The sequence below is a fragment of the Mesoplodon bidens genome (assembly GCF_964165515.1).
Source record: "Mesoplodon bidens genome assembly, chromosome: 6".
NCBI classification, from domain to species: domain Eukaryota; kingdom Metazoa; phylum Chordata; class Mammalia; order Artiodactyla; family Ziphiidae; genus Mesoplodon; species Mesoplodon bidens.
The window spans coordinates 118155217-118299395 of NC_138162.1; positions in this window are offsets into that span (position 1 = coordinate 118155217).

Below are 144179 nucleotides of genomic sequence, written 5' to 3' on the forward strand. Positions count from 1 at the left end.
CGAAGGATACGGGAAGAAAAATCGTCCTTGGCAGCTCTATTTCTGAAGAGGTATGTAGCTTTAGGCCCTTAAAATGAGGCCATACAGCTGAAATCTTTATCACATGTTTGCTGAGTCCCCAGGTGAATAATTCTAGGCATTCCTAAGCCTAGTGAATAATATGCTTTCCAGAAAGCCCGAAAGCTCCTATGTAAGAGGAAGCAAAGTCTCTCCTGTTAGTCTGAGCTCTAGACTGGAAGGTAGAATCTGCTTCTATTTACAGCTTCAGTGGAGATTTGCTACCGACCCTCAGGGCCTCCCTGGCCTCAGTCTCTGGGTTTCTATATTATTTGCAAAAACAATCCACAAGGTCCTTATATAGTCATAGACACAGCGAAGATCAGTGCTGGACTTTGCTTGTGTACTCACATAAATACACATGGATCTGCAGAGGAGTCCGTAAAAAGACTAAATATACAATTTCCTGAATTTGATAACTGTTCTGGGGTTATAGAAGAGACTATCATTGTGTTCAGGAAATACACACTGAATTATTTAGGGAAACATGGCATGATATGTCCAACCTACTCTCAAATAGTTCAGAAGTAATAAACGTTAATGGTAAAGCACATGTGAAAAAGTGATAAAAAAACAACAACCTGCATGATACATAAGAATGGAACCATCTGTAATCGAATGCTTACTATATACCAGGCTTTGCTCTCAGCTTCTGACATATATTCCTTCATTCACCACTGGCAACAATGCTGGGAGGTTGATGCCAGTATTACCTTTATTTTACGTGAGGTAAATAAAGGAAGGAGAGGTTAAGTAACTGGTCCGCGGGCACATCCTGGAGAAGTGATTGTGTATCCTGGTGACTTGACTTCAAAAACTTAGTGTTCGTGGGTAGTCAGGATATGAATTCTGTAAATCAGAATGCATTTACAGTCTCAGTCAATTTTTGCATCAACAAATGGTCCATCGGATAGAAGATCTCTGTAAGTAAAGGTTTTAGTTGTATCAACATCTAGACCAATACATACATATATATACACACACACATATATATACATATGCACATGTATATGTATATGTATATATACCTTAGATTTAGAGTGTGCCTGCACGTTGAGTATTTATAATTCAATGCCATCTGTATTTAGAAAATTTGTAAAATAAACAGATGCACATCTTATAATTGATGTTGTTAGTAATATTATGGTGAAAAACATTATTTTATAAGCTATTCTTTGGAGGGTTAATGTGGATAGCTTTAGCCTATAATTCAGTCTCAGGGTAATTCCAGTGTAAATGGGAACATAATGTGTTAGTAGATTCATTTATCAAGAAGTGTAAAGCCTGACAGACCACACAATTCCCCATCTTGCTTATTTATCCCTACACGCCACCACCACCCCTCGCGAGCAGACAGAACCCGTGACACTTGTGAGTTTATGAAATCATACTGAGAAATTTATCAATTATGTACTGTCTTTTCTGGTAGTTTCTACCCATGACAGGTACATAATTAGGTAATTAGCTCTCTTAGAAAATAAAACAATCGACTTTTCGGGAAAGATCAAACAGAATTTAGCAGCTTGAATTTGTCCAGATAGTCACTTGTTTCCAATCTTGCAAATATAAGCCAAACTGAATCGAAGACTGAAACACAGAAAATGTGTCCTGGAATTCATGTCACCATTTAGCCTATATGGCAGATCACTCGTGAGTTCTTTTTTTTTTTTTTTTTAAACATCTTTATTGGAGTATAATTGCTTTACAATGGTGTGTTAGTTTCTGCTTTATAACAAAGTGAATCAGCTATACATATACATATATCCCCATATCACTTCCCTCTTGCATCTCCCTCCCTCCCGCCCTCCGTATCCCACCCCTCTAGGTGGTCACAAATCACCAAGCTGATCACCCTGTGCTATGCAGCTGCTTCCCACTAGCTATCTATTTTACGTTTGGTCGTGTATATATGTCCACGCCATTCTTGCACTTTGTCACAGCTTAACCTTCCCCCTCCCCATATCTTCAAGTCCATTCTCTAGAAGGTCTGTGTCTTTATTCCCGTCTTGCCCCTACTTTCTTCATAACCTTTTTTTTTTTTAGATTCCATATATATGTGTGTTAGCATACGGTATTAGTTTTCCTCTTTCTGACTTAACGTCACTCTGTATGACAGACTCTAGGTCCATCCACCTCACTACAAATAACTCAATTTTGTTTCTTTTTATGGCTGAGTAATATTCCATTGTATATATGTGCCACATCTTCTTTATCCATTCATCTGTTGATGGACACTTAGGTTGCTTCCATGTCCTGGTTATTGTAAATAGAGCTGCAATGAACATTTTGGTGCATGACTCTTTTTGAATTATGGATTTCTCAGGGTATATGCCCAGTAGTGGGATTGCTGGGTCATATGGTAGTTTAATTTTTAGTTTTTTAAGGAACCTCCATACTGTTCTCCATAGTGGCTGTATCAATTTACATTCCCACCAACAGTGCAAGAGGGTTCCCTTTTCTCCACACCCTCTCCAGCATTTATTGTTTGTAGATGTTTTGATGATGGCCATTCTGACTGGTGTGAGATGATACCTCATTGTAGTTTTGATTTACATTTCTCTAATAATTAATGATGTTGAGCATTCTTTCATGTGTTTGGTTGCAATCTTTATATATCTTCTTTGGAGAAATATCTTTAGGTCTTCTGCCCATTTTTGGATTAGGTTGTTTGTTTTTTTGATATTGAGCTGCATGAGCTGCTTGTAAATTTTGGAGATTAATCCTTTGTCAGTTGCTTCATTTGCAAATATTTTCTCCCATTCTGAGGGCTGTCTTTTCGTCTTGTTTATGGTTTCCTTTGCTGTGCAAAAGCTTTTAAGTTTCATTAGGTCCCATTTGTTTATCTTTGTCTTTATTTCCATTCCTCTAGGAGGTGGGTCAAAAAGGATCTTGCTGTCATTTATGTCATAGAGTGTTCTGCCTATGTTTTCCTCTCAGAATTTCATAGTGTCTGGCCTTACATTTAGGTCTTTAATCCATTTTGAGCTTATTTTTGTGTATGGTGTTATGGAGTGTTCTAATTTCATACTTTTACATATAGCTGTCCAGTTTTCCCAGCACCACTTATTAAAGAGGCTTTCTTTTCTCCACTATATATTCTTGCCTCCTTTATCAAAGATAAGGTGACCATATGTGCATGGGTTTATCTCTGGGCTTCCTATTCTGTTCCATTGATCTATATTTCTGTTTCTGTACCAGTACCATACTGTCTTGATTACTGTAGCATTGTAGTATAGTCTGAAGTCCGGGAGCCTGATTCCTCCAGCCCCATTTTTCTTTCTCACGATTGCTTTGGCTATTTGGGGTCTTTTGTGTTTCCATACAAATTGTGAAAATTTTTGTTCCAGTTCTGTGAAAACTGCCGTTGGTAGTTTGATAGGGATTACTTTGAATCTGTAGATTGCTTTAGGTAGTAGAGTCATTTTCACAATGTTGATTCTTCCAATGAAGAACATGGTATATCTCTCCATCTATTTGTATCATGTTTAATTTCTTTCATCAGTGTCTTATAATTTTCTGCATACAGGTCTTTTGTCTCCTTAGGTAGGTTTATTCTTAGATATTTTATTCCTTTTGTTGAAATGGTAAATGGGAGTGTTTTCTTAATTTCACTTTCAGATTTTTCATCATCAGTGTATAGGAATGCTAGAGATTTCTGTGCATTAATTTTGTATCCTGCTAATTTACCAAATTCATTGATTAGCTCTAGTAGTTTTATGGTAGCATCTTTAGGATTTTCTATGTATAGTATCATGTCATCTGCAAAGAGTGACAGCTTTACTTCTTCTTTTCTGATTTGGATTCCTTTTCTTTTTCTTCTGTGATTGCTGTGGCTAGGACTTCCAAAACTATGTTGAATAATAGTGGTGAGAGTGGGCAACCTTTTCTTGTTCCTGATCTTAGTGGAAATGGTTTCAGATTTTCACCATTGAGGATGATGTTGGCTGTGGGTTTGTCACATATGGCCTTTATTATGTTGAGGAAAGTTCCCTCTATGCCTACTTTGTGGAGGGTTTTTATCATAAATGGGTGTTGAATTTTGTCAGAAGCTATCTCTGCATCTATTGAGATGGTCATATGGTTTTTCTCCTTCAATTTGTTAATATGGTGTATCACATTGATTGATTTGCATATATTGAAGAATCCTTGCATTCCTGGGATAAATCCCATTAAACAAGATGGACTTAATTGATATTTATAGGGCATTCCATCCAAAAACAACAGAATACACATTCTTCTCAGGTGCTCATGGAACGTTCTCCAGGATAGATCATATCTTGGGTCACAAATCAAGCCTTGGTTAATTTAAGAAAATTGAAATCGTATCAGGTATCTTTTCCAACCACAATGCTATGTGACTAGATATCAATTACAGGAAAAAATCTGAAAAGAATACAAACACATGGAGGCTAAACAATACACTACATAATAATCAAGAGATCACTGAAGAAATCAAAGAGGAAATCAAAAAATAACTAGAAACAAATGACAATGAAAACATGATGACCCAAAACCTATGGGATGCAGCAAAAGCAGTTCTAAGAGGGACGTTTATAGCAATAGAATCCTACCTTAAGAAACAGGAAGTATCTCAAATAGAAAACCTAACCTTGCACCTAAAGCAATTAGAGAAAGAAGAACAAAAAGACCTGCAAGTTAGCAGAAGGAAGGAAAATCATAATGATCACATCAGAAATAAATGAAAAAGAAGTGAAGGAAACGATAGCAAAGATCAATAAAACTCAAAGCTGGTTCTTTGAGAAGATAAACAAAATTGATAAACCATTAGACTCATCAAGAAAAAAAGGGAGAAGCCTCAAATCAGTAGAAATGAAAAGGAGAAGTAACAACTGACACTGCAGAAATACAAAGGATCGGGCTTCCCTGGTGGCGCTGTGGTTGAGAGTCCACCTGCTGATGCAGGGGACACGGGTTCGTGCCCTGGTCCGGGAACATCCCACATGCCGCGGAGCGGCTGGGCCCGTGAGCCATGGCCGCTGAGCCTGCACGTCAGGAGCCTGTGCTCCGCAACAGGAGAGGGCAGAACAGTGAGAGGCCTGCGTACCACAAAAAAAAAAAAATACAAAGGATCATGGGAGATTACTACAAGCAACTCTATGCCAATAAAATGGACAACGTGGAAGAAATGGACAAATTCTTAGAAATGCACAACCTTCCGAGACTGAACCAGGAAGAAATAGAAAATATGAACAGACCAATCACAAGCACTGAAATTGAAACTGTGATTAAAAATCTTCGAACAAATAAAAGCCCAGGACCAGATGGCTTCACAGGTGAATTCTATCAAACATTTAGAGAAGAGCTAACACCTATCCTTCTCAATCTCTTCCAAATATAGCAGAGGGAGGAACACTCCCAAACTCATTCTATGAGGCCACCATCACCCTGATACTAAAACCAGACAAAGAAAAGATGTCACAAAGAAAACTACAGGCCAGTATCACTGATGAACATAGATGCAAAAATCCTCAACAAAATACTAGCAAACAGAATCCAACAGCACATTAAAAGGATTATGCACCAAGTTCTTTGAGATATTTCATGGTTAAGAAATAACACTTTGTAACAAAGTCACATTCTCCTTGCGGCAGGCGGCTGTCTTTACATTCCATAAGAGCGGAGGATCCCAGAACAAAATTTGGCCCTGCAAGTGATGTAAGGCATCACAGGAATAGGAAAATGATCTCCCTCAGCTGGGCCATATGCTCAGCTTTCCAGAATGTGCTTTCTGGTAGCTCCGGGCCACCTGGGCTGGGGGAAGTTCAGAAATCTCCGTCTCTCAGAAAGGGGGCACATGGGAGGCTGCACTGGATAAACAGTTAATACACTTGACATTCATGCGTCCTTTGTGGTGGCCACTTGTGCCAAGATGCCTTCAGAATGTAGAGCTTTTAGTAAGTTTATTGAGGAACAGGAAGAAAATCTTCAGTTCTCTAGTTAAATCTTAATTATTTAATGGTGGGTAGGCAACATACAGTTAGAATGTAGCGATGGGAAAATTTGTGCATAACGCGTAACCCCCGGCATCAGGAAACGCTGTTTCCGCAGCTAGAATCACTTAGAGATTAGCTGGGTGGCTGAGAGCTTCAGTAAACTATTCTAAAGAACTGGGGAAAAAAGGAGTTTTTGATAAATTAACACATTTTGCATTTAATGTCAGATAGTGTTGAGGTTCATGGCTTATTTTTCTCTTTTATTTTGGGGGTTTGGGGGAAGTTTTTATTAATTTAACTGATTTGCCAGTTTTATTGAGATATAATTGACACACAGCACTGTATCAATTTAAGTCATAGAGCTATTGATTTGACTTACATACATTGTGAAATGATTATCACAGTAAGTTTAATGAGTAACCCATCATCTCGTATAGATATAATAGTAAAGAAAGAGAAAATTATTTTTTCCTTGTGATGAGAACTCTTAAGGTGTACTTTCTTAGCTTTCATATATAACATAGAGCAGTTTTAATTGTATTACTCATGGGGTACATTACATCCCTAGTACTTATCCCGTAACTGGAGGTTTGTAGTTCCTGACCACCTTCATCCAATTCCCCCACACACCTCTGAAAACAATAAATCTGATCTTTTTTCCTATGAGTTTGGTTTTTTTGTTCTTGAAGTATAATTGACCTATAACATTACGTTAGTTCCTGTTGCACAACACAGTGATTCGGTATTTCTATGCATTTCAAAATGATCACATCTTTCCAGCTGGTTGTTTATGGATCTACCTTTTATACCCTAGGCATGGTGCTGACACCCCCAGATTCTTGATGCTAAGTTTCCATTGGTCTCTAGGCAGACTCCTTGGAAAGGACATAAGACAGTTTTACAAAAGCATTCTTTTGCAGGTAGCTCGCATCTGGTCTTTGCCCAAGGAGAGCATGCCTACCTGGCGTGGAACCTTCCTGTGTTCCCTTAGAAAAGCTCGCACCCCTCAGTCTCCTGACCTGTCAGCTTCTCAAGCCTAAGAGACACCAGTCAGACTACACTCCACGCTCTTTGAGACTGACAGCAGCTTTTCAGGTGACCCCATTACAGCCCTTTCCCTAGGCCTGAAGCAGGTGGGATCACATGGATTGTGTCTCTCAGGACTGAGCATCTGATCCAAAGATTTTAATATTCAATTTCCATCAGTTCCACTCCAACCATCTCTCTTTCTTCAGTGAAGTGAGAAAAGTATAGAAAGAGTTTTCTACTATTTTTTAAATTTTTCGTGGGTAGTTTTATTTGGAGTATAGGGGTGGTTGGCAGCTGTTGGCCTCAGGTCTCAGACCAGGTCACTTTTCTTATAATTTATTCTCTAAACTGACACACATGAATTCACATATAAATTCTGGAACTATACATAAGAAACAATTGTTTTCTTGGGTAGTAGGCTGAGGGTTGGTGGGAGTGACTGAATAGATGTGCTTTTACCTTTTGTTTTATCCCTATCATATATGTTATTTGAACGTTTTCTCTCTCTGTGTATGTATGTATATATCCTATGCATGGTTTTATATGTATATATGTATGTACACATACAATGCACCAAGGAATTCAGAAAGAAGGATCTTATTTTGAGAAATGTTTTCCCACTGAGAAAATTTCTGTAGTTGGTACCCACTAATAGGGAAAATGTATTACAGCATGGAGAAAATGTAATCAGTATCAACAGTAACTTCTTTTTTTTTTTGGCGGTACGCGGGCCTCTCACTGTTGTGGCCTCTCCCGTCGTGGAGCACAGGCTCCGGATGCGCAGGCTCAGCGGCCATGGCTCACGGGCCCAGCCGCTCTGCGGCATGTGGGATCTTCCCGGACTGGGGCACGAACCCGTGTCCCCTGCATCAGCAGGCGGACTCTCAACCACTGCGCCACCAGGGAAGCCCAACAGTAACTTCTTGAAGTTTTGACGTGGCATGCTTATCTCTTCACTTCTATTCTTGATGACAGAGTTTACGAGATATGTTCTAATATCCAACACAGAATTATACTTATTTTTCTACCTCATATTCTCTCTAGTAATATTTTTTCATTTTGGGTTAAAATCTTGAAGAATAGAATTTTACCATCAGAGCTGATTCATTCCATTATGCAGTGCCATGCTGAATTCAAGTGAAAAGCTTTTATCACCTACCCATCCCTCTAAACTTGACATATTCCCATATTCATCAATAAGATAGACAATTAATGATGAGAGATTGAAAACATTTGGCTCAAACTAAAATTATTTTGGGACAAAGTGGAATACAGTGCTATGTCACCAACGGGAGAGGTAAATAGAGTAATCAGGCTACATAGTTAAAGGATGCCAAAGACATTATTTACAGCAAATATCACTAAAAATTTAACTTGTGTATGACAGTTATGTATGTTATATAACCTGTGTATGACACAGGATCAATTGATTTTGCTAAATCAATAGATTTCCTCAAAAAAGGATAAAACTTCAGAAAAATCAAGTATCAGTATACTTTTTTGGAAATAGTTTTTCAAATTTGACAAATACCAGTGTATGCATACCGTTGCAAAAAAAAAGGCTTATAAAAATTAGAAGAGAAATATTATCCAGGTTGAAATTTTCTTTAAAAAAAACCATTATTTGATATTAACAGCAGTAATGGCAATGAAAATTAGGAAGATTTAAGTATGGTTTAGTCCAGGTATAGATTTTTTAGGGGTGATCAGTTCAACATTAAAAATTCCTGTTCACAAATGATTTTGGATATACTGAATCAGAATATAATCAATATATGTTACTTAAAGGGAAAAAAAAACTGGGACCTGGTTGTCATGGTAATTTCAGGAAGTGTTTCTAAATTCAGCATCCCATTTTTACTTGATGGAATATGGGCTTTACACGGCAGATGCGATCTCACAAGTGGCAAATAAAACTGTAACACCAGATGCATACCACATTCTTCCCCTAAGTCAGTGACAATGACTGGTCGTTACGAGGGAAAGAGCAGCTGACGCCAGGGTCTTGTGGTGGCAGCTTGAGGAGGCTCTCTTGTTCCACGTTTTGTACCGTCTGGAACCAGCAGCAGGGACGCCAGTAAAGGCGTGTACTCAGGAGCACCCTGGGTCCCTGAATGGACCAGACACAAAGCACCCGAGTTCCTAGTCCCAGCTCTGCCATCACCCGTAGCGCTGCCTTAGGTGAATCACTGTACTCCTCGGTTTCTTAAATGTGCAAAGTGTAACACAGAACTGAGTTATTTCTAGAGTGCACCCTAGGTCTAAAATTTGGAAAGACTATGAGAGAGAATGAGGCATACCAAGGATAAAGTGTATTAATGGTGAGAACTTGACAAGGTCTGGAGTACGGTCAGTTGCTTGGAAAAGGTATCTTTGATTGCTGACATGTTGAACTATGAGAGGGCAGTGAATACCTGGGATGAGAAGGAAACGTGGGAAAACAGTGACTGCATTCCAGACCTCATGACCTAACACCAAATCTAGCTGTAAATGTGTTTTATTCTTAATTATCAAACATTGTTATGTAACAGAGGTATTGCAACACATTTTATTTAACTTGTCCACAATGCAAACCATGACTGTATCGACACACACTAGGTGAATAAACATAAACAATTTATGAACGTTAAAAAAAAAAGAAACAGGCTTTTCTCTGTTTAAAAAAAAAACAAATTTGGATAATGGAAATCCTAATTATGGAAATGTTACTTCAGTTCTGTCATTAAAATTCTATGAGTCGGGGCTTCCCTGGTGGCGCAGTGGTTGAGAGTCTGCCTGCCGATGCAGGGGACACAGGTTCGTGCCCCGGTCCGGGAAGATCCCACATGCTGCGGAGCAGCTGGGCCCGTGAGCCATGGCCACTGAGCCTGTGCTCCGCAACAGGAGAGGCCACAACAGTGAGAAGCCCGCATACCACACACACAAAAAAAAATTCCGTGAGTCATTAAAGATGTAGGAAAGATTTTAGGAAAGCAGAGAAATTCAAGTCATCAGGATGGAAAGTGTAAGTCACCCTACATCTGTCTCGAAGATAAGATCCGTATTTATACTTTCTTCCTGCAGCATCCCTCCTGCTTATAGAAATGCTGTGGCTGCGATTTGCTAAGTATATGTGGAGAGGGAGGGTAGATGCATCTGCCAGAGAAGAAAGTTTGTAAGTCACCAGTATCAATAGCTTTCCCTGCTCTGAAATATACACACTCATCTCCTCAAACCAGTATCACTTCGTATCATGTTTGCTTTCTCAGCCACAAACTTGTTAACTCAGATAACTCACTTGTTTGTCTCTTGCTCCCCAAAGAATGAATGACTTCTACAGAACAGACAGGAAAGTTCATGATGGTAGAAGGGAGAACTGGGTTGCCATAATGGAAACAAAGTTCAAGAGTAGAGGGACCCACTGGGGCTTCCCTGGTGGCACGGTGGTTGAGAGTCTGCCTGCCGATGCAGGGGATGCGGGTTCGTGCCCCGGTCCGGGAGGATCCCACGTGCCGCGGAGCGGCTGGGCCCGTGAGCCATGGCCGCTGAGCCTGCGCATCCAGAGCCTGTGCTCCGCAACGGGAGAGGCCACGGCGGTGAGAGGCCCGTGTACCGCAAAAAAAAAAAAAAAAAGAGTAGAGGGACCCACTGGTGTTTAGTGGCTACTGCTAAGGTGTCCAGTAAGCTGTAGTCCGTTTTTTTTTTAATTGAGGTACAGTTCATTTACAATATTATATTAGTTTCAGGTATACAACATAGTGATTCAAAATTTTTATAGATTATATTCTATTTAAAGTTATTGCAAAATATTGTCTATATTCCCTGGGCTGTACAGTATATCCTTACGGCTTATTTATTTAGTACATAGTAGTTTTTACTTCTTACTCCCCTTCCTTTATCTGCCCCTCCCCCTCCTCTCTATCCACTCATAATGACTCAATTGTTCCTTGTATCTGTGAGTCGGGTTTTGTTTCATTATATTCGGGTTTTTTTTCTTTTTTTTTTTAGATTGTACATGTAAGGGATGGCGTACAGTATTGGTCTTTCTCTGTCTGCCTTATTTCACTAAGTATAATACTCAGTAAGCATATATATGCCACATATTTTTTATTCATCTGTTGATGGACACTTGGGTTGCTTCTGTATGTTGGCAATAGGAAATAATGCTGCTATGAACATTGGGGTGCATGTATCTTTTCAAATTAGTGTCTTCACTTTCTTTGGATATAGACCCAGGGTTGGAATTGCTGGATCGTATGTTAGTTCTATTTTTACTTTCCTGAGGAAACTCCATACTGTTTTCCACAGTGGGTGCACTGGGTTACAATCCCACCAATAGTGTAGGAGGGTTCCTTTTTGCCCACATCCTCACCAACATTTGTTATTTGTGTTCTTTTTGATGATAGCCATTCTGACGTGTGAGGTGATATCTCATTGTGGTTTTGATTTGTGTTTCACTGATATTTATCGATGTTGAGCATATTTTCATGTGCCTATTGGCCACTTTTAGGTACTCTGTGGGAAAATGTCTATACAGGTCTCCTGCCCATTTTAAAAATCAAGTTGTTTGTTTTGTTGCTGTTGAGTTGTATGAGCTATTCATATATTTTGGATATTAACCACTTACTGGTCATATAGTTTGCAAATATTTTGTCCTATTCTGTAGGTTGCCTTTTGGTTTATATGCTGTGCAAAAGCTTTTAAGTTTAATTAGGTATCATTTGTTTATATTTGCTTTTGTTTCCTTTGCCTTAGGAGATAGATCCAAAAAATATTTCTAAGAAGTATGCCGAAGAGTGTTTTGTCCGTTTTCTTCCAAGAGTTTTGTGATTTCTGGTCTTACATTTGAGTCTCTAATCCATTTTGAGTTTATTTTTGTGTATGGTGTGAGAAAATGCTGTAATTTCATTTTTTTACATGTAGCTGTCCAGTTTTCCCAGCACCACTTATTGAAGAGACTGTCTTTCCTCCATTGTATATTCTTGCCTGCCTTGTTATAGATTAATTGACTATATGTGCATGGATTTATTTCTGGGCTCTCTACTGTGTTCCATTGATCTATGTGTCTGCGTTTGTGCCAGTATCATACTGTTTTGATTACTGTAGCTTTGTCGTATAGTCTGAAGTCAGGGATTGTGATACTTCAAGCTCTGTTCTTCTTTTTCAAGATTGCTCTGGCTATTTGGGGTCTTTTGTGGGTCCATAAAAATTTTAGAATTATTCTGGTTCTGTGAAAATTTCCATTGGCATTTTGATAAGGATTGCATTGAACCTCTACTTTACCTTGGGTAATATAGTCTTTTAATAATACTGGTTCTTCCAATCCATGAGCATGCTATATCTTTCCATCTATTTATGTCATCTTCAGTTTCTTTCATCAGTGTCTTATATTTCTCTGAGTACAGGTCTTTTGCTTCCTTACTTAGATTTATTCCTAGGTATTTTATTCTTTTTGATGTGAAGGTAAATGGAATTGTTTTCTTAAACTCTCTTTTTGATAGTACATTAATAGTATATAGAAATGCATCAGATTTATGTATATTAATTTTGTATCCTGAAACTTTAAAGAATTCATTGATGAGCTTTATTAGATTTTTGGTTGGCATGTTTAGGATTTTCTATATGTAGTATCATGTCATACTACAAACAGTGACAGTTTTATTTCTTCCTTTCCAGTGTGGATTCCTTTTATTTCTTTTTCTTTTATAATTGTTGTAGCTAGGACTTCCAATGCTATGTTGAATAAAAGTGGTGAGAGTGGGCATCCTTGTCTTGTTACTGATCTCAGAGGAGGTGCCTTTAGGTTTTCACCATTGAGTATGATGTTAGCTGTGGGCTTGTCATATATAGCCTTTATTAGATATTTTGAGGTTTGTTCCCTCTATTCCCACTTTGTGGAGAGTTTTTGTCATAAATGGATGTTGGATTTTGTCAAAAGCCTTTTCTGCATATTTTGAGATGACTATATGATTTTTTATTCTTCAATTTGTTAATGTGCTGTATCACATTGATTGATTTGTAGATGTTAAAACATCCTTTCATCCCTGGGAAAAATCCCAATTGCTTATGATGTATGATCTTTTTAATGTATTGTTGGATTTGGTTTGCCAGTATTTTGTTGAGGATTTTTGAGTATATGTTCATCAGTCATATTGGCCTATAATTTTCTTTTTTTGCAATATCTTTGTCTGGTTTTAGTATTAGGTTGATGGTGGCCTTGTAGAATGAATTTGGAAATGTTCCTTCCTCTGCAGTTTTTGGAATAGTTTGAGAAGGATAGTTGTTAATTCTTCCCCAGTTGTTTGGTAGAATTCACCTGTGAAACCATCTGGTCCTGGACTTTTGTTTGTTCAGAGTTCTTTTTTTTTTTTTTTTCTTCATTACAGATTCAATTTAATTAAAGTTAAATGGTCTGTTATATTTTCTATGGATATTTCTTCCTAGTTCAGTCTTGAAGATTGTACATTTTGAAGAATTTGTCCATTTCTTCAAGGTTGTCCTTTTTATTGGTGTGTAGTTGTTCTTATGATCCTTTGTATTTCTGTGGTGTTGGTTGTAACATTTACTGTTTCTTTTCTGATTTTATTTATTTGGACCATCTCCTTTATTTTCTTAATGAGTCTGGCTAAAAGTTTATCAGGTTTTTAAAAAATATTTTCAAAGAACCAGCTCTTAGTTTTATTGATCTTTTTGTTTTAGTTTCTATTTCATTTATTTCTGCTCTGATCTTTATGACTTCTTTCCTTCTACTCACTTTTTTTTTTGTTTTTTCTCCTTTATCTAGTACCTTTAAAAGGTGTAAGGTTGCATTGTTTGAGTTTTTTCTTGTTTCTGGAGATAAGTTTGTATCTCTATAAACTTCCTTCTTAGAACTGCTTTTGCTGCATCCCTTAGATTTTGGATGGTTGTATTTTAATTTTTATTTATCTAAAGGAATTTTTTAAATTTCTTCTTTGATTTCTTCAGTGGTCCATTGGTTGTTTAGTAGCATATTGTTTAGCCTTCATGTGTCTGCATTTTTTGCAGTTTTTTTTCTTTTCTTCTAGTTGATTTGTAGTTTCATAATGTTGTGGTGAGAAAAGATGCTTGATGTGATTTCCATGTGCACTTGAAAATAATGTGTATTCTACTGCTTTTGGATGTAATGTTATATATATATATATATATATATATATAAATTTTTTTTTTTTTTTTTTTTTAGTTCATTGGTCTAATTTGCCTTTATGGTCAGTGTTTCCTTACTGATTTTATGTCTGGATGATTTGTTCATTGATGTAAGTGTGGTGTTAAAGTCCCCTACTATTACTGGGTTACTGTTAATTTCCCCATTTATATTTGTTAATATTTGTTTCATGTATTGAGGTGCTCCTATGTTGGATGCATATATATATTTACAATTGTCATATTTTCTTGAATCGATCCCTTGATCATTATGTAATGCCCTTCTTTTTCTCTTGTTACAGTCTTTGTTCTAAAGTCTTTTTTGCCTGATATAACAATTGCTACCCTGACATTCTTTTAATTTCCATTTGCATGGAATATCTTCTTCCATCCCCTCACTTTGAGTCTGTCTGTGTCTTTAGATCTGAAATTAGTCTCTTATTGGTAGCATATATATGAGTTTTGTTTTTGTATTGATTCACCCATACTATGATTTTTGATTGCAGTAAGCTATATTCTTTAGGAATTACTCCTATGCCTGAGAATCTTGACCAAAGAGGACAAAGATACACTTAAAATTTATGTAAAGAAATTACAATTAAAAGGATTAATATGAAAATAATAACCTTGGAAAGTTAGGATTCAAAGTTAAATATAACGCATGCAAATAGAAGCAGTATGGGAGTCACACTGGTTTGCAATGTGGAACTGAATAAATTTTGATTCATATACTCCTTAGAGTGAATCTGTGAAAATGAACTAGCTCCTAATGGATTTTCTCTTCATTTATCAAACAGATGAAATGGACATGAACACAGCAAAGCTCTTTAAAGCTCTATGTTTGTGTAATCGTCTGTCAAATGTATGCCAGGTCTCAAATGACTCTGAAAAACCTGCAGTAATATGTGGAGATATTCACAACCGAAAGTAAACACAGGGTCATAAATTAAAGATAAAAGTGCAGTGCTTTCACAGTACGCTTTTAGGTTTGGTGAACTGAAAGTATCCTTTAAGCAGCAAAGAAGCTCGAAAAGGCTAAATCATGGTGGATTTTTTTGGTTTTTAAATTGCATTTCTTTTTTCAAATGGAAAAAAATGCTGATCCAGTTTTCTTCTCTTCTTTGTGTTGACCACAGTGATGAAAGCCCAGGGAATTCTTAGGCTCTCCTGAAAAGTTTGTTTTTATTTCAGGAAGTATATGTTATTCATGATGGGTATGCTGTTTCTGTCTTTGCCGTGAATCCTCTCTAGGGAGCTCCTGCTGCTTCATTATTCAATCGAAGGGGTCACATTCACTTGTGGTTGCTCATAGCACCTGTAGTTGCTGTTGATTTATATTTGCCATCATCACTTAATGTATTTATTCAATCCATTCCAAAACCCATAAAGAAAAGATATTTTTCTGTTTTCCTTTCTTACATCATTCTTCTCTTGCACTCTAACTCCTTGGTGCCAACCCGGCAGAGACAGTTCATTTAGGAAACTTAAATATTCTCTGTCTTACTTATCAGGTTCCAATTTGAAAATCACCTCTCCCCATTTTGCACAGATATTCATTTCCTTTGGACTGCCACAGCTGTAGTTTTGCTTTATGTAAAGATGTTTGCTTGTTGTAATTGATGCTTTCCCGAAGGACTTTGCTCAAAACTTACATATGTCTCTTTAACAATTATTTTATTTTATAATTCTTTTTAACATCTTTATTGGAGTATAATTGCTTTACAATGTTGTGTTAGTTTCTGCTTTATAACAAAGTGAATCAGCTATATGTATACATATATCCCCATATCTCCTCCCTCTTGCCTCTCCCTCCCTCCTTATCCCACCCGTCCAGGTGGTCACAATGCACCGAGCTGATCTCCCTGTGCTATGTGGCTGCTTCCCACTAGCTATCTGTTTTACATGTGGTAGTATATATAAGTCCATGCCACTCTCTCACTTTGACCCAGCTTACTCTTCTCACTCCCCGTGACCTCAAGTTCATTCTCTACGCCTGCGTCTTTATTCCTGTCCTGCCTCTAGGTTCCTCGTGACCTTTTTTTTTTTTTTTTTAGATTCCATATATATGTGTTAGCATATGGTATTTGTCTTTATCTTTCTGACTTATTTCACTCTGTATGACAGACTCTAGGTCCATCCACCTCACTACAAATAACTCAATTTCCTTTCTTTTTATTGCTGAGTAATATTTCATTGTATATATGTGCCACATCTTCTTTATTCATTCATCTGTCAAAGGACACTTAGGTTCCATTTACAACTGGCTATTGTAAATAGAGCTGCAGTGACCTTTGTGGTACATGACACTTTTTGAATTGTGGTTTTCTCAGGGTATATGCCCAGTAGTGGGATTACTTTGTTGTATGGTAGTTCTATTTTTAGTTTTCTAAGGAACCTCCATACTGTTCTCCATAGTGGCTGTATCAATTTACATTCCCATCAACAGTGCAAGAGGGTTCCCTTTTCTCCACACCCTCTCCAGCATTTATTGTTTGTAGATGTTTTGATGATGGCCATTCTGACTGGTGTGAGGTGATACCTCATTGTAGTTTTGATTTACATTTCTCTAATGATGAGTGATATTGAGCAACCTTTCATGTGTTTGTTGGCAATCTGTATATCTTCTTTGGAGAAATGTCTGTTTAGGTCTTCTGCCCATTTTTGGATAGGGTTGTTTGGTTTTTTTTGATATTGAGCTGCATGAGCTGCTTGTAAATTTTGGGGATTAATCCTTTGTCAGTTGCTTCATTTGCAAATATTTTCTCCCATTCTGAGGGTTGTCTTTTCATCTTGTTCATGGTTTCCTTGGTGTGCAAAAGCTTTTAAGTTTCATTAGGTCCTATTTGTTTATTTTTGGTTTTATTTCCATTTCTCTAGGAGGTGGGTCCAAAAGGATCTTGCTGTGACTTATGTCATAGAGTGTTCTGCCTATGTTTTCCTCTAAGAGTTTTACAGTGTCTGGCCTTACATTTAGGTCTTTTATCCTTTTTGAGTTTATTTTTGTGTATGGTGTTATGGAATGTTTTAATTTCATTCTTTTACATGTAGCTGTCCAGTTTTCCCAGCACCACTTATTGAAGAGGTTGTCTTTCCTCCATTGTATATTCTTGCCTCCTTTATCAAAGATAAGTTGACCATATGTGCGTGAGTTTATCTCTGGGCTTTCTATCCTATTCCAAAGATCTATATTTCTGTTTCTGTACCAGTACCATACTGTCTTGATTACTGTAGCTTTGTAGTAGAGTCTGAAGTCAGGGAGCCTGATTCCTCCAGCTCTGTTTTTCCTTCTCAAGATTCCTTTGGCTATTCGGGGTCTTTTGTGTTTCCATACAAACTGTGAAATTTTTTGTTCTAGTTCTGTGAAAAATGCCATTGATATTTTGAAAGGGATTGCACTGAATCTATAGATTGCTTTGAGTAGCATAGTCATTTTCACAATGTTGATTCTTCCAATCCAAGAACATGGTATATCTCTCCATCTGTTTGTATCATCTTTAATTTCTTTCATCAGTGTCTTATAGTTTTCTGCATACAGGTGTTTTGTCTCCTTAGGTAGGTTTATTTCTAGGTATTTTATTCTTTTTGTTGCAGTGGTAAATGGGAGTGTTTCCTTAATTTCTCTTTCAGATTTTTCATTATTAGTGTATAGGAATGCAAGAGATTTCTGTGCATTAGTTTTGTACCCTGCTACTTTATCAGATTCATTGATTAGCTCTAGTAGTTTTCTGGTAGCATCTTTAGGATTCTCTATGTATATTATCATGTCATCTACAAACAGTGACAGTTTTACTTCTTCTTTTTCGAATTGGATTCCTTTTATTTCTTTTTCGTCTCTGATTGCCATGGCTAAAACTTCCAAAACTATTTTGAATAATAGTGGTGAGAGTGGACATCCTTGTTCTTGTTCCTGATCTTAGAGGAAATGGTTTCAGTTTTTCACCGTTGAGAACAATGTTGGCTGTGGATTTGTCATACATGGCCCTTATTATGTTGAGGTAAGTTCCCTCATGCCTAGTTTCTGGAGGGTTTTTATCATAAATGGTTGTTGAATTTTGTCAAAATTTTTTTCTGCATCTATTGAGATGATCATATGGTTTTTATCCTTCAGTATGTTAATATGGTGTATCACATTGATTGATTTGCATATATTGAAGAATCCTTGCAATCCTGGGATAAACCCCACTTGATCATGGTGTATAGTCCTTTTAACGTGCTGTTGGATTCTGTTTGCTAGTGTTTTGTTGAGGATTTTTGCATCTATGTTCATCAGTGATATTGACCTGTAGTTTTCTTTCTTTGTGGCATCTTTGTCTGGTTTTGGTATCAGGGTGATAGTGGCCTCGTAGAATGAGTTTGGGAGTGTTCCTTCCTCTGCTATATTTTGGAGGAGTTTGAGAAGGATAGGTGTTAGCTCTTCTCTAAATGTTTGATAGAATTCTCCTGTGAAGTCATTTGGTCCTGGGATTTTGTTTGTTGGAAGATTTTAATCACACTCTCAATTTCAGTGCTTCTGATTGGTCTGTTTATATTTTCTATTTCATCTTGGTTCAGTCTCAGAAGGTTGTGGTTTTCTAAGAATTTGTCCATTTCTTCCACGTTGTCCACTTTATTGGCATATATTTCCCTGTAGTAATCTCTCTTGATCCTTTGTATTTCTGCAGTGTCAGTTGTTACCTCTCCTTTTTCATTTCTAATTCTATTGATTTGAGTCTTCTGTCTTTTTTTTCTTGATGAGTCTGGCTAATGGTTTATCAATTTTGTTAATCTTCTCAAAGAACCAGCTTTTAGTTTTATTGATCTTTGCTATTGTTTCCTTCATTTCTTTTTCATTTATTTCTGATTTGATCATTATGATTTCTTTCCTTCTGCTAACTTGTGGGGTTTTTTTTTCTTCTTTCTCTAATTCCTTTAGGTGTAAGTTTAGGTTGTTTATTTGAGATGTTTCTTGTTTCTTGAGGTAGGATTGTATTGCTATAAACTTTCCTCTTAGAACTGCTTTTGCTGTATCCCATAGGTTTTGGGTCATCCTCTTTTCCTTGTCATTTGTTTCTAGGTGTTTTTTGATTTCTTCTTTGATTTTTTCAGTGATCTCTTGGTTATTTAGTAGTGTATTAGCCTCCATGTGTTTGAATTTTTTACAGATTCTTTCCTGTAATTGATATCTAGTCTCATAGCATTGTGGTCAGAAAAGGTACTTGATATCATTTCAGTTTTCTTAATTTTACCAAGACTTGATTTGTGACCCAAGATACGATATGTCCTGAAGAATGTTCCCAGAGCACTTGAGAACAAAGTGTATTCTGTTTTTCTGCATGGAATGTCCTATAAATATCAGTTGAATCCATCTTATTTAGTGTATCATTTAAAGCTTGTGTTTCCTTATTTATTTTCATTTTGGATGATCTGTCCATTGGTGAATGTGGGGTGTTAACGTCCCCTACTATGATTGTTTTACTGCCAATTTCCCTTTTTACGGCTGTTAGCATTTGCCTCATATATTGAGGTGCTCCTATTTTGGGTGCATAAATATTTTCAGTTGTTATGTCTTCTTCTTGGATTGATCCCTTGATCATTATGTAGTGTCCTTCTTTGTCTCCTGTAATAGTCTTTATTTTAAAGTCTGTTTTGTCTGATGTGAGAATCGCTACTCCAGCTTTCTTTTAATTTCCATTTGCATGGAATATCTTTTTCCGTCCCCTCACTTTCAATCTGTATGTGTCTCTAGGTCTAAAGTGGGTCTCTTGTAGACAGCATATATATGGGTCTTGTTTTTGTATCCATTCAGCCAGTCTCTGTCTTTTGGTTGTAGCATTTAATCCATTTACATTTAAGGTAATTATCGATATGTATGTTCCTATTACCATTTTCTTAATTGGTTTGGGCTTGTTTTTGTAGGTCTTTTCCTTCTGGCATGTTTCCGGCCTAGAGAAGTTCCTTTAGCATTTGCTGTAAAGCTGGTTTGGTGGTGCTGAATTCTCTTAGCTTTTGCTTGTCTGTAAAGGTTTTAATTTCTCCATTGAATCCGAATGAGATCCTTGCTGGGTAGAGTAATCTTGGTTGTAGGTTTTTCTCCTTCATCACTTTAAATATGTCCTGCCGCTCCCTTTTGGCTTGCAGATGTTCTGCTGAAAGATCAGCTGTTAACCTTATGGGGATTCCCTTGTATGTTATTTGTTGCTTTTCCCTTGCTGCTTTTAATATATTTTCTTTGTATTTAATTTTTGATAGTTTGATTAATATGTGTCTTGGTGTGTTTCTCCTTGGATGTATCCTGTATAGGACTCTCTGTGCTACCTGGACTTGATTAACTATTTCCTTTCCCACATTAGGGAAGTTTTCAACTATAACCTCTTCAAATATTTTTTCAATCCCGTTCTTTTTCTCTTCTTCTGGGACCCGTACAATTCGAATGTTGTTACATTTAATGTCCCAGGGGTCTCTGAGACTGTGCTCAATTCTTTTCATTCATTTTTCTTTATTCTCCTCTGTGGTAGTTATTTCCACTATTTTATCTTCCAGGTCACTTATGCGTTCTTCTGCCTCAGTTACTCTGCTATTGATTCCTTCTAGGGAATTTTAAATTTCATTTATTGTGTTCATCATTGTTTGGTCGCTCTTTAATTCTTCTAGTTTCTTGTTAGACATTTCTTATATTTTCTCCATTTTATTTCCAAGATTTTGGATCATCTTTACTATCATTACTCTGAATTCTTTTTCAGGTAGACTGCCTATTTCCTTTTCATTTGTTGGTCTGGTGGGTATTTACCTTGCTTCTTTATCAGCTGTGTGTTTCCCTGTCTTATCATTTTGCTTCACTTACTGTGTTTGGGGTCTCCTTTTTGCAGTCTGCAGGTTCATAGTTCCCATTGTTTTTGGTGTCTGACCCCACTGGCTAAGGTTGGTTCAGTGGGTTCTGTAGGCTTCCTGGTGGAGGGGACTGTTGCCTGTGTTCTAATGTATGAGGCTGGATCTTGTCTTTCTGGTGCTCAGGACTGCATGTGGTGGTGTGTTTTAGGGTGTCTGTGACCTTATTATGATTTTAGGCAGCCTCTCTGCTAATGGGTGGGGTTGTGTTCCTGTCTTGCTAGTTGTTTGGTCTAGGGTGTCCAGCACTGTAGCTTGCTGGTCGTTGATTGTAGCTGGGTCTTAGCGTTGAGATGGAGATCTCTGGGAGAGCTTTTGCCATTTGATATTATGTGCAGCTAGGAGGTCTCTGGTGGATGAATGTCCTGAACTTGGCTCTCCCACCTCAGAGGCACAGGCTTGACACCCAGCCAGAGCACCAAGACCCTGTCAGCCACACAGCTCAGAAGAAAAGGGAGAAAAAAGAAAGCAAGAAAGAACAAAATAAAATAAAATAAAGTTATTAAAATAAAAAATAATATTAAAAATTAAAAATTAAAAAGTAATAAAAAAGAAAACAAAAGAAAGAAAGAAGAGAGCAAGCCAAACCAAAAAACAAATCCACCAATGATAACAAGTGCTAAAAACTGAACTAAGAAAAGAAAAAAATGGACAGACAGAATCCTAGGACAAATGGTAAAAGCAAAGCTGTACAGGCAGAATCTCAGAAAGTCCACTGCCTCAATTTTGGGATGATTCGTTGTCTATTCATGTATTCCACAGATGCAGGGTACATCAAGTTGACTGTGGAGATTTAATCCGCTGCTTCTGAGACTGCTGGAGAGATTTCCCTTTCTCTTCTTTTTTTTTTTTTTTTTTTTTTTTGCGTTATGCGGGCCTCTCACTGTTGTGGCCTCTCCCCTTGCGGAGCGCAGGCTCCGGACGCACAGGCTCAGCGGCCATGGCTCACGGGCCTAGCCGCTCCGCGGCATGTGGGATCCTCCCGGACCGGGGCACGAACCCGTGTCCCCTGCATCTGCAGGCGGACTCTCAACCACTGCGCCACCAGGGAAGCCCCCCCTTTCTCTTCTTTATTCTCACAGCTCCCGGGGCTCAGCTTTGGATTCGGCCCCGCCTCTGCGTGTAGGTCGCCGGAGGACGTCTGTTCTTCGCTCAGACAGGACGGGGTTAAAGGAGCCGCTGATTCGGGGGCTCTGGCGCCCTCAGGCCGCGGGGGAGGGAGGGGCACGGAGGCGGGGCGAGCGTGCGTCGGTGGAGGCCGGCGTGACGTTGCGTCAGCCCGAGGCGCGCCCGTGCGTTCTCCGGGGGATGTGGTCTGTGGAGCCCCGGACCATGGCAGTGGCGGGCAGCACAGGCTCCCGGGAGGGGAGGTGTGGAGAGTGACCTGCGCTCGCACACAGGCTTCTTGGTGGCGGCAGCAGCGGCCCCAGCGTCCCACGCCCGTCTCTGGGGTCCGCGCTTTCAGCCGCGCCTCGCGCCCGTCTCTGGAGCCTCCTTTCAGCAGCGCTCTTAATCCCCTCTCCTCACGCACCAGGAAACAAAGAGGGAAGGAAAAGTCTCTTGCCTCTTCGGCAGCTCCAGACTTTTCCCCGGACTCCCTCCCGGCCGGCCGTGGCGCACTAACTCCCTTCAGGCTGTGTTCACGCCGCCAGCGCGCTCTGACTGAAGCCCGAGCCTCAGCTCCCAGCCCCGCCCGCCCCGGCGGGTGAGGAGACAAGCCTCTCGGGCTGGTGAGTGGCGGTCGGCACCGGTCCTCTGTGCGGGAATCTCTCTGCTTGGCCCTCCGTACCCCTGTGGCTGCGGTCTCCTCCGCGGCTCCGAAGCTTTCCCCCTCCGCCACCCGCAGTCTCCGCCCGCGAAGGGGCTCCTAGTGTGTGGAAACCGTTTCTTCTTCACGGCTCCCTCCCACTGGTGCAGGTCCCGGCCCTAACCTTTTGTCTCTGTTTATTCTGTTTTCTTTTGCTCTACCCAGGGACTACGTGGGGACTTTCTTGCCTTTTGGGAGGTCTGAGGTCTTCTGTCAGCGTTCAGTAGGTGTTCTGTAGGAGCTGTTCCATGTGTAGATGAATTTCTGATGTATTTGTGGGGAGGAGGGTGATCTCCTCCACGTCTTACTCTTCTGCCATCTTGAAGCTCCGCCCCCCTGTATTCTGCTGTTAATAGATGTAGTTGATAGGTGTTCATTATATCCAGTCGACTGATGGTGCTATTGAATTCATCTCTGTCCTTTTTGATTTTTTGCCTGCAGAGCTGTTCATGGCTGATAGAGGCTTGCTGAAATCTGTAACTATGATAGTGGATTTATCTATTTCTCCTTGAAGTTTTATCTGATTTTGCATCATGTACTTTGATGTTCTGCTTTTAGACATACACATTTTAGCTTTTATTAAATAATTGACTCCTTTATCATTTTTAATGCCCCTAGTTTTCTCCAGTAACTTACCTTATACTGAAGCCTGCTCTGTCTGAAATTATTTAATATAGCTACTCCTGCTTTCTTTTGACTTTTGTTAGCATGACCTATCTTTCTGCATTCATTTTTAATATATATGTGTTTTCTATTTAAAGTAGGTTTCCTGTAGATAGCATTTAGTTGCCTCTTGTTTTGGGATCCACTCTGACAGTCTCTTTGCTTTAATTGGTGTGTTTAGACCTTTGATATTTAATGTGATTAATAATATAATTAGATTAATGTTTATGATATTTGTTTTTGTTTTCTAACCATTGCCTTATTTTTTCCCCTAATTTTGTCTTCCAATCATGTTTTAATTGAGAATTTTATATGATTGCATCTTCTCTCCTTTTATACATATGAGTTACATTTCATTTTTTACTTTTATAGTCACTTCCCCAGAGTTGGCTAACTATATTTACCACTAATCCAAGTCCACTTTCAATTAACAGTATACCCTATGGTGCTTCACAGGTTGTGTGAGTACCTGATAATATCCTAATTCCTCCCTTTTATCCCTTATATAATTGCTGTCTTTCATTTAACTTACATGTAAGCATGCATGTGCATATTTTTATATATGCTTACATAGTCAAATACAGTGTTGCTAATATTATGTGGAAAAAATTGTTATATGTGATACCAAGAATAAGAAAAATAAAAATTTTATTTGACCTTCAGTCATTCCTTCTCTAATGCTTTTCCTGTCTTTCTGCAGATACAAGTTTCTGATCTATAGTACTTTTCTCTCTCTAAGGCAGTGGTCTCAAAGCTTTTTTGGCACCAGGGACTGGTTTCCTGGAAGACAGTTTTTCCACAGACAGACGGGGTGGGGAGGGAGATAGTTCAGGCAGTAATGCCAGCAATGTGTCTATGGGGGTTGGTTCATGTGGTCATGCGAGCGATGGGGAGTGATGGGGAGCAGCAGATGAAGCTTCCCTCCACTCACCTCCTGCTGTGCAGCCCGGTTCCTAACAGGCCCCAGACCACTACTGGTCCGTGGCCCGGGAGTGGGGACCCCTGCTCTAAAGAACTTCTTTTACTATTTATTGCAAGGCAGGTCTACTGGCAAGAAATTGCTTTAATTTTTGTCTAAGAAAGTGTTTATTTCCTCTTCACGTTGAAGGAACGTTTTGCAGAGTACAAACTTCTAGGGTGATGGGTTTTTTTCTTTTTTTTTTTTCTCACTACACTTTATATATTTCACTTTCTTCTTGCTTGCATGGTTTCTGAGGAGGCATAGAATGCAATTATCTTTGTTCCTGTATAGTTGAGTCTTTTTTCCCTCCAGCTTCCTTCAGCATCTTTTTTTTTTTTTTTTAATCTTTGATATCTGGATTTTAAATACATGCCCTGGTGTAGCATTTTCGAAATTTATCCTGCTTGGTACTTTTTGAGCTTCCAGGGTCTGTGATTTGGTGTCTGACATTAATTTGGGGGAATTTCTCAGTCATCATTGCTTTGAATATTTTTTTTTTGTTCCTTTATCTCTTTCTTCTCCCTCTAGTTACACATTTTGTAGTTGCCTACTGTTCCTGGATATTCTGTTCATTTTTTTCTGTATACCTTTCTCTTTGCCTTCCAGTTTTGGAAGTTTCCATTCTCAAGCACCGAGGTTCTTTCCTTAGCCATTTCCAGTCTACTAATGAGCCCATTATTTCCATTAGAGTGTTTTTATTTCTAGCATTTCTTTTTGATTCTTGCTTAGCATTTCCAACTCTCTGCTTACATTGCGCATCATTCTTGCTTGCTGTATACTTTATCCATTGGAGCCCTTAGCATATTAATTATAGGTGTTAAAATCCTGATCTGATCATTCCAACGTATCCACCATATCTGATGCTGGTTCTGATGTTTTCTCTCTCTTCAAACCTTTTTGTTTTGTTTTTCTTGCCTTTTAGCATGTCTTGTAATTTTTTCCTGATAGCTGTATATAATATCCTGGGTAAAAGGAACTGCTGTAAAGAGGCCTTTAGTGATGTGGTGGCAGGGTTGCACAGAGAGGAAGCTTCTTCCATTCTGTGATTAGTTCTCAATCCTTTAGTGAGTTGTGCCTCTGGATTGTGCACTGCCCAAGTCTTTCTCAGTTTTTCCCCACCATGGCGGGTAGGATGCTAGTAGGGGTTCAATTTTGGTATGTCCCTTTCCCAGCTTGGATAGGTTCTGGAAAAAATCCCGATAGTTTAGGGAATTTTCCTCTGATATTTACTCTGAGAACTTATTCAAGGTGGAGGTAAAGTCACAGTAGTGTGGAGCCCTGTGACTGGGTCCCCTTGGAGCTTCTCTCAGACTTGTCCACACTGAGTGTCTAGGTATTTTCTGGTTGCAGTGTAGCTATTCCTGTTCTGGTACTGGTTTCTGCTCCTGGGCCTCTGCTCTGGGAAGTTCTGATTCTGTGCATGCACCTATCAGTGTCTCCCATTTAGGGGGCAGCAATTTCCTCTGTGCCCTCACTTCTCTGATGGATCTAAGAAGAGTTGATTTTACAGTTCATTCAGCTTTTTCTTATTTTTGAGACTGATTGGCAACTTCCAAGCTCTTTACATACAGCGCAGAAACCAAAGTAAACAGTGTTGTTTTTAGGATTAAGAAAAATCAGTGTTGATTTAAAAATCCTTCACATGTTGGTTGGTTGGTTAATTTTTAAATAGCATATTTACTGCCAATACTTTTTTTTTTTTTTTTCCTGTACATGGGGCTCTCACTGTTGTGGCCTCTCCCATTGCGGAGCACAGGCTCCGGACACGCAGGCCCAGCGGCCATGGCTCACGGGCCCAGCCACTCCGCGGCATGTGGGATCCTCCCGGACTGGGACACGAACCCGTGTCGCCTGCATCGGCAGGCAGACTCTCAACCACTGCGCCACCAGGGAAGCCCTACTGCCAATACTTTTTAAGTTACCTGTGCACAAGCTGTAGATATTTGAAAATTTTTATTTTACAGATCATAAGATGTTTGCTCATTTCAGAATTCATCCAAACAATGTGATGGTGAAAATAAAGAGGAACTTTGCAATTATTAGTGTAATTCCCCATCATAGGCGACTGTTACTGTAAAATAGCATTGTTTCCAATGAAAGAGTCTATTGTATTATGCATAATATTGTGTTTAGAGATACCTTAGTCAGACTTATGTCATCTATTACAGGTAGCAAAGGTGGTTATGTTCTTAATTGTAATTAATGTTCTCATTATTTCACACATTTGTCTATTTCATTACTTGAATACAGCCTTACATTATATGAATCATATGTTCAATTAAGTTGCAGATATGAACTGGTATCCTCTAAAACCAGAAATACCTGGTATAAAGTAAATGGGAAAAAACATACTAAAACATCCATTTGTGTAAGAAAAAAGAGAAAGCAAATCAGGATCAACATTGATATTAATATTGCACTCAAAGCCTATTGAGAAGCAGATCAAGTCTCCTCATCATTCTTTAAAATATTTTCACTCACAGTCTCCACTGCCCAAGTCTGAAGTTTCTGCCACGCTCCATCAAATTCCTTTGTATATACACATCAGGTACTTTCAAAGAAGTTTTAACCTGGGAAGAGCATAGTAGAAGTCCTGAAAATAATGAAATATTCAGTTACTTCAGTTTTCTTGGTGTTACATTAAAATTCTACAAAAGCACAAGGGAATGTGCCTCTCCTGCATTACTGTTTAACCAATGCAGGTGTAAAAGAAATCTCTGAATTTTTTTTTCCTTAGATATTTTTGGTAATTGTAAATACAAATTCTTCAAACTATATTCAGTAATGATCAGTTTTATTTACCGTAACCCAATTAATCACTAGTAGGATAAATAAGGCATCATGATTAAGTTATTACAACAAGAAAAATTCTGATATACCATTTTAGTAAATACGTCATTTATTTGGATATCTCTCCAAGACAACATTCAGCCTCTGGATAATACTCTCTCCAATGATCATTTTAATTATTCACTTATTACGCAGTGTCTTTTAGTATATTTTACCTAAAGTGCTTGATAAAATACTAGGCATTTTCTTCACGCCAGTCTGAATGAATTAAACTAAAGATAAGTTAAATCTAATAGGAAAAATTAATGCAGTACGATTCAGGAAGTCTGACCATTTCCTCCTCTCAGACTTTGATTAATTAGACTACTTTAAGTAAATCTCTGTGTCACCTCGTCCCTGAGTAGCTGTGAAGCCAGAACAGCTTACCTCCTTCTACCAACTCTCAGGAATAGGAGATTCTAAATTGTATCCAGGTAGCCCTGGGAACAGAGAAGAGAAAAGTTCTGAGATTAGATTGTAACTTGATTTTGTGTTGATTTTTTTTCCCATTAGAGGGATGGCAAACGTAATGCATTCAATTGTGAGAAAAATAATTTTGGAAAGCTATTTTCTTCTGATATTTGCTATGAGCAAAATATGATTTGCGACTCTGAGATACAGAGGGAAGGAGGGGGTGGACAGGCAAGTCAGGGGCATCCTCTGAAAGAACATTTTGTTTTCAGAGAAGGAGGATCAGGCAAAATTATTCACTTCTGGAACAAAAAGAGAAGTAGGAGTCATGAAATGCCAGAGAATGGTGTTTTCTCTATTGCTATTTTAAGAATTAGTGAAAAGAAAAGATGGAATTGATCAACATGCAAGAAAAAAAGCATATGTAAACTTAATGCATCATTGACAAGATTTTAACAGTGTTTTTTTTAAAGATTTTTTTGATGTGGACCATTTTTATAGTCTTTATTGAATTTGTTACAATATTGCTTCTATTTTATGTTTTGGTTTTTTGGGTACAAGGCATGTGGGATCTTAGCTCCCCGACCAAACCCTCATCCCCTGCACTGGAAGGCAAAGTCTTAACCACTGGACCACCAGGGAACTCCCCTTAATAGTTTTTAATAAAAGAAAATTTATTACTCAAATACAGAGAATTAATTAAGGTGCAAATTTTTCATTTTATTTAATCTTCTCCTTTACCTATAACAAAACATAGAGTCCAAGAGCCTTGCAAAATCACACAGTAACATGGCAGAACTTCAAGAAATTAAATGTCAAGCTAAAGGATTTCTAGTAAGCAGTATCATTATACTTAAACGATACGTATCGAACGGCGTGATTTTTACTTTTATAATTGGGCAGGTGCTGTATATAAAAACTAGTGTCAACCATAGCCTGCCCATTCGTAGCACAATAATACACAGCCACCATTCAAAGAATAGACTGCAAGCACTTTAGGAATGCTTTTACAATTTCAATTATTTAAATGGTATAAAAAGGGACAGTGTTTTGCCTTGATGCTCCATCACTGACAACTCTAGACTCTCCTACAAAGTTTTTAGTTTTATCATTGCTTAAAAAAGCTAATCCTAGACAACAGGAATTTCCAGTGACATCTTTCGCTCCTCCTACAAATGACTCCATTTGAAACATAATTTGCCTTGTCCCTTGCCTCCAGTTACCAATGTTTAGACCTTTCAGTTTCTGAACATCAGAGAAAAATGAGGAAGCACATTCTTCTTCTACAGTATTCTATTTGTGTTGCTCCATACCCACTATAATCACCCACGTATTCTCAGGAAGCTTTACAAACTTTTGCCTTCATGAAAGAGATTTTTCAACCGTACCTAAATTTTATATACTATCATTTCATAGAATATGTGGTTATTCTGAAACGATATTAATTTTTCTTATTCCACTCTAAGTTTAATTGCTTCCCACATATTTATTTACATGTTTGTTTGTTTTGTATTGATGTATAATTGACCTACAACACTGTGTTAGATTCATGTGTACACCATAGTGATTCGATATTTCTGTACATTACAAAATGATCACCACAATAAGTCTAGTTACCATCTGTTACCATACAAAGATATTACAGTATTATTTACTATATTCCCCATGCTGTACATTTTATTCCTGTGACGCATTATTTTGCACCTGAAAGTTTGTACCTCTTAATCACCCTCACCTATTTGATTCATCCTTCCACCCTCCTCCCATCTGGCAGACACCTGTTTGTTCTCTGTATCTATGAGTCTGTTTCTGTTTTGTGATGTTTGCTTTTTTAGATTTCACATAGAAGTGAAGTCATACAGTATTTGTTTTTCTCTGTCTGACTTATTTCACTAAGCATAATCCTCTCTACGTCCATCCATGTTGGTGCAAATGGTAAGATTTTGTTGTTTTTTATGGCTAAGTAATATTCCACTGTATGTGTGTGTGTGTGTATCACATCTTGGCAACACGTGTTATTTGTTATCTTTTTGGTGACAGCTGTTCTAACAGGTGTAACATGATGGCTCTTTATGGTTTTGATTTGCATTTCTCTGGTGATTAGTGATGTTCAGCATCTTTTCATGAGCCTGTTGGCCATCTGTACATCTTCTTTGAAAAATATTGATTCAAGACGTGTCCATTGAGGTCTTCTGCCCATTTTTTAATTGAGTTTTTTTTTATATTGAGTTGTGTCAGTTCTTTGTGTATTTTGGATATTAACCCCTTATCAGACCATCATTTGCAAATATCTTCTCCCATTCAGTAGGTGGCTTTTTCATTTTGTTGATAGTTTCCTTCACTGTGCAAAAGATTTCGGTTTGTTGAAGTTCCATTTGTTCATTTTTGCTTTTGTTGCCCTTGCCTGTGGAGATAGATCCAAAAGAATGTTGCTGAGACCAATGTCCAAGTGTAGACACTGTGTATAGTTTCTTCTAAGAGTTCTATTGTTTCAGATCTAACATTTAAGCCTTTAAACCATTTTGAGTTTATTTGTGTATATGGTGTGAGAAAATAATTCATTTCGGATTCTTTCGCATGTAGCTGTTCAGATTCCCAATGTCTCCTGTTAAAGAGACTCTTCCCACCTTTGCCATAGATTGAGTTCATTTCTGAGCTCTCTGTTCTGTTCCATTGATCTATGTATCTGTTTTTGTGCCAGTACCATACTGTTTTGATTTTGTAGGATAGTTTGAAGTCTGGGAGTTAATACCTCCAGTTTTCTTTTATTTCTCAAGATTGCTTTGGCTAGGGGGCCTTTTGTGTTTCCATACAAATTTTAGAATTATGTATTTCAGTTTCTGTGGAAAATGCCATTGGTATTTTGATAGGGATTGCATTGAATCTGTACAGTTCCTTCCTTAAACTGAAGTTATATATAATATCCACATTTAGGTGGTGATTATAAATTTCCTACAGTTACTATAAAATCATTGCTTATAGGTTTTTCACTGTAGTATGTAATTCTATAAAATAGTGTAGTTTTTTTAATGACTTGGGTTATTTTGGCTCCATTTTAAAAATTCTCTTTAATGGAATCAGTTGTTGGATTATAGAAATCTTTAGAACTTTACTTATTTTCTCATTATCCAAACTCTTCAGGAAATGTCATTTATATTCATTCTTAACTATTTATAAAAATAATCATGTGATTATAATTGTCTTAATAAAATTGCTCTAGTCTTAATTAAAATCTCTTCCTGGAAAGAGATTGCTTAGGACTATAAGCAATTTCTTCACATGGGAAAGGACAGAAACTTTTTATATACTTATGTATTGGAAAATAGTGCTTGGGAATAAATAACTTTGTTCTTTTACTAATTTATGTTCCTAGATAATGTGATGACTGCTGCAGTTCATAATTAGCTTTTTAAGGAACACATGTGATAAGTTCTCTAAAATACTGAAAATACCAAAAAACAATAATTTTCATTTTATTTCTCAGAATGTCATTCTCATAACCACTTTACTCTTATTCTGTTTAAATACACTTAATAACAGTTTAGATATTGCCACTTCTATTCTGAATTACGTTGCTATTTACTTTGATTTGCAGAAATATGTTTGTTATATCTGGAAGTGAATAGTTGGACAAATTCTACTCTTTCCCAGTGGTAATGCAGACGTCAGGTCATAGGACGGTGGTATTCAGCTCTTCAGGTGGAGTGTGGCTCTTGAAGGGCAGTTCGTCAGTACGTTTCTTGCAGTGTTGCATGTTCTCCTTTGTGGTGAGACAATTGTGTGCAAACCACACTTCTCTGTCGTATTTCTCTTCTCTGTCTCCTGTACTTTGCATGTGCTTTGACACCATCCTTCCCCCAAAGCCCAGCCCAGTGCCTGCATCATATGAAATGTCCAGTCATTTTGAATGGAGGGCTATATAAAGAAAGGTGGAGTCCAGCAGCTCAAAGGTCTCTTGGCAAACCCTCTCTGTGGAGGGTGCACATGACTTAGTACTGTTAAATTGCTGGTATAAGAAGTAGAGTGAGATTATGCAGTTGAATATTCAATGGATTCAAATCTAATAATTAATATCTAAGGTCAGGGTTAAAAGAAATTCCTCCTTTATTAGAATCAGCTCTCAGACCTGGTGACCACTTCCCGCTCACCATTGTGTTCAGCACCTTGCACAGTGAGTGCCTGGGACGTTCTGGTCCTAGACGAGGGTTTGTGGGAGGGAAGAAGGAGGTGAAGGGAGCAGGTGGAGGAGGAAGGAAGGAGCCCCTGCCATCAGCAGTCCCTTCTCAATTTCCTCTCCACCCCCGAACTCCTAACAACAACTAATCTGCTTCCTGTGTCTCTGGATTTGTCTCTTCTGGACACTTCATATAAATGGAATTATACAATATGTAACCTTCTGTGTCGGGCTTCTTTCACTGAGCAAAATACTTTCCAGGTTCATTCGTATTGTAGCCTATATCATTTTTTTATGACTGAATAAGTCCATCAAATGGCTATGCAATGTTATTTTTATCTATAGTAAACATCAACTGATAGATATTTGGGCTTTTTCCACTTTGCTGATATTATGAGTCATGCTCTCAATTTACAAGACTTTGCATGGAAATATGTTTTCATTTCCTTTTCGTATACCCTAAGAGTGCAATTGCCAGTTATATGGCAACTGTATGTTTGACTTTTTGAGGGATTTTCCAAAGTAGCTACGACATTTACATTCCCACTCGAAATGTATGGCAGTTCCAACTTCTCCACATCCTTGCCACATTTACTATGTTCTATCATTTTTAAAACTTTAACCACCCAAGAGGGTGTGAAGTGATATCTCATTGTGGTTTTGACTTGCATTTTCCTAATGATTAGTGATGTTGAGCATCTTTTCTTCTGCCTATTGGTAATTTGTATATCCTCACTGGAGAAATGTTTATTCATTCCTTTTTTTTTTTTTTTTTTACATTTTTCTGCATGTGACTATCTAGTGCTCAGTACTATCTGTTGATGTCGGTCTATCCCTATTGAATGGCTTGACACACGTGTCAAAAATCTTACTATCATAAAATTGACCATGAATGTTAGAGTTTATTTTTGGACGCTAAATTCCATTGATCTCTATTTCTTTCTTTCTGCCAGTACCATACCATATAGCTTCGATTGCTGTAACTTCGTAGTAAGTCTTGAAATTGGGAATGTGAGTTCTCCAATATTGTTCTGGCTGTTCTGGGAGTAAATAACTTTGTTATTTCCATATAAATTGGATTTCCGTATAAATTGTAGGATTTATTTTTCAATTTATACCCAAAGGAAAGTTAGAAATTTGATAGGGTTTGCATAGAATCTGTAGATCAGTTTGGGGAAGTATTGTTATCTTAACAATATTAAGTCTCCTAATCCAGGAAAATGAAAATAATTCCACTTACTTAGGTCACTTTTTTATTAATTTCAGTAATATTTTGTAGATTCCAGTGCACAAGTCCTGTACTTCTTTTAACTTTATTCCTAAGTATTTTACTCTTTTTGATCCTATTATAAAATTTTAAATTTCATTTTCAGATTGATTAGTATAAAAGAAACAAAATTAATTTTTGTCCATTGATTTTGTATCCCATACCTAACCTTTCATTAATTTTTATAGGATTTTCTTTGGTGGGTTCCTGAGGATTTTCTCTATAAAAGTTCATTTCATCACAAATAGAGATAGTTTTACTTCTCACTTTCCAGTCTGGATGCCTTTTATGCCCTTCTCTGTCATGTAGTGGTCATTGTCAAGAGTGTATACCTTTGTCTTATTTATGATCTCAAGGCAAAAGCTTTTAGTCTTCAACTCTTCCCATAATTAAATAGATTTTAACTGTGAGTTTTTTATAGACAGCATTTTTAAAGTTTAGGAAGTTCCTTTCTGTTTCTTTTTAACCTTTCTGTTAAAGGAAGGTGGATTTTGTCAAAAATATGTTTTTTCTGGATGTGTTAAGATTACCATGTGCTTTATGTCTTTTATTCTATTAATATGGTATATTGGATTGATCAACTTTACCAATTGAACCAATTTTGCATTCCTGGATAAGTCCTGATTAGATATGCTAGTTAATCATCTTTAAATGTTTGTCAATTGGGTTTGGGAGTATTTTCTTGAGAACTGTTGTATCCGTATTCATAAAGGATATTGATTTGTAGCTTTCATTTCTTGTGCTGTCATTCTCTGGTTTTGACATCAGGAAAATACTGGGCTCCAAGAACAAGTTTGAGAAGTGTGAATTCCTTTTGATTTTTTAAAAAGAAATTGCAATGGATTAGCTTCTTTAAATCCTTGGTGGAACTCTCACCAGTGAAGCCATATGGTCCTGGATAATTACTTGATTACAAATTACAGCTCTTTCCATGTTAAAGGCCCATTGGAATTTTCTGTTTTTTGTTGCATCCATATTGGTAGTTTGTGTTTTCCTAGGGATTTGTTTATTTCATCAAAGTTATCTAATATACTCACATACAATTGTTGATAGTATTTTCTTACAACCCTTTTTATAAGGTTGGTAGTAATGTTCCCTCTTTCATTTCTGATTATATTAATTTCAGTCTTCTCTCTTTTTTTAATTTGTCTAATAGTTTGCCAATTGTGTTGATTTTTCAAAGAACCAACTTAGTTTTGTCAATATCTATGTTCTCCTATATTTCATATATTTCTGTTTTTTATTATTTCCTTCCTTCTGCTTGTGTTGTGTTTAGTGTGCCATTCTTTTTCCAGTTCATTAGCTGAAAATTTGATTTTTTTGACATCTTTTTCTTTCTATTATAAGTGATTATAGCTATAAAATTCCATGTAAACATTGCTTTAGCTCCATCTCATAAATTTTGGTCTGTTATTATCTTAAAGTATTTTCAAATTCCTCTTAATTTTTTCTTTAACCTATTGATTATTTCAGAGTGTGTTATTTAATTTTCACATACTTATGAATTTACAAAAGTTTCTTTTGTTATTGATTTCCGTTTTCAGCCCATTATGGTAGGAGAACATAATTTATATTACTTTGGAACTTATTAAGACTTGTATGTCTTAACATGTACCTATCCCGGACAAAGTTTCAAGTGCACTAGAAAAGAACATGTATTCTGCTTTGTTGAGGAAAGTGTTCTAAAGCTGTAAGGTCTCTCATGTTAGGCACATATACTTTTATAAATTTTATGTTTTCTTGATTATTATAAAATGTCCTTTCTCTCACTCAGTAATTTTTGCCTTGAGGTCTATTTCAATAATAGCATAGATGCTTCAGTTCTCTTTGGGTTACTGTTTGCAAGGTATAACTTCTTCTGTGATTATAATTTCAATCTGTTTTTGTTTTTGAAGTAAAGTGTCTCTTGTAAGTAGAATTTTTTTTTTACCCTTATGCTAGTCTCTACCTTTTGATTTTACCTTGTAAGTTCCTTTACTGGTGCTCCTTATTGATTCATTTGAATTCAAATCACCATCTACTGTTGCTTCTTTTTATTTTATAGAAGTAAAATTTTTCCAAATTATACCTTCTTTTTAACTTATTCCATAATAAAGAGAGCAAGCATATTGTTGCAGGAGACTGAGTTAGGTGAGTCTATACATCTCTTTAATTTCTTCACGATAAAAATAAACTTTGAATAAAGACGCAGACCTACTAGAGAATGGACTTGAGGATATGGGGAGGGGGAAGGGTAAGCTGGGACGAAGTGAGAGAGGGGCGTGGACATATATACACTACCAAACGTAAAATAGATAGCTAGTGGGAAGCAGCCACATAGCACAGGGAGATCAGCTCAGTGCTGTGTGACCACCTAGAGGGGTGGGATACGGAGGGTGGGAGGGAGACGCAAGAGGGAGGGGATATGGGGATATATGTATAGCTGATTCACTTTGTTATAAAGTAGAAACTAACACACCACTGTAAAGCAACTATACTCCCATAAAGATGTTAAAAAATAAAAATAGAATAAAATAAAATTCGAATCTACTTTATTAACAAAAAAGGATATGGGAAGAATCCCTAACTATGTCATATATCATCATATCACGATGTCAGAGCTGCCTCACTGTACATCTTCTGGCTGGTAAAGCTGCATGTATTATTCCACGTGGATGGTAGATGGAGGCCAGTCTGGCATCTGTAAAGACAGTTCACAGCCTCAGTAGCATCTACTGTGATATTCAGTAACTCTGAAACTTCAGAAAATTCTCTGTTATTTCTTATTTTATTGAAGTATAGTTGATTTACAGTGTTGTGTTAATTTCTGCTGTATAGCAAAGTGATTCAGTTATACATTCCTTTTTGTATTCTTTTCCATTATGGTTTATCCCAGGATATTGAATATAGTTCTCCATGCTATAGCAGTAGGACCAGTCAGAATCCTCATGTGTCATACTCTATTTTTTTCTATTGTAGTCTTTACAGAAAATAAATATCAACTGCCCTCCTCCCCATGCAAACTCATTCTTTAACCCAGTCTGTCAGACAACATCTTGATCTTGGTCTACATGAAGTAGGTCTAAATATAAACATAATCAGTTGTCGGGCTTCGATCAATCCCATTTATTTTGTCAATGACTTCTTAAATTATGGGATTCAAATTTAGACATTTTTCTGCGCCATGTGGTTTGGGATTTTGTTCAAATGGGATTAAGTTTGAATTGGGAGTTCAGTTTGTACCCTTACATATACAAGACACCATTAATATATTAAATGAATCCTCATGATAAATTTGAAAAATATCTTTGTACTTTAATTATTTAACATAGAAAACAAGTATACATGTTATTGAAATAAGCTCTTCAATGTGTACGTTTTAAGACTGAAAGAAACGCTTTCAGAAATATGGCTAAATGCTTGAAAAGTTACTGTCAGTGAATTACACATTAGAACACTTATTAAACTTTTTACAGAACTTTAAATGCATACACACAAACACACATATGTACACAGATATGTATTAAAGTGGTTTTGCCATTGTAAAAGAGCTGATGCTTATTATCTAAAAGATTCTCTGTACATTAATTTCTGGACTCCATGTTGCCTTCCAAAGCTCATAATTTTCTATTAGGAAGAAAGAAATATTTTAATATTCTTATGGCCATGCCAAATTGATTACTTTTTTTTTTTTTTTTTTTTTTGCCATACGCGGGCCTCTCACTGTTGTGGCCTCTCCCATTGCGGAGCACAGGCTCTGGACGCGCAGGCTCAGCGGCCATGGCTCACGGGCCCAGCCGCTCCGCGGCATGTGGGATCCTCCCGGACCGGGGCACGAACCCGTGTCCCCTGCATCGGCAGGCGGACTCTCAACCACTGCGCCACCAGGAAAGCCCAGCATGAGTAGTTTTGATAACTCATTTAGTTGCACTAAAATCCCTAGAAAGTTACAAACAATACATTTCCTGTGGTTTCTTTTGCCATTTAAAGTAATATATGAAAGGAAATTTAAGATTTTTCCTCTTTTGATTCAAACCATTAAAAAAAGAATAAGAATCTTTCTTATAAGTTAGCTTTGAAAATAAAAGTAGAAGTCCCTAACTACACTTAGTCATACTTGGCCATTGTGTTTTGTATATATTTATATCTTTATTTTTATATGAAATACATATAATGTGGATTTGAATACTAGATAATTTATAAGTAATTACAGAATTTAAAAAAATAAAATATCATACTACATGCCTACTATTTAGCATCAGAAATGTCCTAGCATAGAAAATATGTTACTTGTAATAGAATCCACGATTTATACCACAGCAGTTAATAAGGATTTGACTCGTAGGCACTGTGATTACTAGGGCTGAATAAGGTGCTTGCTTCAATGTGGAAAAATGCACCTGTCAAAGGAGAAACTATGCACTTCTTTATTTTTTTATGGAAGAGACGGTGTTAGAACACCTTGGTGCAACCTTACTTGATCTTACTTGTCATTCACACCAGATGTTTTACAGTTCAGAAAGGACACACTGATGCAGTCACCATACAGTGATGCATAGAGGTGGCATAACTTCATTTTTCATCCTGTTACTTCTGTGTCTTGTGAATAATTTTCTTATAACACATGTAATATAGGCAAGGAAACAACAACAAAAAATTCCCACTATGTAAAGATAACCAAAGTTAAGACATGGTGGAAAATTTTTTATATAGTTACATGTCTTTTTTAAAAAGTTATAGGAGTAAGTGGATGTATCCTTTTGCATTTCTTTTCATATTCTTTACGGGGGGGAAAAGGGTCTTTATTTGTACATTTCCCCGCCTACTGTGAGTCACAACCACATAGAGTGCAAAGCTGTTTAATAGAGATATTTTAAATCTGGCTTTTTGGATTACTCAGGGGGAAGCGTAGATTATATTTACTAAAGAAGAGTGGAAGAATATTGCCTATGTTGTTAACTCTTCAGCAGTGCTAAAGTTGTCTCCTGAAATTATCAGACAAAAGAAATACTGATAAACAATTGGAATGGTGACTTTCAATCTGAAATAAGATTTAGACCCACTTGCTGAGCTTTTAAAATTACAGGAGCTGATGAGTCACATTAAACTGATTAAAGCAGGGTGTGGGCACATGCTTTAAAAAAATTTTTTTTATTGGGGTATAGTTGATTTACAATGTTGTGTTACTTTCAGGTGTACAGCAAAGTGATTCCATTATACATATACATATATTAATTCTTTTTTAGATTCTTTTCTCATATAGGTTACCACAGAATATTGAGTAGAGTTCCCTGTGCTCTATAGTAGGTCCTTATTGGTTATGTCTTATATATAGTACTGTGTGTATGTTCATTCCAAGCTCCTGATTTATCCCTCCCCCCGCTCCATGTTTCCCCTTTGGTAAGTTTGTTTTCGATATCTGTAAGTCTGTTTCTGTTTCGTAAATAAGTTCATTTGTATGATTTTTAAATTAGATTCCATATGTGAGTGATATCATGTGATATTTGTCTTTCTCTGTCTGACTTAACTTCACTTAGTATGATAATCTCTAGGTCCATCCATGTTGCTGCAAATGGCATTATTTCATTCTTTTTTATGGATGAATGATATTCCATGGTATATATGTACCACATCTTCTTTACCCATTCATCTGTCGATGGACATTTAGGTTGCTTCTATGTCCTGGCTATTGTAAATAGTGCTGCAGTGAACACTGGGGTGCATGTATCTTTGAGGATTACGGTTTTCTCCAGATATATGCCCAGGAGTGGGATTGGTGGATCATATCGTAGTTCTATATTTACTTTTTAAAGTAACTTCCATACTGTTATCCATAGTGTTTGTATCAATTTACATTCCCACCAACAGTGTAGGATTGTTCCCTTTTCTCCACACCCTCTCCAGCATTTATTGTTTTGGACTGTTTGATGATAGCCATTCTGACCAGTGCGAGGTGATACCTCACTGTAATTTTGATTTGCATTTCTCAGATAGTGACGTTGAGCATATTTTCATGTGCTTTTTGGCCATCTGTATGTCTTCTTTGGAAAATTGTCTATTTAGATCTTCTCCACATTTTTTGATAGGGTTGTTTGTTTTTTTTCTTTTGATGTAGAGCTGCATCAGCTGTTTGTATATTTTGGAGATTAATCCCTTGTCGGTTGCTTCATTTGCAAATATTTTCTCCCATTCTGTGGGTTGTCTTTTCACTTTGTTTATGGTTTCCTTTGCTGTGTAAAAGTTTTGTTTTGTTTTGTTTTGCGGTATGCGGGCCTCCCACCGCTGTGGCCTCTCCCGTCGAGGAGCACAGGCTCCAGACCCGCAAGCTCAGCGGCCATGGCTCACGGGCTCAGCCGCCCTGTGGCATGTGGGATCCCCCCGGACCGGGGCACGAACCCGCGTCCCCCGCATTGGCAGGCAGACTCCCAACCACTGCGCCACCAGGGAAGCCCTGTGTAAAAGTTTTAAGTTTAATTTTAGGCCCCATTGTTTATTTTTATTACTCTAGGAGGTGGATCAAAAAAGATCTTGCTATGATTTATTTTTTATTTTTTTTAACATTTTTCTTGGAGTATAATTGCTTTACAATGGTGTGTTAGTTTCTGCTTTATAACAAAGTGAACCAGTTATACACATACATATATCCCCATATCTCTTCCCCCTTGCATCTCCCTCCCTCCCACCCTCCCTATCCCACCCCTCTAGGTGGTCACAAAGTGCCAAACTGATCTCCCTGTGCTGTGCGGCTGCTTCCCACTAGCTATCTATTTTACATTTGTTAGTGTATATATGTCCATATATACAATACCACTCTCTCACTTTGTCCCAGCTTACCCCTCCCCCTCCCCGTGTCCTCAAGTCCATTCTCTAGTAGGTCTGCGTTTTTATTCCCGTCTTGCTCCTAGGTTCTTCATGTCAAAGGGTGTTCTGCCTGTGCTTTCCTCTAGGAGTTTTATAGTGTCTGACCTTACATTTAGGTCTCTAATCCATTTTGAGTTTATTTTTGTGTATCGTATTAGGGAGTGTTCTAATTTCATTCTTTTACATGTAGCTATCCAGTTTTCCCAGCACCACTTACTGAAGAGGCTGTCTTTTCTCCATTGTATGTTCTTGCCTCCTTTGTCATAGATCAGGTGATCACAGGCAGGCACATGCATTTTAATATCAGTGGTTGGAAAGATGGGCATACATAGCACAGTTTATGTACAAGTTAACTGGTTAGGATTTGAGAAGAAAATACAACATCTAATTTTAATTATTCCACCTCATACTTTTAAAATCTCTTTTTTGATTCATATTTTAAATGCACACACACACAGTATTTGAAAATGCTACTCAAATCCTTAGTTGTTTATTCAAATTATATAAATGAATTGGTGTGCATATATTGGTGTTGCACAGAGAAGTTTTCAGGGATGTGATATTCATACTGCAACAAAATTAGAGATCACTAGTGTAAAAGCTCCTTAGATGCTTCTGTCATGTAGAGTGTTAGGTAAGAACTACAGTCTGTGAGTGTAGTTATAACATTAAGAAAGCACAATGTGGTCCTATGTGTGTAGGCATGTCTACGTCATGACTCTGTTAATCACGTTCTTTGCAAGCAACAAATTACATTATCATAGTATTTATTTTATCACAACAGTGAACCTCATAAATCTCATTTTCTCACAATTTTTTGTCTAATTAATTGAGGTGTGTCATATAAATTATATAATCTGTGGGCTAATCTCTCTTTTTAAAATGTTATTTACATAGTTTTAAAGAAATAATGTTTGCTATTTTCTGCATGCAATTTCTGAGAATTACAATGATTTAGTTGATACTTATTAACTTGAGAAATTATGCTTTGAATTCCATATGATATATATGTAAGAGAAGGCCTGTTGCTAAAAAAATGGTAGATTTGGATAATTTTATAGCAATTCAATAATGCAAGTGAGAAAAGCTAGAAAAGTCAAGTAAGTTATAAAATCATGCATTAAGGGGTAAAGAGATATGTGCAGAAGGAAGAAGTTCTAAGGGGATTAAGACACTAGTAATTGTAGACACTTTGAGAGGGAACCTGAGGATACGCTTTGTACCTGGAACATTGACTGAACGTTATTATGAGCTGGTGTCTGAGGGGTCAGGTGTGGCCCTGGCAGAAGGTTATCACTGGGGACGGAGCAATCAGAGAATTGGTGGTTGGTCAGGGCCCGAGTTAACGAAGTTGGACAGTTGAATAGTTGAGAGACCTAAGCACACAGATAGTCTTCCTTGAAGACAACTGCCAAACATGAAGCTACCCACATAAAAAGGAAACAACAAAACTGAAAAGCAGAGTACCATTCCCCCATGTTTTTATTGGTAGGAAAACCAAACAAAGAAAAAGAATCTCCAGACTCTCAATTGAAAGTCCTGTTGGGCTGTAGGATCTGGGGCAAATAGGGGGTGGATTAAATTTTCAAAAACAGCAATTGAGTCTCAATTCAGATCAGCCTATTGGCAGATTGGATAAAGGTGGCCAGCCATTTCTGGCTGCAGAGGAAGGGGTGCTTATTACCTGATGGAGGGTACCATTATCTGAAGCTTCTGCAACTTTGTATTAAGGATGTTCAGTATGAAATCAAATAGTATTTGGTATTTTAACAGATGAAGACAAATGATAAATAACTAAGAGGGAAAAAACCCAGAGAATAAAAGAACCCTTGATGTGATTCAGATGTTAGAGAGAGCAGACGAGGACTTTAAATAACCAGGATTAATATGTTTAAGAGAATAGAGCATAATAGGAGCAATTAAAACTGAAAATCAGACTTCTAAAATAATGAAATATATATTCTAGAACTGAAAGATGAAATAGAAATTAATCCCTCAATTGGTAGGCTCCACAGAAATTTGTACACTAAAAAGAATGGTCAAGTAGAATGCAGTTCAATAGAAATTACTCAAAATGAAGCAGAAAAGTAGGAAAGAAAAAAAAATAATGGAAAGGGCATAAGAGACATGTGTGACATAGTCAGATTACATGTACAACTGGAATTTCATAAAGAGAGTAGAGATTATGCCAAAAGGAAAATTTGAAGAGCCATGGCTGATAATTTTACAAAAATTATCAAAGATGTTGCTATTGGTTTAAATATCTAAGTGAAATCCAAACAGGATACATATGAAGAAAACCAAGTTAGGTCTATCATCTTTGAGCTGTAGAAACTAGAGACAAAGAGAGGAGATTTGAAGAAAAATGATTCCCAGCAGCTCGAGAACAAAAAGCATTACCTTGAACGGAGATACAGGGCGACTGACCAATGCGAGCTGGAAGGAAATGAACTGGATATGCCAACGCACCCAAAACAGAACAAATGGACAAACAAAAACTGTCAACCTAGAGCTTTAAACCCAGTGAAAACGTCCTCCAAATATGAAGATGTCATGACGTTATCAGACGTACAGTGACTACAGAGTACATCACAAATACAACTACACAGGAAATATCCAAGAGGGTTCTTCAGGCAGAACTATAAGATGAAATGAAGGGCACAGGATGATTAAAAGTAGAAGCTTTTTTTAAATTGACATTCCCTGAAAACACTAGCCAAAGGAAATCTGGTATAGCTCTACAGGCATCAGACAATATTGTCTTTCAGGGAATAAGCCTTATTAGAGATAAAGAGGGATGTGTCATAAGAATAAAAGTGTCAAAATACTGGGACACTCTCTTATTTCTAAATCTGTATGTACCAAATAACTTTATTTCAAAATACTGTAAGCAAAACTAGTCACAATTAAAAAGAGAAATAGAAAATCTACAAATATGGTGAGAGGCACTGTGTCTGTCTAAATTGCTGATAAATAAGCAGAAAGAATGTTCTGTAAGCATTTAGAAAATCTGAACAGCATAATTAACAAACTTGACCCAATAGATATATAGATAGGTCATAGCATATATAGGTGATAAAGAATACTACCTGATGATGACAGAATTCACATTCTTTCAAATGCACAGAAAACATTTATCAAAGTGATTATCAAAGAAAGCCTGGATGATTTTTAAAAGGATTTGAATTATTCAGGATATGTATACTGACTTCACTGAAATTAAGCTAGAAATTACTTAAATAACAATAACTAGATAGTCCATAACTGCCTGGAAATTAATTAAAATACTTGTAACTAATATAGAGGTTAAAGGAAAGAAATACAAAAGAAAATATACATTATATTTTCATTTAAATAATAAATGAAAGCAATCAAAACATCTGGAATTCAGCAAAATATACTCAAAGGGAAATTTGTCATACATATTGGGGAAAAAATAGATGCCAATGGTTTATTCTCATATTTCAAGCACATAGAAAAAGTGGCATATCAATCTCCCCCCAAAAAAGAAAATATTAACAAAAGAGGCATAATTGATTAAAAAGTAAACATACAATAAAGTAAATCAACAAAGACAAAAGCTTAAGTGATGAAAAAATAAAATTTTAAAACAAATCTAGTTAATCTTATCACAGAAGATAGAGATAGAAAACACACATTATTATCTGTTATAAAGAAAAAAATTACTACAGGTCTAAGATATTTAAAGTATAAGATTTAAATTTTTCAGAATCAGTTTATTGGAAAAAATAAAATTACTGAATAATTGCAACTTGAGATAAACCTGACAAAAAGTAAAATCTGAATAGTTTAGTTGCCATTAAAATATTTAATCTTTTATGAAATACATTTCCACAAAGAAAATCTCAGATATCATAGTCTTCACCCATGACCTTTCCAAATCTTACACAGAAATCATTGCCGTGCTAAATGAAAGCATTTGGTTATACGTGTAACTGCTTAGTTTTGTTGAAAATCTACTTATGATAAAATTGTCTTGGGGGTGGTGTGTAAGACAAGTGAGAAGTGCCGTAAGCAGTGTTTGTTGACATCAGCTCCATGGAGACCCGAGGGTACATGTGCAGTGACCTGGGGAGGATGGCCTCGCTTGGCGGTCCTGGTGCCCTGGCCAGATGGCCTGATTTGATGCTCAGTTCACAGATGCTGAGGTGTAATGACACGGTGGGGTCCAAGTGGGTGGATTAAATCTGGAACAAGGGTGATGGCATGGCAACCAATAGCCAGAGTTTTGCAAAACCCCTTCCTTACACGGACGTCCTGGCTCAATTAATCGTACGTGATTTTGAATAAGTGTGTGTAGGAAGTAAAATCAGAAGGGCCGTGATCTATTTTCTGTGAGAAGGCGCATTGGATTTCTCACCATCCGGGTTTCTAGCTCTTGCTTCTCTAGGACTAAGTGGGGTTCACAGATCCTAGGCCTTCCTGCAGCAATCGAGAGACTTAATGGAGCAATTCCTGTCAGGGTGATCTATTTCTGATATCATTTTCCCTTTCAGACCCTTTTTTGACTTCTGGCCTCGGAGAGGTTTGAATGTCCTGACAGATAAATGAAGCAATTTCAGCATTTTTTAGACTTCTGGGTTTTCTAGGCTTTTGATGGGTTCGCTAAAGGAGATAAAATGTCTTTCTGGCAGAATACCACCATGAAAGGTGGGTTAGACAAAATCTTGCCGGAAGGGACATAGAATGCAGAGAGGGAAAACCAAAGACAAACTATTTCCTTGCATTTCACCCAAGACCAGTCTTGCATGCTAGAAGTGATAATATGAACCCTAAAGCGGGTCACTTAAATATTGGAGTGTATTACGCTGTGCCTGAATGCATTTCCTGTAGGACCCACCTAGGTGGATGGATCTAAGGAAAAGCAAAAGGAAGAGCAGGGGATTAACCATTGTGGAAAAATCAAGTATTTTAGTGATTAAACACAATAGTCACTCATTCCTTTGTCCCCCCCTCTTCCATCATGTCCAGGGATGCAAAACCTCTGAAATGTTATTTTGCCTGTATCAGTCTAGCTTTACCGTAAGAATGCCAAATATTTTTTTCTTACTTAAGTCACTAAAAGATAAACATGTTGATTTTCACTCATTCTCCTGAGTTTCTGATAGAAATTAAAATATTGCAGAAAAATTAACTAAATCTTAGGGAGTTTACATAGAATGAAGGAACCCATTCGTTCACTTATTCAAAATTATTAAATGTACTATAGCAGACAATATTCCAGGCTATGGAGAGAAACCACCAAACAGAACATGACTCTTTACACACCGGAGAGATGGTAGTGGAGAGAGATTGGTTGGTTGGTCTGGGATGGGTTATACAAGAACAGTGGCGGCCCAAGGGAAGAGTCCCTTTTTCCTTGATGACAAAGTGAGCAGAGAAAGTGAGGGCATAAAAAAAATGCGAGCTTTATTATCAAACAAATCTGTATTTGATCCCTTTCCCTGTAATTCTGGGTAAATTGTTTCCAGTCTGTACAAAAATGTAATGATATGTCCATTAGGTAAAATTGTAATGACAGTTTAGAAAACGTATATGAAATGTCTGACATGGAGTTAGCTCCCATAAAAGGAGGCACTAGAATTAGGGATAGAAATGGGGGATTTCTGTCCCCTAATTTCAGTATTTTGGCAGCTGGATATCAAGTGCATCAAACCTGTGTACCCTCCACCTTTTATACACTGTGATCCTTGAAGAAAATGTAAGATTGCTTATATTTATATCTTTTTAAATGTTATATGTCTTTTATTTTATTTACAATTTTTATTTTATATTGGAGTATAGTTGATTAACAATGTTGTGTTAGTTTCAGGTGTACAGCTTTTATGTAGAACATTTTGCCACTATCCCCAAATTGCTTGAGCTATCACTATTTTTTTTTGAGCTATCACTATTGAAGAATCCAAAATGTAAACTTTAAAGTTAGCAAGATATCTTGTCTAACATTTTCATTGTATCGATGATGATAGAAAAAGAATCCAAGTGTCGTGACTCTTATTGTCCTTGTGTGTGTTACGACCAACAGACACCTTTGCATCAGGTATGGGATAGAATTAGCTATGTGCATAGAACATTGCTGCATTGGCCTTAGGGGATTATATTTATGATATAGGCCTAATCATTTTTATATTCTAACCAATTGTTTTAATTGACTAGTTGGTCCCATTTGTCTCATTATATAATTTGATTTAAATTCCTAACACAGTTGAAGTGGATTGTGGTTTCTGTTTCATTTTTAAATGGTGAATGCCAAAATATTATTAATCCATAGACCAGATAAATTATATCGCTTTGTGCTTACAGCTCTTGGGACAGACCAGTACAAGCTTGGCTTGGTTGTCAGTCTCAGACTTGCCGAGTGTTAGGAAGTTCCACCTTGCTGATGAGAAGGTCTTTGATGAAAGGGAAGCAGCCTGCCTTTACCCACCAAACGCAGATGTGTTAGCTTATTACTGCTGCTGTCAAAACCACCACGGTGTGGGTTAACACGGCGTGCATTTAATATCTTCCAGAGTCTTCAGTTCGGGGAGTTTGCAGGGCAGTGTTTGTTCCCTCTGGACACTCTGGGGGTCTGCGTCCTGCCTTTTCCTGCATGTCTTAGCTCGCGACCCCTCCTCTCTCTAGAGCAGCACGGCAGCATCTTCACACCCTCACCTCTGCTTCCACTGTTGCATCTTTTTAAACTCCAACTTTCTTGCCTCCTTCTTGCAGAGACCCTTGTGCTTACAACGTGGCTACCAGGACACTCCAAAAGAATCTATTCAACTTAGTCACACGTGCCAAGTGTCTTACTGCCATGTGAAGTAACAATCCCGAATTCCGCGGTTTAGGGCATGGGCGTCTTGTTGGGGGTGGCGGTGCATGTTTCTGTCTACCGCGGCAGGAGAGCTGAATACTGGGCTGTGAAGTTGCCTTCCTGCCTTGGCTTCAGAGGGTAGTTCCATGGTTCACTTGGAGCGGTAGTGAGGTTTTCACAGCTATTACAGAGAAGTTTTCCAAAATTGACATGTTACAGAAACAAATAAAATATGCTACTGAAGGGACACGCCCAACATTGTATTATTTCAACGTAATTTTAAAATATTACACTTTCATCCAATTCCGAGTAAACCTTACTGAGTACCATGAATTTTCCACCAGATTTTGAAAAACAAGTGCAGGTGCTTAAAATGTATTTCAGATTCCATTCTGATAATGATAGCATTTAAGAGAGAAAAGATTCTGTCCAAAAATGTTTCTCCTTTGAAGTTTTGTAAATACCCTTCCTTGAAGTATTTACAAAACTTCAAAGGAGAAACATTTAATGAATGAATTAATATCTAATATTATATGAATATCTAATTAATGAATCTAATAATAAAATGAAAAGAACTTTAGATACTACCAGGCTAGAAATGGTATGTGTATAACCATGGATTAACAATGAACATATTTTGTTTGGAGAAGTTCAGGAGTTTATTTCTGGCTGAGCACGAAGGAAGAGGTCAGAAACGAGGCTGGACATTTACATTGAAGTTGGATAACCCACCAGTGTTGAGGTGTGGGGATCCAGGCCACAGTGGTAAAACTACACGAGACATTTAACTGGGGATCTGTATCTCTACCTCATATGGCTTTAAAAGCAGGTGGGTTAGAAAAGCAGCAGATGTCTGTGCTCAGAGGGGACCCCTGACAATATGAAGATGTGAGGCACAAGATTAGGCTGAGGGTAACTTGGTGCCTAAGTGAGAGGATTTGAGGTGGTTCTTCACAGCGAGGTTTGCAGCAGCAAAGGCTCAGCCTCCACATTTGTATCTATCGTGTAACGTCATCTTCCACCAGTGCTTCATCATTTTGGCGATTGGCCATCACTGTTAGGATGAGGTAGGCTTCAGGTTAGGGTAATCTAGCTCATCAGCTAAGCCAGGATCGAGGACCTCATCCTTGACCTCACTCCATGCACTGAGTCCCTTAGACCATTAAAACTTACTGCCACCTACACATTTCATCTTTAGCAGACTCCATTTTGTCATTTTTTTATGCTGCTTTATTTTCGGACACTCTCATTTTTTTTTAATGTCTTGACATCTCACCCCTTGCGCCATTCATTTTTTCTCCTTCCTTCAGTTCTTCTCTTTTGCTGAAGATCTCTCAGTGCCTTACGCAGAGTCACAACGCAGCTTCTGCTGGTTCTCTCTCCACTGTCCTTTCCAGTAACTTCAAACTAGTTACAGATTCTTGAAAGCAGCTTGTTGTGATATACGTCTGCACCTTTTCAAAATCCAGTGCCAAGAACGCCCTTGACCCCTCAGCATCCTGGCAAACTAAAGGCATCTCAAGACATGTCTAGTAACCCCTCTTCACGAAGCCTCTTGGGTAAGCCCACAGCAAGCTCACGGCCTCCCCGGATTTAACCCTTGTGCCCATTTAAGAGCTGCCCTGTGGCTTTGATCAGATTTGCTTACACGCCTTTCACCCTCCTTTGACTGTGAACCCTTTGGGGCAGTGGCTGTGTTAGCATTTCTATATCTTGAGCCTCCAGCTCACTCCTAGCGGACAGGAGCCACTAAAGCAAGAAGCTGATAACTGGTTCTGAAATTCCTAATGGAAATTAGTTGAATGTAAATCAGAGCACGATCACTGACAAGAGTTTATAATAACTAAGATCTCAGACCCACCCTTAAATGTTTTAATAACCATTACTTGTCACATGTGATTTTTAGAAGCACCAAAAAGCTGTCCTTTCCTGGTAGTGTCTTCATTCTAGAGCCGGAGGTCATCCTCCTACTAGTAACTCCCTGGGTGAGAGCATCCAAGTCTCCTTTATGGTTATGATAATGTGTGTGTATTGAATTCTCCATGTTAATGTCTTCGACCTGTCTGTAAGCAGCTAGACCGCCAGGAGTTGTCTAGTTTTCACAGGACTTTAGACTGAGGAAGACAAGAGGGTCTGGAGTTACAGAAGGAGGTCAGACGTAATCTGTAACAACCTATGTGGGAAAAGAATTTGAAAAATAATAGATACATGTATATGTATAATTGAATCACTTTGCTGTGCACCTGAGACTAACACAACATTGTAAATCAACTGTACTCCGATATAAAATAAAAAGTTAAAAATGCATATCAACAGATGATTGAAATCATAAGCAAAACAATAAAAATAAACTAAAAACAAAACAAAACCAAAAAAAATAAAAACAGCTGACACCCACTGAGCAATGACGAGGTGCCGTGGATTGACTCAGAATAAATGCTGCCTTATTACCTCTCAGTCTCACGCAGCAGGTGCTGTTACCGGACAGTCCTCAGCTCTAGCCGTGTGGCTGTTCCACAAGGTGCTCAGTCAGTCCTGCCTCCGATGCTGCCCATCAGCGGCCCTCTCAGTGACTCGTAACCATGGTGACGGTGGTATGCGAGGCCCCTCTAACCTTGAGGATGGTGTCATTCAACTCCAGAAAAAAATCTGTGGATGCCCTAGGGGATCCCTTGATGACACACGTTGTCACAAGTGCCCTGTGGAAGGCTACACATTTTCCATCAGTCCCCGATAAGTAAGGACGGGACAAGACCACACCCTACTCTGCAGGGCTGCATTCAACTTGCACACCTGGACTAGAGCAAAGGGGTGGAAATTCACTAATCTAACACCTTTCCTGAAACACTAAGCACGGGAGATAGTTGCTATAGAAATGCACTGGCAGATGGATGAAAGATCAATAATTCACATTAACTAAACTGAGGAAGAATGCGGGAATAAAAGCATTCAAGAAAGCAAAAGGATTTATGGAGTTTTAGTGCACACTTTCCAGCTGAGTGTCACCAATATCCAAATTTACAAGCCTAATTGAACAGTTTTACAGACATTTCCCTAGGAAGAAGATACATCTTAAACCCTCAAATATATTGTGATGTTCAAAAAGAGACATCATAAGTTGTCATTGTTAGTAAAAAACCATCACTGTAAAATTCTGACTTTTCTTTACGGCTTGTTACCTTTTAAAGTAAAATTTTTCATTAGAATTTTAGTATTTCAGATTTATAATCATAAAGTTTAGGAAAATGTGTTCTAGAGATGACATTTTAATGACATTATTTGGGGTTAGAATACTGAGATACACATTTCAATTTTTCCTTAATAATTATTATATTTCTAAGAATACGGGGGACAAAAATTAGATATTTCATACCACTTGGCATGTTTGCTGGAGAAGTAGTTATTTCTCAAAATTTTAGACATTTATAATTGTTTTGATACTTTTCTGTCTGTAAATTGTGTTCTTGTGGGGGGGAAGAGGTACAGGGGGTGTTGTAAGAACACAGACAAATACAAACACAGGAAGGTGAATGTGAAATACAAGAAGGGTGACACAAGGAAGGGTATAAAATTACCTGCATTCAGTATTATACCAATCCCAATAAGCTCCCCTTGGGGATAAGGGTGTCAGTAGGTACACATCACGTTTAAATTAGCTTCCCAGCATCCCTCCTTCAGAGATAACGTGCTGGACCAAAAGAAGATGGGCAGCCTGAGTCCTCACTGGAAGCAGAGTAGCCATCTTAAGGGCTAATAGCTAAATTGAATTGGAAACAATAGGAATTCTTTCTTACTACAGAGCAGTCTTGCTTAGTTAAATAAATCATTATTATGTGCTCCATTTACCTACATAAAAATTTGGGTTAATTTGACTTGTCTTCTTTTTAAAAGGATTTCAGAATATATGTTGCTTTAGATGTTTGGCTTTGGTGGTGTAGAGACCCTGCAAGCTAGAATCTTTTGATCCTAGTCAGTTAACTTAAACAGGTTAAATGGATATCTATGCAGGGAGATACCTGATTGTGCCTAAGTCTCCAAGATCAGATACTGTCTAGTTTCTGAGGTGGTCTAAAAATCCAAGTAATTTCAACACTGCTTCTCTTGAATGATGTATCACTCAGTTATATTACAGCATCCTTACCTTATTTGTATAGACCTATTTCCTAAAAGACCTCATTAAGTTAAAATAATGATTCTGTGTGACAGTTCTTTACCTCACTATAATTAAGTAGCATAGAAGGCTCTTTCAAAAGACCATGGAGCACCCCGTACCACACACAGACACACACACACACACACAGATATACTGAGGGCTGGTGGCAGTAATGTCTGGAGAGAGAGCAGAGGCTGAGCCATGCAGGGTGGGGAGGATGAGCTGGATGCGGGGGGATGGAAGATGCACAGCTGACAGTCCAGGTGATGAGCAGGAAGGTGCAGGATCAACGGTTTGAGCAACAGACTTCAGTTGAGAATAAATAGTTTAACGAAAATCAAGATGAAATATATGCTAAGAAAACAAAAGAGGAAGCTTAAGAATCAAATATGCCACAGATGCGATGTCTTTTACTCTATGTGAAGATGTCTGTGGTCAATGCCATGACTGTGTGGAACTCTGAAACTGGAGGAAAGTCGCCAGGCACATGTACCTATTGATGGGTAATGGTGCGGGGGGAGGCTGTTGTTCAGTGTGGACTCTGACTCTTCTGGTGGTAGTGCAGGTGCACTTTCCAGAAAACATCTCAACATTTAGTAAACAACTGCAAAAGTTGAAAAATACTCCAGTACAGGGCTTTGATGATGACTGTGAGGGTATGCAAGTGATAAAATTGGAAATATTTTATCGATAGGTTTTGACTGTCTTCTCCTTACAGTACCATGGTGGCTTCTTTCCACCCATAAGTATGGTCAGTGTTCTTAGTCATACAAGAGCCCTGGGTGGCAGTATGATCCACACAGAGGCCCACTGTGTGACCCCTTATGGTTAGATCTGGACAGGATTTCTCCTCAGGATCCTGGATAAAAATAAGTGTTTGGATGAGCTCTTTTTAAAACATTTAATCATGCCAATGTTCTCACATGGTTTCTCACTTATAATAGATATATACCAGTTTTGTCTTACCTTACGATTTTATCCTGTCTGCTTACCATTTTAACCAGACTACTATCAGAGAACTAGCTAACCCATTAAAATAAAACTTTCTTAATTTTGACACAATATGTAAAGTGCCTGGAGAACCTCATGTAATTCGATGCATCCCAGACTTCTTCCAGTAAAGAGCTACTGGAAAAAGCAGCCTTTGTCTATGGAAATATAAATGAAAACAACACAATTTACACATTTCTGTAAGAAATTGACATCTGTGTTGGCATTAAAATGCTAACATGGACCAAAATGTACTATGTCGATGCTTAAAATTTAACAAATTTGTGGATTAAATTTGGTGTAAGTTATTACTATGTATTTGTAGTGACTATATTCTTCCACAGCATTCAAAATGCATATTACTGACTAATGCTTTCATTTCTGTTGGTGCTTTTTGGAATTGTGGTTATAGTGTTTCATGGGTATGGGCTTTCGAGTTGTTTTAATTTTCTACAGCTTTTCAGCACATGTGTTATGACTGTGTTTGTATCTACATTGAGCAAATTAACTATTCATTGTACACAAAAAATATAGATTTTTGTACATTTAAAATTAGAAAAAATTATCAAAATATGAACCTCACGTAGCCTATTAAAACATAATTTAATTCACAAACATTTTAAATTTTAGGGCATTTGTAAAGCCAATTGCAGTTGCCCTCAGAGAGCAGGTTATTGTGTCTGAATAATTTTATCCTCAACTCAGTTCAAGTAAGTTAAACAATTTGGTGAAATATTTCTTTAATAGTTTGCAATGAGGCCAGGAATACATACATACATATGTCATCAGCTGTCTGCTCTGTACATGTCACTGTGCCAGTGTTGCAGTGATACCAGTACAGTGACCCCTCTCAAGATCCCACAAGCTGATGGGAAACTATGAAATGAAATCTAGCCATGTGATGTCACCTCCCACCATCACAGAGAGGTGAACAGTGATAAGAAGCATAATTAAGTTTGGTGAGGATTTAGTGAAGTCAGAACACATTTTAATGACGGAATCAGAAAAGACTTTGTGAAGGAGGAGTTTTGTTGTGTCTTAAGGATGGTTCGATTTGCATAAATAGCGATGGAAATTAGTGGAGGACGCATACCAATTTTGAGAAAGTATATAATCAAAGTAATTACTGTGGAACATTTTGGAGCATGTATGGGTAGCAATAAACAATTGAGAATAAGAAAATGGGACATGAGGTGGACAAAAGTAAGCATATGTAGAATCAGTCAACACTAGTTACATAAAAACAGCAGCCTAAAATATTTAAGAATTAACCTGAAGAATAAATACTAGGATTTTTTAAATGCATATATAAAAATCATTTGTTGTGATACATATATATTATTGACTTTTGAGGGTTTGATGGGTTTGATGGATTTTATTAACGTATTCCGATGTATATTGTTAAATAACATTAAATGCATAATGTTTGTTCTCTTACAAAATACACCCGCCTTAATATTTACCAATTATAAACTCAGTAATATTTTAATTTTTAATTACCTTGTGATTTTTTTACAATAAAAAGCAGCACATGTTGACTGATGAGCTTCCATGTCTCAGATCCTGGAATGAGCTGTTGGGTGAGGATGAGAACAGGATCCCCCCAGTAGGGCCTGGGCACCAGCTGGAATGGTGCCTGTCACTCCAGAAACTCCCCTTTCCCGTTTGTATACATATTAGAATAAAGTTTTGTTTTTCTTTTATTTTAGGCTAACATACCTGAAACTGGATAATAATTTTGAGGATGAAACCTTCTGTGACAAAGGTAATCGTCTGTTTCACTTATTATTGATAAGAAACTGATGCAGATGAAAAAAAAGTTCCAGTAGGTTATTGGGGTCCATGTGTGCAATGGTTAAATATCCCACAAGTGGCATTTCCCATACACCACATAAAATTAATGTGTTTTCTGATTCAGTCCTCAAATTGTGAGTCTAACACAATGTTGATTAAGGAATATCACAAAGATGCTCTCGAATTAGAATTTCCATGGTCCAGGAAGACGGCAGTGTATTTGAGTCTATTTTGGGGCTCACGTGTATGTCTTGTATGTTTGGTGATCTTTGAAGCTTTGGAAAAAGAATATACCTCCAGACTTTTCATAAAACATGTCCAGCTGTCTTCACTGTTCTTGTCTGTTAACCGGGGGGTGGGGTGGGGTGTGTGTGTGTGTGTGTGTGTGTGCGCGTGTACAGGCAAAGGTCAGTCTCTCCCAGAAAGGTCCCAGTAATTGCAGGAGTGAAAAGGTAAAGGGGTGGACATCTGTGCAAGGATGCAAGAATGTGAGCAAATTAGATCCATGGGGTACCGATCATCCAGTGGATATTTAGCAAACCATTATACGGCTCAATCCTGCCCATCTCAAAGCGTAAGGACGTGCATCTCGGTCAGGCCCTTTTCCCCAGTGTAGACTTGGGATTCCCCAGAGGCCCACTTTAGACTCTTGTTAGTATGCTGGTCTCTCTGCTGGGGTGTCAGACTCAGAGGGACAATCACACTCCACATCTGACGGTCTCTGCTTCAGTCTGATGCATGGATGGTTTCATGTCTGTCCTGTTTCCACATACTATTGAAATACTTCATCCTTTATGAAACATTTGCTGACCACATGACCCTCATTCATATAGACCTAACGACTCTTCTCTTTTCTGCCTCTCAGGATTCTAAATGTTATCATCCTGCTACATTTTGTACAGTTTAGGCAGTTAATGGTTCTCCCTTCTATTGGGTTGTGCACCTGGAAAATTCAGGAATTTTGCTTTAGTAACCTCTGTAGCTCTGTACCTGGGACAGAATAAATTAATGGATAAATATGTCGTTTATGGAGATATAAAATAGTCCGTCACAAAATACTTTTGCTTTCAACACTCTTTCAGAAGTCTTGTGTCCCCGTATATCCATGTGTGCCTGATGACACTCCCATTGTTGCTGGTATGTTAGTCCATGAGGGCAGAGTTTCCTTTTCTTGAGGCCATAAGCTATGTCTTATACAATGCCATACATACTTCATAATGAGTAACATAAAGCTTTTCACACTATAGCTGCAAAGTAAATATTTGTTGATTATTTGGCCCCCAAATCTATAAGAAATGTTAGTATTAAATGGAAGAAATGTACTCCCCATCTCTCTGGTTTCACTAATTGGAAGAGGAGATTCCCAAACTAATACCAGTCCAGTCTTGGCAAAGCTTGGTGATAAAGCTGCCAGAGAATTTGAAGCACTGTAGGTCCCAATTCTTGAGAATTTACCTTGCAGGACAACCCATTCAGAATCATAAATAAGAACCTTTCTCCTTTTTTAATAGTAAATTTCTATAATTTCTTTGCTAAATTCTCCTTGAAATAGTGTGTGTGTTTAAATTAACGTTTGTGTATGGCAGTGATTTTCTGGCCTAGGTCATTAACTCAGGTGATGACATATCTTCTCATTGGATGTGAAACCATGACTACAGACACTTATAAGTGTAGAATTTCTCCTTTACTGGGATATGCACTTGACAGTTGCTTTGAATCCAGAAATCAAGCTTTGCTTTAGACGTTGTATTTTCAGTTCTCTTGAGTTATTTCTCATCCTTTACTGCTTCCATCTTGGTATGTTATCATTTAAATCTGCTTGCATTTTTAATTCCTGTCAGTAAACTTCAGGGAAAGAAGACTGAATATTACTTGTGTGTTCATATTTTGGGAAGAAAGACTACTCAAAAATATTCAAGTATTCGTCCATTCAGTAAATATCCATGCTTATTGGCAACATGCTGCAAATAGCCAAGAAAACATGGATCCTGACCCCAGGTGCTCAAAACCTGCCGGGATTCAGACAATTAAAAATTTCTTTCAAGACTTTGGATCAGGAGTTAGATTGAGCAAATGCTAGAACGACTCCTGTCTGAATCCACCTTCCTTCCCCTTAGAAGACACACACACACACACACAAACACACACAAATATATAAATACACTCAAAAGCAAGATTTTTGTCCACAGCAATAAGGAAGTCAAGAGCAACACGCTGTGTAACTCACTAGGGAACTGGAAATACAGAGAGACCTTAGGGTGTGTGGAGCTTTGATGCTTATTTACTGCAGTGATTTTGCATCCAGGGGCCATGTGGACAGGAGCTTGAAGTGGGCTTCAGGTGGGAAGCCGGAAACCACGATGGACCTGATGACCTCCGTCTACCCTGTCAGAGCCATCGCCTGATTGAGCCAAGGCTGTGAGTAGAAAATCAATACAATCATCCGCAGAGAAACTAGAATTTTGAGACAGTGTTGCAAGTATGTCCAAAGGCAAACTGGCCGTGCCACACCAAGTCAGCCTTGGCTTCATACACGTGGTTTCTGCGCTTGACCATCCAGGTTGCATAGAGAACGAAGCTCCTCATTCCCAAAGGGGATGGACCTCTCACGAGTTCCCTAGTGATTATTCCAGTGCCGGTCATTATCGCTGGAAATCTTTTCTTTTTTCACAGTAAGTCTTCTTTCTGCTTGGAACAGAGGTGTCTTCCTAAGAGCGTCAGTCTCTTGGACGATGATTGACGGCCTTAGTTACCCTTTTTCCTCAAACGGGAGGAGGAGGACACAGTCTGCATGGGGCGGGGCAGGCGTTGCCTGAGGTGACGGCTTCCTTCATGCAGTTCCTTGTTCCTGTGCCAGGGCTGAGGCGGGAGCCGCACAAACGGGTGGGTCTCCCACAGACAGTCTCTGAGTCACTACTTTTAAGTTAGGAAGATTGGAGCTCCTAAGAACAGCTTACCTTAATTTCCTCAAACTCCTTACCCTGAGTTCTTTGCGAATGTGTATTGAGGTTATGTTATTTTTTTTTATCATTTTAAAGCAAAGCTATATTTATGATATTTATCCATTGTGAAGTGTGGACATCCCTATCAGAGAGAGAAGGCTTTATTGTTAAGACATAAGCTGAGGCTCACTCTTGAACATCATGAACAGGGCAGGCATTTAATAAATCACCTTGTGACTGAAGGTAACGTACAGTGAGAAAAAGTCAAAGTTCAGTAGAGCGTGGGCTCTGTCTGTTTTTGCACCGGTAAGTCTCTCATACCTAGAACGATGCCTGGCACAGAGGAAGCACGTGATAAACACTGTGGAAAGAAGGAAGGAAGGAAGTGGGGGATTGGCTGGAACTGAGCCTCTGAACCTCCCACGTATTCATCATGAGCTTCCTGTGGGGTTTGTTTCATGGTCTGTTTCTTCATGGACACTTGACGCTGTTGCTTGTCCCCCTCTGTATGGAGCACACGGGAGAGGGTCACGTGTAGATTTCACGAGGGCCGGTGTGGAGGTCATGACTTGTGGCTGCAGTAGTGAGAGGTACTGTGCAGGGCTCCCCATGTGGGGTCTGGTGACAGGAAGTAAATCACCGCGTGTCAGTCTCTAGGGGAGCAGGAAGGTTAACTTGGCCTGAGCTGCATGCCACCCCTGCATCCACTTAATAATGGCCCTGCCGCAGAACGGTTAGGAGAGAAATTAACTGAATTGTGATAGAAAGAGAGCTTGTGATGATGCCAGAAAGTGAGACGATCCACAGGATATTAATACTCCAAGAAATCCATCTTGACTCTAAGCAGAAAGTAATTTTGAATTAAACATTGTAGGAATGATCTTCATAAAAAGTGTTTGGGGGATAAAACTGATCTTCTCTCCTGTTTCCTCAGTGCTTAATGGCGGTTGCACAGGCTTAGATTCTTTATATAGCGAACATATCGGCTGTTCCCAAATAATTAGTGCTTATATTTTTGGGAAGAATAAAGTTCAGGAAAATGGTAACTTAATGCTAGACAATTTTTTCCCTTATATTGGCTTGGATTTCTCCTATAAAATACTTAATATCTCTCTGTTAAATTTACTGGTGATGTTTTAAGAAACAATGTTGCTTTTTCAGTCATGGCTAGGTCAGGAGGAGACCATTTTCCAGAACATAGATAAAACTCATGAACACGTGCCACGGTTGTCAGGTTTTTTTCCTGACAAACTGTGCAGCAGTTTGATTGAATTTCTTACGCTTTTACGTGATTCGATTCTAAACTTCGGTGGAGACTTCAAGCCTCCTTCCTGGACAACAGTCGCTAAGGTAACCTGCCGGCTAGGGTGTGGGGAGGGGCTCACATGCCCACAGGGGCGGCTGGTGACGCAGAAGAGGGGGGTGTCCGAATGGAAAAGTGATAATGCCACAGTCCAAGATCGAAAATGGATTAAGGGCTTTATTCATTCTTCACATATTAACAAAACGTCTTCTGGGCACCAGACACCATGCTAGTTATCAAAAATGAAAATAAAAATAGGAGACACTTGACCTTTGAGGTGCCCACACCCCTGTAAGAAATGAAGTATGTAAACAAAACAAAGGACTGATAGTAATTTATAGCAGTGCTGGAAATACCAACACAGGGGTCAGATGGGTAACTTGGTGAAGACAGAGGAGAAGGCATTCACTTTTGCTGGGGAGAGGAATCTGAGCAACATTTCAGTAGTGACAAAAAAATTACCAGGACGACGTGGAAGGACATTCCAGATGGAGAGAAAAGACCATGCAAAGCGGTGAGAGTGTAGTGCTGGGGAAACACAGGTGGCCCGGATCAGACTGAGCACGGAGGAATCCAGGACGCTGACGCCAGGCTAAGGAGCTTAGAACTGTCATCGAAAGAAACAAGAGCCGAGGAAGGAGGTCTCACATGGGTCACGACGTGATCTGCTTTGCGTTCCAGATCACTTCGCCCACAAGGGGGACGGTGCGTTGGAGATGAGGAGGGTGAACGCACAGAGGACAGTTAGAGCCTGAGGTCGAGCCACAAGGTCTTAGGGCAGAGGATTTAAGAAATGACCTCGGCGCTATTTCAGGTTCAGACTCACAGGCTGGCAGTTCCCTAGTGAACCCTCCAGCGACCACCTGCTAGTCAAGAAATCATAATTTCTCCTGATTAAGAATTTTTTCAAATATCCTGATCAAATAGTAAAACAACAGTAATATAACAAATTAAAGGTGAGGTTTAGCAGATCATCCAAATTTTGTTCAACCTGACACCAGAAATGTTGTCTGTAATGTTTCCCTTTGAAGAGATGCATTCTGTGCACAGCCTCAGTCTGGACTGTGCCGTCGAGGGTACCCTGGCTGCTGGTAGCTTCTGTGTCCCATTGTGAAAGGAAGTGTAGAAGCATAACATTTCATGATGTTTATTACAATATCCAGTCTATATTATAGTCATTAAATTATAAAACATATTTCCAAAGTTACATGGTTTGAATGCTATCAAGAAGAAAGTTGAAAAGGGTTTGCATAGGAACTTCAGGGAAGCTCACTTTCTCTCCAGATCAAGACTCAGAACTTGAACTTGCTTCCAAACACCTCTAAAAGAATGTCATGGTCTCTGGATCAAAACTTCATACGATGGAGATTACTTGTAATGACTCTGCACGCTGACTTTACAATAAGACTCAACACCAGCAGACCTCTGGCAGGGGTTGATTCTGTGTGGCGAGGTCATGAGCATTCATAGACTGATGGATCTTAGGATGATCAGGGTCCTTTGTCACACCGTCCCCATCACTTCCAGAAGACTGTCTGTTAAAATAGATGTTCTAGCACTTGGACTATTCTAGGTAGAGAAACATAAAGAGTCAATAATGTATTTTGTTATGTAAGTGTAAGAGTCCTGACAATGAGTGAGTTTCTGTTCTTGTTTTGTGTGTGTGTGTGTGTGTGTTTTAGTCAAATGCGGGTATGTTGATGGCCTTTCCCATGTGAAGCTTTCCCAATTCTCCCCAGCAAAACCTTCCTTATGTGGGAGAACCCAGCACAGACCTTGAGCATGTAGTTTACCTGGTTTTGTTGTAGCTCTCTTTTCTTGGTCTGTTTCCTCTAACTTACTATGAGCCTTCACGTGGGAGCATATGGTGCCTTTTTCTCTGCCTGCAGCCCCTGGTGTTGAGATCTTCCCACAGGATGTATCAATAGGCATTTGCTTATTGATGTTATGAATAGAATGTATCCAGACCTTCAAAAATCCTTGGGCATTAAATTACCTGATTATTAGGAAACAAATAATCTGAAAGATGTATTAATTCTCCAAATGACAAAATACATTATTAGACTGACTGAGCTGTAAATTATGATGCTAAGGTCTTCTGGACAGTGAAATATTAAATGAAAAGAAATCTGTCTCATTAACTATAATTTCTAAGATAATGGACTATAACATGTGAATCATTATTCCAGAAAGAGACCTAGGAATTGTTTCCTAAAAATATCAGTAATAGCCTTTATAAGCTAAAGACCAAACCAAACAACAAAACTCTCATCTTACTGTTACAGGATCCCACGGTGCAGCCTCAGCACCACTAATTACAGCCCTTGTATCGTAACACAGGCAGGCTTAGTGGAGCTTGAGCAAACCAGAGATGGACATTTAATCTAAATCAAAAGAGAAAATACTTTCTAAATCAAAAGAGAAAATACTTTCTGATTATTAAAAGTTAAAATTATTGGAAAAAAAATAATGGCTGGAAATTGATGTGATCAAATTATATAACATTATAAAGGGAGTAAATTGAGCTTTTTTTTTTTAAATCAAAAACTCAGGGATACTGGAGAATCCGTGAAACTGGAAAGAAGTAGTTTTTAATATAAATTGAAAAAGATTTACAAATTAGATTAAGAAAAAGAGGCATGGAGCCAGCAGAAGTCCAATGGAGGCCAGAGCAACAAACAGGTAGTTTCAGGATGTTTTTGGATTCTTCCCTAGACTCTGAGTAGCTGTCAAATGAAGACGCATTCATTTAATGACACACTTCTAACTTCACCCAAGAGAGTTTCACCCACCTTGGTCCCATAAAGTCCTTTGGTGCCACTATATGAGGTAGCCCTGGCTTTATCACTATAGCTTGTCTTATAGATTATGTAATAGAGCCCTGGGAATAAAACAGCTGGTAAGTCATAGTTCGTATGAACTTTGGGTGGATGGTGAGTCATGGTTCTTATGAACCCTGGGTGGTGGTAAGTCGTGGTTCGTGTGAACTCTGCGTGGACCAGAGGTGGACGGTGATGCTCTCTGTCGAGCTCCGTGCAGAGGAAGATGTCAGTTTCAATTTCTGGAGTGTGTGCGTCTACAGACACAGTATCATCACACTCATCTTGCCATTCAGTGTGATTTCTCATCTTCTGTAAAGTAATGAAGGCTGACACGCCAAGGGCATCACAGGACTGACAGTGCACAGCCAGTGCTCGTTTCAGAGAGGGTCCTCTTCTCTGGTTGAACGATGGGGCACAAGGTGGCTACTCTCTAATTTGCCTGAAAGAAATGTTCATTCACTCGCACAGCACCTTGTGCCTCACCATAGCCGAGCTAGAAAAGCATTTCTGTTGTGAAAAAAGCTGCTGAAACACAGGAAGATAAAAGGAAACACATTCAACTCTTTTAGAAAAATAAATCCCAATACTAATAAGCCCACAGAATGCCATTGCTGAAGGTCACCTAGAGAGGGAGGAATGAACAGGGATACAGTAGTCCAATCAAGAGACACAGAGAGAGAGCAGACGTCTACCATTCAAGAGTAATGTAAACTGATCAGGTGGGTACAAATAATAAAGGGAAGGAAGTTGGACGCTGGATTGACAGCATGGTTTTCGGAGGTGGTTGAATAACCTAAATACGGGAGATACAGGGGCCCAACAACACAGTTACGTTTCCTAATTAAAGCAGAAGTTTTTTCTGGGCTGAAAAACGACTATCCTCAAAAGTCCGTCCCTTCTGTGCCTTTTTGCACACCCGGGATGTGATGCCTGAGATACGCCTGGACGGCAGCTATTTTCATTTGTATATTTAAGTTGAGGCCCCCCTAAAGCAAGACCCTAAATTGCTACCCTACTCTTTTTTTTTTTTCATTTATTTATGGCTGCATTGGGTCTTTGTTGCTGCACGCGGGCTTTCTCGAGTGGGGGCTACTCTTCGTTGTGGTGCGTGGGCTTCTCATTGCAGTGGCTTCCCTGGTTGCGGAGCATGGGCTCTAGGTGTGCGGGCTTCAGTAGTTGTGGCACGTGGGCTCAGTAGTTGTGGCTCGCGGGCTCTAGAGCGCAGGCTCAGTAGTTGTGACGCACGGGCTTAGCTGTTCCGCGGCACGTGGGATCTTCCCGGACCAGGGCTTGAACCCGTGTCCCCTGCATTGGCAGGCAGATTCTTAACCACTGCACCACCAGGGAAGCCCGCTACCCTACTCTTTTAAAGAAGGCAGTGCTGCCCTCCAAAAACTTAATATACGTGGGTATAGTCAAGAATGAGTCAGATACGAATTCTCTGTTTGAGTTGTGTTGTTTGGCACATTGATGTGAAGGAAATAGTGACCTGTGAGCCTGGGGGGTGGCGTGAGCCCCCAGAGAAGCTCACGGGGTGTCTGTATCTCCTCTGCCCCCACGGTGCTCGGGTCCTTTGTATACAGCATCTATCGCAAGGTTATAGTCATTCTCTTAGTCCTTCTTAACAAAACACATATAAAAACGTTAAAAAATGAAAAAGCATGTTATATAAAGAAAGACTGTTACATTTATTTATTTATATTCTTGTCTCTCTCACTAGATTGTGAGAACTATGTTTCATTTATCTTTTTTTCAAGCACCTGGCATAGCTCTTGGCTTACACTTGGCACTTTATAAATTATGATTGAATAAAGTGTGTGAATATCTCGGATTTAGGTTGATTTTCAAACCTGTGTAGGGCCTTATAAATCGTTACTCTTAGGAATTATCAGCAAATGACTAAGGTTGGGTCTAAACTGTTTTAGACATGACAACAATTTGAGTATTTTGTCCTTTCAAAACAGTGTCTGTAGTATTGTAGACTGATGCTTGCATTTAAGGTGTTTCCAAGCCTGAGGGTAATCAGGAAAATCAGGGGGGTGAGGAGGAGAATTTAGAGGAAGAAGAAATAGAAAACTAAGATCAGATGAAAACCGTGAATTCATCATGATCTGCCATAATGATGGTTAAGATTAAAGGTCACACATACATTAATATATTCATTCACTGATCCATTCATTAATTCAGTGTGTCATGTCAAGCATTGGGTGTATGTTCCGGGCATGGGAACAATAGGAAACAGAAAGACAGAGCCTGTCTTAAGCTTAGGGGTGGGATGGTGTCAGGGAAAGCCCAGGGAAGGGGCTTCAAACCTTGCGTTTGATGATTGTAAGAAGGTGCCCAAGGCACAGAACAAGAAAAAAATTAAAATATGATAATATGCAGAGGTAAGAGATACCATGTACTTTCAAAAAATCGAAGGGTGTTTACATGCTCTTTTGCAGAGACTATAAATTCTTATCTAGGAAACAAAAATCCTCTTCAGAAATTTGTGGATATATATCAAGCCGCACGTCAGTTGAATTCTCCCACTTTTATAAGGTTTTCTTTCTTTCCTTCCTTTTCCCCTCTTTTTTCTTTCCCTCCTCCCTCCCTCCCTTCCTTCCTTCTCAAACAGTACCTGAGTTTTGTGACATCTCAAGCAATGAAGGTTAGCAGAATGCTATGTGGTTTGCGTGACCTGTTTTATTATATACATATCCTTAAACTTAAATGAAAAGACATATTTATCATCTTGATTCCTCTCTTATATATACCAAATAGTGTAATCTTTCTCTAAAGCGTGTGGCCAGAGGGCATAAGCTGAGCTCAGCGTAGTAGGACAAAAGCTAACATGACAGTCTCTGCCCGAGCTGGAGAGATGGGTGGCTATGAACAAAATTAAACTGTGTTGTCAGGATCCCAGGAGTATTACAGCTAGTCCGCCTGGTTCTGTAGGAGACCACAGTTCAAAGTAAGCATGAGTGACCTACAAATTTTTCTGATGGTTTGTTTCTAAACGTGGGATAGAATGAATGACTCAGGGCTGTTGTATTAATCAAGGCTTTTTTCATCCAACCAATAGCCTTGCTTCCTTATACTTTTCTTTTGAACCTCTGCCTTTTTGCCGTATGGTAAACAACTAAAAAAATGAGAAGTGTGGGGCAAATATGGATCACAATGATCATTTACCATGTCAATGTATTTTTGCAGAAAAGATCATTTCATGCTGGTGAAACCAAATCAGCTACTCCACTCAGAACTTAATTTCACAGGCTCGCAGAAATGAGGTGTTCCTTCTAAGTTACTGTCACCCCTGTTCCTAAAATAATTTCCAGAAGCATAAAGGGGCTGTCATGGAAGAATTTAATTTTGAAAGGAGCCCAGCTCCCTCAACACAGTTCCCAGTGGAAGCAGTTGTGCATGATGTACATTGACTTCCAAAATGGTCCTACCTACCTCTGAAGATTTGTAGTTGGTTCCATAATATGCAGTCTAATGATCCTCCTTCCAGGAGCATCCCCTAGAAGAATGGGTATAAAACAGGCAGCCCAATAACTCCCTGAAATTTTATGCCAACTTTTATGATTGTGACATGCACAATTTTCAGCAAAGCATGTCTCTGTTTTCATCAGATTCCTTCAAGGGTCCATGACCCCTCAAATGGTTAACACTCTTTTGGGGAATTAATAGTTGTTTCAAAATCAAATGGAAACTTGAAGGTGTTTATTTTCAGATACCAATCTCATCCATCGCAGATAACCAGCAAGCGTGACATTAGAAGGTCACCGCCTGCTGTGGTTAGCAAGGCCTCTTTGGAGGAAACTGTCTGTATATCATCCTTAACTTCTACCCACGGTGGAGAAAGATATTGAAGCGCCAAGCTTGCTTCATTTCTCTTCAAGCGTCAGGATTTTATCCGAAAGCCTTAGACCAGAACTGATGATGCCAGTGACATAACATGATTTCTTCAGTTCATACTCCATAGGAATAGACTGCTTCCTGGTGTGATTTGCACACTTGTGCTAGGATTTGAAGGCTACATCTGCAATAGGAGGTCATAACACATCTGCTTCCACAAGCCTTGAGCATGCAAGAGGACACTTGGGAAGTCCCCTTTGCAATTAAATGTTTTTCTGTTGGCCACAGGTGACATAGAACTCCTCAAATGGCTAAATTATTACTGAGGCACTAAGACTTAAAGAGAAGCCTTCCTACCGAGTTCTACCTGTTGGAAATAGAAAGAAGGGCTCCTAGAAACTTGTTGCATTGATTCTGCCATATTAACAGCAACGTTAAAAACATATCGAGTGGTCACTGAAAATACATGCTCTTCATGTCTTCTTAGTTCACATGTTGCCTTATTAGGGACAAATAAGGTAATATACAAAAATTCTTAACCTATAGAACTGTGTCCCCAACATGAATTATTGTCCTTGAAGAAAGTGGTTTGATTGGTGATTCCTGTTAAGAGTTAAGTTGTGTCCCCCGAAAGATTGGTTGAAGTCTTAACTCTCAGAACTATGGGGGAGGCACTGAATGCACACCTCAGATGGTGACCTTATTTGGAAATAGGGTCATTGTAGAGGTAGTTAGTTAAGATGGGGTCATATTGGAGTAGGGTGGGCCCTTGATCCAATGTGGCTGTTGTCCCTGTAAGAAGGGGAGTGACACAGGCACAGACACCAGGGAGGAAGCCGTAGCAGCCGAGGCAGAGGTTGAATTGCTGCAGGAGCAGCCCAGGAGCATCAGGAGTTGTCCCAACCACCCGAAGCGGGAAGAAGCAGAGAAGGATGGTCCTCGCAGGTTTCAGGGGGAGTATGACTCTGCCCACACGCTGACTTCTAACTTCTGGCCTCCACAGCTGTGGAGCACACTCCGTTTCTGTCGTTGTTAAGGGCACCCAGGCTGTGGCACTTGGCTGCAGCAGCCATAGGAAACAAATGCCACTCTTCAGAACTTCCAGCTCAAGTATCCCATGACTCGTTAAGAGCCAACACTTGTTACTCTTGTGAGTTGTATTTCAGAGCAATGGAAACCCAACATGCGTCCACCCTGTTTTCTTGATCAGGTTAGAATGGGCATTATTTACCCTACAGTAGCACTATTCTATATGGACAAAACAGTCTTGTAACTCATGCTTCTGTATTGAGAAAAATATGCATGGAGACAGTTCCATGGAACTCAGTAAGTATGAGAACAAGGGAGCAAAAATTCAGATGTGAAATATCAGCTTCAACTTGAACATGGAAACGTGAACAAGAAATCAGTTGTATTCTTTATCTTAGTAATTCTGACTTTTAAAATGGTCTTTAGTTTCTAATTGCAAATATTTGCAGGAAACTTAAAATGTAGCATAAAAATATTGGAGTCATAAAATCTGCAAAGGTGCATCATAAATATTGCAGAAAGTGTTAAGAAACTAACAATCCGATCTATATCTAATACAATTCTCTGAGGTCTTTAAAGGATTTCAATTATGTTCTAAGAGTTTCATGAATTGAAACTATTGAAACTTGGAATTTTCAGGGTATAAAACACTCTGTACTTCTCTTTAACCTACCTCTGAAAAGAAGACCAAAAGGACATCAGAAGCAAAGTAGTTTTAGAATAAGTGCTTCTTATTGTCACTGGCTGTAGTGGAGAAGAAATAATTGGGCCATAATAAATCATCCATCTGTGTCAGGCTCTCCACTGAAGGGGTCATGGACTTATGTCTCCTTTTCTTTCTCTTTTCTAATTTGAGCAGTTAAAGATCAAGGGGATTATCACAAGTAAAACCCACTCTCCTACTATAAATATATTATTGATTTAGAGTTTCCTGCAGAGTTTCATGGGTCAAGAGTGACTGAGGCTAAGGTGCCTTTGGTGGTTTGGGTGCCCACCTGTGACAATTAGACGTGTGAAAGGGCCTCAGCAGAGAGCTCTGGGGCTGCGGGTGAAATACAGCATCAGGGTGACAAAACCATTTTTCATTTAATAAATGCTTCTGGAAGGCTTGTTGCTGGCCACTGTGTTTATAGACACAACTCAGATTCTTCCATTTTCTTCTGGTTCTGCTTCTATGAAACTTCCTTAATCAGCTGGAATTGGATGTGACTCTGATGCCATAAATCTCATAAAGGGGCCAGTTAAACAAGCCCCATTTCAGGGGCATCAACGGTGTGCTTTCTAGAGATTTTAATGAGACGCACCACTAGAGGTTTCATATGCTTTCCAAACTGGGGGTATGGAAACAGTCATGAGGGGAGCAAACTGGGACTTGATGGTTAGATTTTATAAAGAACCTGAAATATTAAAAATAAGATATTTTATTTCTCCTTCCTCACTGTACACTAAATGGGACCTTGTTTTATTTTTTTAATTTTTAAATTTTTTTAAATTAATTTTTGGCCTCGCCAAGTGGCTTGTGGGATCTTAGTTCCTCGACCAGGGATGGAACCCGGCCCTGTGGTGAAAGCGCAGCGTTCTAACTAGTGGGCCGCCAGGGAAGCCCTGGAGTCTTGTTTTAATCCCTTTTTCTCTGGGCAGTTATTCACGTTGTTTCTTACACTCCTGAGTTCCTCTGGGTATTTTGAAGACCTGACACCAGCACCCTTGGTTAGGGAGACTCTGAAGGGAGAGCATCACTGGTCTTCCTCACAGCTGCCCGCACATCGGAGCCTGATGTCTCTGCTTTTTTGTTTTCAGTAGTGAAACAATACTTAGGAAGCCGCAGAATGTGTTTCTTTCTTTTACCAGAAGCAATGGTTTTATAAAATGTCTCAATTCAGACTCTTCATGCCATCTCTCTCACTTTTGCAATAAATATGGATCCTTCCAGGAGTGAAATGGCTCCGCAGAAACTTGTTCCTGCGTCTTCTTGTGTGAACACAGCTCTCTGCAGGCTGGAACATGAGTGAACGTGAGTGTACGGGGGTGTGGCCTCAGACGGAGAGGAAACTTTTCCAGAGAAGGGATCTTCTTTATTCCACTGCACAAAGTGGAGATAATGCTTTCTCATCAGGGGAGTAGAAAGGACATGTTTATATATATATATATATATATATATATATATATATATATGTACTTCATAGCATGGAATGTAACACTCACTTCAGTGAAAAACTTTATACCTAATAATAAACACCACTGGTAGGGTATATTTGAAAGTTGTTAACAGAGTAGATTCCAGGAGTTCTCACCACAAAGAAAAATACATTTTTTTCTTTTCTTTTTGGTATATATTTGAGATGATGGATGTTAACTAACATATGTGGTAAACATTTCACAATATATGGAAGTTATTATGCTGTATAACTTTAACTTACACAGTGCTATGTGTCAATTATATCTCAATAAAACTGGAAGAAATACCTTTATATTTAATACTAACATATACAACAACACTACTATTATTAGTATTAATTTACAGTGACAACAAATGTCTATCAAATGAATTTAAATGCATTATGGATTTATTACCATTAATAAACATTGTGAATATAAAATAATTTTTGTAAGGGCTTAATTTATTTTCTTGTCCCATCATATGCTAAAAAACCTAAATCTTGATCCATATTTAAGAGATTTTTTCTGCAATATAAAGAAGGTATTTACTTTACTAATTCACCATTGAAATAAATCAGAAAATTCTCATGCCTTCCACAGTTTATATTACAGTCATGTATGCTATTTTATGCACAAACCTAAGAAGTTTAAAAGAATTTTTGTGCAAATACAACTTAGATTTGCTTAGAATTGCAAATGGAAATGATTGCCAATCTCTATCAGAAACAAACTGTTTCTACTTAATCACAAACTTTAATTATAGTTCTGGATTTAAATCCGTTTGGAAAATTCATGCATAATGGTTTTATGAAGATACTAATTGTTCAGACCCTGGTGATTTTATTGTTATATCCCACAATAGCAGAAATTTTGCAAGATTTCACTTTTTTTAAGAGTTAGAATTTTAATTCACTCAAAAAAGATTATTGATTCATTTATCCCATTTTTATATCACGATTACTACTATCCTTTTTAAGTTGACAACTAGCATTGTGTAAGTTTAAGATGTAAAACTTGTTGACTTGATACATTTATATATTGCAGTATGGTTAACACCATAGCATTAGTTAACACCTCTATCGTGTCATTTTTGGGGGTGAGAATGTTTAAGATCTAGTCTCTTAGAGACTTTGAAGTATATATTGCAGTCTGTTGGCTACAATCACTATGTTGTGCGTTATCTCCAGAACTTATTCATCTTCTAGTTGCAAATTTGTGCCCTGTAACATCTTCCCAGTTCCCTTACCTCCCAGCCCCTGGTAATCAACATTCTATTCTCTGTTTTTATGAAATCTTTGTTAGATTTTACGTATATAATCTTTGTTAGATTTTACGTATAAGTGATATCATACAGCATTTTTCTTTGTCTAATTCATCTCACTTAGCACAATGCCAAGGTCCATCCATGTTATCACAAATGGCAGGATTTCTTTCTTTTTCATGGTGGAATGATATATGTCTGTATAGATAGGTACATACATAATCTCACATCTTTATCGATTCACCCTTTGACAATATCAGATTATTTCTATATCTTGGCTATTGTGAATAATGCCACCGTAAATGTGGAAGCACAGTTACCTCTTTGAGATCCTCTTTTCAATTCCTTTGGATATATTCCCAGGAGTGGAATTGCTGGATCATATGGTACTTCTTTTTTTTTAAAAGCTAGTGAATTTTATTTATTTATTCATTCATTCATTCATTCATTTATTTATTTTGCGGACTCTTCATTGTGGCATGCATGTGGGATCTAGTTCCCCAACCAGGGATCGAACCCGGGCCCCCTGCATTGGGAGTGTGAGTCTTACCCACTGGGCCACCAGGGAAGTCCCTGGTACTTCTATTTTTAATGCTTAGAGGACCCTCCATTACTGCTTCCCACAGTAGCTGCACCAATTTACATTACCACCAGTAGTGTGCAAGGGTTCCCTTTTCTCCACACCCTCTCCAGCATTTATCTCTTGTCTTCCTGATAATAGACATCTTAACGGGTGTGAGGTGATATGTCCATGTGGTTTTGATTTGCATTTCCCTGATGATTAGTGATATTGAGCATCTTTCCCTTTACCTGTTGGCCGTTTGCATGTCTTCTTTGGAAAAATGTCTATTCAGTTCCTCTGCCCATTTTTAAGGGACTGTTTGAGTTTTAAATTCTTTATATATTTTGGATATTAACTTTTTATCAGATTATGGTTTGCAGATATTTTCTACCATTCTGTACTTTGCCTTTACATTTTGTCAATTGTTTCTTTTGCTGTGCAGATGCGTTAAGAGTGCTATAATCCTAATTGTTGCTTTTTGCTTTTGTTGTTTATGCTTTTAATGTCACATTATTGAAATCATCAACAAAAACGATGTTAAGGGCTTCCCTGGTGGCGCAGTGGTTGAGAGTCCACCTGCCGATGCAGGGGACACGGGTTCGTGCCCCGGTCCAGGAAGATCCCACATGCCACGGAGCGGCTAGGCCTGTGAGCCATGGCCGCTAACCCTGCGTGTCCGGAGCCTGTGCTCCGCAATGGGAGAGGCCACAACAGTGAGAGGCCTGCGTATCACACACACACAAAAAAAATTAAAAACAATGTTAAGGAGTTTTTTTTTCTAGGAGTTTAAAGGCGTTAAGGAGTTTTTTTTTCTAGGAGTTTAAAGGCATAAAGTCTTATTTTTAAGTCTTTATTTTGTGTTAAATTTTGTGAGTGGTGGGTGGGAAGGTTTTACAGAATCCCATAGGTCTTGGTGTTCTCTGTTTCCATTTTCATTCATTTTGACCCACTGGCTGTTCAGTAGAGGGTTGTTCAGTTTCCACACGTTTACACATTTTCTGGCTCTTATCTTTAATGCTTTCTGTGGCCCATTGGTTTTCAGTAGTGGGTTGTTTAGTTTCTACATATTTATATATTTTCTGGCTTTTATATTGTTTGTTTCTAATTTCATACCATTGTGGTTAGAAAAAATACTTGGTGTCATTTCAGTCTTCCTCAATTTTCTTAGGCTTGTTTTGTGTCCTATCTTATGATTGGTCCTGGAGAACATTCTGTATACACTTGAGAAAAACTTGTATTCTACTCCTGTTGGATGGAATGTTGTATGTATGTGTGTTAAGTCTATTTAGTCTAAAGTATAGCTTTCTTTTGATTTTCTGTCTTGTTGATCTATCCATTGCTGAAAGTGGGTATTGAAGTCCTTAATATTATTGCATTATTGTCTATTTCTCCTTTCAGATCTGTTCAGAATTGCTTAATATTAACTAAGGTGCTCTGATGTTGGGTGCATACATATTTAAGATTTTTATGTCTTCTTGATGAATTGACCCCCTTTTCATTATATAATTGCCTTCTTTTTCTCTTATTACCACTTTTGGTTTAAAGTCTACTTTATCTGACATAAGTATAGGTACCCCTTCTTTCGTTTTCCACTTGCATGGAATATCTTTCTTCACCCCTTCACCTTGAGCTTAAGTGTGTCCTTAAAGCTGAAGTGAGTGTCTCGTAGGCAGCATACAGTTGGGTGTTGTTTTTGTTTTTTGGGTTTTGGTTTGTTTTTTAATCCATCCAGCCACCCTGTGTCTTTTGATTGGTGAATTCAATCCTTTTATAGGTAACTGAACATATGAGGACTTACTAATGACATCTTGTTAATTGCTTTCTGTCTGTTCTGTAGTCCATTGTTCCTTTTATCCTCTCTTTCTGCCTACTTTTGTGGATTCTAATTTTTTGTGTGCTCTGATCCCCATCTCTTTATCTTTCATGAATCTACTCTAGGTTTTGCTTTTTGGTTTCCATAAGACTTACATAAAACAGCTATAGATAAAAGTCAGTTTTAAGCTAATAGCCACTTAATTTCAACTGCATGAAAATGCTCTACACTTTTACCCTTTCCATCTTGTTTTTGATGTTACAACTTACCTCTTTTTATATTGTGTATTTATTAACAAATTATAGTAACTATAGTTATTTGTAATATTCTTTTCCTTTAACCTTATACTGTAGTTACGTGGTTAACATTCCAGTATATTACAAAATTAGTTTTATTAATCTAACTGTATCACCTTTATCAGTGTGTTCTGTGTTTTCACATGTTTTCAGTTACTAATTAGCATCTTTTCATTTCAGCTGAAGAACTCCTTTCACCTTTTCTTCTGAGGCAGGTCCAATGGTAATAAACTCTCTCAACTTCTGTTTATCTAGGTAAAATTTTATTTCTCTCTCATTTCTGAAGAGTATCTTTGCTGACAGAGGATTCTGGGCCGGCAAAGCTTTTCTTTCAACACTTGGAATGTATCATGCTTTCCTTCCTGGTCTGTATGGTTTCTGTTGAGCAAATTCATTGTTAGCCTAATGGGGTCTCCTTTGTAGGTTACAATCGTTTTTCCTGCTGCTGCTTTTAGTGTTCTTTATCTTTGATTTTTGACAGTTTCATTATAATGTGTCTTGGAAAAGGCCATTCTGATGTGATAATGAGGTGATCTATGAACTTCATGAACTCAGATGTCCGAGTCTCTCCCAAGGTTGGGAACTTCGCACAATTAGTTCTTTAAATACATGGTCTTCCCTCTTCTCCATCTCTTCTTTTCTGGAACTCCAGTGATTCTGGTGTTTGATCACTTTATTCTGTCCCATAGATTACACAGGCTTTCTTTACTCTTTTTCATTCTTTTCCTTTTTTCTCCACTGAGTTACCTCAAAGTTCTCTTCTCGAGCTCACTGATTCCGTCTCTTATTTGTTCAATTCTGCCCTTGAAGCCCTCCATTGGCATTTTTCATTTCAGTCATTGAATTCTTCCGCTCCAGGATTTTTGTTTAGTTCTCTATGATGGCTATCTCTTTATTTGACTTCTCATTTTGTTCCTGTATTGTTTTTCTGGCTTTGCAGAACAGCTTTCTGTGTTTTCTTATAGCTCTTTGACTTCCTTCAAAACGGGTACTTGACTTATTTCCTGGGTAACTCACAGAATTCCGTCTTTGAGTTCAGCTGCTGCGGTGCCGCTGAGAGCCTTGTGGTGCTGTCGTGCATCCCTGATTCTTCGTGTTCCTTGAGGTTTTGTGTCGCTGTTTCCACATTTGAAGAAGCGTCACCTCCTGAATCTTTACCTGTTGCCTTCATGCAGGAGGTTGGCCCTGTTCGTATGTAGGGCTTTCTCCAACCTTGTATGTGTAACCCTGTTCCACACCTCTAGCTTCTTCTCCTGGCAGAAGCCTCAAGCAGGTATGTCTTCTCTACACCTTACAACTCACCTGGCAGCTGCTAGACCCCTCTCTCTTGTTTTCCAGGAGGCGGCCACAGCTCAAGTTTGTGCTTTCTTCTCTGGTCTCTTAACCACATGAACGCCCAGTCTTCCAAATCTCACTCAGAATTGTGCACAAAATGCATCCCCAGAGAGGGAACTGTGTGTCGACTCTCAGGTCACTGGGGTACCTGTGGGCCGGGTGGGGGTCCTTGGCTGAGGTTTTCCCAGTGGCCCGTGGGCAGGCTTCCCCTTGGGGTCCTGAGCGCGGCCAGCAGGAGCCAGGATGCTTTTTTGCCCTTTGATACCATCATCTGTCTCTTCTCCCATCTCCCTGCCCCCCACAGTCCTGCAGGTCCCACCTCCGTTCCCTGGTGTCTGTCCAGCAGCATCCTGCACAGCCGGGAAGGCAGATACCCACTCTCCACTCTCACTGTCCCCTGAAGGGGGGTCACCACCGCTGGTTCAGCCCACGCTGTACCACATGGGGGCGAGGGCGAGGCCGGCAAGGTTCCTCTTACCTCTCAGCGCATCCAAACTCGTACTTACTTTTGCTCCATCGGAGTGCTCTCTGTCCCCTCAGGAAGCCTGGACTGCTACAAAGTCTCTGTCATCTGTGGGGGTCCATCTCAGTGAGCACCCCTGGCCAAGAGGGGCTGGTCTGGTCCCCCTGCTCCCATTGCTTCCACAGCTAGACCCAGACCTCTCTGGTTTGTACTGGATGGTAAGTGAGTGAGCCTGCTCTCGGGGCTGTGGCTCGTGTGGTTGGATCCCACAGCTGCCACACAGATGCTTCTGTTCGCAGATGAATGCTGTATTTTTTTTTTTTTTTTTTTTTTTTTTTTGCGGTACGCGGGCCTCTCACTGTTGTGGCCTCTCCTGTTGTGGACCACAGGCTCCGGACGCGCAGGCTCAGCGGCCATGGCTCACGGGCCCAGCCGCTCTGCGGCACGTGGGATCTTCCAGGACTGGGGCATGAACCCATGTCCCCTGCATCGGCAGGCAGACTCTCAACCACTGCACCACCAGGGAAGCCCTGGATGCTGTATTTTAGTTGTTAAGAGAGGACATGGAGAGGAGGGACGTCTTAAGTTGCTGTGATGATGCTGGTGTTACTCCCAACGTTACAACTAACTTTAGTAATAGTTTTTTTAATCCATTTAATATGCCCTATTATTATCTGATAGAATAATTATACACGTTTAATTTTTGAAATTAAAAAAAATATTTTAACAATGGTATCCTTTATTATTGAGGAAGACTGGAGAAACTTCTGGGTCGTTTGTTTTTTCTAAGTTTTCTTTTGACTCTAAGGCTCTGTGATGCTTACTAGACAGATGACATGAAACTCCTAGGGAAAAAAATAGTCAGCCATGTGATTTTTTAAATTGCTTTGTGATATATGGGTAACTGTTTTGTATACGGCCCTCGTCCTAGCAAGTGAAGCAGGCACAGGATCCAAGGTTACTTCTTCCCCCATTTAGAAATCCTGCTCACTCTTGGATATGGAGGAAAAGGATTTGACTAATGTTAGGCCACAGGGAGATTTCTATAACAAAATCTTTCACCATTCATTTTGTGAAGGAATGTTCCCCAGAGTCAAGTAAGGTCCATTGACTGGGGCCATTTGGGAGATTCCCTGGAAACTTAAGTCTCTGCTGGTTTCACTGAAAGCAGGAGTTTCCCTCTTGTGTCCCCAGCATCGAGCTGACCTCATTCCTTTCTAGATGTGACTTGTTCACAAGGCATTTGGGTTACACGCTGAGTTTGTCTCCTTTGTGGCATAGAGCGTCTGGTAATTGATTTTCCTCCTCGATGGTTGACAAGCCTTTATTATAGGCATGAAGAATTGTTTCTACTCATGGCAGTAAATTGTTTGGGGAAGCTGAAGCACAGGTGGAAGTGTGGTTCTGCATAGCCCCTCTCCTGACAGACTCTCTTCCCTCCTGGTTTGAGGTGGAGAGATAGCCCAGATTGCTCTCAGGAGTGCTCAGGGCATCGAACCAGAAGATAAAGGAAGATCCCTATTATAAAGGACTGGTGCAAAACATTTGTCAGCCAGGCCTGTCCCTGATTTAAAGTGCCCACTACTTTTTCAAAGGGATCTATGGTCTTCAAACAGCAGACAAGGAGTCAAAGAAGCAAATGTGTCCAGGAGCTATGCACAGATAGAATTCATCTTGTGGACACCTGTTTTTGACCCCGAAAGATCTTGTTTAAATATGTTTATGAATCCATCCAAAATCGATTAATGGCTTCCTCATTAAATTCTCACAGTAGTCGTGCCACCTTTTATTGAGCAGTTTGGCAGGAAACGAGAGATTTTATGGTAATTTAATAGAGGGATAGTTTGCAGAGGTGTGAGTGGGGTGACTGGAACTAAAGAGGGAGATTAAAGCAGCAGCCTTAGCCACCCCCAGGCCTGGATGGACAAGGGAAAGTGCATTTGCAGACCCAGTGAGAGCTGCAGCTTGGATTAGGGATGCGCCAAGAGGATCTTTAATCGCAGGAAGAAGCAATCCATGCTAGAACCTCAGGTGACTGGAGAGTTGAGGGCAGAGGCGAGACACCCCACCTCTGTCCTCTAAGCCCTGCTCCCCATGGCAGGAAAAGGACAAAGGCACTGTGGGGCACGTCTGCAAGACGCTTGGCGTCAGGCAAGCAGCCTCCCTGGGCCCAGGGGGGCAGGGCGAGACATGTGGAGAGGAATGGGGCGGGGGGCACAATACGCCACCCACAGGCGGGGCCCCCGAGTGCAGAGCCTGTATCGCACCTGCCTGTGACCATCGCCACCCAGAGCTCAGCACCTCGGCTAGCAACCTAAACACACAGAGGTTCTCATAAGATCTGCTGAACAAGCTTTCCTTCCTAAAAGTTATATTTCTTCCAGTCCATAGAGAAATCCAAGAAGGTAACAAAAGACTTATTGCTTCTACTTTTACATCAAAAACATGTTTGTCGTCCTCATTCTTTCTAACGAAAGAGGAAAACTAGAGTCGCTGAGAAAATTAATCGCGTTTAAACGTAACATTTTGCATTTCAGCTTCTCAGCAAAGCTCTGGGTGAGATTGGTGTCCGGGGTGGGGGGCGGAGAATACAGAAAATAACTTAGAAATTGGCCACTACGGTAAGCCTATTTCATCTCATCTCATCTTATCCGTATTTCTTAAAAACTGTGCATCAAGACTGAGCCCTACAGTGTTAGAGACACAGTCTCTCCTAAAGTTGGACGTGAAGTTTTCAAGTTTTCGTTTGTGATTCTACTTTGAGATGTTCCCCAAACTTTCATTAGAAGTGGAGTTAGAAATAAGCCCCTACATGTGGTTAAATAGGGCCAAACATAGCTTTCCTTCTTCCAGTCATATTTCCTGCTGTTTGTCCAAATGTATAAAAACGTCCCCCTAAAGACTGTTCTCTATCGTGTTGACTCCAGACCTTACGTGGCTTCCTCCTATTTCACATCAGAACAAAACTGTGCCACTGTTAACACACGGTCTCCAAGGAAAGCACATGGCGGGGCCGCGAGCCCGCGATTCTCTGTCTCTCCTGCCAGGACTGCTGCTCCTTGGCAGTAAACCGGGATCCACGTTGTTTGTCACCATCGGCTGGTCCCATTGCCTGCTCTTCCTGGAGCCCTGTGCCCACATACATAGAGATGTTGCTGAGTTTTATCAAGTCCTTTACTAATAATTTAAAATCACTTGCCACACTTCATGGAAAGGTACTTTCATCTCAGCTTCCAACATAATGTTTGTAATGTTTTTAAGAAAGGGTTCTTACAGTTTGGGTATGAATCTGATCCATATGTTTCCAAACTTTTCCTCTTACTCAGTTTGTTTTGTTTATTTATGTGAATAAATATATCTTTATGCTTCTAATTTTTTAACTCAGGCAAGGATAGAAAAGGTAATAGGCAAAGATAATGACATCCCCACGCACAGTCATTCCGAGTTCTTTAAAAGCTCTTCCTTCCCCATAAGATAGAGCCCAGCTCCGTGAGTCAGAGGAACAGGTGCTGGTGTCTCTCTGCAGCCTCATCCACGACTCTGCACCCTGGGACGCAGGGCTGCACTTGTGTGGACAGAGGTGCAGATCCCTCATGTGCTCTGGCTTCTCCCACCCTCCTTCCTGCTCCTTTGCCTCACTCCTCAATACTTCTTGAGATAAATTCAGTAGCTGTACCCTCCTGGCAGCTTCAACAAACACCTTCCTCCTCACATGAACACACACGCATCACTCACACACACCACACTCACACCACACACACCCCCACACACCACACACACGCCACACACACACAACACTCACGCCACACACACACACACCACACTCACGCCACACACAAAACACACCACACACACCTCCACACACCACACATACGCCACACACACACACCACACACACACGCCACACACACATATGCCACACACACACACCACACACACACCACACACAACACACACCACACACATGCCACACACGCCTCACACACATATGCCACACACACCACACACACACACCACCCACACACGCCACACACACCACCCTCACACCATACACACGCACCACACACACCACACTCACGCCACACACACACACACATCACACTCACACCACACACCACACTCACACCACACACACCCCCACACACCACACATACGCCACACACACACACCACACACACACGCCACACACACATATGCCACACACACACACCACACACATCCACGCCACGCACAACACACGCCACACACACACACCACACACACCCACACCACACACAACACACGCCACACACGCCGCACACACACATATGCCACACACACCACCCACACACACCACCCACACACGCCACACACACCACCCTCACACCATACACACGCACCACACACACATCACACATATGCCACACACACACGCCACACACGTCACACACACCACACACACACAACACACCACACATACACGCCACACACCACACACACCACACACACACACCACACACGCACACACAGGCGCGTGCCAGCAGCCGCACACCTGTCCTCACCTCTATAACCTGAATCGGTATTATCTGCTTATATTCCTGTTTCTACTAACAAACTATTATATTAATTGGCCTACTGCTTGACCCATAGTTGAATACATACTTTTTCTCTGAATGAGTGAATTGATTCATTACTTATACATTTATCAGAAATCATTCTACACTTCTGCAAATTTTTAGCTTTTCTTGGTGTTAAGAATACCTTAAGTTCCTACCTGTAACACAGAGTATTTTTATATGGTTCACAGTTCATCTGAAACAATCCTCAGCACATCTTTGGTGCTTTTTATTTCCATTTATTCAGGATCTAGAGAACAATGCTGTGTTTTTTTCATGTCCTTCGAGAATTCATAATCTTTATCTTCTTCAAAGACATATTTCTCCTCTTCCTCTGGGGCTTCAAAAGCTTTATTCAAGTTTGAGGACTGGCTACCACAACTTGTAGTATTTTACATATGAAAACACCCTGCTTTCTTACATGTATCGGGATAAGAAAGTAAGTATGTCTTATTTTCAAAAAATGTCATTTACCTGATTTGTCATCTTAATCTCCCTACAGCAATAGACTGGGTTAATATTTTCCAAAAGTAATCTGTGGTGATTCCAAAATCTGTTTTTCCTAAGTTATAACTAAAAGTTCAGGGCCTGTTTTCTTGTGAATTTAGTTGAGGTTATCTTGTTTCTTATCCACATTGAATAATCCACTTTCCAGGCCACAGTCAATATGAAAAGATTCCCTGTCATTATCAGTCTGGCATTTCACTAACTGGAAGAAGATATTGTTGCTTTCAACTTTGCTATTTCTCTATTTAGTCCCCTGTCATTAAATTAAAATGTTTAACAAAAAGTAGATTTATTTAGCCATCCATTTATTTAGACCAAAAGAATCCATGGAGTACACTGTCCAAAATGTAGGCATTGGGGACATCATTTTTTTCTATAGATAACAGTGGTTAGCTTATTAGCATTCAGTAACTAAAGCCAGATAAAGTATTTTATTCCATCTTGACATGAAGCAACTACCTAGCAATCTAGTTTATATGTACAGTGATGGGTAGAGTTATATCACAACTAGATTTTTGTCAAGTAAATGAGGCTCATCGTGGGCCAGTAGGAGTTTCTTTTAGAGCTGTGGGGCATTTTCAGTGAGAAATGTATTTCATTCTGAGTCTTAATCATGCCTTGAATTCCAGAATTGTCAAGAATAGGTTCTCATAGACCTGATGAAACCCGAACCCTTGCCAGGGTTTCGCACAGAGGCACACTGTCGCGTGCAAGTTTGAGAGAGAGAGCTTTGCTTCCACGGCCCCAGGTATAGTGTGCTCTCCTAGTCATAGTTCACTGTCCGCTCAAAACTTCCTTGTGAAACTCACCCTCAAGGACAGGAAAGAGTTTTCTTTTATGATGGAGACAGTACATACGATGTACTAGTAAAATTGGACTCACAGCTTAAATAAGGGCTTGTACTACTCACAGCGTATGGAATTCCTCTGAAACCAGACTCATATATCTACCAAAAAATGATGTAGTTTTTCAACTCTGTTTCTGCTGAACTTGAGCTATTTCTGGAAAAATGGAATTAGGAAAAATTCAGGTCCCATATACCCAATCCACATGCATGAGTTTAACATTCACAGTTGGTTCAAAAAACCTGCCATCGTCTTGTTATCTTACAGTCTTCTGCTCAGAACCTGCACATCATAGTACAGTACAAGCGTGCGAGTCAATGAGGATCCGAGAAACCAGATTTCCAAGCTCTCTCATACCAAAATGTGCACTGAGCAATCAGCTCTGTAAGCAAGCATCTGTGAAATATTCCCATGGTCTCTTTCTCTAGCTACTTCAGGAAGATCCAAATCTTGGTGCCAGGTGTTGTAAACACCCTTGCCCATCTGCGTCCCAGACAACACTGCACTGACCTGCTGGCACAGGTGTGAGCTGACCTCATTTCTTTTCTGTGGCACCATCCATCACACTGGCTTCCTGAGCATCCTGGCCTGTCACCCACAGCACAACCACAAGTGCAAGGGAGTTTACAACCTTTGTGGTAAGCCTGGACTATGGGGGATGGCACCTGTGAATACCAGCTCCCTTCTTGGTCCCTTGAGCAAACAATGCTACTTGACCTGATATGCCTCCTCAGAGGATGCTGCCAGGTCAAGTCCTGTCACCCACGGTGATGATGACATCGTGTTGGCTTTCTGCTTTCCTGCTTCACTCTTCCAAGCCCCTGACCCCACCAATAGGAAAACAGACCACTGGTACTTAAGTCCTTGATCAAGTTCTCCTTCCTGGGGAGAAGTCAGGATAAGAAAGTTTGCTTCATCATGTTTCTGAAAAACCCAAATGATGAGGCTAGTGGGGGAGATCATGATGAAGAGCAGTTATCGTTTCTTACCTTTTTCCACTGATTCAATCAAACCGTCATATCCAAGCATGAGGTTTTTGTTAATAGTTGTAGTTAATACACCACAAACTGAGCTCTTTGCAGAGCCTGCACCTATTCCTGATTAAATACTTCCCATCTCAGCTGATGACAACTCTGCTTCCAATTGTTCAGGGAATAATAACGATGTGACTCTCCCCTTTCTCTCTCAGGCCACGTCTTGCCCCTGTGACAATGCTCTGTCCACTTTCAGAAGACATATTCTTGCCCTCCTAGCTTTCACTGTCTCCTGGGTGGGTATATGTTGTTTTACTTCTCCCAGTGGAAGCCAGTTATAGATTTATAATAAAGTACTGCTGTGCCTTCATGTAGGCAGAAACTAAATTTCTTTATTTATATCCTATGAACATCATTTCATGTGCTTCTTGGCCATCTGTATGTCTCCTTTGGAGAAATGTCTATTTAGATCTTCTGCCCATTTTTTGATTGGGTTGTCTGTTTTTATGATATTGAGCTGCATGAGCTGTTTGTGAATTTTGGAGACTAACCTGTTGTTGGTCGCATCACTTGCAAATATTTTCTCCCATTCTGTGGGTCGTCTTTCGTTTCGTTTATGGTTTCCTTTGCTATGCAAAAGCTTTTGAATTTAATTAGGTTCCAGTTGTTTATTTTTATTTTTATTTCCATTACTCTGGGAGACAGATCAAAAGAGATATTGCTGGGATTGACATCAGAGAGCATTCTGCCTATGTTTTCCTCTAAGAGTTCTATAGTATCCAGTCTTATATTTAGGACTTTAATCCATTTTCAGTTCATTTTTGTGTATGGTGTTAAAGAGTGTTGTAATTTCACTTTTTTACATGTAACTGTCCAGTTTTCCCAGCACCATATATTGAAGAGACTATCTTTCTCCATTGTTCAGTCATGCCTCCTTAGTCATAGATTAATTGACCATATGTGTGTGGGTTTATTTCTGGAATTTCTATACTGTTCCATTGATCTATATTTCTGTTTTTTGTGCCAGTACCATACCGCTTTGATTACTGTAGCTTTGTAGTATACTCTGAAGCTGGGGAGCCTGAGCTTTTCTTTCTCGAGATTGCTTTAGCTATTCGGGGTCTTTTGTGTCTTCATACAAATTTTAAGATTTTCTGTTCTACTTCTGCAAAAAAAAATGCTATTGGTAATTTGATAGGAATTGTGTTGAATCTGTAGCTTGCTTTGGGTAGTATAGTCATTTTCACAATATTGGTTCTTCCAATCCAAGAACATGGTGTATATCTCCATCTGTTTGTGTCATCTTCGACTTCTATCATCAGTATCTTATAGTTTTCTGAGCATAGGTCTTTCGCTTCCTTAGGTAGGTTTATTCCTAGGTATTCTTTTTGTTGCAGTGGTAAATGGGATTGTTTCATTAAATTCTCTATCTGATCTTTCATTGTTAGTGTATAGGAATGCAAGAGATTTCCCTGTATTAATTTTGTATCCTGCAAATTTACCAAATTCATTCATGAGCTCTAGTAGTTTTCTGATGGCATCTTTAGGATTTTCTATGTATAGTATCATGCCATCTGCAAACAGTGACAGTTTTGCTTCTTCTTTTCCAATTTGGATTCCTCCTATTTCTTTTTCTTCTCTGATTTCCATAACTAGGACTTCCAAAACTATGTTGAATAATAGTGGCGAGAGTGGACATCCTTGTCTTTTCCTGATCTTAGAGGATATGCTTTCAGCTTTTCACCATTGAGTATGATGTTAACTGTAGGCTTGGCATATGATGGCCTTTATTATGTTGAGGTAGGTTCCCTCTATGCCCACTTTCTGGAGAGTTTTTATCATAAATCGGCATTGAATTTTGTCAAAAGCTTTTTCTGCATTACTGAGATGATCATGTGGTTTTTGTTCTTCAATTTTTTGATGTAGTGTATCACACTGATTTGCAGATATTGAAAAATCCTTGCATCTCTGGGGTAAATCCCACTTGATCATGGTGTATGATCCTTTTAATATGTTGTTTGATTCTTTTTGCTAGTATATTATTGAGGATTTTTGTTCATTGGTGATACTGGCCTGTAATTTTCTTTTTTCGTGATATCTTTGTCTGGTTTTGGTATCAGGGTGATGGTGGCCTTGTAGAATGAGCTTGGGAATGTTCTTCCTCTGCGATTTTTTGGAATAGTTTCAGAAGGGTAGGTGTTAGCTCTTCTCTAAATGTTTGCTAGAATTCACCTGTGAAGCCATCTGGTCCTGGACTTTTGTTTGTTGGGAGACTTTTAATCACAGTTTTAATTTCAGTACTTGTGATTTGTTTGTCCATATTTTCTATTTCTTCCTGGTTCAGTCTTGGGAGATTCTACCTTTCTAAGAATGTGTCCCTTTCTTCCAGGTTGTCCATTTTATTGGCATAGAGTTGCTTGTGGTAGTCTCTTAGGATGCTTTGTATTTCTGCAGTGTCTGTTGTAACTTCTCCTTATTCATTTCTAATTTTATCGATTTGAGCCCTCTCTCCTTTTTTTCTTGATGACTCTGGCTAAAGGTTTATCAATTTTTTTTTATCTTTTCAAAGAACCAGCTTTTAGCTTCAGTCATCTTTTCTATTGTTTTCTTCATTTCTGTTTCATTTATTTCTTCTCTGATCTTAATGGTTTCTTTCCTTCTGCTAAGTTTGGGTTTTGTTTGTTCTTCTTTCTCTAGTTGTTTTAGGTGTAAGGTGAGGTTTTTTATCTGAGACTTTTCTTAGTTATTGAGGTAAGGTTGTATTGCTATAAACTTCCCTCTTAGAACAGTTTTTGCTTCATCCCATAGGTTTTGGATCACTGTGTTTTTGTTTTCATTTGTCTCTAGGTATTTTTTAATTTCCTCTTTGATTTCTTCAGGGATCCATTGGTTGTTTAGTAGCATATTGTTTAGCCGCCATGTATTTGTGGTTTTTTTGCAGTTTTTTTTTTCTTGTAGTTGATTTCTAATTTCACAGTGTTGTGGTTGGAAAAGATGCTTGATACTATTTCAATTTTCTTAAATTTACCGAGGCTTGATTTGTGACCAAAGATGTGATTCATCCTGGAGAATGTTCCATGTGCACTTGAGAAGAAAGTGTATTCTGCTGCTTTTTGATGGAATGCTCTATAAATATCAGTTAAGTCCATCTGGTATAATGTGTCATTTAAGACCTGTGTTTCCTAATTGATTGGCTGTCTGGATGATCTGTGCATTGATGAAAGTGGGGTGTTAAAGTCCACTAGTATTATTGTGTTACTGTTGGTTTCCCCTTTGTGGCTTGTTAGTATTTGCCTTATATATTGAGGTGCAAATTTTTTTTCTCAAATTCATATAAGATGTGCCTATAGTATCTACCTTTCTGTCCATGTTAAACATTCCCATCACTTCCAAACTAGGAGGGATCCCCCTCACCTCCAACTGCTGAAATACTTCATACCATTTATTTTATGCCATTCAGCATTATAGTATTTAACTTTCTCACTAAATTCTCCCACAGCAAGGGACACACCGCTTTTTATATGGTAGACACCCAGAATTGTTATTTTGAGTGAATTCATTAGTTTACCCTTCAGGTAAAATGTAGTGAATCTTGTCAAAAATAATTAAGCTTTCAAGGAAACATCAGCATTAACACTCACTGAAGTATTTCCAGACTGTTTCCCTGTACCCTGGGGTGTTATGAGTCACTTGGCATTAAGACTTATCTTTTATTAGAGGAGTCTGGCCTGAGAGTTGCTCTTCTAATTTCTTCTTGTGATCTTCTTAGCATTTTGTTACAATTTGCTAAATACCTTATAATTGATGTTGATAATTCCAATAATTACGTATAGGTTAGAAATAAGCAAGAATTCTGCTCTCCTTTCCATTCCTGCTCTTATTCACATAATGGGCTGTAATTAGCCCAGACAAAAGTGTTTCTACTGGACTCCAAATAACTTATAAGAAAGCCTTTTAACATATTAAACTCTTTAGATTTTAGAAGGTAATTTCAGATCCTTGATTTAAATAAAGAAATTCACAGGGGTACTAGTTGCTAAAAGTTCATACTGGTACCCTACAGAGTTTCCCAAATTCTAAATAATCATATATCTCTAAATTCCCCAAAATGTTACTACTTATTCTCATAATTTGTGATCTGTGTCCTTGTAGATAAAATTTGGAAATTAAACTTCCTGGGCTATTTTTCTCGTAGTTGTTAAGACATGATAACTATTCTATGCTCTGTTGATAGATTGATAACACTGGAGTTTAGACTGATTTTCTACCTTCAATATATCTATCTTGTTTCTGTTTTAGCTTCTTCATTCAAACTGTGATAACATTTCACGTTTTTTTTTTTGACGTGACAGATAATGGGTAATACAAGCTCTCTTGCGCTTAAGAGAAAGATTGTACTTCTTTTTAAGCAGATGTGTTTTACTTTATTCATATTTCTTTTTTGAGGTACACGGGCCTCTCACTGTTGTGGCCTCTCCCGTTGCGGAGCACAGGCTCCGGACGCGCAGGCTCAGCGGCCATGGCTCACGGGCTCACCCGCTCTGCGGCATGTGGGATCTTCCCGGACCGGGGCACGAACCCGTGTCCCTGGCATCGGCAGGCGGACTCTCAACCACTGCGCCACCAGGGAAGCCCTAACTGCTCTTCTTATAGAATTAATCCTACATATTGATTTACCTGAAGCTTTTGAAGTACATGATTCTATATGAAATAAATATTGATTTTATATGAACCTAGTGAATGGAAAATCGGGCTGTAGGACCATAGTACATAAAACAGAGCTGCAAGAGGCCTAGGAAAGACCTACCTTAGAAAAGGCAGTGCAAGTCCTGGGCCCCACAGCTTGTCCTCGGTAATTAAGTTGTCCTTGAGCTTGTGCATCTGCAAAATGAGGATGTAAATGTGTATCACCTCTTGTTCAGTAAGACCGATGGCGTATTTACAAAATCACTGTGCTTTCCTTGGACAGAGGGTAATTGATACATGTAAACACTATTCAAGAATGAGGAGTGAGTGGGTGAAACCACGTTCATATATCTCTCTCCATCTTCATGTAACCTGAGAAATGCTTTTCAAGTTTCTACCATGTGGTCACTGGGGCATGAGGGTCCTCTGATGTGACCTAAAAGGCAGGAAGAAATTCTGGCTTTGCAATTTACAAGTTCTATGACTTTGCTTAAATGTCTGGTTCTCTCTAAACCTCAGTTTCCTTGAAAGTAAAAATAAGGATAATAAATCCTATCTACTACATAGGATTATATAAATAAAATAAGATCAACTATGTAAAAGCCCTTTGAGAAATAGTACCAGTTTTGGGCACCAAACTACTGAATGTGGTAAGAAATATCTAGTGTAATAATATCTAGAAGAGTTGTTGTTGTTTTTTTCAGTTGAGACCTTGTGAAGACCACAGTGTTTTCACTAGGAATATCTGAACCAGTGGAATAAAACCCCTCTGACTTGACAGTTACCTGAGAAAACATATAAAACAATGTTAGTTCTGATAATAATTTTTAATACTTTATAAAAGAATTGTCTTGCAAAAACTAAAATGTGAGTAGAAATTTGTCTATTTTGGTATGTTGCTATAGGTTGGTTTTCTCTCTTTTTTTGTTATCAAAATGTGGCTTGAACTTTAGTGTGTGTGTGTATACCTTAGATGATATAAGGTGTGTGTGTGTGTATGTATGTGTGTGTGTGTGTGTGTGTGTGTATATATATATATATATATATATATCATGATACTTTCTTAGACCATGGATCTTCGTATCACTAGCGCTTTCATAGTGGTGGAATAAGATGTTGTGTAAATAGTTGCTAAATGAATAAGCTATTCAGTGAAGAAGTAAGTCAAGAGCCTAATTATTTGAGATGTGGTCAATACAGAAAATGTAACACCTGCCCCACCCCCAACTCTTGGGTGAAGGTGAGGTGTTACATGGAGGGCACCTGTGGCCGTGATAACAGGTCATCTTCTCTGGGTCCACCTTGGATGGTGAACAACCTCAGCATCTCAGGGACAGCCTGGGAGGACAGGGCTGAGTTTGCCTTGAGCACATGATCTTCCAGGTAGTATTCCATGAATGCTGAGGTGCAATTTTATCTTGTTTTGTTTTGTTTTACATTTAATGCATAAGAAGCTTGATTGTCAATGTCTGCCATAGTTTAAGTGTAAATATGTTTTTTTCTTAATGATTTTCATATAAATTTTTTCTTTCTTAGTGGCTTTCTTAATGAAGCACCTTGAAATCATGACATCTTGGATGTGATGAAATAGAAGGTAGCAATAGCAATGGCCTGCTAGAGCCTTTGTGTCTTTATCTTCCTTTCTTGATTGTGAAAGAAACATGGCCAATCCAGGAACTTGTTGGGAGTTTTGTGTCCATTTATTTTCCTTAAAATTTTACATAGTAAATGCTATATATAACTACTGTTCAAATGCTTTACAATAATCTCTGAACATCAGCCCCTGAAACTTGCTCACATCATCCAGAAAATTCTCATGGACAGAGGGCTTCCAGTGAGTACTTTGAGAATTCTGCTGCTTGAGCAGATGCCTTTGTAACATAAATGCTATTATGAAGCAGTGAAACACCACTACAACTTTGCAAATCAAATGAGGACAACACCTTGACGCAGCTGTAGCCAGAAAAAGTGATGCTTTAGAACATCTTTTTATGTTTGAAAATACAAACTTTTTTCCCTAAGGGACAACTTTAAAGAATCTTTAAGATTCAAAGCAATGGTGATAGCAGTTGTTTCTAATTGCTTTACAAATTCTGTACTTTTGAGAAATGTTTCCTTCAGAAATGAGCTGGAGATGCCTAACTAACACATTCATCCAAGTCCAAGATATAATTAGCATTCTGAAAAGCATGGTAACAGCAAGGGTCTTTATTACACTATATGATGTTTAAACCTGAGATATTTTCCTTTATTCCCACTGAGGTATGATAGTATTTCAATTCTCACATTTTATTTGATCTTCATTACATAAATTTATTTTTAAAATAGCAAAGAAATAGCAATATTGATGCAAAATGTAGGTTTTTTTAATTAGTTTCTGCTTTATAACAAAGTGAATCAGTTTATACATATACATCTGTTCCCATATCCCTTCCCTCTTGCATCTCCCTCCCTCCCTCCCTCCCTATCCCACCCCTCCAGGCGGTCACAAAGCACCGAGCTGATCTCCCTGTGCTATGCGGCTGCTTCCCACTATCTATCTACCTTACGTTTGGTAGTGTATATATGTCCATGCCTCTCTCTCGCTTTGTCACAGCTTACCCTTCCCCCTCCCCATATCCTCAAGTCCATTCTCAAGTAGGTCTGTAAAAGTTTTAAATAGTTTTCATTTTACATTTACTGTATATTTCCTGACTTTATAAATTTATGGTTTGAGATGCTGAGAGTACAGTGATAAAGGAGAAAAGACTAGCCCCCTGCCCTGCATTCTAGTTTGGGAGTAAAGTAAACATACAGCTATGCAATAAGAAAGCCAGCAGATGGTAGTACATCATACACAGGGTAATACCTTAGAGTGGCTCAACATCTCCTGTGGACCCAGAGCTCAGGGGATGTTCGCCCTCTTGTTTTAGGAGGTGGCATTTAGGTTCAAATCTGAATAGTGAGAAGGACTATATGTGCCAGGATAAGAAGACAAAACATTCCAGAAGAGGAAGTACCTGGAGCAAAGGCTTTAAGGCAGGAGAAAATGAAGTGCGTTAAAAGAATAGGAGGAAAACCGAGGTGACTGGCATGTGATCGGTGCTCAGAAGAGAGGTACAGATGGGAACGCCAAGGTCAGCACGGAACAGACCACTTTGGGCCTTGTAATCAAAGGAACGCAGTTATATGTGAGTCTAAGTGTGACAGAAAGCCTTTGAAACTTTGAAAAGGTGATGTGAGAGCTTCTCTATAGGAAACGGAAGACGACAGAATAAATGACAAAGGCAAGGATGGCCTTGTGAAGCTGTTGTCTCAGCAGAAGAAGACTGTGGCTCTTACCAGGTGGGAGGATGGAAATGAAGAGGGCAGAGTCGGGCTATACTTGGGATCTGTAGTCAGTGAGCTCTGCTGTGGACAGGTGTGAGGAGTAACCGATACAAACAAGGCAAGAATCAAGCTAGATCTTTTGGCGTAAGCAGATTTATGTGAAGGCAAGTTGATGGCAGATGACAGTGGTTCAGACGGGGATCTGCTAAGCCTCCACAGGGCATCTTGATGCTTCCAGACTCAACACTTGGACACTCAAAACTTCACCTAATATTCGACACTTGGACTCAAGACTCAAACACTCAAACCTTTGATTCAGTACACACTGCTAATGGGCTCTTCTTTTATCTTTTGAGTAGAGTTAGAGCACATTCTGTCATTAAAGTTCATCCATAATAAGGCATATTCAGGTTAATTGCAGTTATAAGACTGAAAAACTGATACAATATTTTTTAAATGATTTCAAGTTTGGCAGTTCAGAGAAGCACCTCCATGCCTATTTTTCTAAGTTTCACAGAAGAATATGCACTCTACAACATTTTAATTTTACCATGATGTACCATTCAAATGTTGATGTCTGGCCTATTTCTTATTTGGAAAAAATATATAGCTCACTTTCTAAAAAAAAAAAAAATTTACAAACACATAATAAGTTAAAGACTATAATATTTAAAAGCAAATGCAGGGATAATTCATTTTAAGACCACACAAACTATGATTAAAATTGTGATGTTTGTGTTTCCTTCACCATTATATATATTTTCTAAGTTGGCATAAAAAGGAAATAACCTGGGCTTCCCTGGTGGCACAGTGGTTGAGAGTCTGCCTGCCGATGCAGGGGACACAGGTTCGTGCCCCGGTCTGGGAAGATCCCACGTGCCGCGGAGCGGCTGGGCCCGTGAGCCATGGCCGCTGAGCCTGTGCGTCCAGAGCCTGTGCTCCGCAGCGGGAGAGGCCACAACAGTGAGAGGCCCACGTACCGCAAAGAAAAGAAAATTATAGAAGACAAGATGGTATGAAGAATACAGTAACTTAGAAAATGCAAACCTGACTCTCAAGAATTTATTTCCCCAAAATGGTGGCAAGCAGCAGATGATTTTCCCCAACTTTATCGAGATATAATTGGCACATAACTACTGTTGTCATTCACTGTGGTTTTGAAATGTTTGCTTTTGAATAGGTAATATGTGCCCCTGTTCCATCCCCATTCAGAGGGTACGAGAACACAGACTGTAGGAAAAGTCGTCCCCTCCTGCCCCCTTCCTTGGCTGCTTAGGTGCCCTCCCAGGCCCCTCCTCCTCAGCTAGTTTTCCACGTCCTCCCAGGTGTGTTCTGCGCCATCCTTGCTGTTACTGGGACTCGTGAGGCTTTGCTCCGAGGGCGCATCCCCTTCGTGTGCTGCAGTAGGACTGGTGCTCAGCGTTCTATGCCTGGAACCACTCTTTTCTCAGGGATGAGGCACCTATTTTCTTCTACTTGAGAAATAAGCCTGAATAACAAGCTCTTTAGCACTAATGAGTAATGACTTAATTGCTTCCTCAATTGTATCTGATCATATAAAGGTCTCCAGCACCTCCAATAATTTTAGATGGGCATGTCTGTTCTTCTGGAGAATTCAATCACAGTCATTTTTTATTTTTAGAATTTTGTAGTTGCAAGAGAAAAAAGTATTCCCCAGTAAGACTGTTAGCATTTAGAGAAGTTAATCATGAGAATTATATATTTAAAATTTTTTTATTTAAATATAGTTGATTTACAATGTTGTTTTAGTTTCAGGTGTACAGCACAGTGATTCAGTTATATATATACATATACTTTTTCATATATAAAATATATATTATATATATATATTCTTTTTAAGATTCTTTTCCATTACAGATTATTACAAGATATTGAATATAGTGCCCTGTGCTATAGCGTAGGTCCTTGTTGGTTATCTGTTTTATATACAGTAGTGTGTATCTGCTAATCCCAAACTCCTAACTTATCCCTCCCCCACCTTTCCCCTTTGGTAACCATAAGTTTGTTTGCTATGTCTGTGAGTCTATTTCTGTTTTGTAAATAAGTTCATTTATATTAGTTTTTTAGATTCCACATATAAGTGATATCATATGATATTTGTCTTTCTCTGTCTGACTTACTTCACTTAGTATGATCATCTCTAGGTCCATCCATGTTGCTGCAAATGGCATTATTTCATATTTTTATGGCTGAGTAATATTCCATTGTGTATATGGACCACATCTTCTTTATCCATTCATCTGTCAGTGGACATTTAGGTTGTTTCCACATCTTGGCTATTGTAAATAGTGCTGCTGTGAACACTGGGCTGTGTGTAGCTTTTCAAATTAGAGTTTTCTCTGGGTATATGCCCAGTAGTGGGATTGCTGGGTCGTATGGTAGTTCTATTTTTAGTTTTTTAAGGAGCCTCCATACTGTTCTCCATAGTGGCTGCACCAATTTACGTTCCCACCAACAGTGTAGGAGGGTTCCCTTTTCTCCACACCCTCTCCAGCATTTATAGTTTGTAGGCTTTTTGATGATGGCGATTGTGACTGGTGTGAGGTGACATCTTGTAGTTTTGATTTGCATTTCTCTAGTAATTAGTGATGTTGAGCATCTTTTCAAGTGCCTCTTGGCCATCTGTATGTCTTTGGAGAAATGGCTGTTTAGATCTTCTGCCCATTTTTTGATTGGGCTTGTTTTTTTTTTGATATTGAGCTGTTTGTATATTTTGGAAATTAATCCCTTGTTGATTGCAATGTTCGCAAATATTTTCTCCCATTCCATAGGTTGTCTTTTCGTTTTCTTTCTGGTTTCCTTTGCTGTGCAAAAGCTTTTGTTTATTTTTGTTTTTATTTCCATTACTCTAGGAGACAGATCCAAATGAAATTGCTGTGATTTATGTCAAAGAGAATTCATATATTTTTCATATTTATTTTCCCAAACATTTTTAGGTGGTTCTTGTTTGCCAATCAGACAATTCCGGAAACTAGAAAAGTTTAAGGAGAATATTTCCTGAATTAGTGATCTTTTATTCAAATGATATAAAAATCAACTGCCATTGACCCAAGCATACAAAAATATGCTTGGATGCATAACATATACAAATAAAGCTCTGTGTATATTTTAGTATAACAGAACAGCCCAGGGGGAGGCTTGATTTCAAGTGCAGCCCTGTCAGGAGATCATGAGAATTTCATCAGTTTTATTTCCGGGCTGGATACTCTCAGAGAAGAAGCAGTGCAGGCCCTGCTGTGTCTCCCACTCCACACCCTACTGCATTGCTCACTCCACACCACTCACAAAAGAGAGCATCTCTTCTGTCTTATTAACAGGAGAGAGAGAAAACACTGTTTTACAAAAGCCCCAGGCAGATGTATCTGGTGTGTCACTGGCCCGAATTGGACCTTTAACCTCATTTCCATTAATCAGTTTATGTGCTGGTGTCTGAGGGGGGCCAGTAGGTGGCGAAGTATTGGGTGGGCTAAAAAGTGCCTTCGTTTTTTTAAGTAAAAATAAAAGACACATTTTTCATTTTCACTGAGAACTTTATTGAACAACGTATTCACCCTTTTGTTCCACTACCTTCTGCCATTTTTCAGGTAACTTCATAATTCCATCTTCCCAAAACTTTTAATCTTTTTGAGCAAAGAACTGTTCCAGGTGCCTTTTACAGTCTTCCAGTGAATTGAAATTTTTTCCATTAAGAGAATTCTGTAAAGACCAAAATAAATGGAAATCCAAAGGTGCAATGTCTGGTGAATGCAGCAGATGAATCAGAACTTCCCAGCCAAATGTACAGTTTTTGCCTGGTCATCAAAGAAACATGCAGTCTTACATTATCCTGATGGAAGATGATGCATTTTCTGTTGACTAACTCTGGATGCATTTCATTGAGTGCTACTTTCAGTTGGTCTAATTGGGAGCAGTACTTGTTGGAATTAATTGTTTGGTTTTCCGGAAGGAGCTCATAATAGAGGACTTCCTTCCAATCCCACCGTATACACAATATCGCCTTCTTTGGATGAAGACCGGCCTTTGGTGTGGTTGGTGGTGGTTCATTTCACTTGCCCCACGATCTCTTCTGTTCCACATTGTTGTACAGTATCCACTTTTCATCGCCCATCACGATTTGTTTTAAAAACGGAATGTTTTCATTATGTTTCAGTAGAGAACTGCATGCGTAAATATGGTCAAGAAGGTTTTTTCACTTAACTTATGTGGAACCCAAACATCAAAGCGATTCACATAACCAAGCTGGTGCAGATGATTTTCAATGCTTGATTTGGATATTTTGAGTATGTCCGCGATCTCCCATGTGGTATAATGTTGATCGTTCTCAATTATTGTTTCGATTTGATCACTATCAACTTCAACTGGTCTACCTGACTGTGGAGCATCGTCCAGCGAGAAATCTCCAGCACGAGACTTCGCAAACCATTTTTTTTTTTTTAATATGTAAGAGCATTTGTGTTTAAACTTCTTTGGTGTTCTTTTATTAATTAATTTATTGTTGCTACGTTGGGTCTTCGTTTCTGTGCGAGGGCTTTCTCTAGTTGTGGCAAGCGGGGGCCACTCCTCATCACGGTGCGCAGGCCTCTCACTATCGCGGCCTCTCCCATTGCAGAGCACAGGCTCCAGACGTGCAGGCTCAGTAGCCGTGGCCCACGGTCCCAGCTGCTCCGTGGCATATGGGATCCTCCCAGACCAGGGCTCGAACCCGTGTCCCCTGCATTAGCAGGCAGACCCCCAACCACTGCGCCACCAGGGAAGCCCCGCAAACCAGTTTTGACATGTTCAGTCAGTCACAGCACCTTCTCCATACACTGCACAAATCCTTTTTTCCGTTTCAGTTGCATTTTTATCTTTCTTGAAATAATAAAGCAGAATATGCTGAAAATGTTGCTCTTTTTCTTTCATCTTCAATATTAACATGGCTACACAAAAATTCACCAGTTTTGATAAGTCTTTTTCTAAACGCACGCTGAGATGACAGCTGTCACATACAATCTCATGAAATTGTTTCAAATGAAGTTAAAGACAACCAAGTGCTACTAGAGCCATCTTACGGAGAAAACCGAACGACCCTTCTGGCCAACCCAATATGAGGATGGCTTTGAGGCCTTAGCAGTCCACTCCTGAGCTAATGATGGAGACCATCCCACCAGGAACACAGGCTGAGAAGGGAGAGGCGGGGATCCCCAGAGAAACGTGCCTTCAATACTAAAAGGCAAAGACAGATGTGGCTGAAGCAGAGGGAATAGAAACAAAACCACACGGAGAAACTGCAAGTTAGGAGCTTTAAGGTCACGTTCATGGCTATGTCTAACCAGCATCTGAACAGTGGTAAGAATATAGCCTTTCATACAAGTCTTAAAGCTACGTGTATTTTCTGTTGTATATATAGAAAAAGATTGTTATTTTAACAGCACTGGGAAGACCTAAGAGGCCCAAGAGGAAACCTTTACAAATAGATTCTTTTATTGATGTAAGAGAAATTTAGCAATGAAATTCAAGTACATGAAAAGTTATCATTCAAAAGACTGGTCGATGGCCAGCTGTTCGTGATTTCTGCACAGGATGCAACCAGGGGCAGTGAGTTTAAGCTGGAGCACAAGGGCTTGTAGATAATATAAGTAAGACTTTCCTGTTAGTGGAGTTATTAAATCCCAGGATGCATTGTCAAGGAAGGTTCTGGAATTTACTCTTGAGGCCTCAATGAAATAAAATGTTTTATTTCTTACTAATATGATTCAAAGAAATTCTGCTTAAAGGATAAATTGGACAAATTTTAAATAAATATTTAATAAACATTGATTTTTTTTTTTTTTTTTTTTTTGCGGTACGCGGGCCTCTCACTGTTGTGGCCTCTCCCGTTGCGGAGCACAGGCTCTGGACGCGCAGGCTCAGTGGCCATGGCTCACGGGCCCAGCTGCTCCACAGCATGTGGGATCTTCCCGAACCGGGGCTCGAACCCGTGTCCCCTGCATCGGCAGGCAGACTCTCAACCACTGTGCCACCAGGGAAGCCCAACATTGATTTTTTAAAGATTGACATTTTAAGCTGAAAAACATCAGCCAGGAATAGATGAAAGCAAGACAAATTCTTTCCAAATAGAAGTAAATCTCCAGTTCCTCATTTGGAATACTAAGTCAGCAAAATGTGAGTGATTATATTTTAGAGATTACAGCAAATATGTCTCAAAATAGCAGCTTAAAAATCTTATGTTTAGGTTGTTACCTCTTAAAATCTATTCAGCAGCACGGAAACACCTTAGGTGAAAGATTTTTAGAACATGAGCATAATTCTTTTTATGAAATTAAGACCAATCGTTTTTCCAAATGCATAAAATTACCATTTTTCAGATCTGTGCAGTTTAAATCCCATTAGCATGCATTAGTCATATGAGAAACCAAAAATCAATTCTGCTAGTCAGGGAACTTATGTCAAGTAATTATGGGATATAATATTACTGCTCTTGCTCTTAGCCATGCATGGGTCCCACTGAGAATGTAGCACTTACTTCAGAGGGAAAATTGCAGACAGGAATGTTGCAACTGGCCATCAGAAGTCCAGTAAAACCATTACTGTTTTTTCCTCTTAGGTTTGTAATAGTTCCACATTTCACATTTTCTTTTCTCACTGTGTATCAACAACCTCCTACAGTCAACATTAAATTTTTGCCTTGCGAGAACGAAGGCCCAGAATAGCAGTGAAGTAAATAATGCTTTTTAAACATTAGAAATTATAGGATATGGAAATAGAAACTTTGAATTTACATGATTTACGCATGAAAACTAACATTAGAAATAAATTTACACTTGGATATCTGGGAATGGGCTTATCAATTTCCATAGCTATTAAGAAATATTCCTCCTCTTAAATGAAAAATCCAGTACCAGTATAATTCATCTCTATGATTAATTTTAAACAAACAAATCCCTGGTTTTGGATTTTTTTTTTTTTTTTTTTTCTGTACGCGGGCCTCTCACTGCTGTGGCCTCTCCCGTTGCGGAGCACAGGCTCCGGACACACAGGCTCCGCGGCCATGGCTCGCGGGCCCAGCCGCTGCGCGGCATGTGGGATCTTCCGGGATAGGGGCACGAACCCGTGTCCCCTGCATCGGCAGGCGGACTCTCAACCACTGCGCCACCAGGGAAGCCCCTGGTTTTGGATTTTGATTCATATATTTAGTGAAAGTTTTTTTTGGGGGGGAGGGGTGTCTTTAGAGCAAAATTGAATGAAAATGATAGATTATCTTGTTAAATGATGTCTAGCAAGAAACAGTTTTGTTTTTGTTTTTGTTTTTTTTTTTGGCGGTACGTGGGCCTCTCACTGTTGTGGCCTCTCCCGTTGAGGAGCACAGGCTCCGGACGCGCAGGCCCAGCGGCCATGGCTCCCAGGCCTAGCCGCTCCGCGGCATGTGGGATCTTCCCAGAACGGGGCACGAACCCGTGTCCCCTGCATCGGCAGGCGGACTCTCAACCACTGCGCCACCAGGGAAGCCCCAAGAAACAGTTTTGATGAAAATAGATGGAAATGCATAAAAATTTTATTTTTCATTATTAATTTAGGTAACCACTGTCATACTTCTTAGATTCCAAATGCATGATAAGCTATTTGGGATTTAAAAAGACTATCAAAACACTGAGAAAAGCTGACCTAAGATAGTAGTTATTTCTACTCAGAGAAAATGGGACAGTATAGCTGATTCAAGATGACTAATTATCCTATGACTTATAAATGCACAGTTTTAAGATACTTCGATCCAAAATGGTCTGAACAGTAAAAGCAGCAATATCTTTTTCTGTTTCTTCACAAGAGTTTTAAAATTCATTTTATGTAAAGAAATCCTACCTTCTTTGTTTTCTATTGCCAGCTCAAGTTTTATATTTTAATGATTTATTCACACAGTGAATATAAGTGTACAAATTAATCCATAAGCATTAATGTTATTTTGGCTCTTAAGAATATGCCAGTTGAATTTTAGAATCCTATGGGTGGAAAATTTCTGGTGTACTATTGCCAAGTCATCAAGTTACCCAAAAAAACTGGTTGTTTCTGTTTCTGTTTTATAAATAAGTTAATTTTGTATCATCTTTTTAGATTCTATCTAAAAGTGATATCATATGATGTTTGTCTTTCTCTTTCTGACTTATTTCATTTAGTGTGATAATCTGTAGGTCCATCCATGTTGCTGCAAATGGCATTATTTCATTCTTTTTTATGGCTGAGTATTTCACTATATATATAGTGTGTGTGTATATATATATATCACATCTTCTTTATCCATTCAACTACCATTGGACACATAGGTTGCTTCAGTATCTTGGCTGTTATAAATAATGATGCAATGAACATAGGGGTGCAAATATCTTCTCAAGTTAGCATTTCTATTTTCTATGGATAAATATCTAGGAGTGTAATGGCTGGCTTATTCTATTTTTAATGTTTTAAGTAACCTCCACACTGTTTTCCATAGTGATTGCACCAATTTAAGTTCCCACCAACAGTGCACAACCGTTCCCTTTTCTTCACATCTTCTCCAACACTTGTTATTTCTTGTCTTTTTGATAATAACTGTACTAACAGGCATGAGGCAATCTCATTGTGGTTTTGACTTGCATTTTCCTGATAATTATGTTGAGCATCTTTTCATGTATCTCTTAGCCATCTATCTGTATGTCTTCTTTAGAAAAATGTCCATTTAGAACCTCTGCCCATTTTTTCTAATTGGATTATTTAGGTATTTTGGGTATTGAGTTATATGAGTTTTTAATATATTTTGGTTATTAACTCGTCAGATATATGGTTTGCAAATATTTTCTTTCATTCAGTACGTTGCCTTTTCATTTTGTTGATGGTTTCCTTTGCTGTGCAGATATTTTTAGTTTGTTATAGCCCCGTTTGTTTAATTTTGCTTATCTTGCATTTGCTTTTGCTGTTAAATCCAAAAATCAAAAAAAAAATCATTGCCAGGACTGATTTCAAGGAGCTTTTTTTCCTGTGATTTCTTCTAAAAGTTTCATGGTTTCTGTTCTTGTATTCAAATCTTTAATCTATTTTGAGTTAATTTGTGGGTATGGTGTGAGATAGTGATCCAGTTTCATTCTTTTGATGTGGCTGTCCAGTTTTCCCAATACCATTAATTGAAGAGACTGTCCTATACCCAACATAAATACTTGTCTCCTTTGACATAAAGTAATTGACTGTGTATGTGTACGTTTATTTCTGTCTCTCTAATTGGTTTCACTGGACTATATATCTGTGTTTATGCCAATATCATATTGTTTTAATAATTCGTTATTAGTGTATAGAAATCAACTGATTTTTGTACATTGATTATGTATCTTGCAGCCTTACTGAATTGGTTTATTAGACCTAACGGTTTTTCAGTGGATCCTTTAGAGTTTTCTGTATATAATATTGGGTTGGCCAAAATGTTCGTTCGGGTTTCTTCATACATCTTACGGAAAAACACAAACAAAATTTTTGGCCAATCTAATATCATGTCATCTGCAAAGGGACAGATTTAGTTCTTTTGTATTTGGATGCCATTTCATTCTTTTTATATGCCTGACTGCTCTGGCTAGAACTACATTGAATAAAAGCAATGAGAGTGGGTATCCTTGTCTTGTTCCTGATCTCAGAGGAAATGCTTTCAGTTTTTCACAGTTGAGTACGATGTTGGCTGTAGGCTTGTCATATATGGCTTTTATTGAGGTACATTCCTTCTATGCCCACTTTGTTGAGAGTTTTATCACAAATAGATGTTGAATTTCATCAAATGCTTTTTTCCTGCATCTGTTGACATCATATAATTTCTATACTTCATTTTGTTAATGTTGTGTATCACATTTATTGATTTGCAGATATTGAACCATCCTTGCACCACTGGAATAACTGCCACTTGATCATGATGTGTGATCCTTTTAATGTATTGTTGAATTTGGTTTGCTAATATTTTGTTGAGGATTTTTGTAGCTATGTTCATCAAGAACACGGGCCTGGGGGCTTCCCTGGTGGCGCAGTGGTTTAGAGTCCGCCTGCCAATGCAGGGGACACAGGTTCGTTCCCCGGTCTGGGAAGATCCCACATGCCGCAGAGCGGCTGGGCCCATGAGCCATGGCTGCTGAGCCTGCACGTCCGGGGCCTGTGCTCCTCAACAGGAGAGGTCACAACAGTGAGAGGCCTGCATACAGCAAAAAAAAAAAAAAAAAAAAGAACATGGGCCTGTAATTTTCTTTTCTTGTCGTATCCTTCTGGCTTTGGCATCAGGTTGATGCTGGCTTATAAATTTATTTTATTTTTGGCTGCATTGTGTCTTGGTTGCTGCACATGGGCTTTCTCTAGTTGCGGCAAGTGGGGGCTACTCTTTGTTGTGGTGCATGGGCTTCTCATTGCAGTGGCTTCTCTTGTTATGGAGCACGGGCTCTAGGCATACGGGCTTCAGTAGTTGTGGCTCACGGGCTCTAGAGCACAGGCTCAGTAATTGTGGCACACAGGGTTAGTTGCTCTGTGGCATGTGGGATCTTCCTGGACCAGGGCTTGAACCCATGTCCCCTGCAATGCCAGGCAGACTCTTAACCACTGTGCCACCAGGGAAGACTGATGCTGGCTTCTTAAAATGAGTCTGAAAGGATTTCTTCCTCTTGTATTTTTGGAGGAGTTTGAGAAAAATTTGTATTAATTATTCTTTATATGTTTGGTTAATTTCACCAGTGAAGCCATCTGGTCCTGGTTTTCTCATCTGTTGGGAGGTTTTTGATTACATATTTAATCTACTTATTAATAAAATCCTTCTGTCAGATTTTCTGTTTCTTCACAATGCAGTCTTGTTAGGTTGTGCATTTCTAGGAATTTGTTCATTTCTTATAAGTTGTCCAATTTGTTGGCATATAATTGTTCATAGTAATCTTTTGTGAGCTTTGCATTTCCATGGTATGAGTTATGATGTCTCTTCTTTTATTTCAATTTTGAGTCCTCTCTTTTTCTTGGTGAGTCTAACTAAAGGCTTTTCAAAGACCAGCTCTTAGGTTCATTGACCTTTTCTGTTGTCTTTTTAATTTCTATTTCATTTATTTCTGATCTTTGCTATTTTTTTCATTCTGCTAACTCTAGGCTTTGTTTGTGCTTCATTTTCTAGTTCCTTGAGGTGTAAAGTTCAGTTGTTTGAGATTTTTTCTTGTTTCTTGAGGTAGGCACTTATTGCTATGAACTTCCGTCTTAGAATTGCTTTTGTTGCATCCCATACACCTTGGTATGTTTTGTTTCCACACTTATTTGTCTCTAGGTACTTTTTTTCTTTTGATTTTTTTGTTGATCCATTGGTTGTTCAGTAGCATGTTGTTTAATCTCCACATATTTGCGAATTTTCCAGTTTTCTTCATGTGCTTGATTTCTTGTTTATACCATTGTGGTTAGAAAGATGCTTGATATGACTTCAATTTTCTTAAATTTATTAAGATCATTTTGTGGGCTAACACAAGATCTATCCTGGAAAGTGTTCCATGTGCACTTGAGAAGAACATATATTCTGTTGCTTTTGGATGGAATGTTCTGTATATATATGTCAGGCTCATCTGGTCTAACTTGTCATTTAAAGCCAATGTTTGCTTACTGATTTTCTGTCTGGATATCTAGCCACTGATAAGAGTAAGTTAAGTTCCCTAGTATTATTATATTGCTTTTTATTTCTCAGTTTAGCTTTGATTATATTCACTTTGTATATTTAGCTGCTCCTATGTTGGGTACATAAATGTTTACAAATAAAACATCCTCTTGTTAGACTGACCTCTTTATCATTTGTAATGATCTTCATTGTCTCTTGTTGCAGTCTTTGTCTTAAGGTCCATTTTGACTGATGTAAGTATTGTTATCCCCGCTTTTGTTTCCATTTAGTCCCTTTTTCCATCTCTTCATTTTCCATCTGTGTGTGTCCTCACATATGAAGTGAGTCTCTTGTAGGAACCGACTGACTCCTCTTGGCTTGTTTTTTGTTTTGTTTTATAAATCCATTTAGTCCCTTTAGCTGTCTTCACTCTTTATTCTTCTGTTTTATTGCTGCTCTTCTTGGGTGACTCCCACTCCCCTGACTTTCAGTTAACTCATCCTTTCTTTTGCTCCAGCTAGTCTGTGGTCACACCCCTCTACTGTATTTTTTTTTTCAGTTTAATTATTGCATTTTTCAGCTCTCTGACTTTTATTTGGTACTTTCTTATATTTTCTAGATCTTTGTGTTCATCATTGTGTTCATCCATTCTTAAGTTTGGTAAGCATCTTTATGACCATTATTTTGAATTTTTTTATCAGGTAAATCACTGATTTTTTTTTTCATTAAGGTCTTTTTCTGAAGTTTTATCTTCTTCTTTCATTTGGAACATATTAGTCTATTTTCTTCATTTCCCTTGAATCTCTGTGTTGCTTTCTGTGCATTGGATACAACAGCTACTACCTCTCCCAGTTTGGAGGAGTGGCCTCATGTAGGAGATGAAGCTTATAGTTCAACTGTGCCCTAGTTCCTGGTTGTCTTGGAAACCTTTGTGATTATCCAAGCAGCCTGCTTTATTTTTAGTTGCTCCCAGTAATTGAGATTGTGCTAAGACCTGCCAGCATCCCACGACCTCAGTCTCTACCTAGATTCAGGCTAGTCTGACCCCAGGCAGAAGCTTTTAAAGTATAAACATAAACCTCTTCTTGTTAAGAAGAAGTATATATATCTGGGCATATATACGTGCTCCCTCTGCCCTGAGCTCTGGGGTGATAGCCAGTAAAGAACTGTTTCTTTGTTTGCTACTGTCCTGTTGAACCTGTGAACAGAAGCACCACTGGCCACCAGTCAGGTTATCAAGGAATGTGTCCTCTGGGTGGCAGCCACAAAGCTGGGGCACCAGACTTGTACACAAGCTTCTTTCTCAGAGACACCAGCAACCTGGGGTGGAGCAGAGGGAGAGTGCAAAGATGGCGACTGCTGGCCTCCCTGGTCATTGCAGAAGATTGTAGTTGGTCCCTGGATGTGTGTTTAATTAGGACCCTAGCCCACAGGCTGTAGCTACAAAGATAAGCTAATAGGCTTCTTTCACAGAAACACTGTGGGTTTCAATCTGCTACCTCTCCCCTGTGCCCTGGGGGTATCCAGCTAAGAACTCTGTCTGTCATACTCCTATGAGACCCATGATTGTAAGCCCACTGGCCATGAGATCCACACAACCAAAGGATGTTCCCTGGGTGGCAACCACAAAATCAGGTCACCAAATGTGTGTCCCCCCTCCTTTTTCAGGAGATAGTGGCCACCTGGAGCAAGGCAGAGGGAGGGCATGAAGAAGGTGCCTCTGTCCCTGGAGGTTATCCCAGCCAGCCCCCTAGATGTGTCTTCATTCAGGTGCCAGCTTGTCAGGCCAACAGTTTAAGATGATCAAATAAGCCTCTTTCCACAAAATCAGGGCACTTTTCAGTCGGCCACCTCTGTGCTGGGCTCTGGGTGGGTGAGTATGTGACTACAAGCCTTTTAAGCCTATTTCTCAGTGCCCTACAACCTTGTCTCTCATGGACAGAAGCCCCATTGGCTTTCAAAGCTACACATCTTGGGGGTTGGTCTCAGAGGCAGGTCTTAAAAGTTGGGGTCCTGGGGCTTCCCTGGTGGCACAGTGGTTGAGAGTCCGCCTGCCAATGCAGGGGATGTGGGTTTGTGCCCCGGTCCGGGAGGATCCCACATGCCGCGGAGCGGCTGGGCCCGTGAGCCATGGCCGCTGGGCCTGCACGTCTGGAGCCTGCGCTCCGCAACGGGAGAGGCCACAACAGTGACAGGCCCGTGCAAAAAAAAAAAATGTTGGGGTCCTGAGGTAGGGTCCAAACTCTTCACTTGTGAGGGAGAAGCTTGGAGTTGTGTGTCCCTCTGATTGTGCGTCACCATGCTGGACAGTGGGGTTTATGGTGAGGCTGTGTCTCAGCCCCTCCTACCCATTTCAGTGTGGGTTTTTCTCATTTACCCAACGTGCAGGAGTTGCTTAGCTAGTTTTTGTTTCTTTCAGAGGACATTGTTCCACGTGTAGCCGTAGATTCAGTGTGGCTGAGGGAGAGGTGATTCAGGATTCTCTTACATCACCATTTTGAACCGAAACCAGCTGCATAATTTCTTAATGAAAATAAAAAGAATTTTATAATGTCTTTGATAACTTTTTGTTATAAAATGTCTGTTGAAATCCTTAATCTTTAACTGAATGCCTTCTAAAAAGAAATAAGAAGTAATTTAGGACCCGACCAGGAGAAGTGAGTTTCCCTTATCGTTGGCATGAATTCTCCTAATGTCATTGGGTGTGTGTGTGTCTCTGTGTGTGTTGCCTTTTAATAGATTTAGAAACCCAAGTATTCTTCAGAATTACATTTGGGAAATATTAATGTTGGGTATTGTCAGATGTAGAAGTGGGTCTTCATTCAAATGCATGTGATAGAACTTGTAAGATAATCTTTATACAGATCTTATGTAAAGTGTAAAAGTGAGAAAAACAGTGAGCTAGGATCATAGCTCCCCAAGGGAGCACGAGACATATTCACACACTTAGAAAACTTACTTTTACCTGGAGAAACTAATATCCATATAAGAGCAAATAATTAAGATTACTGTGAGATTTTAACCATTTATTTTACCTATATATTCCTTTATTGATTTACTATGCATTACTATACACTTTAAAAATCCCTGTTAAACAGCAAATATGTATCAGGCATTGTGATAAGTTTTAGGAACTCAACCTTGATTGATGAACACAGTCTCGTGCATGTGGTTATGGAGACATATACTTGTATAATATCAGGTGTTTGTCAGATAACCTGGTGAATACACCCTAAAGACTTTGATTAGGTGTTTGTTAGGTGTTTGTCCTGAAGCTCCTGGGATGGAAGGAGATTTGAAGTCATTAATGCAGAGAATGTTTTTGAAGCCACAGCTGTGGGGAAAATGGAATAAGCAGAGTGCACAGAATGAGATGAGATGAAAGTAAATATGAAATCATAGGGAATGACTAACAACAGGTCAGCAGAAAAGGCAACTGGAAACAAGGCTGAAAGGAATCATCTGACCTCAGCAGGGCCAGCTAGCATGTGGTCACACAAGGAAGATAAAGTTTTTAGAAGAAAGTGGTGGTAGTTAATGCAGCAGAAGTTGTAGAGAGTCAGGAAGGCGACCACTAAATGTCCATTGGATTTGGGGAGTGGAGGCTATTCATCTCCCAAGAGCAGTTTGGATGCAGGGCTGGGGGCCAGAACTAACCCGAACAATTCCCAGAAATGTAAGGAGTAAATTCAGGCAAGAATTAAGGACACTGAGTGTGAATTATATTTCTAAAAGGCTGGACTGTGGAGAGAGTAACACAGACTGTGTACCTAATGGGGGATGGATTTAAGGGAATATTTCATCTGTGTATTGTGTTTTGATTGCAGGTACTGTAATAAACATGAAAACATTTAAACATCAGGTATCTGTGCCAGTATATGGGGGACTGACTAGACAGGACAGAGAAAGTGCAGAGGGATGCATAGCCATCCCAACCGGTGTGAGGTGGTATCTCACTGTGGTTTTGATTTGCATTTCCCTGTTGATTGGTGATGGTTGAGCATCTTTTCATGTACCTGTTGGCCATTTGTATGTCTTCTTTGGAAAGACGACGCTTCAAGTCTTGCCCACTTTGATTGGATTGTTTGGGGGGTTTGGATATTTATTTGTATATATTTTGAATATTAGTCCCTTATCAGATACATAGTTTGTGAATATTTCCTCCTATTCTGTAGGTTGAACTTCCTTCAATTTATTGTTTCTTTTGCTGGGCAGAAGCTATTTAGTTTAATGTAGTCCCACTTGTCTTAGTTTTTGTTGCCTGTTATTTTAGTGACTTATCCAAGAAATAATTGCCTAGACCAATGTCAAGGATCTTTTTCCCTATGTTTTCTTCGAGGAGGTTTTTTTTTTTTTTTGGTTTCAGGTCTTACATTTAAATTTTTGACCCATTTCAAGTTAACTTTTGTGAGTGGTGTAGTATAGTGGTCCAGTTTCATTCTTTTGCATGTGAATATCCAGTTTTCCAAACACCATTTGTAGAGACTGTCCTTTCTCAATTGCATGTTCTTGGCACCCTTGTCAAAAATTAGTTGACCGTGTATGTGGGGGTTTATATCTGCACTCTGTATTCTGTTTCACTGTTTTTATGCCAGTACCATTTTGTTTTGATTACTACAGCTTTGTAATGTAGCTTGAAATCAGGTATTGTGATGTTTCTCACTTTGTTCTTCTTTCTCAAGATTGCTTTGGCTATTTGGGGTCTTTTGTAGTTCCAAACAAATTTTAGGATAGTTTTTTTTTTTCAGTTTCTGTGAAAAATGCCATTAGAATTTTGATCAAGATCGCGCTGCATCTGTAGATTGCTTTAGGCAACAAGGACATTTTCACAATATTAACCCTTCCAGCCCAAGAACATGGGGGTATCTTTCCATTTATTTGTGTCTTCTTCAATCTCTTTCCATCTTATAGTTTGTATTCTACAGGTCTTCCACCTCCTTGGTTAAATGTATTCCTAAGTGTTTTATTGTTTTCGATGCTATTGTCATAGGATTGCTTCCCTAATTTCCCTTTCAGATTGTTCATTGTTAAGTGCATAGAAATGCAACTGATTCCTGGACATTGACTGTCTATCATGCAACTTTACTGGGTTTGTTTATTAGTTATAACAGGTTTTTTTTTTGGTGGAGACTTGAGTTTTTTATATATTTGTAAGATCATATCATCAGCAAACAGATAATTGTACTTCTTCCTTTCCAATACGGATGCTTTTTATTTCTTTATTTGCCTAGTTGCTATGGCTAGGACTTCTTGTACTATTTTGAATAGAAATGTAAGAGTGGCCGTTTCTGTATTTTTCTGGTCTTAGTGAAAAGGATTTTAATTTTTCATCATTGAGTATGATGTTAACAGGGGGCTTGTTATATATGGCCTTTATTATGCTGAGGAAGTTTCCTTCTATACCAATTTGTTGAGCATTTGTATCATGAAAGGATGTTGTATCTTGTCAAGTGCTTTTTTTTTGCATCTGTTGAGATGAGTATTATTTTTATCTTTGATTCTACTAATATGGTGTATCATATTAATTGATTTGTGTATGTTGAACTATCTTGGCATTCCATGGATAAATCCCACTTGAGCATGGGGAATTACCCTTGTTGAACTTGTTTTGCAAATATTTTATTGAAAATGTGTGCATCTATATTTATCAGGAATATTGTATAATTTTCTTGTATATCTTTATCTGGCTTTGGTATCGGGCTAATACTGGCCTCATAAAATGAGTTGGGAATTTTACTTCCTATTGCATTTTTTGGAGGAATCTGAAAAGGATTGGCTGTAATTCTTCTTTAAATATTGGTAAAATTCACCAGTGAAACCATCTGGTCCTAGGATTTTCTGTGTTGAGAGGATTTGGTTAATGATCAATCTCCTTAGAACTTATTGATATCTTTAGATTTTCTATTTCTTCATGGTTCAGTCTTTGTAGGTCCTATATTCCTATGAAATTATCCAGTTCTTCTGTGTTATCCAGTTTGCTGGCATATAAGTGCTCATTATAGTCCCTTTGTATTTCGACAAAGTCTAATATTTTGTGTTTCTGTGGTATCATTTGTAATGCCTCCTCTTTCATTTCTGATTTTATTTATCTGAATATTTTCTCTTCTTTTTGTAATCTAGCTAAAGTTTTATCAATTTTATCTCTTCAGAGAACCAGCTTTTAGATTCATTGATCTTTTCTGCTGCTTTTCTGGTCTCTATTTCATTTCTTTCTTTTCTGATCTTTGTTATTTCCTTCTGCTACTAAAGATACCTTTGGGCTTAATTTGTTCTTTTTCTAGTTCTTTGAAGTGTAAAGTGAGATTGTTTGACTTTTTCTTATTTCTTAATATAGGCATTTATAACTTTAAACTTCCCTCTTAGAACTGCTTTTGCAGCATCTCATAGGTTCTTATATGTTGTGCTTATATTTTCTTTTGATTCAAGATACTTCTTGGATGATTTGAAGATATCTCTTGAATGTCCCTTTCTATTTCTTCTTTGACCCCCTGGTTGTTCAGGAGCACATTGTTTAATCTCCACATATTTGTGAATTTGTTACAAAAACGATAACAAGAGGAAAAGATTATATAATGATAAAGGGATCAATTTATATAACAATGGTAACCATATTCACCCAATATCAGAGCACTTAAATATATAAAGCAAGAATTATGTTAATAATTGTTTATTATATTTAGGTGCTCCAATATTGGCTGAGTTTTTTAGTCTATTTTGTCTGATATAATTATAGCTACCCCTGCTCTCTTTGGGTTTTCATTTGCTCAAAATACCTTTTTCCATTCCCTCACTTTCAGCCCTGTGTGTTCTTAAAAGTCTGTGAGTCTCTTGTAGGCAACATATATATAGGTCTTGTTTTGTGTCCATTCAGCCACTCTGTGTCTTTTGATTGAAGCATTTAGTTCATTTAAATGTAACGTAATTATTGATGGGTAAGGACTTATTAGCATCATTTTGTTAATAAATTTCTAATTGTTTTGTGTTTCTTTAGTTTTTGTCTTCATCTCTTGCTGTCTTTGTTAGTTGATCATTTGTGTGTGTGGTATGCTTTCTTTTCTCTTAATTGTTTTTATATCTATTATAGGTTTTGATTCTGTGATTATCATGAGACTTTTTTTTAATACATCTTGCCGTTGTAACTGTTTAAGCTTATGACAACTTAACTACAATTGCATAAGAAAGTTCCACCCATTTAATTGCAGCCCACAGTTTGTGTTGATGTCCCAATTTCCATCTTTCTAAATCGTGTATCCATTAACATAATATCGTAGCTGTGTTTTTTTTTTGTGTTTGTTTTTTTTTGTTTTTGCGGTATGCGGGCCTCTCACTGTTGTGGCCTCTCCCGTTGCGGAGCACAGGCTCCGGACGCGCAGGCTCAGCGGCCATGGCTCACGGGCCCAGCTGCTCCGCGGCATGTGGGATCTTCCCGGACCGGGGCACGAACCCATGTCCCCTGCATTGGCAGGTGGACTCTCAACCACTGCGCCACCAGGGAAGCCCCGTAGCTGTGTTTTTTTAAAACAGTTTTGTATCTTAACCAGAGGGCTATATTTTATTTTATTTATTTATTTATTTATTTTTTGTGGTACGCGGGCCTCTCACCACTGTGGCCTCTCCCGCTGCGGAGCACAGGCTCCGGACGCACAGGCCCAGCGGCCATGGCTCACGGGCCCAGCCACTCCACGGCACGTGGATCCTCCCGGACCGGGGCACGAACCCGTGTCCCCTGCATCGGCAGGTGGACTCTCAACCACAGCGCCACCAGGGAAGCCCCCAAAGGGCTATATTTTAAAATGATTTATATACCATTATTGCAGTATTAAAGTATTTTTAATTTGACTATATATATGCCTTTACCAGGTCATTTTATACTTTCATATGTTTTCAGGTTACAAAGTAGCATCCTTTTTTTTATCTTGAAGAACTCCCTTTAGCATTTCTTATAGGGCAGGTCTAATGGTGACATATTTTCTTAGGTTTTGTTTGGGAATGTCTTTCTCCATTTCTGAATGACAGCTTTGCTGGGTTAAGTATTATTGATAGGTTCTTTTTTTTCCTTTGAGCACTTTGATATATCATCTCACCCTGTCCTGGCCAGGAAGGTTTCTGCTCAGAAATGCCTATAGTCTTATAAGGACTCCATTGTATGTGATATGTCTTTTATCTCTTGCTGCTCTTAAATTCTCTTTGATTTTTGAGAGTGTGATTATAATGTGTTTCAGTGAAGATCTCTTTGGGTTGCATATATTTGTGGATCTTTGAGCTTCCTATCCCTGAGTGGCCGTATCTCTTCCCAAATCTGGGAAGTTTTCACTTCTTTATATAAGGTTTCTATCCCCTTCTCTCTCTTCTCCTTCTGGGACTCCCATAATGTGAATATTATTTCTTTTGATCATGTCTCACAGTTCACACAGGTTTACTGCTCTCTTTTTCATTCTATTTTTTATTCTCCTCTGACTGGATAATATCAAGAGATCTGTCTCCACACTCACAGATTCTTTCTTCTGCCTGGCTAAGGTTGCTGTTGAAGCTATCTATTGCACATTTCATTTCATCCAGTGTATTTTTAATCTCCAGAATTTGTCTGGTTATTTTTTATGATTTCTGTTTCTTTGTTGAACTTCTTGTTTTGTTCATGCACTCTTTTCCTGAGTTCATTGATTTGTCTATTTGTATTCTCTTTAACTTTGCTGAATTTCCTTAATATATTTTGAATTCTTTACCAGGTAACTCATAAGACTTCATTTCTTTGGATAATTACAGAAATATTCTGTTCCTCTGGTGGTGTCATGTTTTTTGCTTTTGTCTTGTTGGCTTTGCACTGATATCTGCCATTTGAGGGCAAATTCACCTCTTCTAGTGCTTCCGTATTGGCTTCAGTGAGAACAGACTTTCACCTGGAGGTGGCTGCAAGGGTGCTGGATGGGTGGGGTGCAGTGTCCTTGCATCCCGAGAAGGCACAGTGGCATACTCTCCATGCTGCTCTGTCAGCCAAGGTTGACATTGCTCAGACTGCCGCAGGCCTGCAGGAAGCAGTGGCATGTAGGGCTGTTGGGATCTTCAGAGGCCACAGCTGCTAAAGTCTTCCTGTTCATTTTTCTTTTTCCCCAAGGGAAGAAGCTCTAGCTGAGGGATCCACTCGGCACTTGGTCTGGTGTGCTGGCACTGAGAGTACTCAGAGCAGTATTGGAGCCATGGTCCTAGGATCTGGGACATGCAGAATTGCCACAGGGCGTGAATCCTGCATGGATCCTGTAGCACAGGTGCATTGCCTGTGCCTGTGGCACTGGTGTCTACTGTGTGGGTGTGTGCTGATACCCTGTGAAACCAGTACCTGAGGATCAGGGGCTCACTGCGGAGATTCTGGTGTGGGGAGGGGGCACCCAGCAGCAGCAGCAGCACTGGCTCTGGGATAACAAGATATAGTGGTGGCGTGGGCCCAGGGGTCAGGGTGCAGTGGCAGGAGAGCCCTTGGATGGTGGGTCTAAGTCTCAACTCTGGCCCAGGGTCTGTCACAGGCCAGCAGCAGCATGACTCCAGGCTGGTCTCTTAAAGCGTGTGTTGGCCCCCAGGGGCCTGGGCTGAGTGCAGTGATAGCTTGTCCTTGTCAGTGACAGTTCAGAGCCACATCCTTGGAGCCAAGGGGATGCCCCAGCGATGACTGTACAGAGCCATGGCCTGGCACCTGGGGAGTGGGGTTCAGGGCAGTGACACCATGGTCTCAGCAATGAAGGGTCAGAGATGTGGCCTGGGATCCAGGGCGTGGGACTCGGGGCAGCTGTAGCTTGATCCCAGGAATGAGGGGTCAGAGCCACGACCTGAACCCCAGGAAGCAGAGCTCAGGGCAGGGGCAGCACCCCTGGCAGTGATGATGCACAGCTGGGCCTAGAACGTGGGGCATGACAGCGCAACCTGAGGCTGGCAGCCAGGTCACGCCTGGGGGCCCTGGCTCAGGGCAGCAGGGGCCACCCCAGAAAGGGGGTGCAAAGCTGCAACCCAGGGCCAGCGGGGGCAAAGAGCAGTGGCAGCTCCAGCCCTACATATGATGGGGTGCTGTGATGCCAGATGCCTGAGATGGGGGCACAGAGGCCCCCAGGGCAAGCGCCATCTCAGCACCTGCTCCAGCCCCTTGGGGGAGAAGCAGAGGCTGATCCAGGCTGCTCTTTCCACAGAGATCAGCAGTGACAGAGACAGAGGAGGTCTCTGTAGGCACAGCTGCAAACGTCCACCATGGTGAGGCTTGCTGGGCTCTCCTGCCGTCCTTATCAGGGGGAAGGGGGTGAACATTCTCCAGGGGGCTCTTGCAGATGCCGAGCTTCTCCTGACGGGGGCAAAGGTACTTCCTGTGCTTTTCTAGGTCCATCCTCTGTCTTTGAGCTCTACAGGGTTTGTACTGCTCCTTTGTAATGCACAGCTTTCCCTGAGTTCTTTCTAATTAATTTTTATTGGAGTATAATTGCTTTACAATGTTGTGTTAGTCTCTGCTGCACAGCAAAGTGCATCACTTACACACATACATCTATCCCCTCTTTTTTGGATTTCCTTCCCATTTAGGTCACCACAGAGCACTGAGTAGAGTTCCCTGTGCTATACAGCAGGTTCTCATTAGTTATCTGTTTTATACGTAGTAGTGTGTATGTGTCAATCCCAATCTCCCAATTCATCCCACCGCCTCTTCCCCCACCTTGGTATCCATATGTTTGTTTTCTATGTCTGTGTCTCTATTTCTACTTTGCAGATAAGTTCATCTGTATCTCTTACACTGTTGGTGGGAATGTAAATTGATACAGCCACTATGGAGATGAGTATGGAGGTTCCTTAAAAAGCTAAAAATAGGGCTTCCCTGGTGGCGCAGTGGTTGAGAGTCCGCCTGCCGATGCAGGGGACACGGGTTCGTGCCCCGGTCCGGGAAGATCCCACATGCCATGGAGCGGCTGGGCCCGTGAGCCATGGCCGCTGAGCCTGCGCGTCTGGAGCCCATGCTCCGCAACGGGAGAGACCACAACAGTGAGAGGCCCGCGTAATGCAAAAAAAGAAAAAAGTTAAAAAAAAAAAAAAAAAAAAAAAAAAAAGCTAAAAATAGAACTACCATATGATCCAGCAATCCCACTACTGGGCATATACCCTGAGAAAACCATAATTCAAAAAGACACATGCACTCCAGCGTTCACTGCAGCACTATTTAGAATAGCCAGGACATGCAAGCCACCTAAATGTCCATCAACAGAGGAATGATTAAAGACGATGTGGTACATATATACAATGGAATACTACTCAGCCATAAAAAGGAACGAAATTGTGCCATTTGCAGAGACGTGGATGGACCTAGAAACTGTCATACAGAGTGAAGTAAGTCCCTGGGCTCTTTTCTTTAGTTTGTAGTTGTTTATTTACTGTTGTGTTGTAACCTCTTGGCCCTCCATCTTGCTGGCATCACATGACATTTTCTTTTTTTTTTACATCTGTTCTCCTTTGCTTGTATCTTTGACCCGTGTCCTGTTTGGGACTATTATGAATCAAGTTACTGGAAATATTTTTTGCAGATCTTTTTGTGCAGATGTTTTCATTTCCCATGGTTAAAAATGGATGCTATATACTCTGGGTCATAGGCTTGATGTACATTTAATGTGATAAGAAAATGCCCAACTGTTTCCCGAAATAGCTATACCACTTTACACACCCAGTCCACACTGCATCCATCCTCACCAACATTTGGTGCCGTCATTCCAGTCAACTGGAAATGGTCCTCATTGCTTTAATATGCATTGTCCTCACGGCTGATGATGTCGAGTGGTTGGTTGTTTGTGCTGCTTGGTTATTCGTACATATACTTTTGAAAAAGGTCCAAGTCTTTGTCCATTTTAATTGGCTTGCTTCTTTCATTACTGATTTCTGTGAGTTTTTATATATTCTGGACAAAGAAATTTTGTCAGATAAAGGAATTGCAAATCTTTCCCTTCACTCTGTGGCTGGACTTTTAATAATATACATTTTATGAGCCAAAGTTTGTATTTTTGATAAGGTTCAATTTACCAATGTTTTGTCTTTCATGTGGGTGCTCTTTGTGTTATTGCTAAGAAATCCTTTCCTGTGTCGGCACACAAATATATTCTCTTGAACTTTTTCTAGAAATGTTATAGTTTTAGCTTTTGCATCTAGGCATGTCAGCTGTCACAAACAAATTTGTGTGTATTGTGTGGGATAGAAGTTTATATTTTTGTTGTTTGGTTTTTGTATATTCAGTTGTTGAAGAAACAGTTGTTGAAAAGACTTATTCCCCTTTGAATTGCCTTGGCATCTTTGTTAAAATTCAATTGGCCATAAATGTGTGGATTTATTTCTGAAGATTTTATTCTGTTCTATTGATCTGTTTGTCTCTACTGTCATCAATACTATGCTGTCTTAATTGCTGTAGATTTATAGCAGGTCTTGAAATCAGGTGGTGAAAGTCTTCCAACATCATTCTTCTTTCTCAAGATTGTTTGGCTATTTTAGGCTCTTTGCATTTCCACATCAGTTTTACAAGTAGTCTGTCATTTTCTACAAAAAAAAAAATCTGCAATTTTGATTAGAATATCATTAAATCTATAGATCAGTATAATGAAACAGACAACTTAATATTTAGTCTTCTAGACGATAACCATCACATATCTCTTCGTGTATTTTGGTTTATTTCTTTTAACAATGTACTGTAATTTTCCATGTAGAGATCTTGCACATATTTTGTTACAGGTAGCATTAAATATTTTATGCTATGGGTGCTATAATATTATAGATGGCTTTAATTTTATTTACAATTTTATTGATATTAATTAGAATTATAATTCACTTTTTTATATTGATTTTATATCCTACACCCTTGCTTAAGTTCACATATTATCTCAAAGAGGTATTTCTCAATCTTCTATGATTTTCTATATAAGCAGTCTTGTTATCTCTCTATAAAAAATTCTTAACTGCTTCCTTTGTGATCTTTAAGATCTTTCCCAAAGTGACAGTGGAGGAAGTTTCCTCTGCTGAACCTGGACGTGGTGCACATAAATGTTGCCCGTATTTCACAGTTCCTGGCATCCGCTGCTGTTGAACTTCACCTCCTGAGGTGAGGAAAATAAATCCCAGCTGTGGACAGCATCTTAGACCTTGGCTTCTGATCTACCCTTTCTGACCACTTGCCCTTTGGATTTTGGAGTAGCTTAGTCAGTCCCAGCAATTGTGTAATAAGCCAGTTCCTTGGAAGCAAACAGTATATGATGCTTATAAAACCATCACCTCCTACTCATTCTGCTTCTCTGGTTGAACCCTGACTGCCACAGGTTTTGCATACTTTTTTCTATAAATCATCTTATAATTTATTAAATTGCCCTAACACATTGCTATTGTTTGAGGAAGCTTTAAAACAAAATCAATATATATATTTTTTATTTTACCATCTTTTTTGGAGTATAAGTGCTTTACAATGTTGTGTTAGTTTCTGCTGTACACAAAGTGAATCAGTTATACATATACATATGTTCCCATATCTCTTCCCTCTTGTGTCTCCCTCCCTCCCACCCTCCCTATCCCACCCCTGTAGGTGGTCACAAAGCACCGAGCTGATCTCCCTGTGCTATGTGGCTGCTTCCCACTAGCTGTGTTTTACATTTGGTAGTGTATATATGTCCATGCCACTCTCTCACTTCGTCCCAGCTTACGCTTCTCCCTCCCCGTGTCCTCAAGTCCATTCTCCACGCCTGCGTCTTTATTCCTGTCCTGCCCCTAGGTTCTTCAGAACCTTTTTTTTTTTTTTAGATTCCATATATATGTGTTAGCATACGGTATTTGTTTTTCTCTTTCTTACTTCACTCTGTATGACAATTTCTAGGTCCATCCACCTCACTACAGATAATTGTTTCATTTCTTTCTATGGCTGAGTAATATTCCACTGTATGTATGTGCCACATCTTCTTTATCCATTCATCTGTCGATGAACACTTAGGTTGCTTCCATGTCCTGGCTATTGTAAATAGTGCTGCAATCAACATTGTGGTACATGACTCTTTTTGAATTATGGTTTTCTCAGGGTATATGCCCAGTAGTGGGATTGCTGGGTCATATGGTAGTTCTATTTGTAGTTTTTTAAGGAACCTCCATACTGTTCTCCATAGTGGCTGTACCCATTCACATTCCCACCAGCAGTGCCAGAGTGTTCCCTTTTCTCCACACCCTCTCCAGCATTTATTGTTTCTAGACTTTTTGATGATGCCATTCTGACGGGTGTGAGGTGATCTACTTCACTGTACTTTTGATTTACCTTTCTCTAATGATTAGTGATGTTGAGCATCCTTTCATGTGTATATATATATATATATATATGTGTGTGTGTTTTTAAAATTATCAATTTAATGCCTGCTCCCTAACAGTTTTATCAAAATGTCTGGACAGACTCTTGGGGGGAAAATCTGTTAGCTCTTTATGGTGACATCTGCATTTTTCCACACTGTTTTTTGGGTTATTTTTAATTATTAATATATCCAGCTCTGAAAATCTGTCTATGCAGTACATGCTAGCATTTGGATATTATGCTAATACATGTTCTACAATGGATGGGAAATATCTCAAGATTAACATAAATGAAATGTACATACATATCATCAAAATTTTTAAAACATTTTAAACTTATGCTTGCTTCTTCATCTATAATTTTGGCCTTAACAAATAAAGACTTGATTGCCATTTCCATTTATTCTGCACACTGTACTTTTCTCTTGCTGACTCATCATGTTATCTATTTTATAATTATCGGTTTTTTTCCAGGTCAGTCTGATATATTTATTCCCTTAACCTCTGTAATGTCTGAGATTTACCATGTGTCTTCATGGTGTGTTCTTTTGCATCTGGGGTGAAAATAATTATGTCTTCAGAAACATAAACATTCAATTCTACCCATTTGTGCACTCCAAAAATAGCTTAATTAGTTAACAGCTAAAATGGGAAGGCAAAGTTACTAGAACTCTTGATGCTCATTTGCTATGTGTGGCCTCTTTGTATAAATAGACGGTGGTGGTTTGAAAGCAAAATAATATAAGCATAAGGAGAAGGCAGTGAAACCTTGAAACTCACTCCCAGTATGGCTTTTAACAAAACACATCTTCCAGAGAATGATATTTATGTCTCTCTGCATTTCTCTGTTTCTTCTATATGGGAATTCCAACAAGAGATTATCATTGTATAGGCTTCCTGATTTTACATATATTGCTTTATTTCTATCTTTCCGTATTACTGAGATATACTTGACATACATTACTGTATGAGCTTAAGGCATATAGCATAATGGCTTGATGTACATATACTGTGAAATGATTGCCACAGTAAACCTAGTGGACATCCATTACCTCAAACAGATTGAAAAAAAAAAGAAAAATGTTGTTTTCCTTTTGATGGCAACTCTCAGCAGTGTTCAAATACACCGTACAGCAGTGTTGACTACAATCGTGCTGCAGGTTAACTCACAGCACTTAATCTGTCTTGTAAGTGGAAGCCAGTATGCTGGCCGCCTTCAGCCAGCTCCCCACTCTTCACCCCTGCCTCTGGTAAAGATCTAATCTCTTTGCAAAGACTTTGTTTTTGTTTTGATTCCACATGAGTACTTGTGGGTTTTTTGTCTGACTTTTCGCTTAGTATAATGTCCTCAAGGTCCATCCATCTTGTCACAAATGGAAGGATTTCCCTCTTATTTATAGCTGAGTAATATTCGTGTGTGTGTGTGTATGGGTATTGTGTATAAATCACATCCTCTTTATTCATTCCTCTGCTGTTGGACTCTTAGGTTGTTACCAGCCTTGGCTTTTATAAATAATGCAATGAATATGGAGGTGAAGATATCTCTTTGAGATAGTGATGTCACTTCTTTTGAATAAATACCCAGAAGTGGAATTGCTGGATCATATGGTAGTTCTATTTTTAATATTTTTAGGAACATCCATACTGTTTTCCACAGTGGATGCACCAGTTTACATTCATTACCAACAGTGCACAAAGGTTCCCTTTTCTCCACATCTTCACCAGGAACTGCTATCTCTTATCTTTTTGATGACAGCCACTCTGACAGGTGTGATAATCTCACTGTGGCTTTTTTTTGTGTGTGTGTGGTACACGGGCCTCTCACTGCTGTGGCCTCTCCTGTTGCGGAGCACAGGCTGCGGACGCGCAGGCTCAGCGGCCATGGCTCACAGGCCCAGCCGCTGCGCGGCATGTGGGATCCTCCCGGACCGGGGCACAAACCCGTGTCCCCTGCATCGGCAGGCGGACTCTCAACCACTGCGCCACCAGGGAAGCCCGGGCACCCCTTCTTGTTCCTGATCTTAGAGGAAAAGATTTCAACTTTTCACTATAGAGTATATATTGTTACTAGTGGGCTTGTCATCATGAATGGATATTGAATTTTGCCAATTTTTTTTCTGCATCTATTGAAGTGATTTTTATCTTTTACTCCTTGTGGTGTATCACTTTTGTTTTCCATATATTAAACCATCCTTGCATCCTGGAGATAAATCCTATGTGATTATGGTGAATGATCCTTTTCATGCTGCTGAATTCAGATTGCTAGTATTTTATTGAGAATTTTTGCATCTGTACTCATTAGGAATATTGACCTGTAGTTTTCTTGTTTGTCCTTTTCTGGCTTTAGTATCAGGGTAATGCTGGCCTCTTCAAATGAATTTGGGAATGTTCCCTCCTCTTAGATGTATTGGTAAAGTTTGAGAAGGATCAGCATTCATTCTTTCTTAAATGTTTGGTAAAACTCACCAGTGAAGCCATCTGGTCCTGGGCTTTCTTCATTGGGAGATTTTGGTTACAATAAGCCTGCTCACTCAGGCTTACTAGTAATTGGTCTCTTCAGATTTCCCATTTCTTCATTTTCTGTCTTGGTACGTGGTAAGTTTCTAAGAATTCATCCATTTCTTCTAGGCTGACCAGTTTGTTGGCATGTAGTCACTCATAGTAGCCTGTTATGATACTTTGTATTTCTGTACTAGCAGTTGTAATGTCCCCTCTTACATGTATAATTTTGCTGATTTGAGTCCTCTCTCTTTTTTTTCCCTTTTTTAGTCTAGCTAAATGTTTGGTAATTTTGCTTATCATTTTCAAAGAACCAACTTTTAGTTGTATAAATTTTTTCTATTATATTCCTTTTCTCTATTTCATTTATTTATGCTCTTTATTATTTCCTTCCATTTATTAATTGAGGTTTAGTTTGTTCTTTTTTGCCTAGTTTTAGGATCTTTTTATTTTCTTGATATATTTTTATCACTATGGACTTCCTGTTAAACTGCTTTCATTACATGCCATGAGTTTTGTTGTGTTTCCGTATTTAATTCAATATACTTTTAGTTTCCCCTTTAATTTTTTCTTTGATCCACTGGGTGTTCAGGCGAGTGTTGTTCAATTTCCACATATTTGGGAGTTTTCTGGTTTTTCTCATTTTTAGTTTTATTCCATTGTGGTCAGAGAAAATACTTGGTGTAATTTCAACCCTCTTGAATTTGAAAGACTTGTTTTATGGCCAAATAAATGATGTATCCTACAATGTGTTTTATGTGGAATTGAGAAGTGTATGTATTCTGCTTTTGTTGAATAGAGGGTTCTGTGTGTCTGTAGATCCATTTGGTGTACATTGTTGTTCAAATCAACTGTTTCTTTATGGATTCTCTGTCTGGGTGATCTACCCATTGCTGAGTTGGTGTATTAATTCTCTGTCTGGGTGATCTACCCATTGCTGAGTTGGTGTATTAAAGTCCCCAACTATTATTCTATTGCTGTTTGTTTCTCCTTTTATTTCCATTAGTAGTTGCTTTATGTTATTTTTTTTTGTGCTGCAATTAAAATTTCCCATTTGTTAAATCTTCTTGATGGATTGATGATCCCTTTACCATAATAATAATGACCTTCTCTTTTTACCATTTCTAGTTTAAAGTTTGGCTTTAGGTATAGCCAACCCTTGTTTGTTTGGCTGTTGGGCTTTTTTTGTTTTCTTTTGGTTATCCTTGCTTGAACTGTCTATTTCCATCACTGCACTCATGGTCTGTGTGTGTCTTTCAAGCTAAAGTGAGTCTCTTGAAGTCAGCATATCATTGGCTCTTGTCATTGTTTGATTTTAATCCAGTCAACCAATCTATGTCTTCTGGTTGGAGAATTTAATGCATTTAAAACAACTGATGATAGGTAAAAATTTACTGTTGCTATGTTGTTAATTGTTTTGTAGACTTATCATTCCCTGCATCTTACTCTGCTATCTTCTTTTGTGATTTGATGACTTTTTGTTTCACTATGCTTCAAATTTATCATTATCTTTTGTGCACCTACTACAGGTTTTTCCTTTGTTGTTACCATGAGGCTTACATAAAGTATCTTAAAACCATAGCATCCACTTTTATACTGGTAAGAACTTTCATAACATTCCTAAACTTTACACTGTTATTTCTCCTCTCCTTCTCATTTTAGGTTATTGATGTTACAGTTTACATATTTTATGTTGTGTATCCAGTAAGAGATTATTATAGTTATGGTTATGTTTAACACATCATTTTTTAGCTTTTAAACTCAAGTTGTAAGTGAATTACACCCCACCATTACCATATTAGAGACTCTGACTTTGACTACATATTTACCATTACCAGTGGGTTTTGTACAATCTTCATATGTTTTTACAGTGTTAACTACTGTCCTTTTATTTCCACTCAACTCTTAGAACTTCTTGCAAGACAGGTCTACTGGTAATGAATGCGCTTAACTTTTATTGAGAAACTCTTTTCTCTCCTTCATTTCTGAAGGATAGCTTTGCCAGCTGTAGTATTCTTGGCTGACAGGTTTTTTCCTCAGTATTTTGAATATATCATCCCATTCTCTGCTGACCTGAACATCTACTGTTGAGAAATCCATCAGTAGTCTTATGGGGGTTCCCTTGTATGTAACTTGTCAATTTTCTTTTGCTGCTTTAATTTTTTTCCTTTGGCTTTGATTTTGACATAATTAAATTTGTCTTTGCCTTCCCTATTCATGTTCAACCTATTTGGTATCTTTTGGGCCTCATAGATCCAGACATCCAGTTCTCTTCCCAGGATGGGGAAGTTTTCAGCCATTATTGCTTTAAATATACTTTCTGTCCCTTTCTCTCTCTTCTCCTTCTGGGAGTCCCTCAATGCAAATATTTTCTTTTTTCTTTTGATGGTGTCCCATAAGTGCTTTAGACCTTCTTTATCCTTTTTCATTCTTTTTTATTTCGCTGCTCTGTCTTCAGGGTCACTGATTCTTCTGCATGGTTAAGTCTGCTGTGGAAGCTCTCTACTGAATTCTTTATTCTGGTCTTTGCATTATTGAGCTCTTGAATTTGTTTCTTGACGATTTCTATTTTCTATTGTTGAACTTCTCATTTGGTTCACGCATTGTTTTCCTTATTTTGCTTAGTTGTCTGTGTGTTGTAGTTCACTGAACTTCTTTAAGAGGATTATCTGAAGTTTTTGTCTGACAGCTTATAGTTCTCCATGTCTTTAGGGTCACTTATTGGAAATTTATGATTTTTTCGGGGTGGTGTCTTGTTTACCAAATTTTTCATGATCCTTGATTCCTTATGTTGGTATCTGCGTATTTGAGTAGGTGGTCTCCTCTTCCAGACTTTACAGGTTCACTTTGGCAGGGAGTTCTTCACCAGTCTGTTCATCTTGGGATTCTAAACATGTCAGGTGATATTGTCCTTGGGCAGATGGGGCTTGCTGTCAGGGTCTGTTTTTGGGTGAGGCAACTATCTGAACTGTGAGGTTGGAGAGAAGGTGCCACTGGCTGATAACAGTTGGATAAGTTTGCTTCCCAAGCGATGCTGTAGGATGGAGTCTGTGCTTTCCTGAGTTCTCTGGTCAGGCTTCCTTGACAGTGGAAACCGGGTACTATAGTCACAGGTAGGTAGTGCTATGAATTAGCTTCCCTGCCCTGGTTGGGCAGCAGAGTGGGCCCCAGAGCCTGCATGGTTGGTTGTCTGGGAACCTGAATCAGGCAAGTCTGTGCACAGAATATCCAGACCAGGTGGGGCCATCGTCTTGCCTGCAGATAGGGAAAGCCACGGGCCGTGTCTCCATTCAGGTGCTACTGTAAGCAGGGCTGTAGGATGTGTAACAGAAGAACTAACCTGACTCCCTATTGGATCTGTTCCTTTAATGATAACCTCTGTGCTCCGTCCCTTGTGCTTAGTCATGCTGGCTCTGCAACTTCCTAAAAGAATGTTGCCTGTAGCCTGAAGTATACAGACTGGCCCATTCTCAAGGCTCTGACCTTTAAAAGTATAACACTTTTCCATCCATATAGAGCTAAAATATTGCATAACAGAAAATAACAATTGTCTTGTTGGCGTTTTACAGGAGCACTGTGACCTGACCTACATGGACAGCTGCCAAGAACAAAGGATTCCGACACCAAGAAGTCTGCAACAGTAACCAGCCACACCCCCTCCCCTTTCAGGGTAAAAGAAGCCTGAATTCTAACTCAGGTGAGAGGGTTCTTTGGGACACCAGTCCACTATCTTCTCAGTCTGCTGGCTGCTTGGACTCTGTAACAGTTGGACTACACAGCTTTCCGTGTGCTCTGGTTATGTTCCTTGGTTGGGCCAGCTGAATGCTCTTGAGCAGTGGACAGGGATACAAATAGTTTTTCTGCCACGGAGGGGCCCCTATATAGGCCCCAAGATCACCCAAGTCTCTTGTGTGGGGATCAAATTAGGCAGAATTGTGCACCCAATTCCCTGGCTTGATGGACCAACATCCTGACTGCAGATGCAGGGCCATGGGCGGGGCTCTGCCCCAGTGCCCCTGTAATTGGAGCCTCAGGATGGGCTACACGGATTCCCAGGGGCTCAGGTAAGGCTGTCTCCTCGGAGGGGCTAGGAGCTGCGCTCAGCAGGTTGGGGGCTTCAGCTTAGCTCCCTTGCCGGGGTTGCCTGGAGAAATAGCTCCAAGGACAGGAAGGCGCTTTGTCTGGGGTTTGGACTCGAGGGGACTCTTTCCCCACCTTGCCTGGCTCTGCTCCAGGGCTACTGGGCAGGGCAGCTTCCAGGTTGGTCCATGCTGGAGCCACACTCGGCCATGGGTGGGTTATGACTCAGCCCCCCTGCTTGGTCAGAGGGGCAGACCAGGCGCCAGGGCTACTAAGCTCTTTGTCTGAGTTTGCACATCAGGCAGACCTGCCCCACACGAGTCCCCAGCCAGACTGTGCCTTCTTGGACCTGCAGGTGAGCAAAGGCTCTGGGTGGGACTTTGACTTGGGCTCTGCAGGCAGGAACCTGGTCTGTCCAGGTCCCAGGGCTGGTGCTGCAAGCCCCTCCCCCTCTCTGTCCCTATACGATTCCCGGGGTGAAGCCTGCAGACTCCCCACGATCCTGGTGCGGCAGGACCAGAGGGGGGGCTCCTGAGAAGCAGCCACCATGCTGGGGTCCGGATGTCCCCCCGGGCTCTCTCCCCACACCGAGCCCCGTGTGTGCAGTGCTGTCAGAGTGTAGCTGTTTCTCTTACCTCCTTATGGTGTGTCTGTGGTGCAGCCGCACCCCCTGTTCTAGGGTTTCACGGTGGGGTCTTGTCCATGAAGAGTTGTTAGTTGCTGTTCTTGGGAGGGGAGCAAAGTCTTGTGACGTCACTCCTCGTGTAACTTTAATTTTACTATGAGCCACGGGAAAGTATTACTGTGTTCATCTTGGACAGATCCTGAGAGAATCATATAATTAGGGTACTTTGATAGCTTGAAATAAAGGTAAAATCTGTTAAGAAGCTTGAAATAATTGTTAAGGAAAAAATATGTATTTATGTGAAAGGTTAACTGAAATGTAGATTATAACTTTCCTTAAAGGTAGTCCCTCTTTTGTAGTTTATTTTAAAGTCTAATTTGAGAACCAATTAATTTTTAATTTCCCTCATGATTAGTTCCCAATCAAACCCATCTTGACCAATCTTTCAGTCCCTTGGGAAATTCCCTTTATCTAGGCCATGTTTTGCTCACGAATTTAAAAGGCAGAAAGATTGGTGATCTGAAATGGTATTGCCCCAAACCACAAAATTCAACAGAAATGCATCATTTCCACAAACATTTCACTTGCATTTCAGATGAAATTAAATTATATCAATTAACATTTAAGAAAACAGACCAGTTGGAGACTAAGTGACACATACTAATTAAACTGTCGGTTAGACCTCAGAATAAACCCATCTTAGTGCATATCTGTGAACACCTTATAAGTGTGTCCTTGACTCTGGAGGGAGGGATTTGGAACTTGTCTTTTTAAAAATTCAGCAAATCTGCTTAGTGAAAATTGTACAAGCACATACACTGATGTAAGCACACACTCAACACCCATACGTATTAATACATTTTAGGAAGTGCTCTCCTCAAAGCAAAATCTGCAGTTGCAAAATAGTGTGTTATCAGATGATAGTACCATGCAGTAGTTCTAACAGTAAAATCTCACCTAACTTTCTTGTCACCTAACTTTCAGCTGATGGAAACATCAATAGCAGCCATTATTTGATAGCTAGGGATTCTACTATTGAAAGGTAAAAATGAAGGAAGGAAAGACAGCTGACTATATTGTCCATCAAATTTCCAAATTAAGGGCATTAAAGTGTATTTTGAAATCTTATAGAGAACTGGGAAGGAAGGAAACAGAAAGAGAAAGATATAGAAAGACAGGGAGATAGGGCAATGGATAAAGGGGGAGAGGGAGAGAAGTTAGCAGTACTTGTAACTCTTTGTCTGCATTAATAAGGATTTTCTCTGCACTTGCAACTAAAGAAAATACAAAAGTCAGTCATTTGCTGAGGCTGGCATCACACTATGAGTGGTAGCAATATATTAGGTTTTCATTTAGATATTGCTGCTTAAAAGATGTGTTTACACCTCCTAATCTGAGGGGTTTTTGGTTAAGAGAGCTATGCAAGTAATAATTTTGCTAAATAAGGTTTAAAAAACTGGGAAAGCATCTAATGCTCACATCTAAAGCATTTAACGTCCTGAGGTATCTGCTCTCTGATGGGTTCACAGAAAGTTATCATTTTTAGAAGTGTTTTTTCCCTTGTTGTTAGTGTAGGCAAGAGGCTCCCCACTAGCTCTCTACATCCAAGGAAGAATCCAGAAGCCCTGTTTTTAATTTTTTGAAAAGCATATTTTGACAGAACTAACAAAATGAATTCCCATTAATAAAATATAACATTTTGATTCAGTTTGTGTAAATAAAATATAACCATATGATCCAATTTATAGGCTATACTTGTGTGTATGTGTTCATTTTAAAAATGTAAGTAGATGGAATGATTGATGATATTATTTGAATAGGAACTTAGTTTAAAACTTAGTTGTCACCTAATATTCTAAGACACGTTAAGTTCATCTAAATACTTTTAAAGATTAATGCTGTAACATGCTGCCACTCAAATTCAGGCCATGCAAATTCAGATCTGGTGTCTACTAATCCTTTATATATTTCTGGCTATTTTATTTTTTTATTTTCCTAAAAGCCTTGTTACCCTAGAAAATTTCCACAGGTGCATTTGGGGAAGGAGACTCTGCATGAGACTTCCGTAGAGGGAGGTGGCCCACCCATCAAAGGTGTCCTCAATCAGCTCTGACCTGTGACTGAGCTGGGGTCTGCAGAAGCAGTGAAGCCTCCTTAACCTGCATCACGGTGACTCATGGCTACATTGAGGTCATCTCAACTGGAGTACTTCCTCTCATATAGAGTAACCCACTTTTTAGTAGTTGGCTCATGAATTTCACTACAATGATGAATTAGCCACAGAATCATTTAAACCAAGTCATTCTCTTTACCATATTTTCTGCTGCCATTTACAGTATATTTTTTATATAATTTAAATATGTATGAATATTAATGTATATAATATGCAAACATATATGTATATAATATGCAAACATATATGTTGTGCCAGATATTTTCAGATGGGACAAAGCATGTTTAGGTGCTGGATTAGAAGACCTGAGGAATTAAAAGCCAGGCATGTGATTATTGCGTTAGTTCACTTACCTAGAAATGAGTATCAAAGCTGTATCAAAACGTGAAGTAATGATTTCTGAAGCATTTCCTTACTTGGTAAACTCTGGGATTAAAAAACAGTTGAAGGGCTTCCCTGGTGGCGCAGTGGTTGAGAGTCCGCCTGCCAATGCAGGGGACACGGGTTCATGCCCCGGTCCAGGAAGATCCCACATGCTGTGGAGCGGCTGGGCCCATGAGCCATGGCCGCTGAGCCTGCACGTCCAGAGCCTGTGCTCCGCAACGGGAGAGCCCACAACAGTGAGAGGGCTGCGTACCACACACACACAAAAAAAAAGTTGTGAAAGCACTCCAGTCCATGTAAAGAATATATATGACTATTAATTACAGCTACCAATAATTTACATTCTTTTTTTTTTTTTTTTTTTTTTTAAAATTCGATTATCCTACTCCTCTCTTTATTTTATTTATTTATTATTATTATTTTTTGCGGTATGCGGGCCTCTCACTGTTGTGGCCTCTCCCGTTGCGGAGCACAGGCTCCAGACGCGCAGGCTCAACAGCCATGGCTCACGGGCCCAGCCGCTCCATGGCATGTGGGATCCTCCCAGACCGGGGCACGAACCCGTGTCCCCTGCATCGGCAGGCAGACTCTCAACCACTGCGCCACCAGGGAAGCCCAATAATTTACATTCTTAAACTCAGTTTCCATAGATTTTCCTTCCCTCCCCCTCCCCTGGAACATAACTCTTTCTTATATAGAATCAACTAAAAAAAGAACACAAAATCAGAAAGAGCAGTTAGCCAGAGACCCAAATTTAGTATGTTAATAACAAAAAATAACCCAGGAGATAAAAAAAATTTCAGAAGGAAATATGACATTACTAAAAGCATGGAAATAAAATGTGGTAATTATGCAAGACTTGTGAATACATTATAGATAACTTTTATTATTGTTTTTGTTGTTTTGAATACGTTATTTCCATGGCAACCTGTGGATCATAATACATATGGTCCTTTAGAGATTTCAAAAATATCCTTGTAAATGCAAACTCTCTTAATGTTTAAAATCTCAGGAGGCAAAAATGTTACAGTAACTATCACAGTTTAAAATTATATTTAGCTTAATGTTTATAAATATTTAGTATCTATTGAAAATACAATTTCTTTAGGAAAAATATGCAGACACTTATATTTGGTAGCTGCTTTTCATCTTAGCATATTTTTATGACACTATGCGTAATATTATACTTATGCGATTTGACATTATGTTTCCCAGTGCTTCTTGCGTTTCTGAAGGTGAACTGGTGAAAACACCTCCTGGGATTCATGCTCTGTATCTTCTTTGAGCCTCAGTTTATTTTATCCATAAAATTCGGAGATTCTGTAACAATTTATCTTTAGTAAGTGGTACAACCATTTGTCATGCCAATCTAGGCAAATCCTTAAACTCTTGCAAGTTTGTTCCACTCCATGTAAAGGGAAGGGCCAACATGGACAAGTATTCCCCTACATCTTATAAATTTAGTTGCTTTCTTCCAGGTTGCAGAGAGCATTCTCTATATTCAAATGAACAGTAATATTTTGCTGTCTACAAAACCCTAAATAAAGGAAAGTAAAAATATCTTGGTATTAAATAGATGAATCCAATCAGAAATGCTGAAAATATTTTTGAACTTTTTCTTACTTAAATTCAATGACTACATCATTCAGTTCCTATGTTGACATTACAATAATGTATATGCTTTTAAATTGAAAGTAAGTAGAGAAGCAACATTAGTTTGTTTCCTAGTCTATATAACCTTAAAATTAATGTCCATCACTCACTGAATGATTAAACTATTATACAACTCTAGGAAAAATATCAGGTTGCAAGAGTGACATTAGGGAATATGGTAGAGAAGCAAGTGCCAGGAACCTGTTTCTCCACCTAGAAAATAATTTTATGGCACAAAATGGCTGAAGTGACTATCCTGAAACACTGGGCTCTATTTGAATACTTGCTGCTTCCAGGAGAAAGCTTGGCTGGTAAGTTACAGTTAATATTGGTTGACTTTTGTCTTCAAGATGGTAGTGGCTCTCTATCGCACATCCCTGAGCCCTGTGCCAGGCAGCGGTGAGGAGGGCAGCCTGTGTTTCAGGCATGGCTTGTTGGAGCACAGATGGGCAATTAGGGCCTTGTCCTCCACATACTGGGGTTATGGGTTCTGACTGCTGGTAGATGCTTCTGATCACCAAGATTCAGTACAGAGGCTGGCCCTCACTGTTTCACCCGACCAGCTGAAGAGGCTACAGAAAATTTAAAGAAACCACATCTGGATTTTTCTTGGACATTCAAAAAGAGCAGGGAATAGATGGGAATTTAGAAAGCCATTGCACATGCCCAAGGAGAGAGACAGGCTCAGAAAAGAACTAAGACCTTAAGCTTTCACCTCAAGCTGATTACCAGCAGAAGACACACTACAACAATCAAACCAAACAGCAATTATCCCCTGTGAGAGAGGGATAATTTGATTTTCATATTATTACCATATTAAATATGATTCAAATGTAAATTTTCAACAGAAAAATCACAGGGCATGCCAGGAAACAGAAAAGTATGGCTTATTTAAAGGAACAAAAAAAGTGGATAGGCAACATACCTTAGGAAGCTCAACATCAGACTTCATGGACAAAGACTTGAAGACAGCTGTCTTAAAAATTCTTAAATAGCTATAAGAAGACATTGGCAGGAAAATCATGCATGAAGGAAGTGAGAATACCAAAAAAGATAAAATTACAAAAAGAACCAGAAATAAATTCTGGAGCTTAAAAGTCCAATAATTTAAATTAAAAATGCAATAGAGATTTGACAAGCAGAAGAAGGAATCTGCAAACATGAAGATATAACACTGAAAATTACTGAGTTGCACAAATAGGAAAAAAAAAGAACAAAGAAAAGTGAACAGAGCCTAAGCAATCTGTGGGACATCATCAAACAGATCCACATCTGCCATTGTGGGAATTCCAGAAGAACAGGGAAAAATTTGCAGAAATAATGACTGAAAACTTACTAAATTTGAAGAAATACATGAATCTAAAAGTCCCAGAAGCTCAATGAACTCCAAGTAAGTTAAACTCAAAGAGATCCAAACAAAGACACATGATAATCGAACTATTAAAAGACAAGGAGGATCCTGAAAGCAGTAAGAGAAAGGTGACTCCTCATATACAAAGGATCATTAATAACTTTCAGTCAATTTCTCATCAAAAGCCTTGGAGACCAAAAGGCAATCGGTTGATATATTCAAAGTGCTCAAAGAAAAAATTGTGAAGTTAGAATTATATATCCAGCAAAACTGTCCTTCAAAAATGAGGAAGAAAAACAAAAGCTGTGGGAGTTTATTGCAACTAGATCTGGCTTGGGAGAAATGCAAAAAGTAGTCTTTCAGGTTTAGATGAAAGAAAACTAGATAGTCATTTCAAGCCTTACAAAGAATTAAAAATCTCCATTAAAAGTAAACTCATGCAAAAGTATAAAATTTAGCATTATTGTAATTTTGATATGTAACTATTTTTTACTATCTACATAATTTAAGAGACAAACAATTATGAATCTATGTTATTGTGAACACAAGGTGTAAAGATACAATCCATGTTATAAGTAACAGAAAGGTGGCAGAAGGGACAGAGATGTATAGGAGCAGAGACTTCTTTTTATGCTATTGGAATTAAGTTGATACAAATTCAGACTGGATTGTTTTAACATGAGGATGTTAATTGTAATCCCCATGGTAACCACAAAGAAGTATCTATAGAATATTGTGTAATAGGAAATCAAGGGAATCAAAGTTTCACTACAAAAAGAGTAACTTAAAATGCAGTAATAGAGGAAATGAGGGGAAGAAAAAGCTACAAAACTGAGGTGGAGAATCGAGAGGGCGGAGTAGGAAGATACAGAACTCACCTCCCCCCAAAAACACATCAAAACTACATCCACATGTGGAACAGTTCTCACTGAAGCCTGGAGACCGGCAGAAAGATTCCTGTACCACCAAGGCTGTAAGAAGAATCCACACAGATTCAGGTAGGACGGGAAGAGAAACCATCAGGTCAGGACCTGTGCCCTTGAAGGGGACACAGAGGAAAATGGAGATTACATGAGCAGAGATCCACCCTGGGGAGTGAGCAGTTAGAGCCATATATTGGGCACTCCAGCCCTGAGGTCCAAATAAGGGACGACGAGGCCCCTTGGCTTGCTGGAGGGCCAGTGAGACTACAAAGAGGGCTGTGGGGAGCCAGTACTCTGCCGGTGAGGGGCACACAAATGCCTGCTTGCTCCCAAGGGAGGGCACGAAGCGCAGCTGAAACCACAGAGGGAGCTGCTGGCTTCTCGTTACTGCCCAGCACACGCCCCAGCCTATGCCCCAGCACATGCCCCAGCCTGAGCCAAGTAAACACTCCAGCCCCACTTACTTCATGGAACAGCTCCACACTGGAGCGAGAGCTGCCACAACGGAGCAGAGATTTCAGCCATGAGATGCTGCATTGGCTCAAACCCAAAGCAGTGGCTGAGCTTGGCAGGGGCGGTCACTGCTGGTGCTTACATGGGCATCAGAGGCAGTCTGTATCTCTGGCAGCAGCTGCACCTCCACAGCCCATGCCCAGGACCCTACCAAGTGCCCAGGCCAGCCCCATTCCCCTCTGGGGCAAGGGTGCTAGTGCTGGGAGGGAGAAGAGCGTACACTTAGAGGGAAATGAGCTGACTCTGACTCCGGCGACTTGAGAACCAACCCCACTGCTGATGGGGAGGTGATGGCCACTAAGCAGAGAAGCCCCGCCTCAGCCCTGGCTCTGGTGCTAGCCCTCAACCTCCAGCCCCACCTCCTACCAAGGTGACAGCTGCCAGCACACCCTGGGGGAAGATGTGACGTGTTCACTTCAAATCCAGCTCTCCCACCACAGCCACTGGGCACATGCAGGCTGTATAGCAATGCTCCCATATAAGGACATCCCTGCAAGACTGCAACAGGTAACTGTTTCACCTAACTTCATAGAGACAGAAAGTTAAGCAAATGAGGAGAGAGAATGTGTCCCAATTCAAAGAGCAAGAAAAAAAAATGAAACAGAAATAAAGAATTCAAAGCATTAGTAATAAGAATCCTAACTAAATGAGGAAAAGAATAGATGAATACAGAATTTTAACAACTAGAAAGTATTAAAAAGAACATATGTCAGAACTGAAGAATACAATAACTGAAATGGAAAACAGTAGAAGGAATGAACAGGTGACTACATGCTAAACAATGCCTAAGTAATCTGGAAGATAGAATAATGAAATCACCCAATCAGAACAGCAAAAAGAAAAAAATTTAAATGAGAACAGTTTAAATAAGACATCTTTGGAAGAAATACAGATGGACAATAGGCACATGAAAAGATGCTAACATCACTAATTACTAGAGAAATGCAAATCAAAACTACAATGAGGTACCACCTCACACCAGTCAGGATGGCCAGCATTAAAAAGTCTACAGATAACAAATGCTGGACAGGGTGTGGAGAAAAGGGAAGCCTCCTTCACTGTTGGTGGGATGTAAATTGGTGCAGCCACTGTGGAAATCAGTATGGAGGTTCCTCAGAAAAATAAAAACAGAACTGCCATATGTTCCAGCAGTCCCACTCCTGGGCATATATCCAGACAAAACTATAACTCAAAAAGATACATGCACCCCAATGTTCAGAGCACTATTCACAATACCCAAGACATAGAAACAACCTAAATGTCCATCGATAGATGAATGGATAAAGAAGATGTGGTGTGTGTGTGTGTGTATAATATATATACATTACATATATAAATATATATACACACACATGCACAAACAATGGAATATTACTCAGCCATAAAAAGGAAGAAATAATGCCATTTGTAGCAACACGGATGGACCTAGAGATTATCATACTAAGTGAAGTAAGTCAGAGAAAGACAAATACCATATGATATCACTTATATGTAGAATCTAAAATATGACACACATGAACCTATCTATGAAACAGAATCATGGACATAGAGAACAGACTTGTGGTTGCCAAGGGGGGAGGGTGAGGGAGGGATGGGGTGGGAGCTTGAGGTTAGCAGATGTAAGCTTTTATATATAGAATGGATAAACAAGGACCTACTGTTGTTCAATATCCTATGAAATCATAATGGAAAACAATATTAGGAAAAAAATGTATATGTATAACTGAAAAAAGATCTTTGGAATAAAATCAAGTGTACCAACATTCACAATGTAGGGATCCCAGAAGGAGAAGACAGAGAAGGGGGTCGAAAATGTATTTAATGAAATTATGGCTGGAAGTTTCCCAAACGTGAAGGAAACAGATATCTAGATACTAGAAAAACAGAAGGTCCACAACAAGCTGAACCCAAACAGACCCCCACCAAGACATATCAATATTAAAAAGGCAAAAGATAAAGATAATTCTAAAGGAAAAAGAGTCATATAAAATGGGAACTCCTATAAGGCTATCAACTGGTTTTTCTGTGGAAACAAGAGAGTGGCATGATATATTCAAAGTGCCAAAAGAAAAAACCCTGTAACTTAGGATACTCTACCCAGGAAGATTATCATTTAGAATTGAAGGAGAGATAAAGAACTTCTTAGGCAAGCAAGAACTAAAAGTTCTTCAGTACTAAACTGACACTAAAAGAAATGTTAAAGGGTCTTCTCTAAGTGGAAAAGATTATAACAAGACGTAGAGGAAAGGTAAAATCCCACTAGTAAAGGCAAATATATTGTAAAGGCTGAGTATCAATCACTTAAATAAGCTAAAATGAGGGTTAAAAAAGAGTTGTCAAATCATGTAAAAATACAATAGGAAAGGGACAAACATGAAGATTAAAATATGACATCAAAAGCAAAATGTGAGGGAGGAGAGTAAAAAAAATGTAGCTCTTTTAGAATGTGTTTGAATTTGAAGGAATATATATTTAAAACAAATATAGTCATAGGTCAAGGTATATGAGCCCCATGGTAAACATATATCAAAAACCTTCAATAGACACACAAAAATAAGAAAGGAACACAAGCATACCACTGAAGAAAATCCTCAAACCAGTGCAAATAAACTAAAAGAAGAAAAGAACATGGAAAAAAATCAGAAAATGAGTAATAAATGGCAATAAGTACAAAACTATCAATAATTTTAAATGTCAATGGACTAAATGTTCCAATCAGAAGATATAGGGTGGCTGATTGGAAAAAACTAACAAAACCCATCTATACACTGCTTACAAAAAGAGTCCTTTTAGAATTAAAGAGGATGGTAAAGGATATTTCATGCAAATGGAAATGACAAGAGAGCTGGGGGTAACAATACTCATATCAGACAAGATAGACTTTAAAACAAAGGCTACAACAAAATTAGAAGGACATTATATAATAAAGGGATCATTACAAGAAAGGATATTACACTTTTTAACATATATATACCCAATATAGGGGCACATAAATATATAAAGCATATATTATCAGATATAAAGGGAGAAATGAAAACAATACAATAATACTAGGAGACTTGAATACCACACTTACATCAATGAACAGATCAACCAGACAGAAAATCAATAAGGCAACAGTGGTTTTAACACAATAGACAAGTTGGACTTAATAGGTATTAACAGGACATTCCACCCAAAAAGAGCAGAGTACATGTTTTTTTTTCAAATGCACACAGATTGTTTTCAAACATTACAGGAAGAAACCAATTACAGGAAGAAAAATGGGAAAATCACAAACATGTAGAGAATAAATAACAAACATGCCACTAACAAAACCAGTGTGTCAGTGAAGAAACCAAAAAGCCTAAAGTCATCAGAAAGAAGGAAATAAGGATCAGAGAGGAAATAAAATAGAGACCAAAGAAGCAATTAAAAAGATGAAACCAAGAGCTGGTTCTTTGAAAAGATAAAGAAAATTGCTAAACCTTTGTCCAGGCTCATCAAGAAGAAAAGAGAAAACCCATATAAAAAGAGAAATGAACGGGAGTATATAATTGATACCACAAAATACAAAAAAATTATGAGAATACCACAGTTATATGATAACCAATTGGGCTTTACAACATATTTTCCTTTACTAGTGGGATTTTACCTTTCCTCTATGTCTTGTTATAATCTTTTCCACTTAGAGAAGACCCTTTAACGTTTCTTTTAGTGTCAGTTTAGTACTGAAGAACTTTTAGTTCTTGCTTGCCTAAGAAGTTCTTTATCTCTCCTTCAATTCTAAATGATAATCTTGCTGGGTAGAATATCCTAGGTTACAGGTTTCTTTCTTTTGGCACTTTGAATATATCATGCCACTCTCTTGTGGCCTGCAAGTTTCCACAGAACTTAGAAGAAATCATATGTTTGTACAAATTGTCAATGTACCAAGATGGAAGCAGGAAGAAAGAGACTTTCTGAATAGAACAATCACTTGTAGTGAAATTGAATTTATAATTAAAAAAACAAACTCCTAGAAAACAAAAGTCAGAACAGGATGGCCTCATAGGCAAATTCTACCAAGCATATAAAGAATAGACTATCTATCTTTCTCAAACCATTCCAAAAAAAGTGAAGAGGAGGGAACACTCCCAAATTCATTCTATGAGGCCGTCATTACCCTGATACCAAAACCAGACAAAGAAACTATAAAAATGGAAATCACAGGCCAATGTCTTTGATGAATATAGGTGCAAAAATCCTCAACAAAATATTAGCAAACTGAATCCAACATATATAAAAAGGATCATACACCATGATCAAATGGGATTTATTCCAGGGATGCAAGGATGGTTAAATATTTGCAAAATTAAGGTGATAATGTTATATTAACAAAAAGAATAAAAATCACATGATCATCTCAACAGATGCAGGAAAATTGACAAAATTCAACATCCATTCACGATTAAAAGAACTCTTATCAAAGTTGATATAGAGTGAACATATCTCAACATAATAAAGACAGTTTATGTGAAGATCATACTCAATGGTAAAAAGCTGAAAGTCCTTCCTCTAGATTCAGGGACAAGAAAAGTATGCCCACTCCCACTACTTCTGTTTAACATGGTATTGGAAATCCTAGCCACAGCAATTACACAAGGAGAAGAAATAAAAGGCATCCTAACTGGAAAGGAAGAAGTAAAACTGTCACTATCTGCAGATGACATGACACCATATATAGAAAACTCTAACATCTCCACCAAAAAAATATATTAAAACTAATAAATTCAGTTAAGTTACAGGATACAAGATTAATATACAGAAATCTGTTGCTTTTCTACACACTAATAATGAACAATCAGAAAGAGCATAAACCAAACAAACAAAAGCAATCCATTTAAAATTGCATCAAAAAAAATAAAATACCTAGGAATAAACTTAACCAAGCAGTTGAAAGAAATTTACGCTGAAAACTAAAACATGGATGAAGGAAATTGTAGATGATAGAAGGAAATGGAAAGATATACCATGTTCTTGGCTTTAAAGACTTAATATTGTTAAAATGCCCATATTACCCAAAGCAGTCTATAGATTTAATACAATCCCTATCAAAATATCCATGACATTTTTCATAGAACCAGAAAAATAACTCTAAAATTTATATGGAACCACAGAAGACCCCCAATTGCCAGAGCAGTCTTGTGAAAAAAGAACAAAGCTACAGGTATCAGACTCCCTGACTCCAGATTATATCAAAGCTACATCAATCAAAACAGCATGGTACTGGCACAAACATAGACACATAGATCAATGGAACCGAATAGAGAGCTAGAAATAAATCCATTCACTTACAGTCAATCTATGAAAAAGGCTGCAAGAATATCCAATGGAGAAAAGAAATTCTCTTCATAAGTGGTGCTGGGAAAACTGGACAACTACAGGTAAAACAATGAAATTAGAACATTCTCTAACACTATATATACAAAGTCAAAATGGATTAAAGACTAAACGTAAAACCTGAAACCATAAACTCCTAGAAGAGAATATAAGCAGAACACTCTGACATATACCATAGCAATATTTTTTTTGATCTTTCCCCTAAGGGAAAAGTTATAAAAGAAAAATAAATAACTGGGACCTAATTAAACTTAAAAGCTTTTGCACAGCAAAGGGTACCATCAACAACACACTGAATGGGAGATATAGTCTGCAAATGATATGACATTTAGGAGTTAATATGCAAAATACAGAAACAGATCATACAATGCATCAAAAACAGCCCAATTAAAAATTGGCAGAAGACCTGAATAGACATTTTTCCAAATAAGATATACAGATGGCCAACAGACAAATGAAAAGATGCTCCATATCATTAATCAGAGAAATGCAAATCAAAACCACAGTAAGATCTCACCTCACACATCAGAATGGCTATCATCAAAAAGTCAACAAATAACAAGTGTTGGCAAGGATATGGAGAAAAGGAAACCCTAGTACACTGTTGGTGGGAATTTAAGTTGGTGCAGCCACTATGGCAAACAGTAGGGAGGTTCCCCCAAAAATTAAATATAGGACTACCATATGGTCCAGCAATTCCACTCCCAGGTATATATCTGAAAAAATAAAAATAAAAACTATTTTGAGAAGATATATACATTCCAATGTTATAGCAGCATTATTTATAATAGCCAAGATACAGAAGCAACCCAGGTGTTCACCAACAGATGAATGGATAAAGAAGATGTGGTATATATATACACAATGGACTACTACGCAGCCATAAAAAGAATGAAATTCTGCCATTTGAAACAACATGGATGGACTTGGAGGGCATTAAGCTTAGTGAAGTAAGTCAGTAAGAGAAAGACTAATACTCTTATGTTATCACTTATATGTGGAATCTAAAAAATAAAACAAATGAGTCCTTATAGCAAAACAAACAGACCTACAAACAGAGAACAAACTAGTGGTTACCAGGGGGGAGAGAGAAGGAGGGAGGCATGAGATAGGGGTATGGAATAAGATCCACAAACTACTATGTATAAAATAAACAAGAAGGATATATTGTACAGCACAGGGAAATATATCCATTATTTTTTAATAACTTTAAACAGATTATAAAATTATTGAATTACTATGTGTGCCCTTGAAACTAATAAAATACTCTAAGTCAACTATAATTCAAAAATCAGACAAAAACTTAAAAAATAATTTTAAGCCATAAAACATAATGAAAAATAGCAAAATGGCAGAAATTTCCCCTCATCAGTAATTACTTCAAATGTAAGTGGATTATATTCTATCAAATGACTGAGATTAGCAGAATGGATACAAAAATCATGATCCAACTATATGCTGACTAGAAGAGTCTCACTTTACATCCAAAGACACAAAGCAGTTGAAAGAGAAAGGCTGGAAATGATATTCCACACAAAGAGTAATCAAAAGAAAGCTGGGCTGGCTATACTAATATCAGACAAAATAGACCTAATTCAAAAAGTTTACAAGAGTCAAAGAAGCATATTATATGTTAATAAAATTTCAACTCATTAAAACGGTATAACAGTGGTTAACATTTAGAGACCTAACAACAAATCTACAACTTAGGTGAAACAAAAATTGAGAGAATTAGAAACAGTTCTACAATAATGTTTGAAGACTTCAATTCCCCACTTTCAATAATGAATGGATCAACCAGACAGCAGATAGGTTAGGAAACAGAAGATTTGAACAACACACCTAGGCTTAACAGACAAATACAGAAGACTCCACCCAATCACTGAAGAATCGTTGTTTTCTTAAATTCACGTGGAACATTCTCCCCAATGGAAAATACGTTAGACCATAAACGAGTCCCAACAGATGTACAAAGATAGGTATCATACACTGAATCATCTCAGACCACAAAAAGATGAAGTTAGAAACCAATAACATAAGGAAACCTCAAAATTTCACAAATAGGTGAAAAAAATTTTAAATACACTCTTAAACCATCAATAGGTCAAAGAAGAAATCAGGCAGAAAATCAGAATATGCTTAGAATATGCAACAAAAATACAACATCCCAAAACTTATGCAATGCAGTGGAAGTGGTATTCAAAGGAAAATTTATCGCTGTGCCTACTTTAAAAAAGGAAAAAGAACTCAAAATTTTGTAACTTAACTAGAAAAAGATCATGCTAAAACCAAAGCTAGCAGAAAAAAAGGAAATAAAGATTAAAATGGAGATACACAAAATAAATAGAAAATAGAATGAAACCAAAAGTTGGTTCTTTGAAAAGATCAACAAAATTGACTAAATTTCAGCTATCGTGGCAATGATATTAGAAAAGACTCAAATAACTAAATCAAAATGAAAATAGAGACATTACCTACTTTATAGAGATAAAAAGTATTATAAGAAAACACTATAAATTACTGTATGCCAAGTTAGATAACATAGAAGTGGAAAAATTTCTTAAAACCCACAAAGTACCTAAACTGACTCAAGGAAAAAGAGAAAATTTCAATAGTGCTATAACAAAGATTGACTCAGTAATCAAAAACTTTTCAGCAAACATTCTAGACCAGATGATGTCATGAGTGAGTCCTACCAAACATTTAAAGAAAAATTACCAACAATCCTCAAATTCTTCCAAAAAAGTGAAGAGGAGACTTCTCATTGGCCACGCTGGTGGAGTACAAAGACTCTGAGCTCACCTCACCTCACAGGTACTTGAAAATCACAACTATGTGTAGAACAACCATCAATGAAGAAGACTGGGACCTACCAGAAAAGACCTTCTGTAACTAAAGGTATAAAAAAGGAACCATAGCGAGACAAGTAGAAGGGGCCGAGTCGAGATATAGAGACACAGTCAAGTCCCGCAGCCCTGGGTGGGTGACCCACACAGAAGAAGAATTACAACTGCAGAGGCTCCCCCAAGCAGTGAGGGTTTCCAAGCCCCACATCAGCTCCTGGTTGCTGTTACTCCAACATGTGCATTCTTTAACGCACTGGGCACCTGAGAAAATGGTTTTATGGGGAAAGCGATGTTTTTGGAAATTATCAGCCCATTGGTTCAAGGGAAATATTACAGTATTGTGAGGATCTTATTGAGGCACTTAAAAAAATTGGTACTAACTGCTTTTACAGTGAGCTCCCAGAAGATGAAAACCTTAAGGACAGTGGATTACAACCTAGAGATTTTGCTTATTGGGAGGAACATAAAATAAAAGATTCTTTGCAGCCAGGATGGGAAGAACCTTTTAGCAGGTATTATAAACTAACCCACATGCAGCCAAACTGAAAGACATAAATTCGTGGATTCATATCTCCTCTTATTGTAAAAAAAAGCCCCTCCACCTGAAGGAATTCAATCCCTGCTTCTGACACCCAGCTTCAACTAAGATAAGCATCATCAAGCTCAGAAGAGAAGGCAACAGCAATGGTAGCAGACAGCTAACCCAAGAGACCAGACCAGGCCTGTATGTAAGACCCATGCTACTATTCTTGGGTCAGTCTCCCAAGCCAATAGAAATAAAAACAAAAACAAATGGGACCTAATCAAACTTACAAGCTTTTGCACAGCAAAGGAAACCATAAACAAAACGAAAAAAAACCTATGGAATGGGAGAAAATATTTGCAAATGATGTAACTCACAAGGGCGTAATTTCCAAAATATACAAACAGCTCATACAACTCAACAACAAACAACCCAATCAAAACATGGGGAGAAGACCTAAATAGACATTTCTCCAAAGAAGACATACAGATGGCCAGGAGGCACAAGTAAAGATGCTCAGCATCACTAATTTTTAGAGAAATGCAAATCAAAACTACAATGAGGTACCACCTCACACTAGTCAGAATGGCCATCATCAAAAAATCTACAAAAAATAAATGATGGAGATGGTGTGGAGGAAAGAGAAACATCCTACACTGTTGGTGAGAATGTAAGCCACTGTGGAGAACAGTATGTAGTTTCCTTAAAAAACTAAATATAGAACTACCATATCATCCTGCAATCCCACTCCTGGTCATATATCTGGAGAAAACCATAATTTGAAAAGATACATGCACCCCAGTATTCACTGCAGCACTATTTATAATAGCCAAGACATGGAAACAACCTAAATGTCTATCAACAAAGGAATGGATAAAGAAGATGTGGTACACATATACAATGAAATATTACTCAGCCATAAAAAAGAACGAAGTAATGCCATTTGCAGCAAGATGGATGGACATGGATATTGTCATACTCAGTGAAGTGACACAGAGAAAGACAAATGTTGTATGATATCACATATACGTGGAATCTAATAAAAATGATACAAATGAAATTAGTTACACAACAGAAACAAATTCACAGATCTTGAAATCAAACTTATGGTTACAAGAGGGGAAATGTGGGGGTAAGTGATGAATTAGCAGATTGGGTTTGACTTAAACACACTACTATATATAAAATAGATAACTAATAAGGACCTACTGTATAGCACAGGGAACTCAACTGAATATTCTGTAATAACCTCTATGGGAAAAGAATCTGAAAAAGAAGGGGTATATGTATAACTGATTCACTCTGCTGTACAGCAGAAACTAACACAATGCCGTCAATCAACTATGCTCCAACAGAAATTTTTTTTTAAAAAGAAAGAAAACCAAAATCCCCCAAACTGCCATGCAGAAAAGAGATGGTCTCTAACCACCTTCTAACCAAGAAAATTTCTATCTACTCAGAAAGAATTTATGTATCACAATACAAAAGAAACCCCCAAAGTGGTCATTATCAGGAAAGTCCTAGAAATAGATAATATTTCCAGAAGATGAAAATTGTATATAATTGCAATCCAAGGAGATGTGAAAGAGGCAAAGGAAAAAGAGGAAAGAGAAGTAAGTAAACCATGCCTCCTTTTCTCACTGGGTCCTAGAACAAAGCATCAGAACTATCTTGAGAAAGTCCTAACGTTTATGGAAGATTAAAGTTTTAAATTTGACGGAAGTTTTCTATCTGAAAGTTGAGTTTTCTTACAACTAAAAGTGCTAAAGCCTATAACACCTTTCTAAACTATTGAGCTTGAGCAGGTTGAGGAATGGAGGTTTAAGAGAACATGTCTGAAAACAGTGTTGGGAAGAATAGTTGTAGTTTGTGACCCAACAAATTATGACTGTTTATTCTGTACTCATACAATTCCCTTTATACTTATCTATAATTGTGTAAATATGAAGAATTGTGTAGAAAGGTACATGCCAGGCTTTTAGGCTATTTTATGGGAAAGGGTTACAGTGAGAAGAAAAAACTCAAAAGAGAAATGACATAAAATATGCATTATATTAAAATATACATTATAGTGACATCAATATTAACATATTTTATAGTAGAAAATATGCGTTATATTATCAGTAAAAATGTTTCCATGTATGACAACACTACAAACAGGTAAAGACTGAATATGTGCAAGGACAAAGACGGGAAAAAAGAAAAATGAAAGCAATAGTTTCATTTTGATTTGAGACTGTGACCAAGTCTAACTTAGAGTTTTGTTAATTTTTAATACAGCTTCTTCAGTGAAGTAATTGGGGAAAAGTGCCTGGGGTTTGTTTTGTATAAATATCTCTCAAGCTTTCTTTCAGTTGTAATTTCTCCATAAAATCTTCCTTAGTATTTCAAATTGAAGTACTTTGTTCCTCCTTCAAAATATTATAGCAATTATGCCCTGCATAATGGAACAGTTAAAACAATCACATACTGCCTCATGACATAACTCCTTTTCCTTCTTGAGCTATATGCATTTTCAATTCTTACTAGAATTTAAATATTTGTCACATTACTCAATTAGATCTTGAATGCCCTGTGGTTAGAGAAGCTCTCTAATAAATCTTGGGATTTCTCTAATCATTCACTACTCTGCACGTACAGATGCCCCTGATAAAAGCTGTGCAATTAATTGAAGAGTAAGGCTTTCTGACATAAGGAGGGCGATTGCTTTAATTCGCCACCCTGTTCCCTCACACACCAAGTATTTAGTGGATGGACACGAGGGAAAACTGTTCTTGTAGACACTGGGGGTCTTGGATTGAGAACTATCATGTATAACTGGCAGTAAATGAAAAGACAATAATAACAGGCAGTGATATGAGCAGTGGAGAACAGGTAAGGCAGAGTAAGGGGAAGAGAAGGGAGAGAGAAATGATTTCTATTTTAATGAAGTGCTACTTGAACAGAGGCCTAAATGCCATGAGGAAATAAAGTATATGGATAACTGAGAGATAAACAGAATGAGTCATGCTGGCTGTGTCCCAGGAAAGAGAGGAAGCCCCAGAAACCAGAGTTATCTATGAGCAGAAAGAAAAGTGGTAGAAAGTGGCCAGCACTTAGAAAAGGGCCAGATCATGCAAGTGCTCCTGGGATTTAGACTTTATTCCAAAGTGTTAGGGTGCCATTAGAGAGAACAAGTTTGGCATACAGAAATGAATAATTCTGTTTAGAACATGTTGTATTTCATGTGAATACTACGGAGCAGACTTAAGTAAGCTAACATTGACACACAACTCTAAGATGTCAGTGGTTTAAACCAACTAACATTTATTTCTTCCTCATGTTATATAGTCTACTCTAGCTTGGAGATGGTGGGGAAGTCATTCAGAAACTCAGCCTCCTTCTCTTTTCCCTTCTCCTCCCGGAAGATTCAGTTATACCGACGTTATTTGTTTCAAACAAGATCAGCTTTTTCCCACTGGAGAGGAGCTTTAGTGGACCAGATCAGCTTGTCCGAGCCCAGGTACAGTGAGGAGGGCATCTTCTCAGAGATACAACCCAGCACAGGCTACCCGAATCCAAGTGGAGTAAGAAGAGTATCCTCAGAAGTGATCTGCCTTGTACGGTATGTAGGAGCCAAAGCAGGGTGAGAAGGATGCCTACACAGCAGGTGGAATTACAGAGATGTCATGGCCCACACCCAGGTGCATGTGGGGAGAGGAGAGGGCAGCATGGAGGGGTTGTTGGAGCATGGCAGGATGAGGAGAGAGTCTACACAAATTGGGAGAAGCAGCAGACTGGTTCAGAGTGTCAGACCATGAGTGGAGCAAGAAGGACATCTTCTCAAGACAGGGGTAATGGTAGAAACTGTGGCAGACCACAATAATCCCTGCCTCCTGTTGTTTATACTCTTGTGTGAGCCCCTCACCTTGAATGTCAGTGGGACCCGTGATGGCTTCTAACCGGTATAATACAGCAGAGGTGACAGGATGTGCATGATTATTTATACACATAAAATTCATTTCATAAGGATGTAGTACCCATCTTGATGTAATTTCTATCTCCCTTGGCTAACTTTGAGGAAGGAAGCAAATCCATGTAATGAGTAAGAAAGCAGATCCACATAATGAAGAACTGCACAGTGGGAGTTAAGTGTGACTTCTAGCCAAAAGTCAGCAAGAAAGTGAATTTTTCAACCCTAAAAGAAAATAATTTTCCAACCACCTGAGTGAGCCTGGAGGTGGATTCTTCCTACTCGAGATTCAGTCAAGAACCCCCACCCCTATGGTCAACCCTAGACTGAACCTGATTTCAAGCTTCTCAGAGGACCCAGCTAACCTGTGTCAGGACTTCTGACCCACAAAAACTTGGACATAATAAAACACAAGATGTTTAAAGCTGCTAAATTTGTAGTAATATTTTTACAGAGCAATGGTTAACTATGCCACTACATAAAAGGAGATTAATGAAATGGTTAAATGTATTCGGGACAATGGGGGCCACGTTTAACACTGTCACAAGGGGATTAAAATATGAAAATATACTAAAGAAAGCTGGAGTAACTATACTTATATCAGAAAAAATCAACTTCAAACCAAAAAATGAAATAAGAGACAAAGACGGGCATTACATAATGATAAAGGGGATATACCTTGATAATGATAAAGAAGATATAACATTTATAAATATTTATGTACCCAACATAGGAGCACCTAAATATATAAAGCAAACATGAAGAGACCTAAAGGGAGAAATAGACAGTAACACAGTAAAAGTAGGTGACATTAACGCCCCACTTGCATCAATGCACAGTTAATCGAGACAGAAAATCATTAAGGAAAAACAGGCTTTCAACAACAGATTAGAACAAACGGACTTACTTGATATATAGAGAGCATTCCATCTGAAAGCTTCAGAATATACATTCTTTTCAAGTGCACATGGAACATTCTGTAGGATAGATCGCATGCTAGGCCACAAACAAACCTTGGTAAATTTTAAAAAGTTGTAATCATATCAAGCATCTTTCTGACCAAAACGTGATGGGACTAGAAATCAACTACAAGAAAAAAAATGCAAAAAAAAAAAAATGCATGGAGGCGAAACAATATGCTACAAAATAATCAATGGGTCACTGAAGAAATCAAAATGGAAATTAAAAAAGAACACCTAGAGACAAATGAAAATGAAAACTTGACAATCCAAAACCTATGGGACGCAGCAAAAGGAGTTCCAAGAGGGAAGTTTACAGCAATACAAGCCTACCTCAGGAAACAAAGAAAATCTCAAATAAAGAGCCTAACTGTACACCTAAAGCAACTAGAGAAAGAAGAACAAACAAAACCCAAAGTTAGCAGAAGGAAAGAAATCATAAAGGTCAGAGCAGGAAAAAAAAAATTAGAGACTAAAAAAAAAAATAGAAAAGATCAATGAAACTAAAAGTTCATTCTTTGCAAAGATAAACAAAATTGATAAACCTGTAGAAAGACTCATCAAGAAAAAAAGGGAGAGGGCCCAAATAAATAAAATCAAAAATGAAAAAGAAAAGTTACAACCAGGAACAGAAGTACAAAGGATCATAAAAGACTGCTACAAAACACCTATATGCAAATAAAATGGACAACCTAGAAGAAATGGGAAAACTTTTAGAAAGGTATATCTATCAAGACTGGACCAGGAAGAAATAGAAAATATAAACAGTCCAATTACCAGTACTGAAATTCAATCAAATTGAATCAGTTATTTAAAAACTCCCAACAAACAAAAGTCCATCATCAGATGACTTCACCAATGAATTCTACCAAACATTTAGAAAAGAGTTAACATTTACCCTTCTGAAACTATTTCAAAACATTGTAGAGGGAGGAACACTTCCAAACTCATTCTGTGAGCCCAGCATCACCCTAATACCAAAACAAGACAAAGATATCACAAAAAAAGAAAATTACAGGCCAATATCACTGATGAACATAGATGAAAAAATCCTCAACAAAATACTAGCAAACAGAATCCAACAATACATTAAAAGGATCATAGACCATGATCAAGTGGGATTTATCCCAGTGATCGATGATTTTTCATTATCTGCAGAAATCCATGTGATACACTACATTAACAAATTGAAGAATAAAAACCATATGATCATCTCAATAGATGCAGAAAAAGATTTGATAAAATTCAACATTCTTTTTTTTCTTAAGGGTGTAACTAGGATTTTTTGTATTTTATATTGAAGTATAATTGATTAACAAGGTTGTGTTAGTTTCAGGTGTACAACAAAGTGATTCAGTTATACATATACGTGTATCCATTCTTTTTCGAGTTCTTTTCCCATTTAGGTTATTACAGAGTATTGAGCAGAGTTCCCTTTGCTATACAGTAGGTCCTTGTTGGTTATCTATTTCAAATATAGCAGTGTGTACATGTCAGTCCCAAACTCCCAATCTATCCCTCCACCCATTCTTCCCACATGGTAACCATAAGTTCGTTCTCTAAATCTGTGAGTCTGTTTCTGTTTTGTAAATAAGCTCATTTGTTACATTTTTTTAGATTCCGCATATAAGTGATATCATGTGATATTTGTATTTCTCTGACTTCAGTTACTCTGATAATCTCCAGGTCCATCCATGTTGCTGCAAATGGCATTACTGACATTAACAAAATGAAGAATAAAAACCACATGATCATCTTTATAGATGCAGAAAAAGCTTTTCATAAAATTCAACATTCACAGGGTTTCCCTGGTGGCACAGTGGTTGAGCGTCTGCCTGTTGATGCAGGAGACATGGGTTTGTGCCCAGTCCAGGAAGATCCCACATGCCGTGGAGTGGCTGGACCCGTGAGC